At 40.6% G+C, this 136470-nt stretch overlaps 1 long non-coding RNA gene across 1 annotated transcript; it reads right to left on the reverse strand.

The window, feature by feature from the left end:
• Positions 1-46934: 46934 nt before the first annotated feature.
• Positions 46935-86486, reverse strand: LOC141580939 (uncharacterized). The gene is made up of 3 exons (XR_012513365.1): positions 86265-86486; positions 85520-85602; positions 46935-47099 (listed from the first exon to the last, which is right to left on the reverse strand). It is a non-coding gene; the product is annotated as an uncharacterized LOC141580939 (long non-coding RNA).
• Between the last annotated feature and the right edge of the window lie 49984 nt (positions 86487-136470).

A 136470-nucleotide genomic window follows, 5' to 3' on the forward strand; every position in this document is an offset into this window, starting at 1 on the left:
CAGTCATGGTGCAATTGCCCAGTTGCCCTGTGTTATGGCTCAGTTTCACTTTCATGATTCTTTTGTCTCACTTTGAACACATCTTTACTCTCTCCTGCCTGGATCAGAGTCATCTGACTTCCATACATTTCATGACTACTCATGTTTTTCATATTAAACTCTTTTTGTTGGGAAAAAAAAAAGCTTTGCCAAAGATGTAATCTAGGACCTTTAGGTGAGATCTAAAGAGTATACTAAATTGATGGCTTGAAAATTGAGGTCCAAGAAATAGAATGAATCCTCAAATCACAGACCATATTCAGTTTTTACAAAAAAGGAAAAAAAAAATCCATGAAACACAGGGTGAGTGATCAATTTGCCCTGTTAGATACCACACACTAGCAATTTGTACCCGATAAGAATAAAAATAAATTGTATCAATTATACATTATCCAGTAAATAAATAAAAACAGTCTGAAAGAAAATTAACAAATACATAAATTATCCTACCTACTAGTGGTTGGTGGGCCCTCCAACAAAATGTGGTTGTCTTTTTAGAAAATCCTTTTCAGAAGGCAATGACTAACAATTTTGACAAAACAGGCAGTCGTCCACCAGAAAACATCAAAGAATGTGGTGATAGTAGACTCATTTATTTAACAAAGACATAGTAAGCACCTATTGTATGCTGTGTGGGGTCACTCTGGGGACCAAGTCACATCCTGAGACTCTCTGCCTCTTCCCTCCTCTGTGTGCTCATTCTTCAATTCCCAAATGGTAAGCAACCTTCCTCACAGTTCCCTGCTTCTGCAAGTCTCTCTGTGGGTGCCACAGTTTCTTCCCAGTCATTTGCGATGATGTTGGAAGTTCAAGGAAACTCAACTCACAGAGAGAAGAGGGCAGAGAGGGCCTCCTAACCATAATGAGAGTGTGACGCAGCTGGGAGGTCCTTCCTCAAGACACCCAGCACAGCACAGGCCCGACCCCATCTGTAGGTCTCTGCTGCTACCCCTGACATAGGATTCCAAAGAAAGATCCAGATGGTGGTCACGTCCAGATTCGCCTGGGCCTAGAAAAGGTTCTGGGCAAGTGGAAGACAGCCTGGTTTTAGAAATATCCTCCAGAACGTATCTATTAGGGTTTTCACATCAAGAAGCAAGGGGAGAAAGGCAAAGAGAAAAATAGGTTGGGGAAGGTGGGGACTGGATGGGATTTGTTCAAGACTAGATTTAAAACATTCTGCTCTTTTTTGAAACAACTCACTTTGTAATCATTGCCTTGGCGTCCAGCCCTCTCTCATTTAACCTCATCTGCCTGACTTTAAATTCATGGAACAGATTTTCACTGCCTTGGACTCCAAGCAGTTGGCTGGTGGAGTGTTCTTGGATGTTACCAAAAAAAGGCATTTGATACCATTAATCATATTGCCATATGTAATAAATTGGCTGCCTATGGTACATCGCCTAAAATTGTCACATGGTTCCAATCAGAGTTCTGCCAACTGAAAGTGGTTACTGGAAACTTTGACTCTCCCTTTCAGGCACGCCTTCCTTGTGTTCCACGGGCCAGTCCTGTTTGCGCTGCACATTAATAACCTGCTGGCTCAACATCTGCACAAAGGCCAGTCCTTTCGAGGATGCACATGTTTGGGGGTGCTGCTCTGTAAGCAATAACCTGCTTGGTATCAACGTCACATCTTTACAGCCAGCCTTTGACAGCCAAGGCAGGGACTCAAAGGCTAACCTGATGCATCACTTAATTTACGGTTTCACATCTGCCTCCACACTGATTCTTTTTTAACCTTCTCCTTGCCTGCAAGTACATGTATATGGAATTTAGGAGAGCAGTGTCCATGTCCTCTGAGGAGAATTCCCTGCAGCCTGGATTCATCTCAGCCCAGGTGAGAGGTATCTGCTATATTGCAGAAAGGACGCCCCAAATCCATTTAAAAACCATTGAATCCATCCGGTGAGGAAGAGAGGTGGACAAACCCCACAGTTGTTGGCAGTATCAGGCCATCACTGCTCCTGGCTTTCATAGGTTTCATATACATGTTGTTAGATTTGAGTTTCTTTATTTCTCTTCGTCTTTTTTTTCTCTAGCATGATCATGCCAATCTGGATATAATTGTAATGAACTCACCCGTTTCCTCCAAATCAGTTGTTGTTGGGTTTGGCTTTGAAACTTTGAAAAACCATTATGAAAATGTTTTGGAATTTGACTCCATTTTATTCAAAGTGGAAAGTACCATCTGTGTGTTTTAAGTAAATTTTTGTGAGTACCTACATGTACCATGCCCTTTTCTAGGTATTCGTGTGGGTATGAATGTGTGTGCACATGTCTCTTCTTTGTGCACATCTGTATGTCCAGATTCCAGCTGGGGCCAGGTACTGAAATCCTGAAATACAGTTTTTGTCTCATTTCCAGCAGTTCTAAAACAGGAAGTACAGGAAATCTTAGCCATCTCTCCCCCATCGTGGAAAAAAGTTCTACTCTCATGAAATTTGCAGCCTGATATTTGCAGGCCCAGGAGGTTCAGGCAGTTTGGGTAAGGTTCATATAAACATCCCTGCCACCATCTGAAACCCATAAATAAGGCTTTGAGAGAGGGGGGGAAAAAAAGGTCCCTCCTTTCTTCACACATCTACGTCTTTTGTCTTCGGTAAGACCTTGTGCAATGGAGCAAGAGAGCATTTGGAGTGAGTTTGAGCAAAAATTAATAGATGGCTTTAAAAATAAGAGCTCTGAGTGAAAAACTGAGCTAGTGGTGTACTCAGACTCACAGAGACCCAACAAAAGTTCCAGAGTCCCCATGAGGAAGGAAGGTCTGGTATCCCCGCTGCTTTGGCCAAGTGCCGAAAAGATGATGATCCAGGGCTCTGTTGATTGTAGCCGTTCCCATATAGGTGGTATGGTGCAAATATAACAAGTCTGACCTTCAGTTCCCAGAAAAACAAACAATAAAAGTGAACTAAATGGCAAGTTCTGAAAAGAGTTAGGGGTTACTTGCATATCCCCCGAATTGGCAATGCTCTGGAGACCCATAAAAATTCAGTATTACACCCCACTGTGCAAAGGATTCTCCCTCACTGTCTATAGTGAAAAGTTCAAGTCTAAATATTCATCACTTGTATATTCAGGCACTTTGTTCCAGAACTCTGGTTCAAGGATGCAAAATGACTGTATATCTTTATTAATTGGTTTGTGTCTTGGACTGACAAATAGGTTGTCCTCACAGAGCCTCAGACACACCTCATTTAATCAGTCTTTATTGAGCATATGTTGAAATTAGCAATGGGGAACAGAGAAAAAAAATCTCTGCCCTGGAAGGTCATATAGTTTAGTTCAAACACACAAATTATGGTGGTCTGCCCCATAGACTCAGAATTTCTCAGTGGAGATTGGAAGAGGAAAGAAGGAGCCCCTATGCCTCAATAGTGTCATGAAAATCTACCCGCTTTCTGTAGGATAATCTGCAGATGAATATTTAAGAGTTGCTTGTCACTAAATTCGCCTATCAAAAAAAAATAATAATAATCTTAAGTGGTATTGTTTTGTTTTGTTTTGTTTTTACTTTTCACAAAACTGTTTTAAACAAATTTTAATTCTACTGTATTATAGGACGTATAGGCTTTTTCTGACAAGTTGGTGAGTGCCTGGTTGAAATCATTTGTATCTATGGCCAGGGAGCTATAATTGTTGCTAAAGGTTGAACACTTGTTGAGAGCAAACAAGTGTGTGCACTGTTAAGAAGGAAACAACAAAGTATAAACAAAAACTGATGAGATGAAAAAGCAATCTGGGAAAACTTCTAAGTGGGCAGAACCCTCATGGGGGACATTAGTGTCACATGTGGTCTTTTCTCCTTTGATTGTATAGCAAAGGGTTACCAGGAAACCAAAGAGAATGGCACAACCTGTTTGCTGATAAAGCAGGCAAGTTCAGAGGGTCATGTGAAGTAGACTACAGCCCAAGCTGGGTGTGCCAACCATTTATTCCTGGGGTGCAGCAAAACCACTAGCAGCTGAGGAAGATCATTTTGGCAGGCCTGTGCCAAGGGGTCATATAATTACACAAGGGGAAACCTTATTCCAAGACAAAGCTCAGGAAGAGTTTAAAGGAATACCTTAATCAGGCAGAGGTCAGCAAATGTTTTCCGTAAAGGGCAAAATAAATATTTTAGGGTTTGTGGCCACATAAGATCTGTCACATTAATCTCTCTCTCTCTCTCTCTCTCTCTGTGTGTGTGTGTGTGTGTGTGTGTGTGTGTGTGTGTGTATGTACAGTCCCTTAAAAATGCGTAAAACATTCTCAGCCTGAGAGCCTTACAAAAACTAAACACAGGTTGGATTTAGTCCAAAGGCTAGATTTGTCCTGCAGGTGGTAGTTTGCCAACCCTGTAAACTTCCATTTAACAAACATTTGTTGTGCACCTATTATGTGTTAGGCATTGTGCCAAGAGTGGAGCTATCTAGACACATGGTCTGTCCCTGTCATCAAGCAGCCTCTAATTTAATATGCTCTTGCAATTCAACAGGGAACAGATTAAGCTGTAACTGAAAATACTAAGAGTTATTGTGTAAGATACCAAATGGCACCTCCATACAATTAGCTTCTCATTTTCATTACGGCTTAATCATATTGGTATCTCTGTCACCTAACACATAGAATAGTCTCAAAAACTGTGTGGTAAAAATATACCAATATTTAGCTGAGATTTTATTTTCTTTAAACACTTCCTATGTAAACTCCTTAACTATAATACTTGGCAATATTGTTAACAATGCTTTTTTTTAAATTGAGGGATTTACTAAAGCATTTTCTTTTCTAAATTGTACTTTTCACTATGTAAATCCTTTACTTATCCCAAATCTTGCCACTAGAATACATTTACATCTACAATGTGCATATGCAGTTATAGGTAAGATTCATAGCTTTTCTAAATTGCAAATTCAGTATTTTTGTACCAGTTCTAAACTTTCTATTCACTATTTCCAAGCCTATAAGAAACCAAAACTTGACTTCCTGCTGGCAAGAATTGGGAAAAAAAAATCAAAACTATTGTATGAGATTTTTAAAACCATACTGCAAGAGTGCAAGAGTACATACTCTTTCCTTAAAACTGAGTCATCATTCACAGATGTGGATATGCATTTATGCTATGATGAGACAAATGTGATTCTAATCACCTGGGGACAGGTGCTTTTATTTATCCCTTCTCTAACACTCTTTTCTAGACAGACCCGTGCTTCTGACCTATATTATTTTCTGTCTCCTAAAGAACTTTTTTTAACACTTCCTGCAGGACAGGTCTGTTAGTGATAAATTCTCTCAGTTTTTGTTTGTTTGAGGTCTTTATTTCTCCTTCACTTTTGAAGGATAATTTTGCTGGATATAGAATTCTAGGTTGGTGGTCTGTTTCTTTCAACACATTAAATATTCCATTCTCTACTCTTCTTGCATTCATGGTTCATAATGAGAAGTTTGTTGTATTTCTTATCTTTCTTCTTCTATAAAGTGTTTTTCCCACTTCTTGGTTCTTTCAAGATTTTCTCTTTGTCTTTGGTTTTCTATGGTATGAATATGATAGATCTTGGTGTGGATTTTTTTTTTTTTTAATCCTGGATAGTGTTCTCTGACTTTCCTGGATTCCATGGTTTGATATCTGTGATTAACTTTGGAAAATTATCAGCCATTATTACTTCAAGTATTTTTTCAGCTCTGTTCTCTCATTCTTCCCCTTAGTGTTTTATACCTTTTAAACTTGTCTCACAGTTCTTGGATGGTCTCTTTTGTTTTTTTAATTCCCTTTTCTGTTTGCATTTCATTATCTTCAAGCCCACTGATTCTGTAACCAGTCTGTGCTGAGTCTACTGAAGGTCTCATTGAAGGCATTCAATTTTCTTACAGTTTTTTAAATATCTAAAATGTCCTTTTAATTTTTTCTAACAATTTCTATCTCTTTGCTTATATTACCCATCTTTTCTTACATATTGTTTACTGTTTTCCATTAGAGCCCCTAACACAGTTATTTAAATTCCCTGCCAGATAATTCTAACATCTGTGTCATATCTGAATCTAGTTCTGATGATTACTTTGTCTTTTCAAACTGTGTTTTCATTTGCTTTTTGGCATGCTTTGCAGGTTTTTGTTAAAAGCAAGACATGTTGTATTGGGTAAAATGAACCCAGATAAACAGGCCTTTAGTGTTGAGGATTTGTGTTAATCTGTCTGGGAGCTGGGCTATGTTTAATGTTCTCAGTAGCCATTAGCTCCAGAGATTCAAATTCCTGTAGTGTCATTTTCGTCTTTCCTCTTGACCTTGGGCTTCCCTAAGTACTCCTCCTCAGGGAGAGCCTGTGTCCTGCAGCTCTTTCAGCTGTCATCCACTGTTACTATGCTGGAGCCCTGTTGATATAGTGGTAAAGTGTCCAAAAGGAAGTGTTCTATAATCTCTCAATTAAATCTCAATCTTTTAGTGGGTTTGTATTTGGGGCCTGTGACCTTCATAAGTGTTTCTCCCATAGTATTGCTTTTTTCTTATCTGATCTCTATTCCTTTCTCTGGATGCAGTGTTCACAGTCTACTTCTTTGAAAACATGACCTCTGTTGACTATGTTCTTCATCTCCCACACAGCCCCTCAGGTGAGACGGGAAAGCTAGAGGGTGCTGGAATGGGATGAACGGCCTTCCTCAACTGGGATGAGGCTCTATCTAGTAAAGTCTTCTTTCCTAAGGAGTAGGCCTTTGTTATAGAGAAGTCTCCTTGTGCCTGCCTGCCTGCCTGCCTGCCTGCCTGCCTGCCTGCCTTCCTTCCTTCCTTCCTTCCTTCCTTCCTTCCTTCCTTCCTTCCCTCCCTCCCTTCTCTCTCTCTCTTTCCCTCCCTCTCTCTTTCCCTCCTTCCCTCCCTTCTTTTCTTCCTTCCTTCCTTCCTTCCTTCCTTCGAGACAGGGTCTCACTCTGTCACCCAGGATGGAGTACAGTGGTGAGATCACAGCTCACTACAGCCTCGATCTCCCAGGGCCAAGTGATCCTCTTACCTCAGCCTCCTAAGTAGCTGCAACCACAGGTACATATCATCATGCCTGGCTAATTTTAAAATTTTTTGTAGAGATGGCACCTCCCTATCTTGCCTCTTTGTGTATTTCACAATAATTACCCTTCTTGTATTTTGTCCAGAACCATGAGGGAATCTTTCCCAGATCTTAGCTGTGAGAATCTGGTAGGGTCACTGGAGATAAAGTCCATGAAAGTAAGAGCTTCCCCCAAGATTGCATCCCCCAGGAGTTTCTCCCCCTCTAGCTAGTCCACATTCAGCTTCTAGGAATTCATCAAAAATGAGTATTTGAGTGTTCTGACAGCTTACAGCTCCAGCAGCTTTACTCCAGGAAAGCAGATCTCAGCTGTGCCTCTCTAGATATATCTGTCTCTCCAGATTTCAGGGTTGAGGTTTACCCTGCAAACTCAGTTCTCTGATGAGTACAAGAAATGTCATTGGTTTTCCATTTGTACAGTGTTTTCTTGTTGTAAGGATGGAAGTGATAACATCCAAGTACTTTGCACATCAGAACTTAAGGAAGACAGAACTTGCTGGGCCTCCCCACTCAGTTGAATAATGTTATATCATACCTTTTGTTCGATCATATTTCCACACAGCTGTCCTGTCCATCCTTTGTTGAACCTAAGCATTAAAAAGGGCAATTTTTCCTATGTCTTTGGGTCCTGATTCTGAAGGCTGCCTTGTACATGTCAAATAAATTTGTATTGATTTGTTTTAATAACAAAATACTTTAATGAATATGAGCAGATAAACAAAACAGAAAATATAGCCTTGAGTCAGTCTCGAAGTTGAACTTTTCTTTGAAGACTACAGACCAGGACCGAAGTATCAATGCCGACTAATTGCAGAAAACTATCTAAGAAGCAAGTAACTACATGGCCCACATGACAGAGTAATAACAAATGTTTTATACATTTTTGTATAAAATTATACCTTCACATATAAGAGACTATGATTGTGTTATGGTGCGATTTCAATTCCAAATCCACTTAGTCATAAGATTTTATGCCCAGAAAGCACATCACTCTCCTCATCAAGCAGTTATCAAGCACCTACTATGTGCTAGAATTATTGGGTATTCATAAAGGATGTAATTGATGAGCCTGAGGGACTAGAATACTAGCTAGAGACAAATTAAAAGATTAAACAACAAAGGGCACATAAAAATACAAATTTTCATATATTGCTAGAGGGTGGAAATGGATTCAACATTATGTTCATTGGAGCCTGTGGAAAGCTTTCTCTTGACCCTCTGGAGATTTGCTGAAAAATCAACCCACAAAAGACAAATTAATTAGGGAAAAGGCATAAACATTTATTTAACGTGTCCATGGAAGCCTTCAGAATAAAGACACAAAGACACAGGGGAAATTGTCCATTTTTATGCTTGTTCAACAAAGTGTGGAAAGCTATGTAGAAATATGATTGAACCAAAAGGGTCTGATCTAATAATATGCTGAGTGGAGAGACCCATCAAGGCCTGTCTGTCTGGATTCTCCTTGGCCTCTCTGAACAAGCATTCCTTCCTTTTGGGTATGGGGCAAGATGTCCTCTGGAATGGAAGTTTTATGACCTACAGTCAAACAAGGTAGGCCAGATTATTTCTTTATAGACAGTTTTTACACAGAAAGGTGGAGGGAAAGTTAGCATTGTATTTTTAGGTTTTATGGCCAGCTTTGGAAAAAAGGGGTTCTGGTTTCCATAACCCACCTTGGGGTTTCTATGGCTAGCCTTGGGGGAGGATGGGACTGAGAGTCAGGAGGGCAGGAGAGGGTCACAGAGAAACTTTTGCTTCTGAGGTTGCTCCTCACGCCTTCATTTTGGGGCATTGTTTTCTGAGTCCCCAAAATGTAATTTTTAAGTACTTATATGGATAGTCTATTCATGTATTGCTTTGTAATTAGATATTAATTAAAATAACAACTCAGAGCAATATGTATTAGGTACCAAATGAGTGTTAGAGACAGTAATCGCCACTGATGAGAGAAGTAGTTTACAGCAGTCAGCTGGGTACTCATCGGCACCTCCTGATTGTAGCCTCGCAAACATAGTCCTATAATATTAAATGACATGATTTAATCTCAGTTTTAGCTGAGCTTCTCCACCAAATATATACCCAGAAAGTACATTACCTTCCTCATCAAGTAGTTACCAAGTACCTACTATGTGCTAGAAGTACTGGGTATTTACAAAGGATGTGATGAGTGAGCCTGAACACTACTAGAACACTAACTAGCTATGTTCCCCATCAAATGTATATGCCATGACAAAATGAGGCCTGAAACCACCCAGTAAGACTTGTAAAAGAAAGTTTAAAACCGTTTTGTGAGTCTTTGATGATTGCCCACTTTAGCCGAGAAAAACAAGTTGAAGAGACTGAAAAAAGACTTTGAGGATGAAAAGAATGCGGAATGTTTTGCTTTCTCACCAAAAGGAAGATGTGCTTCCTTCTTTTTACTTTTTCTTCCTGCTGTTTAATAGGATCCCAGCACCCCTGCAGAAACTTAATATATCCATCCAAAGAGCGAGGGGAACTATTGGGATAATATCTAACTGATGGCTGGAAAATCTAAGGACAGAGACTGGCAGGCTCGTGTGCTGTCAGCATGAGATCATTAGAGTCTGCCCAGGAGGGCTGCTGGGAAGGTGGCAGTGATACCAGAGAGAGAGTGAGATGTGGGATTCCTGGGGCTTAAGGAAAGAGCCATAAGCAACCTAGAAGAGATGTGTTCTCTATATCAAGGGAACTGGGAGAAACTCTCCAAAGCACTCAAAATGCCCTGCAAGAGAAAGGCCAGCTTGAAACACTACCAAGCCTGGAGATGGCCTATGTCGCCTCGTAGCAGCTCAAGTCCTACCTCAAAGCCTCTGCACCTGCAGCCCCCTCTGCCTGGGTGCTTCTCCTGCAGGCGTCTGTTAGCTACCATGCTCACCGTTTTCAGATCTCTAATCAAAAGACAGCCAGTCATGGAGAGGAGGCTATTTTGTCCTAAAAGTGCTGACATTGTATGTCTCCTGTCCTGTATTATTTTCACCCTTACTGTGTTTCTATAGCTAACATACTAAGTGTTATACTTTTTTTTTTTTTGAGACAGTCTTACTGTGTCACCCAGGCTGGAGTACAGTGGCATGATCTTGGTTCATGTGATTCTCCTGCCTCAGCCTCCCGAGTAGCTGGGATTACAGGTATATATGCCACCATGCCCGGCTAATTTTTGCAGTTTTAGTAGAGATAGGATTTCACCATGTTGGCCTGGTTGGTATCGAACTCCTGACCTCAGGTGATCCACTTTTCTTGGCCTCCCAAAGTGCTGGGATTACAGGCATGAGCCACTGCTCCTGGCCAGTGTTGTACTTTTATATCTTGTTTTGTTGTTCTTTTCCTCCACTGAATTGTAAACTCCACAAGTGCAATCGTTTGTATTTTGTTTAGGTACCAAATGAGTGGTAGAGACAGTATTTTCAAATAATGTGTGGACATTGTAACTATTCAACAAACATCTATTTAGTGAATGAATTAATAAATAAATGGGCAGAGGAGTGAACACATTGGCAAGGTCTGTGAGATGCAAAGGTAAATAACTTTTTGGTTATATTCCATGAGACTTCGTTATTCAATGTGCCAATGTGCCACTAGTTTCTGATACCCAACAGTGCTTACAATGCTAAACTGCATCACACATGAACATATAGAAAATGGAGATGGTCAGGAATAATTATTATAGAAGTTGGAATTTAAGCTGGGTCTTAAAGGATAGGATGTAGAGATGCCCAAAAGGCCCTATTACAAAAGTGAAGAGCCAAGAATGTTCGTGAGGTACCCACTGGATATGAATAGGTTTGTTTGCCTAAAACAGAGGATTTTGTAGCAGAAATAAGCCTTGGGAGGGATGTAGAGGGCATACGGTCACTATAAAAGTGGGCCCTGGCACTGTCCTAAAACCTGTGCATGGACCCAGCTTTCACACATACCTGTGAGTAGGCTTCAAGTTAGCAGAATAAATCAGAGATAAGTGGGTCAAGGCTAAGGGATGGATTTTTTTTTTTAATTGAGATTGAGTTTCACTCTTGTCACCCAGGCTGGAGTGCAATGGTGCAATGTCTGGTCACTGCAACCTCCACCTCCTGGGTTCAAGCGATTCTCCAGCCTCAGCCTCCCAAGTAGCTGAGATTACAGGCACCTGTCACCATGCCCTGCTAGTTTTTTTGTGTTTTTCTAGTGGAGTCGGGGTTTTGCCATGTTGGCCAGCTAGTCAAACTCTTGACCTCAGGTGATCCACTTGCCTCAGCCTCTCAAAGTGCTGACATTACAAGCATGAGCCAACGTGCCCAGCCAGGGCTGGATTTTTAAGGACCAGAGAAATTAAGATCTCCAGTCGGAGCCCTATCAGTGTGGGTTTATCTGGTGACCAAGGAAGAAATCCTGAGGTCCATGGTGAAATCAGATGGGGTGTTAGAATAGATGCACACTGTAGTCCCTGTGTCACCAAAATTTTATGACTCTAGGGTTTTATTCTCTGGCAGAATGCTCCAGGGCTTGGAAAAGGGTGTTGTCCAGCAGATGTTGAACCTCTCAGCTGCTGACTGGCCAAGCCATAGCAGGAAGAATGTGAGAGATAGCTTTGCCTCAACGGCACATTGTGTTTGCATCTGCTCCTGTGGCTTTTGCTTGCACCTGAGCTTCACTGTTGACCAACAAATCCCTTTACTCCCCACCTTAGACCAGAAGCATTAAATTCTGCTCGTATTGGGTTATGCTCACATTGGTTAGTTCACCCCGACTGAACAGTCCTGGACTCTTAAAACCAATTTGACACTGCATTTATTTTCAACCCTTCCTAAACTAGTGCACAAATGTATTTTTAGTCTTCGCCTTTAATTGACCACCATTCATAGTTAGGTTTGTCATTATTCCTGATGAGTCCAAATCAGTGTGAGACTTTCTGATTGTTAAGTAAACCCCACCATCCTGTTTTCTAACCCTTTCTGCCAACATTTAAATTACCAGCCTCCTGTATTCTCTTTTTTTGTAATTCTCTTTTAGAGGCCTTATCTCAGTGTGTAGGTGTTCATTACAATATATATTTATTTATCTGTATGTTTTACATCTGGGGCCACTGATGAGTCGGTAAGTAACAAGAGGTCATAAGACTTTCTGCTTTGTTCACCACTGTCTCTCCAGCACCTGAAGAGCGTGTGTACCCTGCAACTATTTAACAAAAACTCATTGTTGAATTTAGTTGCCATCAGGATAAATGATAGCAACTAAATTCAATCCCTTTTGACCTTCCTTATCTAAGTAGGTGATTTATTACATGGTGCCCTTCCAGCCTGGCATATTCAACCCCTTCCCATGGTCTGCAGGCCTATTCCTGACCCATTATGAAACTTACATTTTCAACCTTCATTTATACAATACTGTTTTGAAAATTTTGGCTTCAGCACAAAAGGTAAATACTTTGCAGCACAAATTATAATGAAATATGTTTCTTAATGGAAAAGGAAAAGATTAGAAAGAGGATCATTTTCAACCACCATAGTAACTTCCTACCTTCCCAAATACAGCCCAAGAGAAGGGCCCAGAACTTTCCTTGAATGGTGTTCCGAGGATCACTGGGCTTGGTTGGTGATGGATGGAAAGCAGTGAGGACGTTCCCAAATCTAAGTTCCCTCAGTAAATAGGTACAGCCTGCTGACAGCGTTTCCCACTGAAATATTCCGACCAGCACAAATGAGGACTCTCCTGCTCCTCTCTGCCTGAAGCTGGGACTTGTTTGTGGGTGTCTTTGGTGTCTGAGGAATTGAGCCTTCACTTTGGGTCACATATCCTAGCACATGGTTCATATGGAAATTCATTTCTCCTGGAGTCACATGAATTACTTCAAGGGCCTTGGAGTCATCAACTTGGAGTCACTGGTCATCTTCTCAACCCCCACTTTCCTGCTTTATCAGGCTCAATGTGCTCAACTTCACCACTACTGAACAGTCCTCAACTCTTTTTTTTTTTTTTTTTTTTTTTTTTTTTGAGACGGAGTTTCGCTCTTGTTACCCAGGCTGGAGTGCAATGGCGCAATCTCGGCTCACCGCAACCTCCGCCTCCTGGGTTCAGGCAATTCTCCTGCCTCAGCCTCCTGAGTAGCTGGGATTACAGGCACGTGCCACCATGCCCAGCTGATTTTTTGTATTTTTAGTAGAGACGGGGTTTCACCATGTTGACCAGGATGGTCTCGATCTCTCGACCTTGTGATCCACCCGCCTCGGCCTCCCAAAGTGCTGGGATTACAGGCTTGAGCCACCGCGCCCGGCCAACTCTTAAAACTAGTAACATTCTTGCCTGCCTGGGCACTAATATCACATAAGCTCCAACCCAACGCTCCCCAAACCAAGACCAGGCCTCCTAGGCTAAGTGAGACTAACTACTTCTCATGCCTTGAGAGTGTGTCTGATTTTGACTGGTAAAGAGGGTATTTTAGATACAGCAGCTGTATTCCTCTTTTCTGAGTACGCTATTTGAGACTAACGTGCATAATTGTGGCTTTTTTATGTAAAATTGTCTATATTTTTAAGTGTCATTCAATCCTTTTCATTTCTTTGTTGCATATATACTCCAACTTTTGTAAATTTCTTAAACAAACTCTAAGGAGAATTCCTTCCTCAGACTAGTGGGTGGCCAAGCTGATTTCTGATTCAGCTGGCCCTTGGTGGAGTCCAAGCATCAGAACTATTTTCAAACTGTCTAGGTGATTCTAATCCTCCAGGTGATTCTAATGAGGTTGAGATCCATTGATCTGGAGAAGGACTTCTCAAATTTTAAGGTGTATGCGAATCACCTGGGAACCTTATTAAACTGCAGATTCAGTAGTTCATGGGTGGATCTTGAGATTCTATGTCTCTAATAGTAGGTATTATTCTGTTATATAATAATAAAATTATTTAAAATAATATAATTAGTGTTATTTAAAATCACAGAATTATTATTATCTCAGAATTCCCAATCCTTGACTACACTTCAAGTAAGGTTATTGAAATGACATAAGGCTATTTAAATATGAAGTTGTTTTTCAACTTTGTAAAGCAAAACTAAGTAAAAGTGAAAACATTCTAATTTTCAGTCCTGCTAGCTACATTGTACATTCCTGCTAGTTACAGAAAAGCCCAGCAACCACATGTGACTAGTGACTACTGACTTGAACAGGGCAGGTACAGAAACATTTCCAGCACAGAGAGTTCTAGTGGGCAGTGCCATGTTAGATTCTTTATTTCCTGTATTTCAATTTGCAAGAAACTACATTCACCAAGCCTGCAGCTAATGCATTTCTACAGTACCCATAGGGCTTAATAACATATATATTTTGTCTGCATTCTTGCTTTGGACTCTTAAAGGTGGTACACATACCAGAAACCTTTGACTTCAGGACCAAACCTTTGACTTCAGAAACCTTTGACTTCAGCCAAATAGCTAATGTACAGTATTATTGTTTCGGTTGCTGCTGTTTTAGTTAAAGCAACCTTTATTGAAGGTTGTGTTGAGTTCATGCATACTCTCCGGTTATTTTTAAACTTCTTTTTAGGAAGGACTGGCCAGTTTCTCTTGCCAACAATCTATTTTACTGGCATTGCCTGAAAAACAACTGTGTCATAGTATTTGTTTACCTTCTCTCCACTCAGGTCTACCCACCTACTTCCCCCTTCCTTTAATTCATTCAACAACATCAATGTAGAGTACTCCTAGTCCAGCACTCTGTGGCTGCTATGGGAGTTAAGGAAGAAATAGCAAATGGTACTTCCCCCTCACCGAGTTTATAATTGAATAGAGGACCTGTGATGAGACAAGTAAAACTCAAAATCTCATTAAGTTGCTAGCAGAGGCTAGCGAGTGGTAACACATTAAAACATTAAAACAGATTAGTTTCTCATATTAGCCAGCTATCACTGAGCAAAGGGCAGCTTCCAATAAAATGGTACACGGGAGAGGTAGGATTTAATGGAGGGGGAGGGGAGGCTAAGGTAAGAGCAGGCAAGGGCTAAGATATGGAAGGACCACAGTGAAAGTAGGGTACAGCTCTACAGATGAAAGAACTTGGGGAAGGCAGGCAGAGTCAGACGAAGAGAGCACAGAGGGGTAGGAGGCATGAAAGAGGAAACGTGAGGCGAAATAGGAGGTCCACGGAAGTGACTGACAAAGTTCTCTGGTTTCTCATATTGACTGTGCCTTCCTCAGGGTAACTGTGCCCTCTGATGGACAGGATGCAAATACAAGGGAGGGAGTGGAGAGAGGGACGAATCCACGGAAGGAATCCGATTTGTCCTGCTGCCTCCTGGGCCCACTATAAAAGCAGATCTGCACAAAAAGGGATGGTGAGAAAGAGCTTAAGTATCCAAAACACAGTGAAAATAGCGCTGGTCTGGGAGTATGGGACGGCCAAGTTCTATTCCCAGCAAAGCCTGGTGAGCTTAAGACTCTCGGTCTTCTCTGGGCTCATTTCCCAACTGTGCCATGAGAGAATGAAATGATCTTTCACCAAGAAACTTCTGCAGTCTCTGATCCTATGCTCTAGGGCAGTTGTTTGCAAGCTGGGATGGGGAGGAGGGTGGACGGGGCCTGGCACCCTCCCTGCGCCTGCCTCACACAGAGCAGCTCCATTTTAAACCACTGATGAAGACACTGGATTTTCTAGAATTGACTGAGCCATTGCCTCCGAGCTTCTCTTTGGCTCTTCAATCCTTATATACATCTTAGAAATGTAAACGTGGCTTCAGAGAGGAAGAGGAGTGGGAATAAGGAAAGACAGAGACAGAGAGAGAGCATAGGCAGTATGCCTCATCTGGGGCAGAAGAGACTGGACATCTCCAATAAACCAAGCTACAGAGAGTCCTTTCTCGTAACTAATACTTGTTAATGAGACAAGGTCGTAAAGATCACCCACCTCACTACATACAGGAAGTTTATAAAGACAGTTAACAGACTGTTTAACAAATATGCCAAAAATTATGTATCCACATTAGTTATTATTTTGGAAAACTGTATACATACTTGAATGACATTGCCTTTATTCAACCACTTCAGGTCCTTACAATTCCTCCTCTGAAGCTCGATTCGTTTCCAGGCATACCTTTCCTAAACCTTTGTGAACTTGATAGACTACCTTTCATTTTCTGAGCAATCGGAGCTTTGTAGCATACACCTCTGGAGTGAACACCTTGTTGTGGAAAGAGGTGAGGTATGTTGATTGGAAAGGCAGGTGGGGGCCAATCCATGATGCTCCTGTTCATGTGCCCGGGGTCACCACCTTCGGGAAAGGCTAGTCCTCCTGACATATGCCCTTGGCCAGAAGGTCACCACAGAAAACTCTCCTCTCTGAAAACAGAGACTTCCAGCCGAGAAAAAGAACCCAACCATGATTTACTGAGAAGCCTATTTCTCCTTTCAAATTTTCCAACTTGACATGTTGCTGTAGTGCACTTCACATCTGATTACATTAGTCACGTTGCATTATCCCATATCAGATGTGACATGATGCAATGGGATTGTGAGCTGTGTATAAAGATGTAGTGGCGGCCAATAACTTCAACCCATTCCTGATGTGAGAGCTGAGCCACCTACCTTCCCGGTAGCCCTTTGCTAATTCACATAAACCATCTGATTGTCTTGTCAAAGAGGAAGCCCAGTAAGTACTTACCTGTGTAGTCAGCTAGAAAACAGATAATTCTTGATCCCTTCTTTAAATCGGAGCTGCTTTTACTATTCCAGGAAAGCAACGTTCCCAACAGCAATGCCTTCCACGTGTCCCGCACGTTGTAATTTGCAAGGTACTTTCAAATCCATCATCTAACTCACATTCTACATTCTTAGAAGCCAAATCTTTGCAGAGATTTTGTCGCATTTGGTTTGGCGATTCAAAAGATTCCACAGTATCTTTCTGTCCCCAGGATTTTGGGGGTGAAGAGGATGTTGGATATGTACCTTGGAAAATGCATGATAGTAAATGTCTGTCCAGGTTACTAGTTGGCATGAAGCAGGGGGTGGAGAAAGAGATGGCCAACCCTGAAAACAGAGTGCACCAATCCATTCAGAGGATAGGATAACTATCTTTTTTTTTTTTTTTTTTTTTTTTTTTTTTTTTTTTTTTTTGAGACGGAGTTTCGCTCTTGTTACCCAGGCTGGAGTGCAATGGCACGATCTCGGCTCACCACAACCTCCGCCTCCTGGTTTCAGGCAATTCTCCTGCCTCAGCCTCCTGAGTAGCTGGGATTACAGGCATGTGCCACCATGCCCAGCTGATTTTTTGTATTTTTAGTAGAGACGGGGTTTCACCATGTTGACCAGGTTGGTCTCGATCTCTCGACCTTGTGATCCACCCGCCTCGGCCTCCCAAAGTGCTGGGATTACAGGCTTGAGCCACCGCGCCCGGCCAGGATAACTATCTTAAGCTCTATCTCTGTCACAGAGAAAAATCAGCTGGCCACGGCCACTGTGTGTGGCACACACTGTGCGGCCACATGTGTTCATGATGGGTTGCTTTACATTTGATGATTAACTTGACTCAGTTTTGTTTTAATCTAAGTACTGATTAAAAGAAAGCTACTGAAGACACATATTGCAACTATGGTACACTAACTTCAACATGAAAATTATAATATTTTTCTGGTTTCCCACACAGGGAGGAACAACAAAAAAAAAATGATACCATTCCAGGACCACTATTCCTACCCTAAAATACTTCCCTCAAATGCATGGGCCAGGATTATGCCACATAATTTTTTAAACCAATTTTTGGCCAGAAGAAGAAGACTATTCCCTCTGTTATAGAAGCAAGCATGTAGGATCACCACTCAGACAGGAGAAATGGGAACTAGCCACAGAATTGTGAGGATAAGATCCAGCTGGGAAAATGCTCTTGGTGCCATTCAGCCTTGATTTATACTTCATCACGAGGTGGGAAGGATCAAGAAGGAGGCGTCCACCACGTGGTAATCCCACACCATCACCCAGGAGTAGGCTTTTTCGGCTGGGTCTGAAGGAGCACTAGGCTCAACTTCAAGGAACAGTGTACCCACTCCCCCCAGGGCAGATCATCATCAATTCTTGTTTGCACAATATGGACATATTCTGCCTTTCACACGTCAGAAAGGTATACATATTTGAAAATAGCTGCTGTGACCTTCCTGCAATGCTTCTTCTCTAGGCTAAATACCCCATTTCTAAAAATATTCCTACAGTTCCAAAGTTTAACTTCCTCTTGGCTCACTACCTACCACCCAGGGTTATACCCTGGAGTTTACTGGCTTAACTTCCCAAAATTGTTATCAGCATTTTGGTATGAATTGATTTCATCAAATAAAATTTCCCCTCGAGTGTCTGAGGGAGAACTAGGAGGAAATGGAGAAGAGATAACTAGAGAAGTCCAAAAGAAAAAATAAAAAGCCTGGAGAGAAAAATGAAGAACTGAGGACACATCCTGCCAACACTACCAATTTACCTGTGATGTGTGATATCTTGGTGCTGCGTCCCAGCTCATGGTACAGCAAGACGACCTGTGAAAAATGGAGTGAGCTGAGATCTAGAAACCTCTGAGATGATGGACCCTGCCAGAACATACTGGAAGGAAGTCCTGGCTGGCAGGCAGAATGAATTTATTTATTTGACCGAATTCATTTATTAATTGAATGCCTACTATGAACTAGGCACTCTGTGAGACATCGGACATGTGCTTTGGAAAGTGTATGATAATAAACGTCTGTCCAGGCTGCTAGTTGGCATGAAGTAGACGGAGGTAAGAGATGGCCAGCCCCAGGGAGCAGAGGATATCCCAATCCATTCAATGGATAATAATGAAGATTCTAGAAGCCAGTAATATCTAGTTCAGCAGGAGTTAAGAGATGGGGAAGACTGTAGACCTTTAGATTTTGGGTAAAGAACTGGCAACAAAGACAATTCTAAATGGACTAGGGCATTAGACAGATTAGCCACAAGGGACAGGACAGGGACACAGATACCAGGATGAGGATACAAAGTGGAGACCAGATTATTCTGCTCAAGAGATGAGCCCTTTTATGAAAACTGGAGTGAAAGGTCAAGGCCACAGCTGGATGAGTAGCAAGACTGACTTCGTGCTGATCAGGATTGGGACTGGAGCCTAGAGCAGAGCTGACCTATTTCTCAGAGTCATGTGGGTCTAGAGGTTATAATTTCCATTCACAGGCCACCCCCCTCTTTCAGCTACCCCTCTTCCTTGACATGCCAATCCTCATTTCTTCAATTTGGGAGCTGCTGTGGCCCATTAGATCAGCAGAGTGTAGCAATCTACTCCCCCTTGAGGCTACTTCTAAGGAATAACAAGTTGAGCTTGAACAAGACATTTTGCTTTTCTACATTACAGGAATTACTAACCAAGAAGAAGAGACAGAAGTACTGTAACCTAGAATTTAAGATGCATACGTAATGCCTAAACTGACTTTGAACCACTGAAATCTAAACAGAGTTCAGATACTCGTAAAATTTAGCTAGATTTACCTCTAAAACTAGTAAAGCCATACTCACCCTAAGTATACCATGTTTGATAACAAAATGCTTTCTTCTTTTATCACCAGAATGTTCTCCCCTTATAAGCATGTTAACAGTTGCAAACTTCAGGCAATTGGTAATTTTCCAGCAATACAAAATTCTAGAGTGTTACATAAATGCTTAATACTCATCAATTTTAATTAACAGCCTTGGCTGATTTGATTATTAGATTCTTGGAATTTCCCACTCAAATACCAGCTCTTCATTTTTAAGATGGAAGGGTATGGCTTCTCTCCTCTAACCAGAGCAAATTGCTCCACAGTATACAAATAAATTCTCTACTTCCCAGAACCGATGGCAAATTTGCAAAGCTCCATAAAACTCATGCATGACTTGCTGCTGCAACTGCATAATTAAAAGAAAACTAATATATTGACTAGTTCTCTTCAGAACAGCACTCATAAGTCTCTGCTGCTTGAGGGAAGCTTGTTGCTAAAAGGATTATGGCCAATATCATTTTTATGATTAAAGAGAAAGAATAGTTCTGATTTGCCTTGTCCAATCCTCTCACGGATATCCAAAATGCTCCACTGGCTGATGTTTTTTACATCCCGAACTATCATGACAACCATAAGGAAACAGTTATCTAACGTACAGATTTACCACCAGAGCTATTGCTTTATCCTTGTTACATCGGCCCTCTGTCTCCCAAACCCAATCCATAGAAGGCTTATTTTTAGCAGTGACTAAAGGACTCCATGCTCTAATTTATGCACACATATAAAATCAATAATTACTTAGTCGACCTTTTCATTCGTCTAAATTTGGCCTGGCATAATGGAAGCTGCCCACACAGTTCCCATTGAGAATGATAAATAGGAGACAGGAGTGCATCTCTATCTTCTCTCTCAGGGTCAGATGAAATCAGAGGCAGCTCGATTCTCAGCCAGCCCTTGAACTGAGCCACATGAACTTCTCTTTGAGGCAGATTCCATTCTGATGAGCATCACCCCTCCTTCAAAAAACACTGACTCTGACTATGCCCCACCCTGGAGGCCTGAGTCCTGCAGGAAACCAGTCCTGCCTCCTTGTTCGTGAGAGCGGTTCTTGCTATGAGTGGCAGTGGCAGTAAAGAGTACAGTTCCCAAAATGGGCACGAGGCAAAGAGGGCTTGGACCACAAGTTGGCTTCCCCGTGCAAGGTGTGGGAAGACAGACTTCGAGAAACATTTCTTCATGCCTAACCCCTCCCAACAGCGTCTTTCAATTTTAGAGGCTTTCCTGCCATTGTCCAACACCTCTAGAAGGCTGACTTCCCACTGAATGAGCAGTATTTAACCCCTACTCTGTTTTTTTTTATTTGATTTTTTAAAAAACATTAGAATTATTTTTAATTGAGACGGAGTCTTGCTCCGTCACCCAGGCTGGAGTACAGTGGCACAATCATAGCTCACAACATCCTTGAACTCCTGGGCTCAGGAGAATCTCCCACCTCAGCCTCCTGAATGGCTGGGACTACAGGTACATGCCATCATACTTGGGTAATTTTTAACATTTATTGTGGAGATGAGATCTCGTTATATTGCCCAGGCTGGTCTTGAACTCCAGGCCTCAGGCGATCTTCTCACCTCAACTACCCCAAGTGCTGAGATTATAGGTATGAGGCAACACATACATCTGGGCCTTTTTTTTTTCTTTTTTTTTTTAAGACTGAATTTCTGGCTTTGAGAATGGCCCTTTTATTTTTCCTGAACTCGCTCACAGCAGGAAGGTATTGGATGACTTTAGGCACAGATAGCAAGGCTGTATTTTCCTCTGTGCCTCAGGATTACTTACACTTACCAGCAAGCCTATCTTCCAGCTTTAATTCCCTATTATCAGGGCAGAAGGAAGACCTCCATGTTAGCCACACTCTGAATCTTGAATTCTCCGCCACTGTTTTCAGGGAGTGAGGTAATCCCAGCATCTTGGTCAAATGGCATAACCAGTCAAAGCAAGGGCCCCTCCCACCAGGAACTGTGTCACACTGAGACCTCGAAGGTGGACCAGAACTTGAATTTGTTCTCTATGTCTACAACTTGATGAGCCATTCTAGATTACTGATGTAATGAAGTTACACATAGGAGCTGGTAAATTGTCGCGGTGCCTAACAATAAAAATGATATTATTACTACAATTTTAACTACCTTTTCTTGAGCCCTTATTATGCATTTACAACAGGCTAGACATTTTTAAATATAAATTCACTAAATCTTTCTCACAAGCCTTGTGTGAGAACTATTATTACAGTGTATTTCTATTTGCTGATGAAACATCTGAGGATAAGTAACCTTGTCCAAGGTCACCAGCCAGTGAGTGGTAGAACTGGGATTAAAACCTAAGCGGTCAATTTGAGAATTTTACGTACAGTATTTGAATGAAGCCTCAGGACAGGCACTGTCCTCCGACCCCTCTATTCCATCCAATATGCTGAGTGGCTCTTTAGATTTTCTGCCTGGTAATATATGGCACTTCTTCAGAAGGTTTGAACAAAGCCTCAGCCAAGAGGACCTATTAAGTATGAGACGTCCTGTGACACCAGTCCCTGTGTTTATCAACCACTTTTTAGGAAAGTTCAGCATTCCTCAGCACTGCTGCCTGGCATGTAAAACACACAGACCGTATCCAGTGAATACTGACACAGGGGAGTGGTGAGGGAAAGATCACACGGCCTAGAAGCCAGGAGGGGAGGGAAAAGAAGGCAGAGAAGAGGCTTTGGAACACAAAAGCCCCAGACTCTCAGGGGTTTGGTGGCCAGCTGCTCACATCTTTGCATAAAACATGGGCACAGGGCTGTCGGGGGACGCAGTGAGGACGGCTCCTGGGGGCAGCCGGCAAATTGGAGGATGTGCCTTGGCGAGGAGGGGGACTCAGGAAAAAAAAGGAAAAGGAGGCTTTTCTCTTGCATGTGCCTAAGAAATGCATATTGCACGGAGCTGATGGGAAATCAGAACAATTCAAGTGCTAAGACGCTGTGTATGTTGCTTTAAATTCTCCTGGCAACATCTAACGTAGTCACTAACACAGAGGGGACTCTAGCCACCTGTCAACCCCAAGACACACTACCGACTGTTCAGGGAGATATTCTAGACAGGAAGGAGCCTGCCACAATAATTACAGCACACTGCGATGGCCTTAAACAGTACCATACTCAGTGCATTATCTAAGGCTTTTTGTCAGCCCCTCTGAAAGCCGTCAGTGAACCCGGCGTGCTTTGCTGGCTAAAGAAACTGATGTTTGGCTTTGGGTGATTTGTGAAATCGGAATTCTCATTATTCTGAAAGTATTATCGTTCCCAATTGAAAACCTCCAAGGAAGGAATGCCAGGTGCCAGAAATGACAGAGAAATCTAGGGACACTAAGATTGTTTAATTACACACACAGGATTTTTAACGAATTCATTCCACTTGAGGAATGCAAAAGTATTTTAAATTTTTAAATTAAGAATAAAACCTTAAATACTATTATTCAATAAAAGAAGAAAGATTAAGAACTTGAAAATCATTTACAATATAATTAAAATAGAAAATTATTTACAATATAATTAAAATAGAACCCATAGTAATGAAAAGTCTACAAATATATAGAATGAATATTCCAGATCTGAGGGCTATGACTGGGGAAGATGGGATATCAGTCCTATTCTTCAGGAAAACATGACAGGAGAAAGACATCCAGTCCTGGCCTTCTTCATGCAGAAACAGGACAAGCTCTTGCAACTAGAATGATTGGGAAGTTCAAGGGGTCGATTTATGGGGGGTACATTAAAATAATTAAAAGTATATAGTCTAGTTAAATGATGACTGACAGGTGACATAACAAATGTCTACTAAACTTTAAAGGTGTAAACACTAAGAATATAAGGAATTGTTTATCCTAATTTAGGAGGATTTTTAGAAATAAAGAAATCCAAATATTGAAAATTGTCTGGAAATTGAGGAATTCTTTGTGACGGAGAAGTCCAGCTAATGCATAATTAATCTCCCAGTGGGATATGGTAAAAGATATGTCAGTAGAAACTCTTAAATGAAGCTCTTCAGGATGCTCTAAGGTCAGAGCAATCAGGGCCTAATGTTACCTGGAAAGGTCAGATGCATTAGTGAGTCCAAATCCTCCTTGCACATCAGAATAAAGATGGACACTGTCTTGGTCCATTTTGTGTTGTTATAAAGAAAAATCTGAGGCTGGGTAATTTGTAATGAAAAAAGATGTATTTGGCTCATGATTCTGGGGGCTGGAGAGTTTGAGATTGGCATCTGTATGTGACGCTCAGGCTACTTCCACCCACAGCAGAGGGGAATGGGAGCTGCTGTGTACTGAGATCACATGGCAAGAGAGGAAGCAAGAGAGAGAGAAAGGAGGTGCCAGGCTTTTTTTTTTTAACAACCAGCTCTTGAGGAACCAAATAGAATGACAACTCACTTACCCCACATGGAGGGCATTAATCTATTCATGAAAGTTCGGGTCGCATGACCCAAATACCTCCCACTAGGCCCCACCTCCAATGCGGGGAATCAAATTTCAACCTGAGGTTTAAAGGGGACAAACATCCAAACCACAGCAGCCACTTTCTAGGACCACTCTGGAGATTCTGAATTAGTAAGTTTTGGTAGAATATTAAAAATCTACATATTCAAAAAGTTCCTCAGGATTACAGCAATAACAAAGTAACAAGTATCACACCTACCTACTATAGTCAACTATAAAACTGGACAAAATATATGAAGTAACTGTTTTCAGAAGTGTTTTACAATAGACAGAGAATGAGAAAAACAAAAAACCAAGCTCCATGTTCACCTCAGCTTTCTGTTTGGGGACACTTTATAAACGAGTACGGAAAATCAAGCCAGTCACAGGTCTTATTGAGGGGAGTGTCAATTAAGTAAGATAACGTGCAGAAAGCAGTCAACACAGTGACTAACTAATACTAAGATTTCAATTGTAGTTATTATTAGAATTCATCTGCAAAATAATGATATTCCTAGAAAGGATACCGCCATCTTGCAGATTTCAGGAAAACTATTATTAAAGAGAAAGAATTAACAGCTGAATTTTTATAACTATAGAGATATAATTCATCTTTAAATTACAATGTTGCCTTTTATTTAAGGTATCTTTTATTTCTAAGTTCAGTTAGAATTCAGAGTTGCAGAGACAATTGGAATTTGTGATGTGAACACCAGGGAGCAGGTAACTGCATATAGATGGACTCCCAGAAATCTACATTAGGGATCCCTTAAATTATTGATCAAATATTAACTTACATAATTACACAGTTAGACTCTGTGAGAGCTAGCAGACAACAGCTACTAAGGCATTGGAACAGAATGGACATCTTGAAGATGCTCAGGATTGGGAGATGCTGAAATTCTGATCAACCACAGTGTAAAGAATGCTCTGAAAACTCCACGCATCCTGTTAAGACCCAAAAAAGACCAGACCTTAGTTATAGGGTTACTCTAGACCTCTCTAACAGAGCCTGAAGCCAAGCCTCAACAGGGTCAAGCTGTTTTACCACTAAGAGCTTTCCAACAGCACAAAATTCAACTTTCCTTGTAGAAATGGATTGGGGGGGTGGGTAGAGGATGTTTGCAATGATGTAATATCCAAAATGTCTAACACATAATAAAAATTATTAGACATGCATAAAAGCAAGAAAGTGTGCCTCATAACTAAGAGAAAGCCCAGCAATATAAATAGACCCAGATGTAACACAGTTAATTACTGGAATTAGCAGACAATTATTTTAAAACAGCTATTATAAATATATTCAGTAATTAATGGAAAAGGTAGATGTATAAGTAGATAATGACTCTCAGGAAAGGAACAGAAACTGTTTATAAAGAACCAAATGGAAATTTTAGAATTAGTATAATATCTGAAATTAAAAATTCAATGATAAGCTTGACAACACATTAGAGACTGCAGAAAAGATGATCAGCATACTTAGGTGATCAGAAACTCTCCAAACTGAAATACTAAAATAAAAATACTGGGGGCTGGGTGGGGAATGAACAGAGAGAGCCTCAGTGACCTAGCAAACAATATCAAATGGCTAACACATGTGTAATTGGAGTACCAGAATAAAAGGAGAGAGAGGTTCAGGCAGATTAGAAAGAACCTGAGGCAGAGAAAAAAATGTATTACAAGACATAATGACCAAATATATTTCAAATTTGTTATCAATCCACAGATACAAGAAGCTTCAACAGACCCCAAGATGAGTAGGTAAAGAGAAAACTCTAAGCATATTATAGTGATATTACTGAATACTAAATATAATGAGAAAATCTTAAAAATATCCAAAGATAAAGATACATTACAGTTAGGACAACAATGATAAGAATGGAAGGTGATTTCTCTCCAGAAATAATGCAAGACAAAAGCCGATGAGATAGGATCTTTTAACTGCCAAAAGAAAAATAGGTTATCACCCTAGAATTCTATATCTAGCTAAAATTACCTTTCAAATATGACAGGAAATATAGTTTTAGATAAACATTAGCTGGGAGAATTTATCAACAACAGACTCACACTACAAAAAATATTAAAGGAATTTCTTCAGGCTGAAGGGAAATGATATCAGACCTCAGTCCTACATACACAAGTGAAACTTGCTAAAAACAATAAATATGTGGGCCAACAAAAATACTTTGGCCTGTTTTTAAAATTTCCTTATTAGATAGCTGATATTTAAAGCAAAATATTAACAATGTATTTCATAATTTATAGCTGTATTAGTCCATTTCACACTGCTACAAAGAACTACCTGAGACTGGGTAATTTACAAAGAAAAGAGATTTAATTGACTCATTTCCATGGGCTTAACAGGAAGCAGGACTGGGAGGCCTCAGGAAACTTAGTCATGGCAGAAGGTGAAGGGGGAGCGAAGACCTTCTCACATCATAGCAGGAGAGAGGGAGGAAAGGGGGAAGTGCCACACATTTTTAAATCATCAGCCCTCATGAGAACTCATTCACTCTCACAAGAACAGCAAGGGAGAAATCATCCACCATGATCCAGTCACCTTTCACCAGGCCCTTCTTCCAATTTGACATGAAATTTGGGTGGGGACACAACTTCAAACGATATCAATAACATGCATAACAGAAAGTATGCCTACAATAGGAGCAAGTGGAAGTATACATTTTTAAATTCTGTATATGGGAAGTGGCATAATGGGAATTCAAGGTAGACTGATAAATTAGGGATGCACCTTGTAATCCAGAGCAACAATTTAAAAAATAAAACAAAGGTCTGTGGCTTATAAACTAACAGTAGAGATCAAATGCAATACTGAAAATAATCCACAAGCAGGCAGAAAAGGAGAGGGAAAAAAGGGAGGCAAACAACAGATAAAACAAATAGAAAACAAAGAGCAAGATGATAAACTTAAATCTAACCACATTAATAATTGCATTATATCTAAATGGATTAATCATTGCAATTAAAATGCAGAGATTATCAAACTACATGAAAAGACCCAAATGCATACTGTTTAAAAGAGAAGAAGTTTTAAACATAAAGGCACATATTGGCTAAAAGTAAGAAGGTAGAAAGAATGTACTATGCAAACACTAATCAGGAGGAAGCTGGGGTAGCTATAAAGGTATCAGACAAAGTATGCCTCAAGACAAGACAGAGATAAATGAGACATTTCATAATGACAAAAGGTTCAATTCAAGTAAAAATCTGAAATGGGTATACACCTAATAATGAAGTTCCAAAATGCGTGAAGCAAAAACTATCAGAAGTGAAAAGCAATTAGACAAATCCACAGTTAAGAGTTGGAGATTCTGACATTCAGTAATTGACCCCCCAAAAAGTAGATAAGAAATCAACAAATGTAGAGATTTTGATTACACTATAAAAACCTCCTCAGGTGAATCAAATGCTGCCCATTCTTGGACTCGTGTTTGAAAACTATTACTTCATCTCTAACCTTCAGCAGAATCACAGTAAAATCATCCAACCGGACAAATCACGAGTTTATTTTTTTAATTAGGATAACAAATCCAGAACCTCTGTTTTAAGTATTATATCTCATATCTAACCTGGAAGTTCTTACTTCTTTATAATCTGAAGCTGCATGATTCTGTTGAAATTCATTCTCTTCCCTGTGGAGTTATATAGAACAGGCTTTTAGAATTGAAGAGGTTTTAAACATCACATAGTTCAAATGCTCCATTTTACAGAAGAGATTTTACTGATTCTTTGTGGTCCAGTTCAATCGCCACGTCCACATTTAAAGATGAGAAAACAGTGCCTCAGGAAGGATAAGTAGCTTGACCAAGATCACACAGCCAGTAAATTATAGCGCCTGGATTCTAACCTACGTAGTCTAATTCTAAAGCTGCTATCCTCATAAGAGACTTTGCAAATGCCTACTGACTTAGGGTAACAATGAAAAGGAATCGAGATACCATGAGTTCCTAAGATGTAACTACTTTGATACAGGTGGCTATGAATGGAGCCAGTGGACCCCAGATCTTCTGAGCCTAACACCTTCCACGTCACCACACTGTCTGGGAGAAGGCAAACTAAAATAAAAAATGAAAATTTCAATCTAACATATTTCAATCTAATCTCTAATTTTGCAGTCTAATCTCTTGCAACTGAAGTTGTGAATCAGATCAATCCATCCTGAAGAATGAGAAATGTGCTTCCTAATTGTCTATTTTAATCTGATTGTACCTAAAATCTAACCAGTGACTTGGAATGACCAAGGGAATTATTCTAGCCAAAGAATAACATTCACTGTGGCTTTTCAACAGCAATCAAATACAATTTATGACTGAACGGTCTGAACTGCATTTAGATACAACCGTTTTATTGTTCTCAAATTGCTGTCTTCACCTTGATGTCAAATCTCTATTTCCAACCTCAAATATCCCAGCAAAACTCACAGCTTTCCAGGCATTTTCAGCAATTAAATCAGGCGTCCCCAAACTATGGCCTGTGGGCCGCATGCAGCCCCCTGGAGCCATTTATCCAGCCCCCCACCGCACTTCAGGAAGGGGCACCTCTTTCATTGGTGGTCAGTGAGAGGAGCACAGTATGTGATGGCCCTCCAACGGTCTGAGGGACAGTGAACTGGCCCCCTGTGTAAAAAGTTTGGGGATGCCTGAATTAAATACTCATGCCAGTACAGTCCAACATTGTGATCTCTTCTCCAAATTGATATTTAATTTTCCCACTTACTAAGAGGCAGTGAGACTTTAGCCCAAGAGGACAGTTACATCGCCTTCTCAATTCTCTCCCTCCCCAAACATAGGGTTGGAGTGGAGATCTAGTCTGTTTGGGGGATATCTCACATTTCCTCTTCTGTCTGGATCTCTAGCCTATCCCATGTGCTGAAGTCAGGAAGAAGGATGGAAGAGATAGCAGATATTTTCTCATGTTATTGGCTGACTTCTGGGAGTGGTCTTCCTCTGGCTTGGTTTGGGGTCATCTTTTGTGTGATGCTCTCCCATGTGTAAATGGTGTCCATGGCTTTCTGGGGACAGTTCCCAACACTGAGAAGGACCCCTTCAGAGAGGGTAGGCAGTCACACCTTTCTTTGGTCCCTGCCACTGTTCAGTGCTCCCAAAGCTTCTCTCTGGAAGGGGTGGGAGGCTAACTCTTGTTAATCACCTGAATATTTTATGATTGATGTCTCCTTTTTAATCCCTATGGTTCTTCTTTTGAGTTCTTGAGACCAAAGATGACTTGCCATGCCCTCCAAGGGATGCAGGGAATTGGCATTTGGAAGGTATCCCCATCTTCTTCCAGTCTCTTCCTGCTATTTATCCCAGCAAGCTTCATGCCTTTGGAGATTAAAGGGAAACCAAAATGGGCTCTGGTCACTAGGTCATGGGGACCTCCAACCTTCAAGGAAAGTATCTGACCTTCTCAAGAGCTTTCTCTCCATGTGTGACTCCTCTCCACCAGAAAGCACCAGAGCAGACTGCAAGCACCAAGACAGGGCTGGGATGACAGTCACCACTCCTTACAGGCACATCCAGTCCTTACCATTCTCTTGGTATTTCCCTCATGTGGCTTGTAGGTAAAAAAGGTCAGCACCCCCACAGGAAAGGAAGAGGAAATCTCTTTATCATGAATATTGCACTCCAGTTGACCAACTCCCAGCACCACCCTCACTTACCTACCCAGTAATTTTCCCCTACATATGTGAGGGGTAGAAGAATTGTGAGGATAGCACAAAAGGTATGGTCACTTTTTAAGAAGCCCCAAGGAGCTATCCAGATATACTTGCCATTGGATCCTGTTATGGACTGAATGGTGTCTCCTCAAAATTCACATGTTGAAGTCCTAACCCCTGGTACCTCAGAATGTAACTGTATTTGGAAATTGGGCCTTTACAGAGGTAATTAAGGTTAAATGAGGTCATTGAGTGGGCCCTAATTTGATATGACTGGTGTCCTTCTAGGAAGAGGTGAGAAGGACATAGACACACAGAGAGGGAAGACCATGTAAAGACAGTGAGAACGTGGCTGTCTGAAAGCCAAGGAGAGCAACCTCACAAGAAACTAACCCTGCTGCCACCTTGATCTTGAACTTCTAGCCTCCAGAACTGAGAGAAAATAAATGTCTCTTGTTTAAGCTGCCCCAATCTGTGGTACTTTGTCATGGAGCTGGAGCAGATGAACAGAGATCCCTTTAGAAGATGAAGACCATTAATGCATACCTGTTCTCTGGTTTACGTTCTAGCTCCCAGACTACAAGAAAACTCCCAATCAATATCCTGTTGCATTAATCAGGTATTAAAAAATAAAAGTATATGTCGATACTGGAGAATGCAAGAATGAAGATGGAGATAGTAGCAAAAAAGTAATGAGCTGAAAAAGGAATAACAGATGGGGAAAAAGACAGGGCAGAGAAGATTACAACAGTGAGACAATGATAACATGGTTGTAAATGAACCACATACTTATCACGGAGCCAAAGGGCACCAAGTGAGACCACTGGTGGAGAACCAGGCTAGGTCAGAACACAGCTGTCCAGATAAGTTCTAGGGTGGATAAATACAGCCTGAGTTAAGAAGGCAAATGTGTAAATCTACATGAAATCCCAGAGTCACAGAAAGCAGGGCAAAATGTCACCTACTGAAACAGAAATTATACAAAATCAGCCATATGTTTTTGGTCATGACCTGGTCCTTTTCAAAACTGGACCTGTGAGTGAAGACAGAGGAGGCAGCCTGCCAAGTGGAAGGATTTGAGAGACCCCCTGCCTTCTGAGTCTGAGGTTGGTCTAATCAGAAAGATCTCCCCTGTCACCTGTCTCAAACTGAAAACTTCACCCAACGCAATGTTATATGTGAATACATGAATTTTAACTGGGCTTAAGAAATTACGTAACCTTGCAGGGATGATAGTAGAAAGGGTTAGTTGGGCATAGCCCTTAAAGTCAGAGACACTTTATTCCAGTTCTGACTCTACTTGCTGTGTGCTGTTAGGCAACTGGGGACCTCAGTGTTCTCATCAGTAAAATAGAGATAAGTCACATATGTAACTGTGGTTCAAATGCAAGGACAACGTATCTTCTTAAACAAGGGCTGATGACCATGGAAGGTCGGTACATGTTAGTTCCCTATTCCCTTTCTACTATCAAGGCGGTAAGATCAGGACTTTTAAAGGACCAGGACAATGGCTAGCTAGATTTTGAAGATGAGACAAAAGGAGAGAAAGCAACCAAGAGAAATGGAGACGTGGCAGAAGGAGGGAGACTGGGGGACTGGTGAGGCCCAGGAGAGGACCACCAAAATCAACGTTACAAGTGTTGTGTGTTTCACAATCTTCCTTAGAAAAAGGGCCTGTTTGCAGAAGAGTGTCTCTTCTCTAATCCTTAGCCGAGCACTGCTAATCATCAGATTGGCGATGGATCTGAAGAGACGAAAGCTGTTTCTGCTGATCAGTCTGGCTAGACAGGCAGCCCTTCATGCTCGGCATGCCATGGGCAGACTAGCTCCAAATCTGCACCTTGCTCTGAGAGTACGCCTTTCCCAAGTAAAGAAAAGCTGCTTTCCTGCCAGTCACAGAAAAAAAAAATATCTGCCCTTCTCAACTAGAAATTCCTCCAAGTCCATTTGTCCTGACCTTGATCAAAGTTTCACTGCTGTGGATTGGGATATTGTGTACAGTGTCTGAAAGAAAGAATTTACTCTACAGAGAAAAATTCTCAGGGTAGCCACCTCGAGGACACTGATTATAAAGTCCTCATGTGACAGAGCCAGCAATTCCCGCATCCAGATGTCAAAAGCTGGTTAATTAAGATTAAGACATAGTTGCTTGAGCAAGTCCAGTCAATCCAATTCCGCGATGGTTCTTTTCCCATTGTTCATTTCTACAGAAATATCTTCGTCTCTGCAGAGCAGCTGTAAGTAGCAGAAATAACCAGAATTTCACAACACTGTTTCTCTGGCAACAGTGAAGAACAGCTTACTTATTTCCAAAGAGAAGGGGACATTTTTAGGGAGAAATTAAAATGTCTTGTCTTCAAGCTATCATTTTTAAAGAAAAAGTATAGGCTACAACTTCCAACTGTACAAAAGGCGAAGCTGAATATTGCCATTGACCAACTGACGCAATGAAGAACGAAAGCTCACGGCTGAATCTCTCTCACAACACTTCACCAGCCCACTTGGGTAATTTGCTCCATCTTGACTCAAAAAGAAACGTTTCCCCACTGAGTCCATCACAAATGCTGCTGCTGACATTTCCATTTCCTCCTTTGCTTTACTATAGACTGAGGCCCAGAGAACAGTGCCTCCGCAATCTGCAAATTAAGATGATTTTTCGGCATCCATAAACTTCAAGCTGAAGAGGCTATTCCAAAAGCTGTGGTAAAGGAGGCAGTAACTGTTTTATCTTTTTCCATAAAACTCTAATGCATTGGAGGAAAAATAAAGAAACCCCAGGTATAAACACTGCTATTGTAAGTTCAGTACACAACCTCTGTGATCTATCTACAACAAAGTTAAAGCTGTTGCGTACGATAGCGATAAAATTCTAAACAGAACTCATGAGAGGAACGAAAACGATTCAGAAAAGGAATTTTTTAATGGGATTTATTAGCAAGACCATCCTTGGGAATTATAGTGACATACATATAAGAGTTTTGCAAAGGCAAATTACACTATGTTGGGCATTATTCTACCTTAATTTAAAGGTAAAAGGCAAAAAACCAAAGGTCATCAGCCCAAGAGTATATTAATTTATATCTAATGTAAGGTTTTTTCCACACATGAAAAAGTCCAAAGGGGAAAAAATTATAGCTCCCACAAGAAACTTTCAGCAATAATCTTATATAATTTACAACATAAAAGGACAGTTCTGTATCCAGGAATTGTGGCTCATCAGCATTGTAAAAATGGATCTGTGCAACTCATTTGATGCAAAAGTCAGATTAAAATTTTCAGCCAACTGGCTGTTTCACACAGTCTATTTCTTCTATTGAAAGTCATACTCACAACAGGTAATATTTCTGGGCACTGTAGTGGAAAGACAAATCCATGAACTTTGGGCACAAGAGGTCAAACTAAGGGACAAGCTCAGTTCTTCTGAGCCTCCAGAAGCGCTGCTTACCCGAAAAGGCCCATGACAGCTGGGTTCTATATCTAGCCTAGCTCAGGCTCAGGAAAGCCCTGAACAATTTCCTTATCTCATGACTTCCAAAGGGAGAAAGAGCCTGCTTTCCTATTTCACGACGATTGGATGAAGAAATGTGGGTGGGAACCCAATTCATCTCAAGAGTTTGGTGAATTATTTACCAATTAAGGAGATGAGCACAGGAATGGGAGGGCTACATTACTTTGATATCAATGTTCCTTTTATCATATTATTTATACACACGAAATTGTAGCATTTATTAACTGAGAGGTTAATCACTTGAATGGGATGCTTTGCCTCCTTTCCAATCTCATATACAGGCAAATTGGCAATTTTATGTTAGAAAAATAACCTGGCAATTTGTCTAGTACTTATCTGTGTGATGCAGTTTAATAACATTCCGTAATATGAAAAATGAATAAACTAGTCAGGCTGCTGGTGTTGCAAAGCCACCCGTTTTAATGGTGAGGGAAAAAGGAAGCATACGTAGGATTCTGGTAAAAAAAAAAAAAAAAAAAAAAAAAAAAAAAAAGTGGGGGGAGGAGGGTTTCAAGAACATTACCTTTTTCTGCTTTTCAAGTGGCAACATGAAAGTCTATGTTATGTGGAATCAAATCACAGACTACAAGGTTTGGAAATGTGACTGGAAACCCGGTTGCCACTCACTGTGTATTCTGGGCAAGTTACGTGCCTCCTAAGTCTTATCTTCATTTGTGAAATAAGGATTCATTCATTCAAACATCTTATGAAAACATTCTATATATTTTCATTTCACAAGATACCGGGATTATCATGATGACAAGATTGACAAGATTCCCCTCCCCTTATTTACCAATTAAGGAGATTTCATTCTAGTGAAAATAACAGTGCACATATTAAAAAATGAATTAAGTGAATTACATGAATTTGCAGGTTGTGATAAGTACCCTCGAAGAAACAAATAGGAATAACTAGAAAATAACAATGAGATCTACTCTTTTTAATTGCAATAAACACACTGACATGAGATCTACCCTCTTAACAAAATTTAAGTGTACAGTAGAGTGTCATTGACCACAGGTACAGTGTTGACGAGCAGATCTCTAGAACTTACTCATTTTGCTTAGCTGAGACTAAGAGACAGGAAGGAATAAGCAATTTGTTGACCAACAGAAGAGAATTCCACAGGGAACAGCAAGAGCAAAGCCCCTGATGCCTGAAAGATATGGTTTGTTCTAACAACTGGGAGATGGTCAGTGTGTACTGGGGCCAGAGAGATAAAAGATGAAGCTGGAGAGATGGGAGGATCTAGACCACACAGGACCTTGTAGGCCACAGTAAGAAATCTGGATATTTATTCTAAGTTTTAATGTGGAGCCTAAATTAAAATTTAAGTTTTAATTAGGGTATAAGTTTTAATGTGGAGCCTAATTAAAATTTAAGTTTTAATTAGGGTGTAAACAAGATCTTATTTACATTTCTTAAAGATCTTTCTGGTTATTTTGCAGAGTCAGTTGAAAAGACACAAGAGAGACGGAGAGAAGGTTGGGGGTCGCTGCAGTAATCTAAATGGTGGGTAGCAGTGGCTTTGACTAGAATGTTGACAATTAAGATGGAGACGAGCAGAGAGAGACAAGCTATGTTCTGGAGGTAGAATCAAGACTTTGTGGTGGAAAGATGTCTCATCAGATTTCCCATGAAATAAGAGAGAAGTTTATGATGACGCCAACCGAAATAAGAGAGACCAGGCTGGTGCTACATGGTGACACAAGACTGGAAATAGTCCAGGTTTGGGAAATATTCACAAGTTCACCCCAGGCCTGATTTTGAAGCATCTTTTGAGACATCCAAGTGGATATGTCAGAGAGACGTTAGACAAGCAAGTGTGAGCCCAGATAAGAAGTATGAGTTAGGAACGTAAATTTGGGAGTCAGATTAGCAAGTGTATATTAGTACTGTGCTCCTTAAACACCTTATAAGAGTTTCTATTATTATTATTATTATTATTATTATTATTATTATGTCTTGCAAGCTACCTATCTCACTGAGAGAAGTTAAGTTACGCTACAGTAACAAAAACTTAAAAATACCAGTAGTTAGAAACAATAGAGGTTGATTTCTTGTTCATGCTACCTGCGTACAGTAGACTGGCTGGGGGCTCTGCTCTAAATCTCTGCTATCATCACTATGTCCAAGGCTAACAGAGCTGCCAAGTTTAGAGAATTGTCAGCCATAGTAGCTGTGATGGTTAATCTTATATGTAACTCGAGTGTAACACAGGATGCCCAGATAGCTGGTTAAACATTATTCTGGGTATGTCTATGAAGGCATTTCCTGAAGAGATTAGCATTTGAATCTGTAAGACTGAGTAAAGATGATTACCCTCCTTTTGTTCACCTTCAATGTGGGTGAACTTCATGAAATCCATTGAAGACCCAAATAGAACAAAGTCTGAGTAAAGGAACATTTGCACTCTTACTGGCTCATTATTTTTGAGTTGGAACATCAGTCTTCTGCCACCTTTGGCCTCTGGCTCTGACTGAAACTTACACTATCAGCTCTCCTAATTCTCAGGGCTTCAGACTCAGACCAGAACTAAACCACCAGCTTTCCTGGGCCTCCAGCTTGCCAACAGCAGATCTTGAGAATTGTCAGCCTCTTTAACTGTGTAAGTCCATTCCTTATAATAAACCTCTTTTTGTTACATCTATTTTATATGCAAAACGTGTGTGTGCGTGCGTGTGTGTGTGTGTGTGTGTGTGGAGGGGGGGGGGGAGATGCTTCTGCTTCCCTGGAGAACCCAGACTAATACAAATTTAGGTACCAAGAGTGATTCTAGAGGAACAGAGTTCTAGGGATGAGTTTTCTAAATTGGTTCTGGGGTTTCTGGAATTGGCTCTCTAATCCAATTAGATCTAAAGACACTAATAGCTCTATTTCCAATAGTAAAGAGTGCAATGATAGGCCATAGATTGATCAGGTAAATAGAGACACAAAGTATCATCCCTGGATACTCCTAATTAACCATTTATAAGAATAAGGATTTGGGTGACTGTGTATATGATACTTTTGAACATTTTTGGAAAACTAATAATATTATTAAATTGACTTATAGCTCCTAATATTTCTGAACAAAGTAGTAAAAGACAAAGATGAGTTCAAGGACTTAAATTCCCAGCTCAAGCATCCTATAAATGATCTGAAGAGATCTATGTATGCTCTGAAGGAGACCCTTGTCTCCTGTAGCCACTAGGGCTGACATTGCTGAAAATCAAATGCAGAATCTCATCCTGTGACTGGCTAAATCACAATGCAAATTTAACTCCCATCTTCACAGGGTATTGATTAGGAAAGAATAAGGTTCTGTAAGTAGGAATGGGGACATGTGAGAAGACCCTGATGAAGGTGGGGACATTGAGCCCTTAAATTGTGATGAGTCTTTTTTGCCAGTGAAAGAGGCTTTCCCACCCCCAGTGCAAGTGACCTCCTCATCCCCAGTAGAAGCACCTTCACTGGGAGTGGGATAGTGTCTTCTCCAATCTCCTCTGAGGAGAGTAACCCCTCATTGCCCAAGGAAACTATAATGGCCTCCTCTGAGGCAGTTGACATGAAAGACAATACTGATTCTCCTCAGAACCTACCTCTACTACTTCTCCTTGATTCTTGACCTACAACTAGACTCAAGTGACAAAAGGCCCCTACAGGTGAGTTAAAAAGTGTGACCCATTAAAAGATGTGCCATACTCCAGAACCACTTGAGTTTTCTAATTTACACAGCCAGAAATCTGGGTTAACATTTGGAAATGGATATTACAGGTGTGGGATAATAGCAAAAGGAACATTAAATTATATCATTCTGAATTTATTGACATGAGTCCACCACACAGAGATTCTGCATTTAATGTTGCAGCTAAGGGAGTTAGATGGGCCTCTAACAAGACATTTTTCACCACTATTATGAGAAGCAAATTTATGATGGGAAACATAGCATCTTTATTGAGTTCTGTGATCACTTCTTGTAGGTCGGAACTGCTAATATGGACTGCAGACACTGAGTTGGGAAATCTAAATGCAATGGGATGGGGTAGCAGAGGCCAAGTGACAGCACTCTCTGCCATGTGGTTACTGTAATAGTAGAGGCAAAGCAGCAATCAGAATAGTCTGACTTGCTCAGATCTATGGTGTTAGCTAATCGCTGTGTGCCAAAATGTGAACTAGATAGATTCCTACTAAATTCTTACTTGATCTGTAGAAGCAGAAAAGTTCCAGATCAAGTGAACAAACATCTAACTCAAATCATAGTAACAAGAGCGTCATAGCTCCTTAATCAATTATCAGACTTGAGCCAGTTTATAGACCCAGAACTCTTTGAATAAATGCAAGGTTGAGTCCTCTCAAGGAAGAATCCAAGTACACTAACAAAAAAATGTGTACTCTTAATCTTTCTCCCAGCATTTCCCAAAGGATTCTGTCAGTAGGAATGGGGACATTTGCCTTTTACTAGAGTAACTGTACACTGGGAAAATAAAAGAAATAATTAGGTCTTTCAGGGACTACTGAACACTGTCTCTGAACTACTGATTCCACAAAATCTGAAATGTCACTGTGGCTCTCTAGTTAGAACAAGAGCTTATGGAGGTCAGGTGGTAAATGGAGTTTTAGCCCAGGTCCATCCCATATTGGATCCAGTGAGACCCTAAACCTATCATGTGACCTTTCCTCAGTTTCAGAATGTATAATTGGGGTAGAATGTATAACTGAGTAGTAGCATGTGGCAAAATGCCCACATTACTCAGCATGTGGCAAAATGCCCACATTAATTCAATGACCTGTAAAGTGGGGGCTATTGTGATGGGAAATGCCAAGTGGAAGCCACTAGAACTACCTCTCGACATAGAAAAATAGTAAACCAAATGCAATTCAGGTGCAGTATCCCTCATGCAAAATGCTTGGCACCAGAAGAGTTTTGTATTTGGGATCTATTTTTAATTTTGGAAAATGTGCATTATACTTAATGGTTCAACATCCCAAATTTGAAATTCTAAAATTTAAATGCTCCAGTGAGCATTTTCTTTGAGCATCAGGTCAGTTTAAGTTTTAGATTTTGGAGCATTTTGGATTTTGAATTTGAGATACTCAACCTGTACTGTATTCCTGGAAGAATTACAGAGATTAGTGCCACCATCCAGGACTTGAAAGATCAGAGGTGATATAATCATTAATTTTATGTGTCAACTTGAGTGGGACACAGGGTGTCCAGATATTTTATTAAACATTATTCTTGGTGTGTCTGTGAGAGTGTTTCCAGAAGAGATTAGCATTCGAGTTGGGAGATTAAATAAAGTTGATTGCCCTTCCCAATGTGGTTGGGCATGAGCCAATAAACTGGGGTCCTGAGTAGACCAAAAGTAAGAGGAATGGAGAATTCATTCTGCTTGAGCAGAGACCTGGATCTTCTCTTGCCCTTGGACTAGGACTTCACCACTGGCACTCCCAGTTCTCAGGCCTTTAGACTTGATCTAGAATATAAACCATTGCCTTTCTGGTTTTCAGGCATTTAACTCCAACGAGAACTACACTACCAGTTTTTCTGGGTCCCTAGGATGCATATACCAGATTATGGGATTACTCAGCCCTCATAATTGTATGAGTTGATACCTTGTAATAAACATGTATATAGATACAGATGTAGATGTAGAAATACAGACAGAGATATCATATTGGCTCTGTTTCTCTGGAGAATCTAGACAAGTAGTGATTCCCACTGCATTCAACTCACCTATTTGGCCTATGCCGAAGACAGATGTATCTTAGAGAATGACAGTAGATTACTGAAAGCTTAACCAGGTGTTAGCTTCAAGTGCAGCTGCTGCACCAGATGTGGTGTCATTGCTTGAGCAAATTAACACATCCCCTGGTACTTGGCATGGAGCTATTGATCTGGCAAATGCCTTCTTCTCCATACTGGTTTATACGGCCCACCAGTACCAGTTTGCTTCCAGCTGACAAAGCCAGCGATATACCTTGTCCTATCTCAGGAGCATATCAGCTCTCTACCCTATGTCACAATTTAGTTCACAGGGATCCTGATTGCTTTCCTTTCCACAAGATGTCACACCGGTCCATGACATTGATGACAATATGCTGATTGAACCTACTGAGCAAAAGTAGCAACTACTCTAGACATTGGTAAGACATTTGCATACTCAGTGGTAAAAAATGTGACAAAAATTCAGGGGCCTTCCACCTCAGTGAAATTCTTATGGGTTCAATGGCCTGCAGCATGTCGAGACATCCCTTCTAAAGTGAAGGATAAGCCCTTGCATCTGACCTCCCTTACAACCAAAAAAAAAAAAAAAAAAGTCAAAATGCCAAGTGGATCTCTGGATGTTTTGAGCCAACACATTCCTCATTTGAGTATCTGACTCCACCCCATTCATTGAATGACCCCAAACCTGTCAATTCTGAATGAAGCTAAGAATAAGAGAAGGCTCAGCAACAGGTTCAGGCTGCTGTGCAAGCTACTCTGACACTTGGGCTATATGATCCAGCAGATCCAATGGTGTTTGAGGTGCCAGTGACAGATGGAGATGATGCTTGGAGCCTTTGAAAGGCCTCTAAAGGCGAACTGTTGTTCAGACCCTCAGGATTTTGGAACAAAACACTGCCATCCTCTGCAGATAACTACTCTCCTTTTGAGAAATGGTTCTTGACCCACTGCTGGCCCTTAGTGGAAACTAAATGCTTAACCATGCGTCACCAGGTTGCTAGGCAACCTGAGCTACCCATCGTGAACTGAATGTCATTTGACCAACCAAGTCATGAAGTTGGACATACACAGCAGCACTCCACCATCAAACAGAAGTGGTATATAGACAATCAGGCCTGAGCAGGCCCTGAAGGCACAAGTAAGATACATGTAGATGTGGTCCAAATGCCCATGGTGCCCACTCCTGCTACATTGCCTTCTCTCCTCCAGCCTGCACGTACTCCTGCTACATTGCCTTCTCTCTTCCAGCCTGCACATACAGCCTCTTGGGGAGTGCCCTAGAATCAGTTGATAGAGAAGGAGAAGATTTGGCTTAGGCCTGGCTTACAGATGGCTCTGCATGATATGCCGAAGGTGGACAATTGTACCACTATAGCCCCTTCCTAAGATATCCCTGAAGGACAGTGGCAAAGAGAAATCCTCCTGGTGGGCAGAACTTTGAGCAGTGTACCTGGTTGTATATTTTGCTTGGAAGGAGAAATAGCAAGACATGTGGTTATATACTGATTCATAAGCTGTAGTAAGTAATATAGGAGATTTCTTAAGGCATCTCTTAGTATTCCATGCCCTGGGATTAAGGTCAACTGAAAACCACAACAACCCAGATCCTTCAGGAATAAGGGTTTGGGTAGCTCCACCAGATGAAAAGACATAACTAACTGAGGCATTTGCAGAGGGCAAAGGAATACAGAATAGCTAGCAGAAGAAGATAAGTTATAAGCAGTTATAATGAGGATTGTAATTTTCATGAGTATTTCCTTTTTATTTTGTTGTAAATATATATATATATAAATTTGTATACAGAGCAAAAAACATTGTTTTCTTTCTTATTCTCTTATCATGTAGCATAAGATATATTGAATTTATATGATAACATTTAAATATTGTTAAGTATACGCCACACTATTTCATGTATGAGATATCAAGAAGAATAAACATCTCTCAAGGACTTTACCTCTTTTTCTGGGGAAGAAACACATACTGTGTTTTCAGTTGTATGCAGGACAGTTGTATCATGTTGGGTGGAATTATAGCCTTGTTATTGTCTTTATTTGGAGATTAAGCATGGTTTAAGAAGATTTATATGGGTGCCAAATTGACAAGGGACAGACTTGTGATGGTTAATTGTACATGTCAACTTGACTGGGCGTGGGATGCCCAGATATGTGGTCAAACATCATTCAGGGTGTATCTGTGAGAGTGTTTCTAAATGAGATTAATGTTTTAAGCCAGTAGATGGGGTGAAGCAGATTGCCCTCCCCAGTGTGAGTGGTCCTCATCTAATCTGAGCTGCAGATAGAGCAAAAGTCTGAGTAAGGCAGACTTTGCCCTCTCTCTGCCTGATTGTCCTTATTTATTTATTTATTTATTTATTTATTGAGGTACAGTTTCACTCTTGTGTCCCAGGCTGGAGTGCAAGGGCATGATCTTGGCTCATTGCAACCTCCGCCTCCTGCATTCAAGCAATTCTCCTGCCTCAGCCTCCTGAATAGCTGGGATTACAGGCACCCACCATCATGTCCAGCTAATTTTGTTTTTGTATTTTTGGTAGAGACAGGGTTTCACCATGTTGGCCAGGTTTGTCTCAAACTCCTGACTTCAAGTGATCCCCTGCCTCGGCTTCCCAACGTGCTGGGATTACAGGTGTGAGCCACTGTGCCTGGCCCCTCATGGTCTTTAAGCAACCTAAAGTGCTGGGATTATAGATGTGAGCCTCCATGTCCAGCCAAAGTATGTTTTTAAGAAAGATAAATCAAGGCAATGCTTGGGGTTGGCATGGAGTGGAAGGAGGAGCAACCCTGGGAAGGACCTCACTTATGAGGCTATTGTAGGGACCCAATAACCCTTCTTTCAAGCTGGTTTCTAATGACAGCCCCCAAATCATCAGGGACATTGGTATTCTGTCCTTGGCCTTAGACTCAGACTCCGACTTACATCATTGGCTTTCCTCATTCTCAGGCCTTCAGACTCAGACTGGAACATATATCATCATCTCTCCTGGGTCTCCAGCTCACCAACAAGGGATCTTGAGACTTCTCAGCCTCTATAACTATATGAATCAATTCCTTATACTATATGTTTCTCTGAAGAACCCAGACTAATATAGTAGCAAAGGGAAAACTGAACCTGGAAGAGTCTCATGTTGACCTTAATGTTCCAGCAAAGAAGTGACACGTGTTGCTCATGTTTTCAACTCATGGGCCACAACTAGTCACAGGACATCATCAAAAATGGAGTCAGAAAATGCCAGTCATATCATGTACATACTTGGAACGAGGAGAGATGAGAACGTTTCGTAAACAGCACTAATAAGCACCATATTAAGGAAATGCGACCCTCTTGGAGGCAGAAGGTGCCATGGAGCTGATGATTCTCAGCTCTGCCAACTTCTGGGTCCCACTTCGTGTTTTCTAATGCACTGTGGTGATGCATTATAACCAAATCTTAAATAAGGAAAATCAAAATGGTAACAGGGTAAATTTTAGAAAAGAGGTTTTTTTTTGAGACAGAGTGAGACTGTCACCAGGCGCCAGGCTGGAGTGCAGTGGCGTGACCTCGGCTCACTGCAACCTCCGCCTCCTGGGTTCAAGCAATTCTCCTGCCTCAGCCTCCCAAGTAGCTGGGACTACAGATGCATGCCACCACACTCAGCTAATTTTTTTGTATTTTTAGTAGAAACGGGGTTTCACCATGTTGGCCAGGATGGTCTTGATTGAAAAGAGTATTTTTTTAAGGTAGGTTCAAGGCCCTAGACTGAACGTGATGAAGGGTGCTGTGACACACAAAGTAGATCATTAAGCATTTAGTAACCATTGGTTATCGGGGCCTTAGCTTGACATCCTCATTAAGGAGACAGCTGTACTTGGCTGTATTGATTGAGATGGTGTGTGCTAACAAAAGCTGAAACTTTTAGATGTAATGAAGGCAAGAAGTCATCCTTGGGTGGAAGCAACTATTGAGCTGATTGTAGTAGACAAACCCAAAGTTTGATTAATTCCATGGAGCATTGTATCCAAAAAGAAACTCACTATAGTTTGTATGAATCAATTCAGTCAGGATCAGAGAAATCTGGTAAATTCAAGTTGACTGGTGGATAGAATGACTCAGATAGGCAGTCAGAAGGATCATAAATAATTACTGGACAAGATTCTCTCAAGCTCCTTCCTGTTACTTACATTAAATGTTTAAGGAGTTCTACTCTCTCAGATCATGAGGATGTTCTTAACATCTCCTCTCTAAAGCCTTTGATATTACCAGAGATGTAGGTGTGGCCCATAGAAGGCTGTAGCTCTCATAAAGTCTATTCCACCTTAAGCCAAGTGCTATGGGACACTAAAACTCAAAGTCCACAGCCTTCATCCTCAACCCACTCTTTGACGTTGCAGACCACACTCTCTTTTTAATTACATGTATTTCATTAGTGTGCTTATTGATCTTTTGCAAATAATCTAAGTTTTAACTTGAGTATGCAGGTGGGGTAGGAGGCAGGTGAACTGTGGGCCTGTGAAAACTAAGGGGTCCAGGAGGGCAGGTGGATAGGGCTAATCTAAGAGGCAAATGCATGAGAGAATTAAAAACTGCTGATCCCTCAGCAAATGGATGCTGACCCCGGGGGATATTTGTGTATAGCACAAAGATAAAGGCCACATATGGAGGTAGGAATGAGGAGTAACAAGAAGTTCTGATGCACTGGACGGATGGGGTGTGGGAAAGAGAAGGGTGGAGAGATGAGATGGACCTGAGGGCAGAGCACTTTGATGACTACCCAACAGCTTTGGTACTCACTTCCTTAGGTACAGAGAAGTCATAAAAATATTTTTAGATGGAGAGTAACTTGATAAAAGTGTTTTTTGGTTCTTGGTTTTTTTTTTGTTTTTTTTTGTTTTTTTTTTGTTTTTTTTTTTTGAGGCAGAGTTTTTTTTGTTTGTTTTGGGTTTTTTTGCTCTCGTTGTCCAGGCTGGAGTGCAATGGTGCAATCTCGGCTCACTGCAATCTCTTTCTCTTGGGTTCAAGTGATTCTCCTGCCTCAGCCTCTTGAGTAGCTGGGATTACAGACATGTACCACCATGCCTAGCTAATTTTTGTATTTTTAGTAGTGACACAGTTTCACCTTGTTGACCAGGCTGGTCTCAAACTCCTGACCTCAAGTGATCCACCCACCTCGACCTCCCAAAGTGCTGGGATTAAAGGCATGAGCCACCGCACCTGGCCAAAAGTGTGCTTTTAAGAAAGATAAATCGAGGCAATGCTTGGGGTTGGCATGGACTGGAAGGAGGAGCAACCCTGGGAAGGACCCCAGTTATGAGGCTATTGTAGGGACCCATATAACCCTTCTTTCAAGCTGGTTTCTAATGACAGCCCCCAAATCATCAGGGACAGATGATGACCCCACCCACACAACATGTCCATTATTTTCTCCAGGGTAAAAAGTTCCTTTTTCTTTCTCTTAGCATCATAATTGAAACGATGATACTCAGTCATTTCCTCTATACTTCTCTCCTTTGTTACAGACACTTCTAGAACTGAAAGAGGAGGAAACCAGTCTTAGGCTTTTCTTGTTGTTATCTGATTCCACTCAATCCTTCCTAAGAAGAACAGTTATTCTTCATATCTGTTCTACATATATCTGTGTTATATACCAGACACCGCTTGTAAAGCACACAAAGAAAATTCCTGAATTGTTGCCTAAGGATGCTCAGAGGTAACTTGTGAAATAAACAAATGAGCTGTAACCACCAAAGGTAACGGGAGGAACTGAGCAATGTGGACTGCCTGGTCCCTTCCTCAGTCTAAGGCATATAACTCCATGAAGTAAGGTGGCTACACTGGAGCAAATCCCATCCATACTGAGTCCAGAAAAAGGAAAAAAAGAAAACACTAAAAGATTCTCCTATGTTCGTAGAGAAACTGAGCTTTAAGAAAAAAAAAAAAAAAGCTGCTACGTTGAAAGATTAAACAAGGAAAATCAAGTTCTAATGTGGACACAGAAATGTCTTGGTAGGGAAACGAAATGAAGAGTGAGGTGCATCACCAAAGGGCATCTTTCTGGGTTACAAGAAGCAAAAGCAAATGCAATGCCTGTTTTTTAAGCATGTGCCTTATGCCAAGTGCTCCACGTGCCTCCTCTCATTTCATCCTCCACACAGCACCGTGAAATATGAATCTGAGTATCCCCATTCTGCAGATGAAGAAGTGAGGCATTTCTAAGGACACACAGCTAATAAACAGATGTTTACAGATTCGACCCAACTGTTGAGCTCCAGAGCCTATGGATTTAAGCACCACACTTACACTGTCTCCACAATCCTAATTCTAAATTCTCAGAATCAGGTCCAATGATCCATCTCTTGCAGCACATAGCTACCTCTAAATTACATTTCCATGTACTTTCCAAACATCTACACGGATATTCTGAAACTACTTCTTTTTGAAAATGCCCAAAAAGATCTCTTTATATTCTACCACCCAATGCACACCTCTCCCTGCATTCTATCGTTCAATGAAAGTGTCATCTTTCTCCCAGTAAATGATCTTTAACCAAGGGAATATCTCTCAATACAAAAGCAGTTGCTAAATCTTGTCTGGCCTTCTTTTGAGATATTTCAAATGATTCTGAAGTCACTTTCTATTATACCTGGCCATTCCCTGTTCTCTCCTCCTGCAATCCACTACCGACCTGCCTCACACTGCCAGTGGGGCTATTTTCCTTTGACACCAATGATGGAAACCCTCAGTGATAAGTCAGTTAAGCCTACAGACTCCAGAATCAGATAACTGGGTTTCAAATCCAAGTATTTACCAACTATGTGACTTCAGCAGTAACTGAAATTTCCTTAGTTTCAGTTCCTAAAACATATTAAATTGGAATAATGATAGTACCTATTTCATAAAGTCATTGGAAAAACTAAATGGGACACTTCAACTTGAGACACAGAAGATGGCCCCTATAAAACGTTACCAAGATCTTTGAAGTTAATGGCGGTGTTTCTTCCCTGATCAAAAGCCTCTGCTGACTCCATTTCGCTTACAAAATGAAGTTGGAAAAAAATATTCATCGTGATATTCAAATCCCAAAAGAAAAGCGCCTTAATCTACCTTTCTACCCTTCTTCTCTTGTATCCAAGCTCTCCTCCCCAGCTATTCTGTACTCTAACCAGAGACCACTCACGACTCACCAGCCTCCCAACTCTGCCCATTCATTTCTCTTCCACACCTTTGCTCAAGGTGCTTCTTGTGCCTGGAACAGCCTTCACACCTATCAGCGATGAAATCTGACCCTTGTGCCTAAACATCACCTTCTCTGTGAGGCATTTGAATACCCACTTTTTCCAAACACCCCAATGGCCTCTCACAGGGCTCTATTTGACCTGTGCCTGCATCACTAGATTGCAGGTAAACTTGTTGACTGCTCTCTATCCCCCGTGACCATTTTTGCAGTATTATACTATACTGGCTATAAAGAAAATGTTCATTCTGCATCTTTCCATCCTCAACTCTCCTGTGCCAGGCACATCTTACTCTATACCCATAGTCACTCCCACTGCTATACTTTTCCCGGTGAACAGGAGCATCGGGAGTGATTCTCTAACTCTCCCCTAAAGTCAAGCATCTTCCTTCTCAAATACACCTGGCCAACACTGACCCATGCCTTAGAAGGTGGCACAGCCAGTACTAGCATAGGATGACAAATGACTTGCACCAGCCCTAATCAAGACTAAGTTATCTAATAGGGATTTTCCCTATCCACACAGTAAGTTCTTAAGAAGTGAGATTAAAATATAGCAGTGATTCTCAAATCTGTCTCCACATTGAAATCACTCAGGAAGCTGTATTAGTTTCCTAGGCTTCTATCACAATGTGCTATGAACTGGATGGCTTAAAACAACAGAAATTCAGCGTCTCACCATTCTGGAGGATAGAAGTCTGAAATCAAGATGTCAGCAAGGCCATAGCTCCCTCTGAAACCTTTAGGAGGGGGTCCTTCCTTGCCTGCTCCTAGCTTCTCGTGGTTTGCCAACAGTTTTGTACATTTCTTGGATTGCAGATGTATGACTCCAATCTTTGTCTTCATCATCACATGGCATTCTCCCATGAAGCTTTAAAGAATTCTAATGCTTCAAGGTCATGTATGATGTGGCAAAGAAGACTGAGATGGAGACTAAAAAAACAGAAGAAAGCAGGAAAGGATGGGAATTTGGAAGCCAAAGAAAATTGCCTTCACCTACCACTCTGGACTTCTTTTGCCTAAGCTCCCTTCTCCAGCTATGCTGTGCTCTAACCAGAGGCCACTCACAACTCACCAGACTTCAACTTCACACGGCCATCTTCTTATAAGGACATCAGTCATACTGATTAAGGCCACATTCTACTCCAATATGACTTCATTTAACTTTAGCAGTTACATCCTGCAATGACCGTATTTAGGAATAAGGTCACATTCTGAAGTATCAAGGTTTAGGGCCTCAACATATCTTTTTTGGGGGCCCCAACTCAACCCATAAATGAAATTTTTACAAGTACTGTCACTAATGTTCCACGCCCAGAGACTGTAATTTAATTGGCCTGGGGTACAACCTGGCCTTCTGAAATTAAAAAAAAAAATTTTAATTCTTTAAACAATTTGAATATGCAAACAAGTTTGAAAACCAAATGTCAGGGGTTCATATCAAGGGTTTTGGGGTCAGACTGCCTGGTGTTGAATCACTTACAAGATGAGTGACCTTGGGAAATTTGTATAACCTCTCTGTGCCTCAGTTTCCACCATTTAAAAAGAAAATAATGAGATTTAATAGGACCTGCCCCATAGGGAGTTTATAGGAATTAAATTATAAAGGAGAGCTTTTAGAACTATGCCTGAAATCATATTGCCCCCATTATTACTATAGTTCAGGCATACTTGCACTCTACCTTTAAAAGCCTCAATGGTAATTATTCAATGAAGACTATTTAGTCTCTATTTTAGAGACAAGAGAGAGCACATAGATATTCAATAATGTACTCAAAAGTCTGTGAGGAACCCTAGAAAGAAATCCAGGTCTCCTGTGTACATACTAGATCAGAGCCCAGAACCCCAGGGAACCAGAGGTTTTCCATCCAGGTCTCAGGGACCACCATAATGCAGGGTGACGGTGAAGGACTGGTGTGGGACAGCTCAGTTTTATCTGCTCCACATGTTGATTCCCTTTGTTCGAAAAGGGAGCAGGGCTCCCTATGGCTTAAAAAACAAATTAGAGAGCACTGTGGCTGATTGTCACCATAAACCTTCTAAACTGACAGTTCATCCTGGCTTCTGCCTCCTCCCTTTTCCCCATGGAGCTGAAAAGCCCCAGAGGGCACTCCAAAGGGGAAGTGAGCGGAAGCCTCCACGTTCTGTAAGAGGAGGGATGTGGCAAACTCTGTAGCATTTCAAAACGTCTGCCCTCTGCTCATTACTAAAATTTGTGTAAGGGGGACCGAGAATTAAGGCCTCCCAAGGCCCCAGTCAGAGTCATCTCCACTGAGAAATGCAGGATGAAATGGACGGAGCACTCTCTTACGCTTCTAATCACCGGGAAGTTCAGGAAATTGGAAACGCCCCAGAAACAACACGACATATCAAATACCAGAGCCTGGGTGATCCATCACTATCATCCTCACTGTGGTCATTACCATTCACTTCCACTCCGCGGACAGCCCGTAAATCAGCATGTAGAGCTCTTTGGGATCGCTGAGTGAGAAGCACTGAATAAATGTCAGCTGGGATCATTAGAGATACCTTTCACTTTAGACAGATAAATGTTAGTGAGTCCGTGGTCAAGGAAGCACCAATAGGGACCATACCTATTTCCAGGGGCCCCAAGACACTAATAATGGTTTGCATAGTCAGAAAATTAAGATAGAAAAGGAAAGACCCTTCTTATCCCACAATATTAAATATATTCCACAAGCATAAAAACTCATTTACTGTACTTGGCTTGTGAAGGGACATATTTCTTGTTCAGTGTAGTTCCTCCATGATGGTGATCTGAAAACAGGCAGAGAGCCAGATAATTTGTGATACGCCAAATGCATCAGGAGGACAAAACTTTGCAACCTTCACTAAGGACATTGAGACCAAGTCAAGGATACTTATAGGAAAGGCCACTGCCTATGTCAGGTGTCCCCAAACTTTTTACACAGGGGGCCAGTTCACTGTCCCTCAGACCGTTGGAGGGCCGCCGCATACTGTGCTCCTCTCACTGACCACCAATGAAAGAGGTGCCCCTTCCAGAAGTTTGGCGGGGGGCCGGATAAATGGCCTTAGGGGGCCGCATGCGGCCCGTGGGCCGTAGTTTGGGGACGCCTATGTGTTCCATTCCACCACCAGGAGCCCTCTTGTGTCTTTTTGCTTAGCCTCCTCTTCTCAAGTGTTGGTCCTATGCAGTATGTCTATTGTGTACATAAGCTCTCCCATAGGAGCTCCAGAAGTGTAGGTTGGGTCTAGGGATTATGACTGCTCCTATGGAAGATTGCCCAAGACTTCCCAGCATTGGGATGCCGTGTTTTCCAGACCTCAATTCATCAGTCTCTTTGTTCAGAAAGACAAAGCTTCATCTTCTAACGTATCCCCTTGTATATTTGCATCTGTGTGTTACTTTGGCCTAGGTTATTGATTTTCATTGAACTAAGTACCAAGCCCACATGGAGTAGGGGGATTGTCTTTTTAGAAGGTTTTTCTATTGTTCATTGTTTGCTAAGTGCATTCTCAGTACAGTATTGGATGGATCTTCAAGGTCCCTTGAGGCAGAAAGTCCAAAATAAGGAGACAGAAGTGACTCATACAGAAAACTGCTCTGCTGGGAAGAAGAGCCAAGTTGTTCATAGTCTGTACATGAGCCAGGTGGGTGGGAGTATGTTTATGCTAGAACTTCCAAAGACTAACTTCCAATGAGGCCCTCTGGGGACGAGGCTCTAGTCAACTCTGTCTTTAGGGGAATGCTTCTTCCTGCCTAATAGAAGGCAAGATCACAGGGGGATTCTGGAATTTCCCATTTAACAATTACATGGATTATATTTGTCACTGGGACACAAACACCTTTTTCAGTGCTATATTTATTTTATACTTAGAAATAATATCGAATTAATAAGGCCAGAATGGAAAAAGTTTAGAATTCAGAAAAGAATATATCAGCATATTGGGCTCAATTCTGTTCTTCAAGCTTCCTCTTCGGGGAGTGGGGCTTTAAGCCTTCAGAACCATTCTACCTTTCAAACTGCATTCCAAGAGGCCCCATACAGCTACCATGGAGAGCCGACTGGAACCTGAGCTTCAGTGATGCAGTTGTTTACCCATTGGAAGCAGGGTTGGCAAAACCTAGTGAATTATTTAAGAATGTAAGTCATTCTATGATATTGTGTTTACTCTTGACACAAACATTATGCAGGCTGGCCTCTTAATGGAAAGGGAGGATTGCGTCCTTCTTTTCTTTTTTCCTTGACTCTCATCTACATTATCTATTTATTGTTACTATTCAGAATAGATTGGAGTGTGGGAAGAGGGGAGAAAAATAGGAATAGGAAAGCTCTTCCTTTATGTAAATCAGGAGTGCCCTAAGATGGTTTCTTTCTCTTTGGGCCAAGCAGCTGTTCAAAGCTGGTTCTTTCTTTCTCATGGGCATTTTTGTGAACTTACCTGAGGCTCCCTTCCCAGGCTTCATCTAATTGAAACTTTTGTAATTTTAGAAAGTTCTCCTCTATTTGCCATTCAATCCTCACCACTATCCCTGGATTTTCCTGCAATATACTCTACACAAACTCTTTCCTGTGGGAGTTCCATTATATCTTCCAAATGTCCCTCAATCTTGAAAGACCAAAATGCTGGAAAGAAGAAAAACAGACAGAAGTGAGCACTACACTAGTTTCTACTCGCCACCCTCAGGGCATTTGCCAGTTTGCTTTGTGGAACATAGACGCTGAACAAAGATCAGCAGCCAAGAGTTTCTAACAGTCTCATTGGCAGGGGAGTTGAAAATTGGTGGATAGGGCTACCAAGGACGCTACAACTTGAGGACTCATGATCTGAAAGAAAAGCTAACTGCAGAGATGTAAAGTGGGTATTATATGTGCAATTTTTCCTTGAGGTATTTTCCAACTTCTAGCTGCACATGTGTGAGGCGAGTTGCCAAGAAAACAAGTAAAAAGCAGCTGCTAAGAAGCTAAAAATCTAAGCAGACATTTCAGTAGTCTCATGGTGCTGGAAAAAATTGAAGTTCATAGCCTGCCAAGAAAGAAAATCTCTAATAAACATACCAGGCTCACCCTTGAGCTCCTTGAAGGGATGGGCTCTAGGAATAAAGATGAACCTAAAATAGACCAGTTCTCACAAACTCTCACACTGAATATGAAATCCAAATCCAATAGATCAAGATAATCTTCCCATGTTCTACATGACCGTAAGAAGAAAATTAAATCCGCTCTACAGGGAGATGTCATCCATAGCATCTACAATTTTTTGGCAGACATTATAATGTCTGCCATTTGATCACATTTACCAAACATGCCAGAATACAAGATCAAATGACCAAAAACAACAGTTTTTTCTTTTTAAAACAGACTTTTTAGAAACAGACTCAAAGGCAAATATTTAAGTTCAAATAATTGGACATGAAATTTCAATAACTATGAACAACATAATCAAAACAGACAAAAAATGCAAAATTTCATTCAACTACTGAAACCCATTAACATCATCAGAAAATGTAGAGTTTAATAATACAACACTGAAATTAAAAATTCAATAGTTGGATTTAAAAGCACATTAGATATAGCAGAAGAAAAAATTAGTGATGTGGAATGTATATCAGTAGAAAATATCAAGTTGATATTTTTCAGAGAAATAGAATACACAACACAGATAAAGAGCTTAAGGGACATATGAAACATGATGAAAATAACTTTCATAAGTATAGTTGTAGCTATAAAGGAGAGAGATAATTGAACAAAAGAGACACTGTGAGAATTTTCTAAAACAAGCAAAAGATACTAGTAAACTGAAACACTACAAATTCTGAGCAAAATAAATACAGGTAAAGCTAACCCACAAACCCCAAAAAGAGTGCCTTGTAAACAGACAGAAAAGAGACACATGATATTCAGAGAGACACAGTAGAATTATGGCTGAGTTTTCAATAGAAACAATGAACAAAAAATGTCTTTAGAGAGCAAAAAGAAAATTATTGCCAACCTAGAATTGTATACACAAGGAAAATAGCTTTCAAAAATAAAGCCTAAGCAGATAATTTCAAGCAAGCACCTAACAAGCAGGAACAAACTTTGAAAACAACAACAGCACAAGGAAAAAGACCCTAGATGAAAACATATTATTGCAAGTAAAGACAGGCTAGAGGGAATTTTGTAGTCTTAAATGCACAAACTAGAAAGGAAAAAAAAAGCTTACTATTTCTAACACAAGCATTCACATTGTTATCAAAATTGCAAATTAAACCAAGAGAAAGAAGAAGGTAGGTAGGAGAAAAAAATAAAAATAAAAGCAAAAATTATAAAAATATAAAGGAATAATATAATAGAAAAAAATAAGACAACAAATCTCTGAAAATATTAAAATTAATACTTACCAGGACTAATAAAAAAAGAGAATGAGGAAAATATTAGTAATACTAAAAACAAGAAAGAAGCTATCACTACAGATTCTGGAGATATTTTAAAAGAGGTTAATACAAACAAATTTATGATCTGAAATTTGACTAAATTTATTGACTACATTATGACTGTCACTTTGGAGAACTATTTGGCAATATCGATTAAGGCCAAACATAAGCATGTTCTATAACCTAGCAATTTCTCTTCTAGGCAACTCAACAGAAATGTATGCATATATTCACTAAGATGTGTAAAAATACATTCTAGCAGCAGTATTTCGTTTTTTAACTTATTTTAGGTTCAGAGGTACATGTGTAGGTTTGTTATATAGGTAAACTTGTGTCACAGGCATTTGTAGTACAGATTATTTAATCACCCAGGTACTAAACTTAGTACCAAATAGTTATTTTTTCTAATCCCGCCCTCCTTCCACCCTCCACCCAAGTAGGCCCTAGTGTGTACTGTTCCCCTCTTTGTGTTCTCATCATTTAGCTCCCCCTTACAAGTAAGACATGTAGTATTTGGTTTTCTGTTCCTGTGTTAGTTTGCTAAGGATAATGGACTCCATCTCCATCTATGTTCCTGCAAAGGACATGATCTTGTTCCTTTTTATGGTTGCATAGTACTCCATGGTGCATACATACCACATTTTATTTATCTGATCTGTCACTGTTGGTCATTTAGGTTGATTCTTTGTCTTTGCTATTGTGAATAGTGCTGTGGTGAATATACACATGCATATGTCTTTATGGTAGAACGATTTATGTTCCTTTGGGTATATATCCAGTAAGGGGATTGCTGGGTTAAACAGTAGTTCTGTTAGAGAAATCACCACACTGCTTTCTACAATGATTGAACTAATTTACACTCCCAGCACCAGTGGAAAAGTGTTCCCTTTTCTCTGCAACCTTACCAGCAGATGTTATTTTTTGACTTTTTAATAATAGCTTTTATGACCGGCATGAGATGGTATCTCACTGTGGTTTTAATTTAGCAGCAAAATTTCTAATAGCCTGACAGCTACCCAAATTTCTCATTAAAAATGAATATATATACATACATATATATATTAGGGTATGTTACTAAAAATTAATACCATTGTCAGCAATGCAAAAAACAAACTATGCTACATGTAATAATCAGGATGAATTTCAGAGACATCTTGTCTCACAGACATCCAGAAGAATATATTGTATGATTCCATTTGTATAAATTTCAAAAACAGACAAATATAATCTTTGGTGTAGAAGTCATTGTTAATGTTTTCTCTGGGCAGAGGTGGGCAGCAAGCAGTAGAGAGTTAATAACTCACAGAGGGTATGAAATAGACTTTTGGGATGCTGATAATACTTAGGGTTGATCTAGATGTAATTACATGAGATTGTTCACTTTTCCAAAAGTTCAGCAAACTGTACATCTACGATCTGCATACTTATATAAAAGCAAAGTGACTAGAATAGCTAAAACAATTTTGAAAAAGACCAAAGTTCGAGTACTTACTCTAACCTGTTTTAAGACTTACTCTAAAGTGACAATCATCAAGAGAGTGTTGCATTTATTGATGAAGAGGCAGACACATAAATCAATGGACAACAATAGAAAGTCTAGAAATAGATTCACACAAATATGGCCAATTGATTTTAGACAAAGGTGCAAAGACAATTCATTCAAGAACCCATAGTAGCTTTTATCAAATGATGCTGAAACAGTTGGAATCCATATGTTAGAAACTGAACCTTGACCTGTACCTCACAGTTTAAACAAAAATGTGCATCACAGATCTAAATGTAAAATATAAAACTACAGAATTTTCAAAAGAAAATCTTAGTAACCCTTGGGTTATGCAAACGTAATACATAAGACACCAAAAGCACAACCTATTAAAAAAAAAAAAAAAGGTAGACAAACGTGGCTTTATCAAAAACAAAAATGCTTACTCTATTAAAAAACATTGTTAAGAGAATGAAAAGACAAGCTACAGATAATATTTACAAGTCATGTACCTTGCAAAGGACTTGTATTCAGAATATACAAAGAACTCTCAAAACCCCACAAAAGAAACAACATCACTTACACATATACAAATGGGCAAAATATGTAAACAGGCACTTCACTACAGAAGATATATAGATGACAAATAAAGACATGCTATTCAACATCAGTAGTTATTAGAGAAATGCAAAGTAAAACCACACTAGGACACCACTACACACCTATTAGAATATCTAGAATAAAAAACAAAAAGACAGGACCAAGTGCTGATAAGGATATAGAAAAACCAGGAGTCTCATACATTGCTGGTGGAAATGCAAAATAATACAGCCACTCTGAAAAACAATTTGTCAGTTTCTTATAAAGTACACTTAGCATACAACCCAGCAATCCCACTTCTAGGTATTTGCCCTAAAAAATTAAAACTTATACACTCTATTAATAATTGTCGAAAACTAGAAACAACCCAAATGTCCTTCAACAGGTGGCTGAATGAACTGTGTACATCTACACAATGGAACACTACCCAGCAATAAAAAGGAATGGGTTCTTGATGTGCACAACATGGATAAATCTCAAAATCATTATGCTAAGAGAAAGAAGCCAAACATAAAAGATTGCATGCTGTTTGATTCCATTTATATGACATTCTGGAAAAGAACAAATCTATAGGGCTGGAGAAGAGACCAGTGGTTGCCAGGGGTTAAGAGTCGAGGAGGGTTTTAGTGGCAGGAGGGAAGTTTTTCAGGTGGTGGAACTGTTCTGTGTCCTGATTATAGTGGTGACTACATTAATCTGTACATATCCATACATAGAGTTGTAAATTTTTTAAAAGTTAATTTTATATATGCTAAATTTTTAAATGTTTAATAATGTTTTTAGGGTAGAACATTGCTTTTTATTTGCATTGTTTAAAGCAAGCTAAACACATTAGTGGAGCTTCAATGGCTACTGCTTTTAGCCAATGGATATTCAAGGATACTAATTTACTTCCTCTCACAGTCATTAAGAAATTCAATTTGGCCAGACGTGGTGACTCACGCTTGTAATCCTAGCACTTTGGGAGGCTGAGGCAGGTGGATTGCCTGAGCTCAGGACTTTGAGATCAGCCTGAGAAACACAGGGAAATCCTGTCTCTACTAAAAATACAAAAAATTAGCCAGGCATGGCGGTGTGTGCCTATAAACCTTGCTACTTGGGAAGCTGAGACAGGAGAGAATCGCTTGAACTGGGAGGTAGAGGTTGCAGTGAGCTGAAATCGCGCCATTGCAATCCAGCCTGGGCGACAGAGCCACACTCCATTCAAAAAAAAAAAAAGGAAGAGAAAAAGAAAAGGAAATTCAAAAAATAAACCCTTGGAACAAAAAAACAAAATGTCAAACTTTAAGATTCAGCTCTCTCTGAGAATTGTGTTTTGGCATTGACCATATCATTACCAACCTAGTAATGAGGTCATACTTCTGCACAGATCATTAAAATTTACCTTTAATCCTATAGCAAACTGTAACTGCAAAGCCAACATGTTTTGGTCAACATTTATTCCACTGGCATACTTCCATTAAGGGCATATATCAAACAAAGCTAAAGAGACAGAGTCTCTCCAAAGTTCTTTGGATTAATACTCTTGGTGATACTTTAAAACATTTCATTCAGAGTATTGTTTTGGGAACTTTCTCTAGCATTCTAATGATTCACAGATGTATGTAATACCATTTCACAGATAATATGTAATACCATTTCATTTTGAGACCATTAAAACATTTTTTCACTTTTTCTTTTCCTCTGCATATGCCACTTTGTCATTTGTTTTTTTATTTTCTCTTTAATTTTTAATTCTTGTGGGTACATAATAGGTGTTAAACATTTAACAATTTAAAACTCCTGTGTGCTTCATTGTATGTGTGTATATATATCTCTATGTACATGAATCAAACTGAATTCATAGATACGAATATGAAATTCATGCTTACATATATGTGAATTGAATTTATATATATGAATTTAACTGAAGACTAATGCACATGAATATATATGAATATATGCATATTAGTTCTCAAGTTTACAAAGAAAAAAAGCAAAGCAAACAGGCAACAACAGCAAAAGCAGCCTCAGATAGGTTCTCTCCCCAAGGACTTTGGGAAATGTACAAACATCAGGCTAATGGAAAGCATAGAACTTTGCCCCAGCAAACTGGGGAAGTGCTGGTCAACCCCAGTGTACCACCTGCTCTTCTCACTGGCTGTCAGGAAGATAGTGCCGTATGCTGTGACCTCCCCGGTGCAGCCATCTCTTCTGCTACCCAGCACTCCATCCTTTAGGTTAGCCAACCTCAGGAAACAGAAAACCAGTTCCATGCTCTGTAAGTCTCAGCAATGTCTCCTCACTTTTCTTGGGGTCAGGAGGCAGATGCACCCACCCACCCCTATATGGGAGGTCATAAGACACACAGCACACCAGCAGCTCCATGGAAATCTGTCTCACAAAATCCCCTCCCTTTTCACTGTCCTAGTTCTTTTTCTATTGCAGACCTGGTCAGAGATTCCAGGTGAGAGTTCCAAGAGCCTGGAAAAAAGGTCTTGGCATTCTGATTTGAGATTTGCATTACCTATGATGGCTGGTTTAGTAATTACCCGTGGACACATGTTAACAACCTGTGACACATTTATCAATATTTAGCAGTCATTTAGCAATTCAATTTTTTTAAGTACTCACTAACTTTAAAAAAAAAAGCAGAAAAGAAAACAGATAGGCATCTTCTTTGTTGGTTTATTTTCTATTATTCTATCTTATGTATTTTGTTAAACCTGTTTATTTCTGTTCATTAGATAGACAGTGCTGTAGATCCACTAGGAAAAATGTACACACCACACTGCAATGTAAAGGGCTGGCACATAGAGAGAGCCAGCTGGTCACCTAGACAATTCGCCACAGAACAGAAGAATTCACTAAGCCCCAGGATTGTGTTGTCAGAAACATTGTTAATATCTAGAGAACGAATGGATGGCTCAGACACACTCACATTAATCAAGCTTGCAGAGCCTGAGATAGACAGATTGATAGGAAGGTCAGATAACACAGTCATATATAGTATAAAAAGCACATTAGCCAATCTCAAAGAAAGATTTATATACCTGGCATACTGTCAATTTATGAGCCTGATGTTTGCTGTAAGCCTCCCACTACCTTCTCTACTTGTAACCAAAATAAACGGGAAACTAAGTCGTCCAAATGTAAATGGATGCCAATGAAGACAGAAGGAAAGGAATTGAAGAGACCTAAAAAGTTTCTCTTAGAATAAGTGGTTTGCAGCACCATCCTCTCAAATATCTACACCCTAGACAAGAAAACATGAAAACAGTCCCCTACTCCCCACTGTTTTTTTGACACAAGGTCTCCCTCTGTTGCCCAGGCTGGACAGCAGTGGCACAATCTCAGCTCACTGCAGCCTCTGCTTCCCGAGTTCAGGCAATTTTTCTGCCTCAGTCCCCCAAGTGGCTGAAATTACAGGCAGGTGCCACCATGCCTGGCTAATTTTTGTGTTTTTAGTAGAGGCAAGTCTTTGCCATGCTGGCCAGGCTATTCTCGAACTCCTGGCCTCAAGTGATCTGCCCACCTCAGCCTTCCAGAGTGCTGGGATTACAGGCATGAGCCACTGTGCCCAACCAAAAAACCTACAGTTTTGAGACTGCCTCACCAACACTCCCTCTCATCTGTGTCAGGTCACTGCCTCTACAATTTCTTTTTGAGCTGAGTTCTGAAAGACGAGTAGAAAAGTTACAGAGCTACCTATGGGGAATGCGGCATTGCAGGTAGACAGAAGAACACAAGCAAAGAACCAGGGGCATAAAACAAGTTAAGTAGCTGTGCAGACCTTTTGCAAAAGCAATGTGAATGGCAAAAGCAAGAAGGTGGCCAGAACTGAAAGAACGAGCATGTGTCGTGAGCCTCTTCTGTTCCGGTTGCCAGATGCAAAGATGACTTAGATCTGGTCATGGCCCTCAAGGAGCCCACTGACTGGGAGGGGTTATATGCCGGTAACGAAACAAGACACAAAGAGGTGCTGTAACAGTGGTAGGTACAAAGTACTATTCTGAGTACAACCTCAACATGATTCTGCTGGCTTGGACCGATTCTAGCTCTCTTAGGCAGTAGCAAGTACAGGAGAGTCTTCTATTCATTCTCTCTAGTTGGGGTTTAGGATTTCTCAGGACCTGCAAATTGAAAGCGCTATGGCAAGCGTGTGCCTTGCCTCTTCTTTTCTAGTTTTCATTCCAGCCCAGTGAACAGCACTTATCTCTAATAAAGTGCCTTTGTCCCAGCAGGGGCCATCGCCAAGTAAATGCAATGAGAGTTTTAAGATTACTGAATCCACACCAAAAATCTTTCATATTTATCTAAAAAGCGTGGAATTATAAAGAAAATACATACCTTGGGAATGAATAATTGAATCATAAAATCCATCAAATGTCATTTTACACATTTTGCCCAAGTGTCTGTTTGAAATGATTCTAAGCAGTGTGACGTCAATATCTATTGAATGCCAATGTTATACAGGGATGCATAAATTACCCTCCAAGAGAATTAATAGCACATAAATATATCTCCATTAAATATGTTTCAAATTTAGTTGTTATACATTCATTAAATGTATAGGCTTTTAAAGGTTACATTTTTGGCCAAGTCGCTTTTGAAACCACAAGACAGTTTTTTTTTTTTTTCTTTTCTGGAGCTATAGTGGAGCCCCAGGCCAGGACTGTTATAAATGGTGATGATAGCAGGCAGCTCAGATTACCCCAGAAACAACACCCAGACAAGAGCGCAGAGACATGCCACTTGTTCTAGGCTGCTATGAATTAGAGGCCCCACGGTTAGTTCTCTGAATATTTCTCAGGCAGTACTTTCAGGCTGCTCTCTCTCTCTCTCTGTGGGTTGGTTCATCTGGAGTTGATGAAGGAAGAACTATTTCAGAGCCAGCATCTACAGTTCTGTAGCAGTTTACAGACACCTGGGGGTTCAGGCACCATTGTGGGTGGCTCTTCCTCCTCAACCTGGAGAGGGCTGGGTTTAATTCCTTCATGCTAACCCCCCATCACCATACTGTACCCACTGTTCAGCCTTTCTCCCCTTTTGTTGGGAAAACATATTTTTACATTTTTACTTGGTAAAGTAATAATCATCATTTCTTAAAAAGAAGACTCCAAGATGTTGGGGCAGGGGTTGTTTTAATTAAGCAACCATAGGAAGGAAGAGAAAAAAAGAATACTATCCTTTATTAAGAACCTAAAAATTATTTCAATCACCATGCAGTACCCCAGTGAGACAGATATTGTTATTAGGACTCATGTAGGGAGCAGAGGGTAGTACTTAAAACCACTGAAACTGGAGTGAACTAAGTGGATTCAAATCCTGGCTTCAGGACTTACTAACTCAGTGACATTGACAAGCAACTTGACATATTTATGTCTGCCCCATTTTCTAGTTCCTCATTTATAAAATGGAAAAAATCCATGTTTCTATTTCTCAATTTATCATAAATGAGATAATATTCTACATGAAAAGCACTTAGATAGTGCTTGGCATATAGTAAGCTCTCAGAAAATGTATCCATGTCTGCCCCATGTTCTGGTCCCTCACTTATAAAATGAGAAAGTATGGCAAAATCTCAGACCTCATCTCAGTTCTTGACAGTATTGGGGATGAGAGGAAAAAGGACCCTGCAGAGTATGTTTGGGAGTATGTGAAGACCCCCTGGGATCTGGTAGAACTCACTCACTAAAGTGGTGAGCAAGTGGAAAGTATTAAATGTTGATGAACGTTTAGAAGATGAGCAGAAGTGGGTAGGGTTGACCAAGCACCCAAACGGTGCATTTGCTGTTGCTCACGCTCCCTTCTGAAAGAGGAGGAAGAAATGTTGCCATGGGGTACAATATACACATCTTGAGTTGTGAGTGCACCAAAATCTCAGATTTCACTGTCATAAAATTCATCCACATAACCAAAAAATCATTTATATCTCAAAAGCTATTGAAATATATACATTTTATAAGAAATATGGCCCCAGCCAAAAGGCAACAGGGCTGTCCCTGCTGAGTCCAGGAGTCCCTAAAGCTGAAACATATGATGCCATCAACGAGGACATAGAATTTTAGGTGGATCAAAGAAAGACATTACAAGTTTGGTTGAGCTAGGAGCAAATAGCCACTCTCAAATGAAAACAAAGGCAAAGCCTTGTTCAATACTCCGAGCCACTCTCTCCCTACATGCCCTGATCCCTCCCTCTCTCTCTGCCCTGACTTTAGCTACTTCAAGGAAAAAGATGATTAGGGGTGAGGCTGCCGTTTCTCTGTCCCTAAGCAAGATCAAAGACCATATGTACCCATATGAGTATGCAGGGGAACTTTGGTGAGGAGAAGGAATAAAGGAATAAAACTGTTAAGACACTGTTAAGTACAGGTGTCCAGGTCACGATTGCACATGCTCCAATAGGAGAAGGGAGCACCCAAATTCAACTGATGGGATTGGAGCGAGGTTCACAGTAGATGGGAGAAGCTAAGGTAATGTTGAGAGTGGGGTCTTTGGGCAGGGTCTGTGGTTGCTTCTACCTCTGAAATAGCAATATATACATTAAATATTTGTACTTCCCCATCCTATAAGTGCCAGAGGGGATTCTCCCGGTCAAAAAGAGCCACATGTAAAGAACTGGTGTTAATTTTGGGGAGCCCTCAACCCTAATGAGGCTACTTTGAGCCATGAGTCCCCGTGGCTGATGATCTTGCCTACTGAAGTCTCTGGCAAAGGGGGGCAGATTCTACTCAGAGCTGTCCCTTGACATTTCGGACTTGTCACCTCCCTGACATGATTCACAGGTACACGCATTTCGGAAAGTGGCTGTGAGATTGCTATAGGGCTGTCATCCAAACTGAAACCTGATACAAAGAAGCCTTGTAGCTCTCTGATAGTTCTTTTTTCCCTTTTGGCCTGGGTGAACCAGAACTCAGTGACCAACAAGGTGAAAGAGCCCAACAAGCCCCACTTGTCAAAAACGTATGAAGCAAGTCTGGCCCCAGCAGCATCTTGGCTTTACACAAAAAAGTAGTAGCTGTCCCTTGAGAAAAATGTTATTCCCCATTCTGCCACCTGAAGTGAAGCCACTGGCTCAGTGAGGGCCTAGGTTCACAAAGTTTCCCTTAAGAGCCTGGGCCTGGCTCACTGATGGTTCAGCTAAGCTAAAATCTGATGGTGTCCAGTGGGCTGGCCCCAGCTGTTCAGCTCCCTGCCAGCTATGCAGAACCAGGATGTGGTTGCTCTGCTCAACAGGCAGAACTCAAAGCCATCCTCACAGCTCCAGCCAATATTCCCTTTGATGAACCATATTATATTTTTTCCTAACTCTTGGCCAATGGCTTAGCTATTCAGTCTGCCATTTAGACAACCACAGACTGGCAGATTAAAGACACCCCGCTCTGGGGCCAAGAAATGTGGAAACATATCATGGCTGCTAATCAAACCATCTGGGTTGCTCCTACAGATGCCTACAGTAAGGGTCTGTGCTCTGATGAGACGGGCTGTAATCAAGCTTTCGATGGGGTCTGCAACATCCAGATTGCCACCATTGCTACTGTGATCACTCATCTTCCCAGACACAGCAACATGGCCACCATCATGGACTGTGGACAAAGCAAGGGACATTATGTTTCGGGTGCAGAAGCTGCCACTGCACGCCAGATTTGTGGCTCCTGCCGAAAGGATTTGTGACTCCTGCCTTGATCCATTTCTCTCCCAGTGAGGAAGGCTACACGTAACCCTTGAAGTTGACGTATGATGTTTTTGGCTTTCTGGACCATTTGTAGTCTGACAATGGCAAACTTTTCATCACAGAAACTACCCAATTATAGGTTAATGGTCAAGGTATTCAATAGACATTCAATACTCTCTGCCATCCACAAGTGTTATTTTGAGTCAAGAAAGGCTTTGCCATATTTCTGACTTTACCTCAATCACCTTCTTCTAGTACATATACCTTCCAAAGACAATTCAGCCACTGAATATGGCTGTTCCCAGGAAGGGATTATGTTCTCTTTCACTTCCCGTGTACTAATTAGAATGTAAGGGGTGAGGGTTTACATAAGCCTCTTTTGAAAATTCTGGACCCCTCCTGACCATTCCTGGGGATAATGCTCTTTTCATTTCCTTGACAACAACCCTAGGTAAGGCTGGTTCAATCACCCTCTGGGTAGAGGCACAGGCAAAAGGGGGCCTACAGGACTCAAATTTAATTCTAGTTTGGCAATCTGGGGTGTTCTTATTGGACTGGCTGGTAAGAGAGCATAAGGCTGATGACTGCCTGGTTGAGTACACTGCTCACTGAGTCCCCTACCGTGGCCCCCATGTGCCAAGGTAGGGGTTACAGGGGATCTCTGCAAGTTTCATAAAAACGCCCTTATCCTTTTCACATTTGATCTCGCGGAATGAAAGGTGTGGGTGTGAATACAGGATAAATTTTTTTTCAGGTGATATTATAGCTCCTGGAATGGGACACACTACTTTTCTGGCCATGGAAGAAGAGTATCAACCTTGGCACTGGAGAACAGAACACCTTAGAACCCAGGAGAGATGGAGCAGTGAGGGAGACCAATACTACTTCTCTTTCAGAAACTTCCCTGGACCCTTGATCTTGAGGGAAAAATGCCCTGGTGTCACCCTCCCAACCTGACACAAGCACCTTAAATTTAGCTGAGTCCTGTGTCTGTCATTCTCCATCAGATGGTGCTAACAAAACAGCAGGGAAGAGCCCCAGTTCCTGCACCTCCCCTGCACCTTTCAACGACTATTGGATGTTTTCCTCATCACTCTTCCCCTAGCTGTCACTCAGTCATTCCACACAGCACTGGAAGCATGGACCAAGAGGGCAGGTTGGATTGACTGTCCTCAGGCCAAAAATAAGGACATGGGAACTGAACTTGGAGGCTTAAGGTCCACCAGCCAAATGGGATCCCAAGCTGCCAGCATGGACAGCTGGGACCCTCCAACTCAAGTAGGTCTCACCTGAAGGAGGAGGCAGAGGGGCATCTATTGTAAACCATGATTCCTCCTTAGGGGAACCATGAACACTCCTGCGACTAGAGTTGTTGTATGGAAACAGTGACAGCTATGGAAATAGTGGTGAGAAAAGCATCTAGAGGTGTTGAGCGTGTTTTGCAGAAGAGGTGCAGAAACTGGGCCCTTCCCCTGCTGTTCTGCTGGACTTATTAGAGCTATCTGGTGGAGAATGACTGACACAGAAGTCTGTTAAATTTAAGACAAACTGTGTGGAATCTGGCACCTCACGTGTGTTCAAGTCAGATGTTTAAGCAAATATTACCAGTAAATTATGTAACTCTCAGATGACTGTGGAGAGCTCCCCAAGATGCTACACTTCGGTATTTGGGAGAGATTCCTGCAGAGATGGTGGATATGTTATTTGTGCCCACCCCAAGGGCAGCTTGTACTACAATAGGAGTCACCCAACTAGAAATAGTACAGTGGTAAGGTGTGGTGGCTCACACCCCTAATCTCAGCCCTTTGGGAGGCTGAGGTGGGCAGATCACTTGAGCCCAGGAGTTCAAGACCAGCCTGGGAAACACGGTAAAATTCTGTCTCTCCCCCACCCCCACAAAAATACAAAAAAATTAGCCAAGCATGATGGCGCATGCCTGTATTCCCAGCTACCTGGGAGGCTGAGATGGGAGGACTACTGGAGCCTGTAGTAAGCTATGATCATGCTACTGCACTCCAGCCTGGACAACAGAATGAGACCCTGTCTGTAAAAGGAATGGGAAGGAAAAAAGGGAGGGAGGGAGGGAGGGAAGGGTGGAAAGAAGGGAAAGAAGGGAAGGGAGGGAGGGAGGGAGGAAGGGAATAAGGAAGAGAGGGGAGGAGGGAGGGAAGGGAGGGAAAAGAAAAGATGCGGCGGTATGCAATTTGTCATAGCTAAAGAGATTAATGATATCACTTTGTGTCTTGAAGGCACTGAAATCAGCCTCACTTCACTGGCCAGGACTATTACTGATGAGAGAACCGGCCTAGACTTTCTCCTCTCTTGTCAAAGCAAAGTCTAAGCAATCACTAAAACATCCTGCTGTACCTGAATGAATTCCTCAGCCAAGTGAAAAGTAAAAGCAGAATACGGAAACTAAAGCAGAAAGTCACCAGACTTTTAAAGTTAAGTCCCTTAGGTTTATGGAATTTGCTCAGCTGGTTGGACCCAAGACACTGGGGTCATGGTTGAAGTCAATACCACAAGCTGCCCTCATCCTGCTGCTGGGAGTTGACCTGTTGATAGTATACATGATTAAATGTTACAGGAGATTAATTGATTAGATTTGATCCTGGTCTCTGTCAGTCAGATTAATCAGAGTGGCCAGAGATTTGGCAGACTCATGGAAAATTCACCAGAATCCAAGATGGTATAAAAATCAGGGGGGAATATTGCTGGGGGAAAATTCTCAACACATCTCTAATGTTTCTGCACATCCTGTGAATGATGCAGTAATTGCCTTTCTGCAGGACCATCTTTTAAAGGACATTTATAAAGCAAACAGGTAGAAATAGTATTTTCATTTTTAAAAAAAAAAAAAAAGGTGATTTGCTTATAGTCTTAGAAGATTAAGACAGTATCTTTTTCTGGAGCAAAGGGTAGGTATGCTTATTGTTCATTTTAAAAGGTTTTGGTTCCCTAAACTCTGGAACGCTCTCCTGTAGCACATCCATCTGGGCCAATCCCCCATCATTTCTATGGGACTTGAGAGGAAGGGAAACTCATGCAGATGCACTGATGCTCATTCTGCTTGCTGTTCTATGAGTAATAGAATACATTTTCTCTGACCCAGGAGTCTCCTATCTTTTGTCAGCATCCATGTAACTGTGACAGGCTAACTTGTAGCTTGCAAACAGATAAAATCTCAGACCTTTTTCAGTTCCTAACAGTCATGAAGTATGATTTTGGATAAACCATTCTCAAAAAATAAATAAATAAACATTTAAAAAATTAAAGAATTCTGTAAAAATCTAAATGTTTCTAAAATATATCCACAAAGCTATTTTTAGTGCATTGGTCCTTTTCGCTTTATGAAATTTCTTCATTCATTCTTCAATTTTTACCAAACACTAATTTAAGAAGTGATATAACAAAATGCAAAACACAGCAGACTGTTATCTGCCAGAGCATGCAGTCTGGTGGGGAAGGCCAGAGACATCAGTCATCATATAGTATTGGGAGGAGCATATCTTATGAGAAGTGTCATGAAATAAAAGGGCAGGGTCCTAAGAGAAAGAATAGCAGATGGGACCCTCATTTAGATCAGGGTAAAGGACTGGAGTGGCCAGACAAGACATCGCTGAGGAAGGGACACTGAGCTGAGATAAGAAAGGCATGTGGCAGTGAAGCAAGTATCAGGGTAGGGGAGAGCCAACCACTGTGCAAAGGTTTAGGTTCCGAGGGACAGGATCTTGGCCAAACCCACTGTGGAGGAAGTAAAAAAGCAGAGGAGAGAGGTTCCAGATGAGGCTGAGGAGCAGGGCAGAGGCCAGATCAGGCATAGCCTTGTATTCAATCATTTTAAGGCTTGTGGTTTTATCCTATGACCTTGGGGGGGGATATTAAAATGTAAGTCTTACAAGGAGACAGAGTAAGATCTTCATCGCTCTCATTCATCACAATATTTCTAGCACCTGGAACAGTGGCACATAGTAGGTACTCAATAAATATATGTTCAGTTACTTGAAAAAAAGATACAACTTGCCTTTTTAAAAAATCACTTTGGCTGCTATGTGAGAATGGACTGAAGATGAAAGCAGAGCAGGAAGACAAGTTAGGAGACTATTGCATATACTAGTGGTGAGTTCAGTAGCTTGGACTAGGGGGTGGCAGGAGAGATGAAGCAGGAATTTCTTTACACACACCCTTTCATTTAATTAATCCTTAAGGATCTAGTCAGCTTGGAAAATCATGAAAGATCATCAAATACAATGCAACTAATAAAGATAGTATGTTACATGATGCTTGGAGTCTTTGGGAATAACCACTAGTTATATGTGGTTACTGGTGCCAGCAAAGACAGTGAAAGAGGAAACTCGCTTGTGAAGACAAAGAGAAAATTGGTAACTGAAAACACATGCAGTAAAACTTCCAGGCTCAGTAGAATAAACCATAGAGCCTTTCCTCTTCCAGACGACGTCAAACTGTCTCCCCAGCCTGATGGCCCCTTACTCCCCACAGGTCACAGTGAGTTGGAGCCTCACCTTGCCACTGTGGGGATCCCTTTTGTTCCTGTGACAATGGTAAGCATTCAGTGTATGCATGTGTGTATGCATGTGTGTGCGTGTGTGCACACTCAGCCCAGCTTGCAACCTGATAAAAAGAGCTCCTCCCGTCGGCTTAGGAGAGAGAATGTTAAGTGAGTATGTGAGACAGAGGGACATTTGAGGTGAGAGACTAGGACAGTGCTGCTCCAGTTCACATGGCATCCTGTGTCACATGCCACAGCGCTGGGTATGGCAATTCCTGAAGCAGAAGCTGCAAAAGAACTGGCCAAGGTTATTCTGGTGCCATAGCGGTCTCCATCTCCCAGCCCAGATGGCCAGGAATGCTACGAGGCAGAGAACTTTGCTCCCCATGGAGAGCTGAGCGCTTGGCACTGCTTAATTCATGACCACTCACGCCCACTGGACAGGTTCGCTTTCCCTTTTGAAGGGCAGGGTGTAGGCAAGGGCCCTGGAGAGGGAGTTCTTATTGAGAGACAGCGGAAGGGCTGTTCTGGGTCTGTGTCAGCCCTGCTAGACACGCCCACAGCCCAGGTGGAGGCTGAGCCAGCAGGAATACAGAGCAAAAGCCAGTGGGGCAGGGATTTAAGATATGTGTCAAATGACAGAATAATGCTGATGGAAATCAGCCACCAAGTGGTCATTCCTTTTAAATATTTTTATAAAAGGAAGAAAAAGAAACTGTCATTGGTTATATTTAAACAATAGTCCACAAAAAGAAAGTAACTAAAATATGTTACTATTCTGATGCCTCAAGAGGTAGACAGCATGTTGTATGTGACTACCTCTTTTTAAAGCTTTTCATGAGAAGTAATTACTTTAACTGATGCATCCACTCCCAACTCATTCACAGTGAGTGGAGACTGAAGCTGCTACCTGTGACTTAAATTTGCCTTTGAGTTAAAATTGTTTCCACCATATATATATATATATATATATATATATATATATATATATAGAGAGAGAGAGAGAGAGAGAGAGAGAGATGGAGTCTTGCTCTGTCATCAAGCTGGAGTACAATGACATGATCTCGGCTCACAGCAACCTCCGCCCCTGGGTTCAAGTGATTCCCCTGCCTCAGCCTCCTGAGTAGCTGGTTCTACAGGCATGCGCCACCATGCCTGGCTAAGTTTTTGTATTTTAGTAGAGACAGGATTTTGCTGTGTTGGCCAGGATGGTCTCGATCTCCTGACCTCCTGATCTACCCACCTCAGCCTCCCGAAGTGTCAGGATTTCAGGCATGAGCCACCACGTTCGGCCAATGTTTTCACCACATTTAAGAGGTTGGAGCAATATTCTGACTGTGATTTTCACTGTTTTTAAGAACCAGCTGCTATGCTTTGCTCCTTCCTAACCACAAACACCCAAGGGGCATCAGCAAGTAGGGATAAGGACACATCCCAAAAGGGCAGCCTTGCACTTTCACCAGGGTTTGCATGGGAACGTTCTGGGTGGTGCTACTTTCAGAATCTGCACCCATTTCCTGGGCAAGCCTCCCACATCCAGTTATTTAATTACCCAGAATCCCACTGAGTATGGAATTACAGCTTCTGAAATAGCCATTCTTACTGTGTGGACAACCCAATTTCACAGTTATACGTAAATTTTCAGACCTATTTCATAGCCATTTATGACATCAAAAGTGAAGGGATGCAGGGAACTTTGAGAAATAAACTGCTTTAGTCTGTTTTGTGCTGCTATAACAGAATGCTACAGACTGGGCAATATACCAACAGTAGAAGTTTATTTGGCTCACAGTTGTGGAGCCTGGGAAGTCCAAGGTCGAGGGGCTGCATCAGGTGAGGGCCTTCTTGCTCCATCATAACATGGCAAAAGGTAGCACATGGCAAGAGGGCTTGAGAGAGACAGAGAGCAAGAGAGGGCCAACTCACTTTTATAACAAAACCACTCTTAAGATAACGAACCCACTCCCACAAAAATGACATCAATCCATTTGTGAGGGTAGAACCCTCATTACCTAATCACCTCTTAAAGGTACCACTTCTCAACACTGCTACATTTCAAACACATAAACTTTGGAGAAACTGATAAATTTCAAACACATAAAACTATCAGAGATATTAATAGTTGTTTTCTTTTTCTAGGATCTGTTTTGTTGTTCAAAACTTTTTCTCCAACTCTCTTCACACCAGATGGCTGTGCCTTGAGAGGCATTCCCAACCAAGTGGTCTCGTTGGGGTTTTAAATAAAGGACAGGAAGGAGACCTACCCTTCACTCATTTAAGCCAAGTGTTATTAAGTAAATGTGATGGTTAATTTTATGTCAACTAGTCTGGGTCCTGGGATATCCATTTGGTTAAACAGGGGTGTGCCTGTTGGAGTGTCTGGATGAGATTAATGTTTGAGTCAGTGGACTGAGTAAAACGGATTGTCCTCCCTAACGGGATGGGCTCACCGAATCCATTCAAGGCTTGAATAGAACAAAAGGCTGAGTAAGAAAGAATTCTTTGGCCAAGCACGGTGGCTCACACCTGTAATCCCAGCAGTTTGGGAGGCCCAGGCAAGGCAAATCACAAGGTCAAGAGATTGAGACCAACCTGGCCAACATGGAGAAATCTCGTCTCTATTAAAGACACAACATTAGCTGGGTGTAGTGGCATGTGTCTATAGTCCCAGCTACTTGGAAGACGGAGGCAGGAGAATTGTTTGAACCTGGGAAGTGGAGGTTGGCAGAGCCTTCCAAGATTGTTCCACTGCACTCCAGCCTGGTGACAGAGCGAGACTCCATCTCAAAAAAAAAAAAAAAGAAAGAAAAAAAAAAGAAAAAAAGAATTCTTTTTCTCTATCTATTATTGAACTAGGACATCAATCTTCTGCCTTCAGATTGGACACAACTTAGAACATTGACTTTTGTGGGCATCAGGCCTTCAGACTTGGTTTGGAACTATACCAAGGACTCTTCCATATCTAGATTTCTCAGCTTCCATAATTGCATGAGCCAATTCCTCATAATACATGTTATATATGTAAGGATTTATCTCATATATACATATAAAATACATGTATATGTACATATATGTTATATATGTTTTGTTCAATGTTACATACCTGTGTGTGTGTATATCTATCTATATATATAGATAGATAGATAGATATAAAATTTGTTCTGTTTCACTGAAGTAGCGCACTGAATACAGTGTGCTACTCAAAGTTTTTGAAAAACATCTTCAATGGCTTCCTAGAAACTCAAGTGCCTGCAAACAAATGTAGATGAGTGTCACGGCAAGAGAGAGGATGGCACGTGCTCTGGTTCTAGCCAATCTCCACTCCAACTGTCTTTGGCTGTGTCTTTTGTGGATACCATCATGCCATATTTTTCCAGTTTTTAAAAGAAATCAAAAGTCTGGATATTTTTGTCAATGTTGGCAACGACTTCAAAAAATGTTTAAAACCTTGTGTGAGCCAACAATTCCAGCCTGTGGGCTAGATCAGGGCCCTGATTGCCAGGGTGCACTCTCTGCTCTAAGGAGGTGGCAGGGAATCTTTTCTGGATGGTAGGAAAGGACACGTTTAGAAGTATTCCCTATTTCTAAACTTGGAGTGCCTGTTACAACTGCTGTGTGATAACATGAATTCTTGCATTGATCATGTGTCCCAGGCTTCTATATAAAGCAACTCCACAGCATGTTTACATTATCCCATGAGACCATGGAGAGGAACAAAAGAGAATATTATAATCTCCATGCTTATATTTTTTAAATGGAGTTAAACATTCTTCAGATGGTGTGCCCCATGGAAAAAGTTGTACCATTTCAACTAAATGTCAGACCAATATTCTTCCCCCAATATGAACTTCACATTAATCATTCCTGATGCCTGTTGTTTCTCCTACACTTTCACAAACACACTGACATTTGGCTAAAAATGCTATCAATGCTGGGTGAGAGAGAGACATAAATATTAATTTCAGGCAACACTCCCATGAATCGTTTAAAACCTATTTTTCCTATGAATTGCTTGATTTTTTTTTCATTCTGATGATTATATATTTTTAAACTTATTACTGCTCTGGAAAGATGTCTTCACTGTCTTCAACCTCCAAAGATTTTCTTCTCCCATTAAGCTGTGCTTCCAGTGCTCCCAAGGAGTAGTGCAAGGTGTAAAGGAATACCCAGATGGCTCGGAAGATGTCTGTTATAGGGCCCTCCATTGTATTCAAATTAATGGCACCACATTAGCATGGGCTGCCCTTTGGTGCTCATTTGTTCCTGCACTCCAGGGGTTAAAGAAGCCGCATGCTCTCCAGATGTTCAGTAGCTCTTATAAATGAAAGATTAGCGATTTTTCGCTGCTCCTGCTATTTCCTCTAGTCCCTGTTAAAGCTGATATTTTCTTTAGGTACTTGCTTAGTGTCTGAGTCAGAAGAATCTCCTCCCTGAGGTATATCAATCAATAGCATGCACAAGAAGAACAAAATGTAGAGGAGGGAGACATGGTCTGTATTCATTTGTTGACAACGATAGTCTTCCAATGTCTGATATATGCAACCCGTGGCTGCACTCCACCTTTTGAAACGCAGATCAAACACATGTGACATTTTTCTCAGTCTAAAAAATCCAAAAAGAAAAAAAAAAAAACCTCCTTTTTGGGGTGAGAATATCTTTTGTTAGTGCTATGACAGGAATATCAACTTTATTTTCAAATCCGGCCTATCTTTCTTCCAAGCAAGAGATGTAAGTGTCTGCAATATGACTGTATCTAACTCAAACATGCCACCAACAATGTCTTCCCAGGAGAGAAATAAGAAAAGTACCCAAAATGGATTCCAATAAATGAATGCCAGTTTAGCATCTACCATGCTTGCCTTTTGTATACAGAGACACTCCCCGGTTCCTGCTGTTCTAAGAGCTGTTCAAGCATTGAATAAGTAGAGTTCCAATGAGACGAAACCTTCTGCCTCAGCTGGTGTTTAACAAGCTGTTTTCTTGCTACAACTCAGTGAGGATTTCTCTAGCCTTAGCAGAATTACATTTCACATCTCCTCCTAATACATTTCCAACACTCCTTTTACCGAGCAAGAATAATGGCACAGGCCAACTTAAATAGAAAAGAAAAGCCTGGTGAATACAATTAGTCTTGTTACTACCTTTTTGACAATAGAGAAGAAAGTGGCTGATAGGCTGAGAGGGAGCCACTGGCCTTTAAAGGCTGTGATATCCAGGATGGAATCTTCATGGAAGCTTGAGATGCTGCATAGGGATTCTCAATACAACTCCCTTTTGAGGTAGAGATAACATGGAAGGAGGCTTGAGATGGCGGTAACACTTGACAGTTAATGCAAACCCAGATCAGTTTCAAGGATGGGAGTCCCAGTCACATACACATGAAATGAAAGTTTTTGAAAGACAACTAGAGATAAAATATGTATGATATACATATAAGATTGACATCTTCAAGGATGCCAGCTCAGAATGAATTGCCATGGCCACTGTAGGGGAGGAAAAATCTTTTTCCTTCTAGTCTCCTGGTTTCAGTGGCTTGGCTCCAAGAATTAAACTGATAAAAGACATTAACAAGAGGAAAAAGAGTTTAATTATGTACATGAGCAAGCAAGCATGGGAATTTCACAAAGAAATAAAACTCGATGAGTAAGCCAGATGATTGAAGCTTATAGGTGTTTGAAGCTGACATACCATCATAAGCTAAACAAAAAAAGTGACTTAGGGCTTGTGGGCAGGGAGACAAGTTTTGGGAAGGGGAGAGGAGGAGACGTATGGTAAATAAGGGTCATCTTGTCCTGCAATAAGAATCTACCAGGTGATGAGAGAGATCCTGGGTGTAGCACTCTTCCCCCCTACAGCAACATACTCGTGAAAATTTTCTTTGTAAATATAAATCTCTTTTACAAAAGGTGTGTGGTGGTAGCGGAGGTGGGGAATCTTTATTTTTAGACAGGAGGTGGCAAATAAGTTTTCCTGGGTTTGCAGGTTCTCAATTGTCTTTAGCTCAAAATAATCCTTACACCAAAGTGGCACATTTCAAGATGGCATATTCTGGTACCGTTCACCCCCAATACCACCAGCGTTCAGAGAGAGCCTGCTGAGGGGAGAATTTTGTGGTTTTCTCAAAGGCATACATACTGCCAGCCAGTGAGAAGCAAATCTGTAGGGCAGAGGTAGACACGAAGGATATCCAGGAGAGGGGAGAGGGACTGCAGGGGTGAGAGTACAGGGGAAAGAATGCCGAGCCATGCAGGAGAAAGGGGGAAACGCCCGCAGGAGACTGGTGGCCTCGGTTTCTCTCTTACCTGAAAGGGTTCTCCAGGGAAGGCTTGTTACAGGAGGAATTTCCCAAACACCATCAGCCGTATCTGACAAGGATGAGGCTTGGCGCAGACACCTGAAGGAGAGGCATTCGGTTGATTGACTCAATAAGTGAGTTGTGGAGGTGAAGCTGATTGAGAAGATTGCAAGGGGAGCCAAGAAGCGAAACAATGGAAACCAGAAGGGAAAAGGGCAGTGGTCAAGGACAAATAGAAAAGTCAAAAATAAAGTGCACCCTAAAAAGATTTAGAAGCTTGCCTTCTGATATTTCTGATATTTCGATTGTAAAAACAATCTGCCACGTCTAAGAGCAGAGATAGGCAAACTCACCTTAAGGAAACAGACTTGCATCAAGCTAGCACGAGTGAGTCAGTATATTAATACAGCTACAGAAGGAGTGTGTAAAACAAAGGGAGCTTGTTTGCCAAGAGAAATTTTCTAAGTGTTAAGTTGCTTGAATGAGGAATCCAAGCTTTTGTAGAACAAATCAGTACACCAAGAACGAAGGGACTCAAACCCACGTTAAACTGCTCCTTTAAGGAGAATAAGCAAATGAATTATTCTTCACTTGTAAGATGTGAGCAAGTCTGGCATCCTTCAGGCCCCCAGGAACCCCAATTACCTGCTCTGCACTGGATCATAAGCCTGGAGCTCCTAGAAGTTGCCACGAAGCGGACCTGAACCTGCAGTTGTTCTGACCGCTGCTCTCCCCAAGGTTTCTTCTCGCTCGCCAGGTGGAAAAGCGCATGCTCAGGTCTTGTTCTCATCTCAGTTTTCATTAGCGGAGAAAATAAAAAATGAGGGTCAGAATTCAAGGATAGCCATTTCAAACTCTTTCACTGCTAGGGTATGCTAGGCTATCTTAAAGCAGCAGGTAAAAGCTGGTGTTTACCTCTCCGTTAGAAAACCAAGCAGTTAACATCCTTAGCATTTGACAAACCATTACCACCACTGCTGAGTGATAGTGGGAATTTAACCCGACGCTTCCCACTTGCTTCATTAGTAAACTGGTGTAAGCATTTAGTCATGAAAATCCGTATTTTATTTTTGCTATGGTCCTAAAATTCTTCTCATCCTCTGCTTTCCAGCAAAAGGTAGATAAAGTCCCTGGTTCACTTGTAAGTTTCACAACCAAACCTATTTGAATGCAGATATGCTAGTGGATTGATTTCCTTCTCTTTTCCAATACAAAATAAAGTACCAGAAGGGGAAGGAGAGAAAGGGATTGATAAAATATCCAATCGAATCCAGAGAAGTACACTGTCTAAAGAAGCAGCTTTGCTCTGCCAATGGTCCAGATCTCAAACAGATACTCCAGAACAGAATGAATTTCTCTAACTCAAACTTCCAACTCATGGCATATATGCCTTTAGCAACCTACCAGATTCCAATAAGTTTCACTCTTAGGGTGTCAGTTCTGTTCCAGGAAAACATTACCACGGTAAGGTTAACAAGCAATGCACTATCTTTGATCCTTCGCTAATTTACTGAGACCCTGCCCATAGGTGGTACCAGAAAAGTCCAGGCACTCAACTGCCCTGAATGGAGACAGTTGTGGAGGCTCTGTGGATACAGTTCAAATAACCAACAGTCAGGTTACTGATTTCATAAAGCCAATACCTGCCAATCCTAGTACTATGCACATGACAGATCCGTGGGTTATCACACTGGATCATGAAGATGAAGTAGAGTTTATTTAGAGAGAACAAGAACAGGTAGTGAACATCTCTTTCACATCAAGTAGCAGCGTGTTATTTGAGCCACTTCTCATTCTCTACTCACCTGCCTTCTCCTCCAGCTCCAGGGGTAGGTCTCATTGGCATAAGTCAATTAGCACCTGATACTCCCTAGACATTCAATTGAGCAATTAGTTGAGGTATAGAACTTAAGTTTATCCCATCAAAAAATGCCTGGGTTTTATTTCTGTGGTCTTGAGATATCTCTTCCTGCCCCAACCAAAAAAAAAAAAAAAAAAAAAAAAGCTTACTTGTATTTTTTCCCTCTCTCCGTGGATAATGAGTCACATTGCCACACCAATGGCATTGGCAGCTATTCTGTGACTATGAGGGGATCCAGTCCTAAGATGAAGCTGATAGGTTGAACAGAGAAGGAAATAGACTGGGTCCTGGTTTATGCTATTGAACCATTGGAGATACTCTGAAGACACCCTACTTATAGACTATGCAAATATGGGAGTCAAAAATTGTGTTTACTGTTAAACCCAGTGGGAATTGGGGTTTCTGTCCCTTGGAACCAAGAGCATCCCAGCTGACACTCAGGAGACAAGTCAGAACACAGCTCACCTGGGCCCAGCAGGAGAGGCGGATACTTTGATCCGCTTTAATGTCAGCTCCATCTTTGCAGAGACAAAGACACAAGAAGGGAGGGAATGGAACGTCATAAGAGCCACCTGCCCGTCAGCACCTCTTCAGCCCCGCTCTCTCTTTATTAAACTGGGAAGCAGTAGTGTGGGGATAAGCAGCGAAGGGGAGAGTGGAAGGCAGGTTACAGAGGAAAGGCGCCAACTAGAGTGTGCTGGCATCATCCCTGGGCCGCCCTGGAGCCTTCCATGTGGGCATTAACTGATTACACAAAGCACTTCCTGGAACTGCTCTTACTCTTCTGGGCCGTATACTTAAAGGTGTACATATTAGTGTATAAAACTGACTTTAATGTGTTTTCATACATCATTTCAAGCATAATTAACTTTGTCATTCACATTATCAGGAACCCCAAGCACTGGTTTCCCAAGAGAAATCTGTGTCCTGCACCCATCATAGGATTGAACTGGCCCATTCTAATATGTTCCCCTGCCCAAATGCAGAGAAGCGTGGAGGAGCAGTTAAAATCAGTGGAATTGCTGGCTCAGACTTCACATGATCAGGATAAACAAACCTCCAGCCAAGCAAGTCAAAAACTTGGTTTGCTTTATTTCTCTGCTTTCCCAAGTCACAGCAGTCAAGCCTTCAAGCCAAGATCCCTCTCAAACCCCTTCTGAGGATTTCAACTCTTGTTTTTTCTTTTCCCTGGGGATCCCACGTATACTAATTTCATACTCTATGTCTCCAGTAGGTACGATGACATTCCCCCGTGATTATTATTGACACCTAAAAGAACCTGTCCTCAAACATATTCGTTGTCTTTTCCAGCCAGGGTGTGGGAAATCCATCTGCCACAAGACAAGCGGAAACTGGAGCGAAGCTCGTAAAACAGGGCGGCTGCCGTAAGGCATAGAGGAACGACAGAATTGGAAGGCAGGAAGGATTTTGAGACAAAGTCCGTAAACGCCATCTGTGTGGGCCAAGAGTCATCCCAAAATTTGGGAGCCGCTAAGAAAGACAGAGGGAGAGGAGGACAAGAGCTGGGGAGAAGCTTAGGAAACAGGCCGTGCTCTTAAGGGGGACTAAGAACTCATGTCCTTTCCACACAGTTGGCTGATCAGCTAGAAGGAGGTTAGGTCGGCTACAAGCCATCCCTTTAATACTCTCACTTAAGTTACCTTAGAACTGAAAACGCAAAATGTGTGCCCTTTGGAAGGACTCTTTTGCCTTGTCCTTTTTTTCTGCAATTAGACAAAGTGTGTGAAACCTTTATTGACACAGGAATTAAGTTATCATGATTTTGGAGAACTTTAAAATGGCCTGGGAGAATACTCCATGCTGAAAGCCTTATTTCCACTAATCCCCTACATTTTCTTCCTTTATTGGCATTTTCCTGGCTACCTCACTCCTATTCCTTCTCTCTTTTATTTATTCTTTTCCTATCGGAAGTGTTATAGATCAGCTCTGGGCAGCCCTTACCTCTCACCCTTCTGTGGCAACATGCTCATGCTGAGCTTCAGCAAGAATGGGTCAATAAACACACACACAGCACACACAAACACACACATACAAACACACGGACACAAACACACATACAACACAAAAAACATACAACACACAAAAACACATAACACACACAAGACCACACACACAAAAAACATAAAAATATACATATAACACAAATGCATAACACAAACACACATATAACACACACACAAACACAACACATACAACACAAAAACATAACACAACACACAAAAATACATACAATACACATACATGATACACATGCACATACACACAACACTCAAAAACACATGACACACAAAACACACATACTACACACATACAAAAAACACATACAACACACAGCACACACACAAAACACATGCACAGCACAACACACATGCACTTCTGCCTTCTCTTCGGCCCTCAACCCAAACTCTCTTCAACAGACAACTACAGCGATCTTATTGCTGATTCTCGATGAAGAGGGGAGAGAGCCTTCCTCCCAACCAGCCTTCAGCCCTGGGCACCAGCCTGTCCGCAACAGCAGCAGTAGCAGAAGCTCACCTGTGTGAGTTCTAACTGGGTCCCAGACAAGGTACATTGGTGACCCTGCATTGTTGTATGTGTTTAAAATGTATTCCAACATCTCAAGAAAAAAAGCGCTTATTACGGACCCCTTTCCCTAGTGGACGAAAGTGAAACTCCAATTAATGCATTTGCCCAAGGTCACGGAGCTAGCAAGTGATGAACTGGCATTAGAGCGAATGTCTATGCAACCCGTAGCATAAATTCTTGACTTCCAAGCTGCCCTTGCCTTTATTCCCTAAGCAGCAGCAGCCCTGGGCACACTCAGGAAAGAGCCAGGTTGAGGCGTGTTTTGGGGCAACGGCATCTTTTTGATAGAAACAAGAGGATTCAGGGTGTGGTGCTGGGTGTCCCCATGGAGAATAAGCCTGACAGGGGTCATTCATCATGGCCATGCCAGGTGACAGCGAGGTTCCACCTCACCTCCATTTAACGCTATGAGAGGTTACACATCAGAGATTCGGAATGACAAAACTCCCCAGCCCCTGATAAGCCCAGCCAAGCGCATACTTTGCAGGTTATGTAAGCAAGTAGAACAACTTCAGACCAGAGTTGTTTTCTTCTCCAACCCCTCCCTCCTCTGCTTTAAATAAGGTCAAAATGAAGTTATTTCATCCAAAAACTGTTTTTTTTAAAAAAAAGTTAAATGTCAAGCAACTTAAGCATTTTAAAGTAACGGATTATATTCTGCATTAATCCACAGGGATGTCTTAAAAAGAGAAGCGCTTCTCTTCCCTGTCACTATGTCCTCACACTGTTCTCTCGGTTACTATTATGGCTCACTCCCCGCTCCAATGGTAACATTTAAATTGATCAAGCATAGAAACAGACATCGTCTCAATCCCAAGAATCTCCCCAACCTAAGTCAGAGACAGCTGCTGAAAAGGAGCTGCTGGAAGGCTGGCCGTGGCCATTCGCACTGCCTCTTTCTTTTGTGCATTGTCTAAAGGAGGAGCGAGTGCAAACGCACACCTTTCAGTGCAGACAAAACGGTCTTCTTTATCTATAAAGGAGCCACTTAGATCAACCAGACTGGCCACAGGATGTCACTGTTACTCCACACACACACACAATAGCAAGTGAGCATTTCTGCCAGGGGTTGGATCTGGCCCAGGACCTGGGCTCCCCTCAGTCCTGCCTGTCACAGAATTGTCATCCCTTCAGGTGGCACGCCACAAGCCAGCAGCGTGTGCCCTGGAAAAGCCATATAGCCTGACCCATTGTCTCAATATTCGCATTGTTCTGTATCAAAGGGGACAGGAAGAGAAAGAGAAGTGAAAAGAAGAAAAGGATCAGCGTGGTCCCTCACATCATGGGTTCTCCAAGAGTTGGACTTTGAACATTTGATGACCTTGGATAGAGCCCAGGTGCTTTTTATATGTTTTATAGAGTTATATAAGGATAGGAACATCCTTTGCTTATCCTTATTTTCTAAAATTTCTGGAAAGGATATGGAATACTTAAGCCATTCTTATCAACTCTTCATACGGCTGCTGCTTTGCATTGGAGCCTGAGATGAGGCCAACACTAGTTAAATGCTTTCCTTCTACCCCAGCAAAGCACCTGCCTCTCCCCACCACCCATTCCCCAAACGTCTCCTAGACTCAGGGACAAGCCAAAGTCCAGGAAGAATGCATGCTCTGCAGCCGGCGAGCGAATGCCACTTCACAGCTGGCATCGTGAAATTCTTATCAGAGAACACGCCAGTAGCCCCTGCTGGAGCAGGAAAGTCACCTTCTATTCGCAGCTGGCTATTCTTCCTTCCCTGCTAGAGCCCCTCAGAGGGATGGTTTTCCATCCATGGCTTCTCAGTAACCCAATTCCCCTTTGTCTCCATTTTCTGCTATTTTCCTCAGTGAATAGTCGATACAGTCATTGGCATGAAATGGCTAAAGCAAGAATCAGACCACCAGAGCCCGTGAGAAGGGGTGTTTTTGGTAGCCAGTGAGACCTTTAACAATGCAGCATAAAAGGTAATCACAGAACAAAGGTACTTTGACTCATAAAGATGGGGAAAACCTTTTGCCTTAAAAAGGTGATTACAATTTAGCCTGGAAGTAGCCTTCATTTCAATGAAAGTTACAGCAGTTGAAACCTCCCTGCCACGTGTTACCCTACTTGAGCTATACCGTGGCAGCAAAACGAATTAAAACAAGTAAAGCAGCTACTTTCTTGCAGGGTGAGCATTTAAGAAAGGAAACTGATTGTTCCAGCATTTGCAAGGATCTGTGCAGTAGCTAAGAGCTAGAGCTACGTAAATACAGTTGATGGAGACTTTATTAATCTCCACACTAACAGTCTTTCTGCATATTGACATCAGTATAAGAAAACAGTTATTTTGACTGGAAGTGGCTTGGATCAGTCTGAGCAGTGGACCAGCTCCACCTAGGAGAAAATCAGTGGGCTACAGGAAACCAGATGAGACACAAAGAAAATCCCAGACCAGCACAATTGCCTTAACTATACTTACCTTAGGATTTGAGCAATTCCCTAATTTAATGGTTTAAAATAAATGCCAGAATACAATCTGTCCAATAATTGCTTTTATTCACATTGATATAACAATTTTTTTGTGTCTACATTGCATTAAATACAAAAACAATGATGAACAAAGTAGCATATTCCCTGCCCTCAAGAGGTAAATTAGAGAGCCAGACAAACATGCAGCAAATACAGTGTGGGAGGGGCCGTGTGTGATGAAGAGTCTGGCTGGCCTGTGTCCCCAGATCCTGGGAGCTAACCTCTAAACCCTTGAGATTCCTGGGTGATTGGAACGCTTATTACCCATGGTGCACCCCTCAGGCCACACCTGCAGCTGATGCTGACAAGATGACTCAGGACCGGGCTGGCCACATTGCAAAGACTGATGGTCTGATTAGAAGGTTGGAAAAAGAAGGTTGGTGCGTGAGTCTTAAGATAACAGCCTGAACTTCAGGGAGAGGATGAGGCCGGAGGACCGAGTTCAGCTGCCTGCCGATGATTTAATCAATCAGTGTATGTAATGAAGCCTCAGTTAACGCTCCGGAAGCTGAGCTTGGGAGATATTCCCTGCCTGGCAATACTCTCAGCCATTGTCACTCATTGCTGGAAGGGTAACTCATCCCTGAGGATATTGGAAACGTCAAGTCTGGAAACCTCCCAGACTTCTTCCTGGTTAAATACAGCATTTTTAGGGAGTTCTGTGAGTCTCTCTAGTGAATTATCAAGCCGAGGGAGTCTTGAGGGGTGGGGACCCCAATATTTGCACCCAGTTGGTCTAAAGTGGGGGTACCCCCAAAGACCCCCAAACCTATGGCCAATGTCAGAAGCCTTGGGCAGACTTCTATCTGTACTGAGGACTGTGCTCCATCTGAAACTTTGGTCTGATTCTGCACGGGCTGGAATAAAGGAAATTTGGAGTGCTAGGGGCACATGAAGGGGCACACTTGATCCAGACTGTGGGGGATGGAGAAGAAATGCCAGGAAAGGCTTCCTGGAAAGATGATCTCTGGCACCTGAAGGAAGGATAGTTAAGCACTAGAGCTCAAAGTAACCCTTTAGAAAAGCAGTCTCAATCCCAAAGAGGACGTTTCATTCCCAACAAAGCACTGTCTTTGTTGACACCCAAGTCACGGAAATACTTCTGTTTTTGCGCAAGAAGTTTCCCTGTCCACAATGTGCCCAGCCAACAATTAAAGAAGGAATTCAGCCTCCTAGAGGGCACAGAATACACAAATGACTAGCCACACCCCAAAATGACACTGTGACAGATTCAGGGTGAGCTGCAGGTTACTCACAGGAATCAAGGTGAAGATGGGCTCACCCAGGCACACCCTGCACTAATCCTCTCATGGAAGGAAGCATTTATTAATTTCCCTTTGCAGAAAAAAGTTACTAGACACTGAAAGTTTCTAAAATTTATTCAAAGTAAACAGTAAGTTCTTAATACAGGGGTTAGGCCATCCAAGTATTCTTTGGCAACGATTGTCCTCAATTACCGTTCCTGAGGGCTCTTATCCATGAGATGCTTCTTGAGTAAATGCATGCGGTTTCTCCCTTCCATCCCTGCCAATCCAGATACACTCTCCTCCGCAAGCTGGTAAACATTCGGAGGAGAAAGTGACTGAAGAGATAGGAATTGTTTACCCTGGATGAAGTGCTTCGGCACTGCACACGCTGCTCTGTATGAAGTGATCTATTTATACGTGAATTTATCACCTCAGTCTTATTCTACACAAGAACAGAGACCGTATTTGTACCCTCAGCCCCCAGCACTGTGGCAAGGCAGTTACTCAATAAATGTCTGTTCAATGAAATGAAGTTAAATAATAACTCTAAGCAGAAAATAAACCTCTAGTAATAGCGTTTCTGATACCCGAACATAGTCCTGTTTTGAGTTAACTCCTGTTGGAGCAGGACACTCTAATGAGTCTCTTTCCTCCTCCTCAACCCCATCACAAGCCTACCTGCCTATAGCCGAAATGATTGACTGCCTGCTCGATGCCCAGATGCCCACATGGGGGGAGACACTTACATCAGCCCTTTTCTCCTCCTCATCTGCAATTCGTCCTCATCTTCCTTCAAGCATTCAACGTGGGGGTGAGCCACGTGGACTCCAGGGGAAGAGCGTCCATGCAGAGGACCCAGTCAGTGCACAGATGCGGGGCAAGAGCATGCCTAGCATAAAGACAAGCGAAGAGATCCATGCATCAGAAACAGAATGAGGAGATGAGAGTGGAGAGGAAATAGAGGCAGCTAAGAGTGCAATGGAGCAGATTCGACTCCGAGTGACATAGACAACCATCAGAAAGGTTTTCGCCGGGTGCCGCAATCGGACATGTTTTAGCAGGAACATGTAAACTGCTAGGCTGAGAGGGACAAAAGGGAGCAAGGGAGACTGCAGCTGTCCAAGCAAGAGATGTGGACAGCTGAGACCAAGGTAGTCGCAGGGAAAGTAAAGAAAACGGTCAAAAACTGGGTATAATTGGAAGCGGAGATGACCAGGTGACAGAGCAGACATGGAATGTGAGAGAGAGCAGTCAAAGACGACTCCAGCATCTGGCCCAAGCTGCCAGAAGGAAGCCACTTTTTGAGATGAAAGATGAAGAAGGCTAGGAAAGAGCAGACCTGGGAGGAAACTATCTGGGGCTTAGTCTGGGGGGCTTACTAACTTTATTCCTGTTGGGCACCCAAATGCTTCCTCCTCCTGATGAGGAGGCAATAATGACACACATGCATATTTATAGATATATATATATATTGTGTATATATATATATATATATATATATATATATATATATACTCTGGGTGCGCGTGTGTACATGTGTGTGTTTGCAACTTGGAGGCCAGGTCCAAGATGGAGATACCAGTACTGGAATTAACAGCATATAGATGGTATTAACCAGAGAGGATAAATGATTTCACCAAAGAAAAAAGGAGGAACAAAGGAGACAATATTTGTCAATTTTCCAGAAGGGCATCAAAACCAACATGTCTCACATTAATCACATTCCACTCCAATTCTCCCCTTGCTGTAAGTCCAGGACAGAGCCCATTGTTTTCAGTGGCAAGAGAGGTGGACTTGAACTTGGGAGGAGAATACGGGGGTGGCCGCTCACAATGCAGATTGTCTCTCACATCGGTAGTGTTCAGTATATCAGGGTCTTAGGAGGCAAGTAATTGTTTCAAGGGAGATAATAACCTAAAATGGTGCTAAAATATCTTAAGACCAGAGTGAGCTTGAGGCGAAGAGTGAGGCTGCAGTTGGGAGGGGACAAACGGCATCCCTTTCTCACTTCCTGTTCTCTGTCTTTGCAAAACAGAGGCCGTGGACTTCCTGCCTCTTCTCCTTTCCTCTAGGTGACTTTAAGCTCCACAGTTTCTCCACAACCCACATTACGTTATTCTTCTCAATAAAGACAAAGTAGTAAATGCATACATACCTCAATGTGATTCAAAGTGGGTAACTTTCCAAATCAAAAAGCAAGTAACTTGTTAATCCAAGTGTCCCAGTTTTGGCCTCAAAGGAAAAAAATCTAACATGCTAGCAGCTCCATGCTCAGGGTGAATAACAACAAATGAAAAGGTCTGAGGCTTGCTCTTAACTGTGACAGAGGCTGGGGCAAAGGAAGGGTTGGGTGGGGGCGGGGAGGAGTCGTAGACAAATGCTGTCTCTGGAAAAAGCATTAACTTCTCCAAAAAGGGAAGAGTTAAGCAGTAGCTCATTTCAAGAGGATGAAGGACTTAACAAGTGAGCATCCCCTCTTCTCGGTGCCTCTAAATGGCCGTCTCTTGATCCTGGAATCACAGAAGCCACAATGGGGAAACCAAAGCCCAGAGCATGTTCTCCGTCAAAGCTGGAAAGCTGGAAAGCTCCAGGCCCAGTGTAGAGCCCAGACCTCCCAATCGCCAATCGAGAGCATTCTCTACACCACAGCAAATTGGTTCTGAACTAAAAAAGTAAAATAAAAAAGCCCTCATTTGGGACTGAATCATCTGAAGTTAGAATTTAAACTTCTAAACCTTCTGCTTTATATAGAAAAAAAAAAAATGCTTTCCTAAGTGTTAAGAGTTCAAGGTATCCCAGTAAAGAACACACCAAAGGTCTGTGCCAAGAGAGGTGGGAGATGAAAAAAACCCCTTCATTACTGACAGGGTTGATGGTGGAGGTCATGGTTTCTATCTGTGGGGTAGGCTTCCCTACTCCTGAGCCTCCGGATGGGACAGCCTCCCCAACCCATGCCTTCACAGCACAGGGACGAAGTGGCCTGTGAAATGTACAGATGGGGAGAAGGAACAGATGTACCAGAGGCAGGCTCTCTGCAGGTGACCTTGCTCCTGTAGGGGGCAGGGCACTGGGGACTGTGCTGCACAAACTCTGTTCTCCTTAGGAACTTACCACGTGATGAAATCACTCTTCTCCTAAGAGGAGCCAGAGGGGCATCGGGTGGTCAGGGGTGTCACTGCGTGAAGCTCCCTTGGTGGCAGGGACTTCAGAAGACTGGAAGCGGCATGAGGAGAGCAGAGAAGAACTCCCCTCCCCTGACAGTGTTCACCTCCAGGAGCCACAGTCTCCTAGCCTGCCAGACAGACACAGAGTATCTCAAGTGGCAAATGATGTGCAAAGCGATGACAGTTGCCGCAAATGATAGTTATTATGACAGAGTAGAAGGAAAGGTGTGGGAAGAGGGAGATAGGAGAATAGGGGAGAGGAAAGGGGTAGAGAGAGGTGCAAACCAGCTGGGGATGTAGGAGGCAGAGGAGACCCTGCCGGAGAGCCTGCAGGTGTGGGAACGGCACATGTGTGCAAGAGCAGGCAGTGTGGCTGGGACCCACATGGGAGCGTGAAGACACGATGCTGCAGGGAACAATGTGTGTCTGCAATGTGCTGGAGCCAGAGTCACTGTAACTTGGTGCTGTGCTGAATGAAGTGGAAGAAATGCTATTAAACTCGTGACTCCATGAGGTAATAATATTCCCAGTGAGCCCACGCCTACAGAAATACACCCAGCAAGCAGGCTTTCCAGGAGCCCCCTCTAAATTATAACAAGCTGCCTATATCCTGCTGCCAGGATGCAGAGAAAAAATGAAAGCCAGTAACCAACTACATTATAAACTTAGTGACCTGCTTCACCTCCCCTGGTTTAGTGACGAGCTCGGCTGCCTTTTGGGCACGGAGAAAGAAACATAAGGCTGGGATTAAGTTTCCTGGCTTTTGAAGTCATCAAGAGTCAAAAATGCTTTCAGCTGGCATTTCTCTCTGGTTTCCAGCTTTGATGGATTTATTTTCTTTGCCCTATTTCATGGCAGTTACTGGGGCCAATTTCCACAAATGATGGCCAGGGAGCTGTTTTAGATCGACACGAGATGGCGCTGTCTCTCCAGCTGTTTCAGTACTCTTAGGAAGTGCGAAGACTGGTTTCATTAAAGTCCTTTGAGCTTTCTAACTCGCAATGAGAGTGAGGAATTCAATGGTCAGAAAGGCACTCACTTTCTTCAATCTGTGGGTCTCTGAGCCCCGGGAGAGCGGTAGAACCCTTTATACACTTCACAGTCTCACGGTTTTATTTCTCTCTGTAGCAAGTGAAGCAATTAGAAAGTAGTGCTGTATTCAGATATTCATAGTCAGCAACTGGAATTCTTGCTCGTTTTGGACTCTGTCATTTTAATTTATAAAATAAGTCTTTTTTCTTCGAACGACCAATGACTTTCCAATTTATTTTTTAAAATTCTCTGTGTACCCCATTTGAGGACATTTCTATTTCTGCTAAAAGACCAGGAGCTCTTATATGAATTGGAGCCTATAATCCTGACCGGGAAATTTTAAGTCTTGCAGCTCTGGAATAGACGGAGTGTTCTTTTCCTTTGGGATTTATGGAGATAGCAGCAATGGTTGGGGATGGTCTGCCATGAAGAGAAGGCAGTGCCTCCGTGCAGTTAAGCCCCCTTGCTAAAATCACATTGCAGTCAAAGATACAATTAGGCCCCAGGCCTCATGATTTCTGATGCAATGGCTTTTTCGTGACACCCCGCCATCTCTGTGAGTCCAAATATCTACATGTGCCCGGATTGATAATACATGTTACATGATGTTTGAAAATTTTTACTGGGATATCTGTAATTCTAAATAAACATGCCAAGAAACCCAGTGACTTCTAAGCAGCATATATAGAGTCAAGAAAAAAAGCAATATTCTAACTTCTGGCAAAACATCAAGTATCAAGAATATCACTTACCACAGCTCACTTGATAAGGATGCTGCTGAGGGACCAACAGCCTGCCTCATCCCGGATATCTGCCACGGCTCCTCCCAGGGGCCAGGGAGCTGGGTGGCAGAGTCCCAGGCTTTTCTCTCAGATCTTTTCTCTGAAGTGCTCCCAATCTCCCCGCCCCCGCCCCCCTCTCTGTCCGCTCTCTCATGAGAGCCTGGTCTCCCAGAGCAGAGTTAATCAGAGCATAGACTTACTTCCAGCTTCTAGCCATAATATGGATAAGCTACGAGTGGAGGAATGAATCTGATCTGAAATTTTAAATCTATGTTTTCCTTGATATTTACAGATCTTACTGTTATTTGGGCTTGTGACCCTGGAATTTGTGTTAGTCGATTTTATACTGATGCATATTTTGCATGCTCTCTACTCCCGATTACTAAGAGATTAACACGTTTCTCAGGCAAAGGGTCCACTCAGATTTCTAATATTACCGTCCCTAGTTTCATCCAGAAACTGGAAGGCTGAAGTCTTCTTCATGATAATAAGCTGCTTGATTCCACAAGTTTGGTTTTTTTTCTGCTTTATGAGAACTAGGCTGTTCAGACCCAATTACAGCTAAAATATCTCATATTTCAGATTGGTTTTTTAAAACTCTGTTTTTCATTAATAAAGTGTAAAAAATTTTAATAATACACTAGATACTAATTTTAAATCAATTAAAGTAGAAATTTGAGAACTGCTGAGAGCGGGAAAATTGAGGAAGTTATCTCATTTTTTAGAGCAATGAAATAACATGGATGCAGTTCATTCATTTATTCATTTATCCACAGTATGTGTATGGAAGAGTTATTTTATTAGGTATAGAACACTTACTATATTATGCTTATTATACATGAGGAACTTCAGGTCTTAGAGAGAGATGATGGTGAACCAGAAACACTCGATCCATAAATATTCTGTGAATCAATGAATAATGAATGAATACATTACATTTATATTATTTCAATTTAATTATTTTAGATATAGCAATGTTATTTTTCCCCATACCCCATTTTAGCTTTCTGATTTTTTAATTTTTTAAAAAATTGTTTTGACATAATTGTACATTGGTGTTTCAATACATATAATGTATATTGATCAGATCAGGGTAATTAACACATCCATTATCTCAAATATTTATCATTTCTTTGTGCAGGGAACATTCAATATCCTTCTTCTAGCTATTCAAAACTATTTAATATATTATTGTTAACTATAGTCATCCTACAGTGGCATATAACACTAGAATTTATTCCTCCTAGCTATCCAAATTCGATTTTAAATGATTTCATTTATATATACTCTGGATGCAAAAAATTATTCTCTAACATAGCTCAAAGACTTTTTATCCAAATCTCTCCAAATTTAGTTTTAAATGATTTCACTGATACATACTCTGTATGCAAAAAAAAATTCTCTAATCTGGCTCAAATACTTTTTATTTGATCCACGTTCGTTTATGATAAATAGAAGCAGCTTAATCCTCCACTGATGACCAATTTATCCCCCTGGTAGCAACCTGGCCTTGGAGAAATTCACAGTTCCCAAAAATCGTGAAATCAAATGTCTACAGGGTCAGGCGGTCATTAAAAAGTGAATTAGGCAGGGCTAGGCTAGGACTGGGGTGAGCTGGAGAGCAGAGCTCTAGGACCTTCTAATGGGCTGACAGCCAATGATTGCCTCAGGGGAGCGAAGCTGTTTTGTGAGATCTTCAAATTAGAAAATCTATATTGCTACACAAAATCTCTGATTTTTAAATGATAACAAGAGATTTTGTTAGAACACTGTTCAGGCCAAATAAAACATGTTTGTGGGCTGGATCCAGGCTGTCAATCTGAGACCTCTGATGCATAGTTTCAGATTAAATGAAGCTTTTAGCGAGATAATAAACCCAATCCACCAACATAGTTCAGAAATACCTGGCTTTATGAAGACGGCTTCCTTCACAGCTAGAATTTGTTTAATCCCTAAATGGAAACATTTGTTAATTAAACACAGCACCATCTTATTGACACATTCTGTGACTATCACCAAAACTTCCAACAAGCTCATGCAGAAGTTTGAACTAAAAGAGGGTAAAAACCTTTACAGGGAAAGGTTACCTACATTGAAGTCACTCTGCTTTTTTTATTCAAATGAAAAGTAGTGGTATTGAACCTCTGCAAAGGCTTCTTAAGATGTAGAAGAGTATGGAATTTTTATTATCTTAGCAGAATCTAATATAATGGCTAAAATATATCAATACATTTAATATCAAAAACAAAGATTCACAAGAATTTCTAGTTTATTACTCATCAATTTCTCTCATAAAAGCAAAAAAAAAGTTGGCTGATGCTTTAGATCATGCATTCACTCAACAAACATTTATTTTTGTTCCTAGAATAACCTGGCATCTTAAGATACTTAGTTGATTATGCTCTGAGGGCTTTTCAGCACAGACTCTGCCTTTCAACAAATCATGCTCAACACGTATTTATTAAATACTACTCTCTAGCAAATTTATTATAGAAACGGATTTTATCTTCTAGTATTGGCCATATGAAGAGGTCAGGTATGTATCAAAATACCTCAAGTACCACACAAATATATATACTTAATATGTACCTACAAAATTTAAAAATTAAAATAATGGCCAGGCAATGATGGCTCATGCCTGTAATCCCCTCATTTTCAGAGGTCAAAGAGGGAGAATCACTGGATGCCAGGAGCTGAAGACAAGTCTGGGCAACACAGCGAGACCCTGTCTCTACAAAATATATTTTTTAAAAATAGCCAGGGGTGGTTGTGCCAGTATTCTCAGCTACTCAAGATGCTGAAGTGGGGGGGATGGCTTGAGCCCAGGAGTTTGAGGTTGTAGTGAACTATGATCATGCCACTGCATTCCAGCCCAGGTTACAGAGCAAGACCTTGTCTCAAAAATAAAAACAATGCAGAGGTGACTCTCCTTTAGAGAAAACAAGCATGAAACAGACAAAATTGTCTTTTAAAAAATTTGTTTTGGCATGCGAAACCTACAAAAGCCAAAACATAAATTAAAGCAGCATTTATTCTAATACACAAGAATGGATAGAGCTTTTGGGCAAGAATGATGGAAGTCTGTGGCCTCTTGCCTGGTCTATTCCTATGCTCTCCCTTCCTCAGCTCAATTGGCATGAATATGGCCATACCATCTTAGGCGGGTGGCAATTAGAAAGAGACTTTGCTGCCAAAGAAGGTAGACTTGCCTTGGCGTATAGGGAAAGGGACAAACTTCTATTACATTCACAGCTAAATATGGCAACTTTGGTTTGGAATAGACTGTAAAAAGCTGCAGCTTTTCTAGACTTAGGTCATGTTTCTCAGTTTAAGGTGAGTGTCTGACGAGCCAGAAATTTAATGGGGCAATCTTGGAATTTAGAACATCATAAAAGGGCTGAGATAAGCTCTCCACATGTCTCTGGCTGACTGCTAAACTAGCAGTGTGTAAGAGCGATCCAAAGGACCCTAAGGAAATGTGAAAACCATGGGAGATCGAATATGTTCCTCACATAACTCAATTGGCACAGGATCGAAGTCTAATAGGTTCAAAGCGTTTGAACAAAACTTGGGCCATCATTAGTTGACCATTAAACTATACAGACAGAGGAGTGACCTCTAGAAAGCCAGGTTAAAAAATAGAAATAGAAAAAACAGATGGGCCAAGGTATCAGCAGTTGCACATTGTGAGAGAAGGGATTTCCACAATGTAAATTACTAGACATGTAAAAACAACAACAACAACAACAGGAAAGTGTGACCCGTACTTGGGAGATTTGGGAGGAAACAACTTGTAGAAACTGACTCTGAGTGATCCTAGATGTTAGGCTTAGCAGACGAGACTTTAGACAGCTGTCATAGCTATGTTCAAATAATTAAACTAAAACAATAAACAAAAAAGAGAGAAAACAATGCTCAAAGGATAAAAGAAAAATATGCTAACAACTGGTCAACAAGTAAGAAATACACAAAGAGAAATAGACATTATATAAAAGAACCGAAGGGAAAGTCTAGAGTTTAAGAGTATAACTGAAAGAAAAAATTCACTAGCTAAGAACAATTGCAAACTTGAAAGGGCAGAAGAAAGAAGAGGAATCTTGAAGATAGGTGAATGGAAACTGTTAAATCTGAAGAACAGAGAGAAATAAAGAAATAAAAATGAACAGATCCTCAAAGGCTTGCCAGATAACATCAAGCATTTCAACATATGTGTAATGGGAGTTCCAGCAGAAGACAAGGGAAAGGTCGAGAAAAATCACTGAAGAAATTATGGCTGAAATTGCCCATAACTTGATGAAAGTTATTAACTTACAGATCCAAGAAGCTTGACAAGCATCAAAATAAGCAAAAGAGAACCACATAGAGATACATAATTGTTAAACTGCCAAAAGATAAAAACAAAGAGAAAATCTCTAAAGCAGCAAAAAAAAATGACTCATCCTGCACAAAAGAATAATATGATAAGCAGCTGACTTTCATCAGAAACAATGTAACCCAGTGGGCAGTGGAATACCATGTTCAAAGCACTGAAAAAAAGAGCCTGAAAACCTATATTCAGTAAAATCATTGATCTAAAAGAAATTGAAGTAAAGAAACTTCCAGGTAGATAAAATGAGAAAAATCCTTTGTAGTAGAACTTTGCTACAATAAATACTAAAATTTAAGTTCTTCGAGGTGAAAGGAAATACCAGAGTTACTGGAATCTCTGCAAAGAAATAAAAAGAATTTGAAACGGCAAGCAAATGGATAAATATTAAAGATTAAAGAGCTTTAACATTTTTTCCCTTTTCTTATACTAATTTCTTTATAGACATAAGGTCATTTAAGGCATTATTTACAACACCATATTTTTTGCTTTATACCTGACATTGGTATAACATATATAATAATAGCACTAGAAGGAACAAGAAAATTGAGTTGTGTTAGCTACTATACTCTTCTCAAGTTAAACTAGTATTAACTTGAGCTTGTCATAAAGTTGAATATTGTAATCTCTAAAGCAACCACATTTTTAAGTTGTCAATAACTACAACTAAAAAATAAATGGAGGAATTAAAATGGCACACTAAAAAAATATTTATTTAACACAAAATACTCAGCAAAAGAGGAATAAAGAGACAAGAAAAAGAAAATGAGCCCTATAGGGGGAAAAATAGCAAAATGGGAGGAATAATTTAATGACATCAATAATTTCATTAAACATTAATCAACTCACTGCTTCTATCAAAAAGCAGAAATTATCAGACAGTAACAAGCAAGATTCAATTTATATGCTATCTACAAGAGAAATGCCTTAAATTTACATATGTTAAATTCATATATTTACATGTAAAATTTACATATTCACTATACTGCATGAATATAGTAACTATAGGAGAATCAGAGTGTCTATACTAATATTGGACAAAATAGACTTTAAGAAAAGACATATTACTAGAGACAAAGACAGCTATTTCGTGATAAAAGTATTGATATGACCAGAAGATATAATAATCATAAATGTGCATATACCTTATCACCAGGGCCAAAAAAATTGACATAACATAGATTGAAAAGAGAAATAGATAATTCAATATTCATATGGAGAGACTTTAATACTCCTTTCTCAGTAATTGATAGATCATAACAAAATCTGCAAGGATACCCAAGTCTTGAACAACTTGATCAAATTGACATATACAGACCCCCAACCCAAAAATATACCTTCTTTTCTATAGCAAACAGAAATCTTAGAAATCCCAACTATTTCAAAATTAAAAAAGCATGCTTCTGACTATCTCATGATTCACATAACAAATCATAAAAAAATTCAAAAATATCATGAACTGAATGTAAATGAGACCAATATATCAAAGTCTATGAGTTGCAGCTAAAATGTTGCTTAGAGAGAAATTTGAGCTTTATACACTTCTGTCAGAAAGGGCAAAATACCTTACATCAATAATGTAAGTCTTCGTCTTGAGAAGTTAGAAAAAGATAGCAAATTAAGCACAAAGTACTAGGAAGGAAATAATAAAAATCAGAGCAGAATGTCATGAACTAGAAAATGGAAAAAAGCAATAGAAGAATATCAATAAAGTCAAAACTTCGGTTCTTTGATATAATCAACAAAATTGAAACAGTAGGCTAGCTAGATGTCAGTCAAGAAACAAAGAGAGATGACACATTTTTCCAAATTTGGAAATGAAAGAGGGAACATGACTACAGACACTATAGAAATTAACAGGCTTATAAAAGAATATCATAAATGACTTTATGCCAATGAATTTATTAACTTAGATGAAGTTGAAAAATTCCTAGAAAGACACAAATTATCAAAATTGACTCAAGAGTGAATAGAAATTTTGAATATACTTATACCAAGCAAAGAAATTGAATTAGTAATTTAAAGTCTCCCCACAAAGTTCAGGCACAGATGGCATGACTGATGAATTCTATCAAACATCTAAGAAAGAAATAATACTAAGTCTACAAAAACTGTTTCAGAAAATAGAAAAGGAGAGCATGCTTTCCATTGTATTCTATGAAACCACTATTAACCTGATACTAAAGCTAGACAAAGGAATTAAAATAAAAGAAAGCTATAGCCCAATATCCTTCATGGACAGATTTTTAAATCCTTGAGAAACATTAACAAATCAAAATCTAGAAGCATATGAAAAAGATTATACACAATAGTCAAATGAGGTTTTTCCCAAAAATGCAAAGTTGTTTTAACATCTTAAAATCAATTAACATAAAATACCAGAGTAAAATAAAGAAAAAGTAAATCATCTTAATACGTATATAAAAAATCATTTGATGATTTGATATGTTATACTTTCACAAAATTAGGAATGAAGGGAACTTCCCTAGCTGGAGAAAAGACATCTACAGAAAACTTTTACAACTAACATCATACTTGATGGTTAAAGACTGAAGGTTACCCTCCTAAGATCAGGAACAAGGAAGAAATGCATGCTCTCACCATTTCTATTTAACACTGTGGGAGAAAACAAGACAAATAAACAAAAGGCATGCAGGTTGTAAAGAAAGATGTAAAACTATCTTTATACACAGACATAATCTTTGATATAGAAAAGCTTAAGAAATCTACCAAAAAATCAACTAGAATAAGTAAACAAATTTAGTAATGCCACAGTTATAAAACAAATATACAAAATTCAATGAGTGGCATTTTTAAATATTAGTACCAATCAATTCAAAAACTCAATTAAGAAAACAATTTCATTCACAAAAGCATCAACAATAATAAATGCCTAGAAATAAATTTACTGAAAGAATGGCGAGACTTAAAGGAGACCTAAAATAGTGAAAAAATAAACCACATTCATGTGTTGAAAGAGTCAATATTATTAAGATAGGGATTCTCTTCAAACTGAACTTCACGTTCAAAACAATTCCTATTAAAATCCCAGGAAGTCTGAGTGCAGTGGCTCATGCCTGCAATCCCATCACTTTGGGAGGCCCATGTAGGAGGATCACTTGAGCTCAGGATTTCAAGGCCAGCCTGGGCAACATAGTGAGACCTTATCTGTACAAAAAATAAAAAACTGAGGTGGAAGGATAGTTTGAGCCTGGTAGACTGATGCTGCAATGAGCTGTGATTGTGCCACCACACTCCTGCCTGGCTGACAGAGTGAGACCCTGCCTCAAAAGAAGCATTTTTTTTAAATTGATGACAAGTAGATATAAAATTAATATGGAAATACAAAGGATCTTAAATAGCTGAAAAAATTTTGAAAACAAATGAATAACAAACTTCTTAGGATTTGTACTCACTGATTTCAAAACCTACTGTAAAGCTATACGGTAAGCAAGACAATGTGGTACTGGTTGTAAGAATAGTCATATAGATAAAAAATGGAACAGAGAATTCAGAAATAAACCAAAACATATATGGTCAATTGATTTCAACATAGTGACAAGACATTTAGTCAGAGAAAGAATAGGCTTTTCCAGAAAGTATGCTAGAACAATTGGACATTTATACACAAAGTTGAATAAGAACATTGATCCTTAACTCTCATCATAAAAAAGGTTAATGCAAATGGATGCTTGAACTAACTTTGAGAGTGAGTTAAACTATAAAACTCCTAGGAGAAAATTTTTGTCAGTTAGGTTAGACAATTTTTATTTTTAGAAATGATATCAAAAGCATCATTAGAAAAGGAAAAAAGTAATAAGTTATACTACATCAAATATAAAAAATTTTGCTCTTCAAAAGACACCATTAGAAAATTAACAGAGGCCACAGACTGGGAGAGAATACTTGCAAAACATACATTTTATAAACAAGCAATTCATTCTATTTCATAAATAGAATACATTTATGTATTCTATTCAGAATACATAAAGCACTCTTACAACTCAATAATAAGATAAAAATTTAAAATCCCAAAAGATTTAAATGGATACTTCCCCAGAGATGATATACACATGGCAGAAAAGTACATTTTAAAATGCTCAAAATCATTAGTCATTAGGGAAATGCAAACTTAAAACACACTGAAAGACACCACTACAAAATTATTGAAATGGCTAAAATAAAACAGACTGACACTACCAAGTGTTGACAGAAAAGTAGAGAAACTGGAAACTGCACACTTTGTTGGTGAGAATAAAATGTCACAGTCTTTTTAGAAAACAGTTTAGCAGTTTATCAAAACGTTTCCATATGACCCAGCAATTTCACCCTGAGCAATTTCACTCTGAGTTATCTACTAAAGAGAAATGCAAATATGTCCACAAGAAGACTGTTCATACTAGCATCATTCATCATAGCCAGAAACTGAAAACCATCCAAACTGCTATCAGTTAGTGAAAGGATTAACCAAATCTGGTATTTATACGATGGAATAAATAAAAAGGGAAAAACTACTGTTAACATGCAACAACACGCCTAGACCTCAGAACGCCTGTGCTGCTTGAAAGAAGCCAGGCTATGTATTAATATCATTTATATAAAATGTCTACAAAAGGGAAACTACATAATAGAAAAAGTATCGATGGTTGCATGAAACTGGATAGAAACAGATATTGACTGCAAACATCCACACAGGAACTTTCAAGATGATAAAATGTTTTAAAACTCAATCATGGTAATGGCTGCATAACTGTGTGAATTTACTTACACTTGTATAACTTCTATCCACTTACAGTGAGTGAATTTCATGGTATGTAAATCATTCTTCAACAAAAGTTCTTTTTTTTTTTTTTGAGACGGAGTTTCGCCCTTGTTACCCAGGCTGGAGTGCAATGGCGCGATCTCGGCTCACCGCAACCTCCGCCTCCTGGGTTCAGGCAATTCTCCTGCCTCAGCCTCCTGAGTAGCTGGGATTACAGGCACGCGCCACCACGCCCAGCTAGTTTTTTTTTTGTATTTTTAGTAGAGACGGGGTTTCACCATGTTGACCAGGGTGGTCTCGATCTCTTGACCTCGTGATCCACCCGCCTCGGCCTCCCAAAGTGCTGGGATTACAGGCTTGAGCCACCGCGCCCGGTTGCAACAAAAGTTCTTAAACACAGTTTTGATCCCTGCCTTTTGGAATTTGTAATCTATGCCATGCTCTTTCTGGATTATCCCATTTCTTAATCATAACAATATTGAAACTATTCAGGTAACCAAGTTTCACGCAGAATCTCTGATATCCTTCATCTCCTATAAAAGAGGAAAATTTTCACTCTATCTTCTCCATCCATGCTAGTTTCCAAACTTCCTCAATAAATGCATGTTGGCTGAGGACTTTGGGAGGCTGAGGAGGGTGGATCACTTGAGGTCAGGAGTTCAAGACCAGTCTGGTCAACATGGTGAAACCTGGTCTCTACCAAAAATACAAAAATTAGCTGGGCATGGTGGCACGTGGCTATAATCCCAGCTACTCAGGAGACTGAGGCAGAAGAATCACTTGTACCAGGAAGGTGAAGATTGCAGTGAGCCAAGATCACACCACTGCACTCCAGCCTGGGCAACAGAGTGAGACTCCATCTCAAAAAAGAAAGAAAAAAAAAAGCATGCTGGCTGAACGAAAAAAAAATGAGTGAAATAATAATGATAATTTTAAAATAAATCAATAGAAATCTTTTTCACTTCTTAACTACAGATAGATTCTCTAGAGAAGTTGTTCTCAACTATAGGCCATTTTGGCACCCAGCACTCCAAATACTCAGCAATATATGGAGACATTTTTGGTGGACATATTTTGATATGGGAGAGTCCTGCTGGCAACTAGTGGGCAGGGGCCAGATCTGTCACTAAACCCCACAGTGCACAGGATAGCTGCCCAATAAAGAATTACCTGGCCCAAAATGTTAATAGTGTGAAGATTGAGAAACTCTGCCCTAGACTGATCTAATGGCCCTTTCAGAGTTTGCTCCTTAATCTACATGTCATATTTCAGCCGTTTACATTCTGTTCTCTCCTGTAGATTGTGACTCTCCAAAGACTTTACCTGTGTGTCTTTTCTTTGGGGTGTTTGGCATGATGCTTAAAACATTATAGGTGCTCTAATAAGTGGTTAATGAAAAAATAGGTAAAGGAATTTTTAAACGTGTGATCAAATCTAAAGACACTATCTTTAGAAGAGATGTGCTGTTTCCATCATTATTTGTTGAACACATATTAGGGCTTTATGTTATGATATGAAAACAAAAAATAATTCCTCAAATAAATGTTATTCTATACCTTTTTAAAGACGGAAAGAAATTACAAAACATTTTAAGAAGTATATGTCACATCTCTAGAGTTGTGAAATGAGCTAATTTCTGAGTTTACCTTTCGCAGCCAGAAATACGAATTTGTTTTTAAAGAGAAAAATTTGATTTTGCATATCTCCCTTCCCAACTGTGTGTTCACAAGTTAATACAACACAATACATGAAATTCACCCACTGTAAGTGGATATAAGTTATACAAGTGTAAGTATATTCTATCTCCAGCACTTAATATTATCAAATTTATTCCCATGAAAAGGGTAAAAATAATGAGCCACGTTGGTCACCTCTGTCTACTTTGTATATGATAAATAAATTAAGCAAATCCTATTATTTTTATGTAAATTTTTCATAATTAGAAGCTACTCCTGCTCACAAGTTTGTCTCTTATTTTTACATAGACTTAACACTTACAGTTAGGCATTAGTTGGTTGTAGATTATTCATTTGTATTTAGAACATGGCTTAATTCTGACAATAAAGCTATGAAACCTAATTTTGTATATTACTTGTCAAATGTACATCATTAGTTTTTCATTTTCTAAGGATGATCAAACTAGTGATGATGAGGTGATAAAGGTGAAACTAAATCTTTTAAACTAGAACATGCCAAAGTTCAGCTACTTTAATCATTGCTTCATAGGCAGTCATCTCTATCCTACTATGTATAGGTTGAAGCCAAACTATTTGAAACCATGTCAGTCTGTTCTAGTGTGAAAAAAATCACAGAGGGCAACAATTTCATAGATTAACCCTTTAATCCATTACAAACTCTTCTCAAATCCAAGACATCTACGTATTTAACTACACTTCACATCGCAGTTCCACCTCCTTTTCTTTTCAGTGAGCCTTGTAAACAACGAAGAATGGTTTATATCCAGTTATTAGAAGTTAATGAACTGCTAACATGAGAGTTTTGTAGTTTAGTTTTTAGTTGCCAATCCAGTGATGATGATGACTATGATAATAAAGGAGAATGTTTACTTGTAGAAGTGTATCTGTTTCCACGTGCGCACACCGAGGATTGCCCTCTGTATTTGGAAACTATAATGCTCCTTCTTCTACAAATATATTTTTAGATAAAGCTAAAATCCAGGTAAGGGCAGGTCATCCTTCCTGCAGCGTATTCATGGGGAGATGCCTCTGTGCTTTGTGGCTGCAAACTAAAGAACAACAGTCTCATTCAACAGTCTTAGCTAAGGACAATCTTTGAGTGAGGTGGCTGGAAATGGCGATGCATCAGTTCTTGCTTGTAGCCTTCTACTCCTCTAAAACTCTTCCGTCTCCCTTGGTTTTGAAGTTATGTCATCCAAGATCTCGAAAAAAAAGGAACCAAATTTTGAAGACAGTTAAATGCCTGTAATGCCAGGAACCACACCATAATTCCCAAATGGTCTCATACAAATAGAAACCCACTGCATGTCCATTGGATTCTAAACTCTGTGAAGTTGATAAGTCTGTCTTCATCCCTGCATTCGTGCAGCATCTCACCGAGTATGTGACACATAGCAAGCAGTCGACAAATATTTGAAAAGGATGAAGGCTGCTTACAGGGCCTATTGCTGTTTACAGGCTTGGTATGGGTCTGGATTCCTGTCCCTCCCTGAGCAACCCGGGACTTTTTGCTATAAATGAGCTGCTTCTCCCTGCCTGCTGCATGCCAGGTTTTTATCCATCTGCTCCCATTGTTTCTCCACGTTTCACAGCTATGTTGTATTGCATGTGGATATTCTTTAGTGGGTCATTATGGCATCTGTCTGCCCACCTTGCGAATGCCCTGTTTCAGTTCACCAGACAGCAGCTGCCTGCACATCCTGCTCCCCTCCATCATCTGCCCAAGTCCAGCCCAGTCAAGCCTGGTTGCAGAAATTATCATTTCATTGCTCAGTGGTTGGCTGCACTCCAGAACCTGGTTACTGAGATCCTTGCTTACTATTTAATATTCCTATAGGTAATTTTTTAAAAGCCAGATGTGTTACCCACAAGAAATTTCAGTTTCAAAGATGTGAACAAGGATGTATACAACCATCACTACATACGTCTTTATTAGTAGTAATTTTTTTAGTAGAAAGAGACCCTAGGAACCATATTTACAGTAATAGAGGAAAGCTCTCATTATACAAAGACTGGACTTCCAGAAACCCTAACCCTCATTCAGAATTAATTTGAAAAGGAGAGACTGCACTGTCACAAAGCCCATTACTTTATTCTGTCCCCATACATAGAAGCTTCCCAGTAATCTATAGCCATTGACATGAAGCTCTGTTACATGCGGATACACACAGTTTCGTGCTAAAATCCAAGTTTGTACATTAAATTGATTGGAATTCAGGTTTCTGTTTCTATTGACAACTTATCATAAAATTTAAGGCAGTAGAATTCTGGTTGTATCCATACTGATATGGTACATCCAAAAAATGAAACTGTCCCTCTCCTTTCTTATGAAGTAAAGTTCATGGCCTTTGTGACAGCCATGTTCCTTTCTTTTCTCACTTACTTTTGTACAAATCATATGATCAAAGTATTAGATTTCTAAGCCAATTGCAAAAGTATGTTTCATATAAATGTGCCCAAATATTAAAATTATAAAATCTCATCAGCAGGAAGAACACTGTTACTTAGTGACTTAGTGAAATTCATTCTAAGTACCATACCAAGGAGGTAAGAATCACACTCCTTCTCCCCATCTTCCCTCCCTCAGTCTCCCCCCAGGTCATGGCAGAAGGTTCACTGAGAGAAAGAAGAGAGAAGAAAGAAGGCCAGCCAACCTTAGTGATAGAGAGAAGGTGAAGGGGTCCTGTCAGAGAAAGAATCAGAACCTCACTGTTTCCTGAAAGCTAGTCTGGGCCAGACACTGTGTCAAGTCATTTTGCATATGGTATCTCACCAGTCACCACCATACCCCACGAAGCAGATGTTATTGTTTCCATTTTGAAAATGGTAAGAACTGAGACCAAAGAGGGCAGCATTCCAAAGATCAAGTCCTAAATGGTAGGAGTGGGACTGGAGAGAAGCTCTGTTGAATCTCTGTTTGATGGTGACACAGTTGGCTCCTTGGAGTATTACAGGATTGCCAGGTTGTTAACGTCTGCTGTGCAGCAACAGACTAATTCACTGAGACAGCAGGGTTTGCAACAGAGGAACAGTTTAACCAGGTGTCCCCAAACTTTTTACACAGGGGGCCAGTTCACTGTCCCTCAGACCATTGGAGGGCCGCCACATACTGTGCTCCTCTCACTGACCACCAGTGAAAGAGGTGCCCCTTCCTGAAGTGCGGCGGGGGGCCGGATAAATGGCCTCAGGGGGCCGCATGCGGCCCGCGGGCTGTAGTTTGGGGATGCCTGAGTTTAACCTTGGCAAGGTTGCCAAAGGAGGTAACAGGAGCAGTTCTCAAGCCTCAAATCCATTTTGTTGAGGAGTTCTGGGCAAGGGTCTCTAAGGGAATCATGAAGGGCAAGGGGATAGAAAATTGGGGTCATTGATTGGTCATGGTAAGGGGATGAAGTCATCAGGATCTGGAAACTGCATTCTCCCACAAGACAACTTCCTACTGGGCCCTTCGGACCAGCTGGCATGGGTAGTTTTGCTGGAATGCAGAACCTAAAGGAGAAACTCAAATGGAAAGCTTATCCCACACTGTCTCAGATTGTAACTATAGAACAAGGAATCTTGTGACAAGGGCCACATTATCCTGGGGGTCTTCCTGAAGTAGTAAACAGTAACCAGCTACAAGAAAGCGAGACAAAGGGCAAGCTGGCTTAATAATTACCGCTGATTGTGCTGCAAGCCTAGCTGAATTTTATTTTTTCCCTCAATCTATTTTATAAAGTTTTCTTGGGGATGGTTTCAGGAGCACTGCCTTCCACGAGCCTGGAGAATGCTGTGTGCAGATCACCTGCATCAGAATTAGAGGCCAATAGAAAAGACGTGGAGATTTCACTGAAGGCAAAGCAGGAAATGCACATCCACCAACTCTTTCTCTTATAAAGTGTAGCTAATTAAACCCAAGCTATTGTGAATAAGTCGGGAATGAGTAGGATGAGTTTGAACTAGAGCTCTATGCCTTTTTTGACCTAGTTAAATAAGGCAACAGGATACATTAGCTTCTAAAATCAAACACAGGAATAAAATGTGCTTTCTTATGCCATTTTAAAACAATTTCATAGAATACACTTTTTAATTCTACATTTGGTTTCTTTACAAATATTATGACAACTGGAATTACATTTGGGAACTGAGACACTTCACCTTTCTCCACAACTTTCCTAAATTTTCATGCATTTTCTACTTCTGTGGCCACCATCCCTAATACTGATTTCTACCGAGCCCAGTCCTTTTTCATTCCTGTACTCACTGTGGTTTGAATGTAGTCATTTTAGTCCAAGAGAAAAAAAAAAGCACTATATAAATAAATCTTTATTACTGTCATAGCATTGTTAAAGAATTTCCTAGTTTGAGCTGCTCTTCGTTTGAAATCACCACCTTACCAGGGCAGAGAGGATCCTGCTAGGCATTTTAAATTAGAGAAGACAGTTTTACTGTCAAGGCAGGTCAATCAAATTATAATTGGCTCTAATTTGCACTCCCACCAGCTGTTAAATTCTTCACCTGCAGCACTCAAAATGGTGTGAAATTCTTTTTGGCTTTGTGAAAGCTTCAAAGAGAATCACTCTCATTCTGATCCCTAAAACCAAAAGTCCTTGTTACTTTTCATCACAAGCGAGGAAAATGCACTTTTGACTCTGCCTGTGGAAAACAAGGCTTGGTCTGAAGTGGTCTGAGCCTGTCAGGGATGGGCAAATCCATCTTTTATGAAAGATTGTCCTGGACAAGCCAATGTTTCTACCACAAACCAGTGAAGGGAGACTTCCCTTTGTTACCGCCATAATGCCATTGAGTTGTATTTTCTATCTCATTTTTAATTGAATTTGTGGCTCTCAGGAGAATCATAGACTTAACACTTAGAAGAAAATGGCAGACGAGGATAGAATATTGAGGTAGGACATACACATATGCTAGTTATGTTGTGAGGATCCATTATGCTTTGAGATATTGTCTGGTGCTGTGTCAGATATTTTGGGAGTCTGGATAACTAAAGCACCTATAGGTGTCTCCTTTCTAGTAGTTCCCACAAACACATACAGATAACAAAAGCAACAACCAGTTAACACACGGTGAAGATGCATCTCGCTACTCTACCAGGGCCCCAGTTTTCTAACCCCTTTATACAATTCTGAGCAAAATAGTAGAGCCATTGATAGCAACAGCAGTAGGGGATGGCCAGATATGGAAGCAATTTCTGAAACAAATAATCAACGTAACCTTGATTTTAGATGAATTTTTACAGTGTCAGTTGGGCTGCAGCTAAGGAAAGTCTTTAATTTAAATGACTGCATGTAAGTTGTCCTACTCTTGCCAATGGTACAAACTATTCTCAACAATCTCAAAATGAGAGTCTGGGGATAATCGGTGGAGAGAAAATGTAATGAAGAACTAAAGGCTGTTTGACGAAATTGTTTTGGATTTAGCGTGGGTTTAAGAAAATACAGGAAGAGGTTTTTAAAAATAAAATGAGGCCAGGAGTGATGTCTCAAATCTGTAATCCCAGCACTTTGGGAGGTTAAGGTGGGTAGATTGCTTGAGCTCAGGAGTTCAAGACCAGCCTGGGTAACATGGTGAAACCCTGTTTCTACAACATATACAAACATTAGCCAGGCAGGGTGGCGTGCACTTGTAGTCACTGCTACCCAGGAGGCTGAGTTGAGAGGAGGCTGAGTTGAGAGGATCACTTGAGCCCAGAGGCAGAGTTTGCAATGAGCCGAGATGGCACCATTGCAATCCAGCCTGGGTGATAGAGTGAGATTCTGTCTCAAAAATAAAATCTAATAAAATATTACACAATAAGTAAGAGAGATAATAGCTTTTAGGTAAACTTTCTCAGAAAACAAGACTGGAACACAAATTTATGTGAGGATAATCATAAGAATATTATTTAACAGAGGAAAAAACTGGAAATCCAGCTGTCTAATAATAAAGGATTAAATTATCTAAGGATTAATCTAGTTAAATAATCTAAGGATTAATCATCTATTTTGTTCCTTAAAATTGAATAGCATTTAAGCATTTAAGTTGTGTTTATGAAGAACTGTATTATATTACATGGGAAAATCTTTATAACAGTGTTAAATGAAAATAGGATAGACTCTGCACAGTAGAATCTCACTTATGTACTGACATATATAGCATATACACACAGTAAGACTTCAAAAAATATTCAGTGAAAGTGGTTATTTCCAAGTGGTGAGTTTACAGGCAATATTTATTTTTTTGTTTTCCCCTACTTTCCAAATTTTACATACTGAATTTTTTGAGATTTTTAGAAACAAAGACCAATAAATACTTGCAATCAATATAAATTTGGGAGGTAACGCTCAGATACCAAAAAAATCATGTTTTTATCTCTGTAAATCTTGAAATCTCTGCAGCCCAGTGTCTGAGAACAGTCAGGGTGCCCAACAATAGTCATTGTTGGGGCTTTCTTGTCCTTCAGTGGAGTCAGGAATTGAAAACGGATATAGAAAATCTGGGAAGGACTTCAGTGCATAGCTTCCCATCTTTCCCATCATCCTTTTAGTGCCCAGATATGCTTCTGCAGAGGTGCTGTGCTCTGGTACTAAGACCCTAAGGCTGTCCTCCTGTGATCCCCTCCATGACCACAGGAGGAACCACACAAATCCTCTGACTCCACTCAAGGCTCCATCATCACTTGGTGGAATCTCCACAACTTGTGGAATCCCTTTCCTACCCTACCTCAATCCCTGTCCCCACCTTCAAAAATATCTCCTCATCTCCAGCAATCTGCCCCACTCTAATAAGCACTCCTTCATCCACCTAAATGCTTCCCACTGTTTCTCCCTAATCATCTTTTGGGAGATGGTCTTTTTGGTCTGGTCTTCCAAACAAGTTATGGTGAACATGGACCCCAAAAGCAACACCCGATGAATGGTTATTATGTATATATGCACATATATGTAGACGTTTCCAAGCATTACCTTTGTCTTCCTAACAAACCTATGAGATAGCAACATAATTATTCCTATTTTCCAGATGGGAAAATTTGAGGCTCAGAGAGATCAACTCCCTCTCCAAGTCATTTCACTTTCATGTACAACTTCTTTTGGTTCTGGCACAAAAGCCCTTAACAACTCCCTGAGGCTAGGGGCTCAAAACTCAGAAGAAAAATCGACTTCCTTCTTGGGAGGAAGGCAGGAGAAACACTAGTAATTCCATCAATAAGATCTCAACACTCTACTGCTACCCATTCTTAAGACCAAGAACACAAAGAAGATAAAGGAAAAGAATGGAAAGCTGTAATATGCTGATTGATAATAACTGCTTCACCCAGAGAAAGTGAATGAGAAGACTCAGTGTCTACCGGGCAGGAAGAAATCCACAGAGACTGTGGGTAGAAGAACCTTTGGAATTTCATTTTGGACCATTTATCACCATGGTCCAGTACTGTGGTGGACACATAATAGGTGGGCAGTATTTACAGAGTGAACAAGTAAGTGTGCTCTAAAAAATTGGTGTGAGACTGTCACAGAAACTCCATCCCCTACTGATCCCAATCCCAGTCCATATCCTCCTCTCTGGCTGGTTCCCAGCAGAAAGAGAACCTGCAGAGTCATGGTATGTATGCCCCAAATGGCAGCCCTATGCCCACCAACCCCCTTTACCACAAGCAAAAAGAGGCAGGCTCTTATGTTTTTTATAGACACCAAATGGTGTCTATATCTATTTTTTAGGGCAGCCATCACAAAATACCACAGACTGAGTAGCTTAAACAAATTTGTTCCCCACAGTGTTGGCAAGGTAGGTTTCTTATGAGGCCTCTCTATTCCTTGCCTTGCAGATGGCCACCTTCTCCCTGTCTTTACATGATCTTTTCTCTCTGGGTGTTTGTCTCTTAATCTCCTCTTATAAGGACATCATCCTATTGGATTAGGGCCCAGCCTAATGAACTTATTTTACTTTAATTGCCTCTTTAAAGATCATATTTCCAAATACAGGCACTCTCTGAGGTATGGGGATAGGGGGCTAGAATTTCAACATATTTATTTGAGGGGGGCGAGAATACAATGTAGCCCATAAAATTATTTAATGTTAGTTTAATTTCTCTGAGACAAAGTCTGGTTTCCCTTTTAACATGCTATAAGGATCAACATGACACTCGGAATATGCTACTTCTCCCTGCCTTCGCAAGTAGGTACCTAGACATTAGTGAAAGTCAACCCTGTTCACTAAACACTTGCTCTTTGCTTGGAACTGCTCTGTGCTATGGGAGCTGCATGGAAAATTGAACACTTGATTCCTGGACCAGAACTTTGCAACCAGAGGCAGGAGATCAGATGAACGCAGCACATACCTAGGAACCCATAGTCACAACAATTCACCCAAGTTTGCTCAGAAAGCCAACACAAAGCCTTGGGAATGTAATGACCATGGATCGTATGGCCTTATTTCAGCTGTGTAACTGTGAACAAACAGCTGGGTCTTTCTGTGCCTCCGTTTTCTCATCTGTAAAATGGCATTAATAATAGGTACTACAGAGGGTTGCAGTGAGGATTAAATGAAATAGTACATATAAGGCAGTTAGCACAGTGCCTGGTCCACTGTAGTTGCTCAGGAAATGTTAGCGTTTGTATTGGTGTTACTGTGGTAGCCCAGGCCTCTGCTCAATTTCAAGGACTCAAGAGTCTCTAACTATTGAGGTCGGGAGGTCAGTTCCAGAAAGAGAGAGAGAGGAAAAAACAGTCTCTGAGCAAGTTTTTAAGGCAATATAGTTTTCCAGGAAGAAGCTGACAGTGAATGATGGTGCCAATGACAGAGGAAAGTAGATAGATGTAACTAAGGGAGGCAGGGTGTAGGGAGCAGTAAATCTGTCTCAGAGAACTAGATTTGAGGCCACACGTGATCTGGCAAGTGCCAGCCTGGGAAGCTCTATTTTCTCAGGCCAACACCCTGGTTTGTTGTTTCCTACATTCTCACTCCCTCTTCCACAGCCAAACATATGGGAAATGATATGCACGTGGAAATCAGGACCAGGAATAAAATCTTGCTCTAGCTCCTTCTGTGCTTTTAGTCAAATTACTGGACTCTTCTGAATCACCGTTTCCTCCCTGCAGAATGCGGAAAAACTGTCAGAAATTCAGACAGTGTATTAAGTGTCTGCCGCATAACAAACTCTGATGTTTGGCTCTCTTTCCCTGTCTGCTTTAAATACAATTAGCAAGATTGTGATGAAGTGCTTCCATTCCCATCACATATAACCTGAGCACCGTGTACTGCCCCCATGTATTTCTTTGCAGGAAGCCCAATTATCAGATTAAGTGGAATCAGTTAAACCTCTAAGACTCCAAAAGGAGGTTTTCAAGAAGCCCCCTTTTGAATCATTATTTAAAACACTTTGCCAAATATCCGGAAAATCATGAAGGGTTTATCAGTATCTATCTGTCATTGTGGTAAGTAGTCAGATGAAGTTTGCCTCTGAAGTTCTGGATGACAGATGATCAATACTCCAGTGAAAAAGACCAAGGCAACAAAATTTTAAAGAGAAATATATCAAAAGACTGTGTGTGTGTATTACATAGTCTTTGAGGAAGAAATGAAAGTGATAGAAAAAATTAACTACATAGATTTGTAATGCTTTATAACTTGCAAAATATTTTCACATAAAATATTTTATTAATTCTTATAACAACACAATCAAATACTTAAATTACTGCATATTGAGAACTATTCGTAGATCAAGTATTGTTAAACCAAAATGCATGTGCCTAGGGATCTTTAAAAGAGTATTTCTCAGGCTGGGCTCAGGGTTCATGAACACTCTTTGTAGTCTCATTTCTGCTTTTTAAAAAATTTCATCAATTTTTTAATCAAAAAATTGATAACTGATGATTTAAAAAAATTATCCCATGTAAAATCTGGATCATGTGTATAAGTAATTTATAATCAAGTACAACTGTGAGATTTCAGAATCTCATTGGCATTGAGGAATTCTTGGTGAATTAATTCTTGTTGATGGGCTAATGAAAAAAAAATTGAGGTGTCCTTGGCAATTGTGCTAGTCCATTTTCATGCTGCTGATAAAGACATCTCTTCCAGAGGCTGGGAAGAGAAAGAGGTTTAATGGACTTATGTTCCACATGGCTTGGGAGGCCTCACAATCATGGCAGAAAGCAAGGAAGAGCAAGTCACGTCTTACATGGGTGGCAGCAGGCAGAGAGAGTTTGTGCAGGGGAACTCCTCTTTTTAAAACCGTCAGATCTCGTGAGACTTATTCACTATTACAAGAACAGCATGGGAAAGACCTACCCACATGCTTTAATTACCTCCCTCCCAACAGATGCCTCCCACACATGGGAATTCAAGATGAGATTTGAGTGGAGACACAGCCGAACTATAACAGCGTATGATGTGTTCACTGCCACTCAAAGACCAACAGACATTCAAAGGAAGTTTGTTCAGGAGTTCCGCTAGGGAAAATGATAATGAAAATGAGCCATCACATGGCACCCGTTAGTTAATACTTGCCAGATACAGATACCTATGCTATGGCAGTCAGCACCATAGTTATTTTTACAAAGCATGCTTCCTTCCATTTAAAAAAAATTATCCACTACATTAAGATAAAGATTATATTTTGAATTTCATTTTTTGGAATATTTTTGGGGGGTATATAATTTGAAATTTTCTATTTGTTCTAAGTTTCTGCAAGGATTATAAGCATGAAAATGTATACCAGTTTTGACTTTGAATATTTAAAATTACTTTATCATATACTTATTTTATATTTATTGTATAATTATTTTATATTTTAAGTTATTGTCTTGTAATCTCACATAAAAATTGAGTAAGAAATGGGTATCAACAAGTTTGAAGACATTGCTTTTTGAAACAGAAATGTTTCTGAAACTTGTTTGTAAATTTTAAGAATTAAATCTCTTATGGTGACCTAGAAGAGATGATTAAAAGAATTTTGTAAATTCTTTTTTAAATGGGTAATCTTTTCACACATGAACCATTACCAGGTGGTTTTGTCTACTTTCTATGTTTTGATTGTCATATAACCATATTTTCCTGAAGTGGTACATTGACACAGTGAAATTAGTGAAAGAAGAATTAAGAGAGAGACAGCCAAATCCATAGGAAAATGCCTATGACATACTGTCAAAGCTGAATATACGATCAGCCTATAAGTTCAAAAACCACAACTGAAACCCAAAACCAAGGCATGCAGAAATGGAAAAACAGAAGGATGTTGCCAGGGTAACTGGCTCTGTATCTGGCACTCTTCATGACTTCCCCATGACTCTGAATAATGTTCTCATTATTGCCTACCTCCTTTTTTTTTTTTTGCTAGTTACAAAAGGGGGGCCAAGAATATTAGTTTGTAAAGTGTTTTGTGAATCACAGATGCCCAGTATTCTCAAGCGTAAAGATCTTCAAGATGTGTAATTTATGAGTCTTTGAAAGTATTTGTGCAGCATGTCTTGCCATTTTCTTTCTTTTCATTTCACCTCCAATCACTTTACTGCTCTTATTTGAAACAGATGGAATAGAATAAATAGTACTCCAGTAAGCAGGTGGGTTTGGTTTCCTACCAAAAGGAATACTACTTAAGGGCACCAAAGAATGTCTTCTCATTTTGCCCCAGGATAAAATGCAGGAGGGAAGGGAGTGTCAGCTGTCAGCTTCTAACTAGTGTCCAAAGGAAAAACAGTGAAACTTCATAGGAAAATAGAAGTGAATTTAGGTGACTTTCATAGCCCAAGAACTTTAAAGGCTTTATTTCAGTTAAATAAAAATGGTGCACACAGTTGCAACTGCTCTACGGACTGGATCCTCTTTGCTTTTTGTTTAGAAACAAATAAAAATAGCTAAATTATTAATGTGAAGTAAATTGGTTACTATGCATTTAGTGTCACTTTTTAATTCACGCATACATCTGTATTAACGTCTTAATGGTGCTTTACTACAGATTACACCATCGTCATAATGGCAGCGAAGGAACCATTTAAAGGATAATGTTTGTGGCAAAAACATATTTGAAGAAGGGGATGGTGTTGTTGGAGGGAGGAAAGAATGGTCCAAATAAAGCTGGAAAATGCACCTGTGAGGTAGGTCAGGGAGTGCAGTCTACAATACTTCCCTCACTCCTGACACTAACAGCAGAGTTCAGGTGTTCCCAAGACTACCCTGTTTCGACAATTCGACAGAAGAACTCGCTGACAGCTGGAATAATCATGGTTATGGTTTATCACAGTGAAAGGATACAGATTCAAATCAGCCAAAAGAAGAGATATGTGGGGCAGAGTCCGGGAAGTTTGCCCACATGGAGCTTCTAGTTGTCTTTTCCCCATAGCATTGTGGACAGTGTTAATATTCCTGGAAATAACATGTGACATTGTATGTGGAATACCACCAGCCAGGGAAGCTACTTTGAGCTCTGGTGTCCAGAGTTTTTATTGCAGAGACATGGCCAACTGCACATGTGGCTGACCTTTAGTTTCCAGATCCTCTGGAGGTCGAGCTGATACCTTCAGTCTCTAGCCCCTATGGAGCCTTTCCTGTGGTAGAGCAGATACCATGTGAGCCAAAGTCCCCATCATAAATTACATTACAGACTGTCTGTTGTGGTCCAATGCCTCCTATCATAAATTCTGAGGAGTTTCTAACTAAATCTCCCAATACAGTTGATCATCGATATCAGTGTTATCATAAGACCTATTTACATAAGGTAGTTGAATCTAACCAGCAGTGCTGATATTATACCATATTGCAGTATGATCATGGTACAATTTAATTTTATTACAGAACAAATCACTAAGAATTACAGACATATTTGCTATGCCTTCACTAGATAATCAACCTTGTCCATATACCATATGTTACTATGAATAGGCACCATGACAACTGGTCATGACTGGTTATTCTAGGGTCCAAGTCAGTTACAGACAAAGCCATTCACCATGACTCAGTTTGCAGGCCGGTGCTAAGATCAGTTTTTATTGCGTGCTCTCACATAGCAGGGCTCACCTCTCTCCTTCAGGGAGGACATGGCAGTATTCAGAAAAGTTACTCCCTCTGAAAACTGTACTTTAGGATATGTCTTATTTTGATCTGTCCTAGAGCAAGGGCAGTCACAGTGCATCAGCATAAATTGCAAGTGTTCCTAGAGGACTCCTATAGGTGAAGAGCCATAAGATTCCCATACATGCATCTCCTGGGCCTCAACAGCTAGAATGAAGGTCTGTTGCCCCATGGCTACTTCAGTCTCTGTTTGTATTAAAATAATCAAGAGACCCTGTTGTGTCCTGGTACAAGGCTTTTCCCAACACTGGGTCCTAGCGTTATCCAGCATTATTTGTGAGCTGGCCTGTCCTACTTCATTAAAGCCTCATCACCTGTGCAGGCTGACTCTCACTTCTTGCATTCCTCCTGGAAGGGAATTCCCTCTAATCTGCTCTTCCTAGTTAATATGCCTTTTTCTCCAAATGCCACTCCTCACTAAAAGCAAACTCAGCTCGTCCCATGAAGCCTCGACTAGAAATGTCCCCACTAAAGCTATGAGACCTTTCCGTCTCATAGCCCAGTGCTGTGTTCTACCATTCATATTGTTGCCATTATGTACTAACAACCTGAGTGCAATTAAAATACATGTTTTGGCTGGGCGCCATGGCTCACATCTGTAATCCTAGTACTTTGGGAGGCCGAGGTGGGTGGCTCACCTGAGGTCAGGAGTTCAAGACCAGCCTGGCCAACATAGTGAAATCTCATCTCTACTAAAAATACAAAAATTAGCCAGGCATGGTGGCACACACCTGTAATCCCAACTACTTGGGAGGCTGAGGAAAGAGAATTGCTTGAACCCAGGAGGTGGATATTGTGCCACTGCACTCCAGCCCTGTGCAATGGGAGCAAGACTCCATCTCAAAAAAAAAAAAAAAAAATACATGTCTTATACCCAAAAATACTGAGTCCACCATACAAGACACAAGTAGACATAATTTAGATTCAGTATACCAGGGCTGCCATAGTCTTCTTTACTTCAGGGTGGGGCTATTCCCAGAGGAAGTCAGACTCAACACATGGTACCTACTGCTCTAATCTTATCAGGAACCCACTGCTCTTTCTTGTTCTGTTTAATAGCTTGCCATCCACAAAGACAAGGGTAATGTATATTTGTGCACAGCACACTATGGTATATTGTGCATGCCACTGCTACACCTTATTCATCATAATCAGGAACCTTCCTAAGCATGGGATCATCTAGGTTTATATTTACCCTATAATCCATCAGTTAGAAGTTGTATACCACATGATCCAAAGGCTCACTTGGGAGCAGTTCCCAGAAATTCCTTCCCAAATGATATCCTTTGTAGTGGATACAACCTGAAAAATAAGAGGCAAAGATACTGACTTATTACTAGAGCTCTACTCCTCATTAACCATCAGTCCAGTTCATCATATTGTATGACCAGAATGTCTCCCAGGGCAGTGCTACTCAGGTTTGCAGGCTTCTATTCTACCTTGTCAGGTTCCAGAAGCAAGGTGAATGTGACAAACATACAGCTTCACTTGTCTGGGTATCTAGTATAATTGTGCTAAGAGATAATATTATTCTCTTCCTCTGTGCCTCTCCCAAGGCACCAATGTAAAACTGGATTTCCCGTATTGCAATAACCCATTTATTCATTCCTTTATCCCCAACTACTGGTTCTTCTTCTCTCAATTTGTTTATTTTTACTCAAAATTTCCTCTACTGGAAGGAATGTTCATGTAAAAGAAATGCAACCACTTTACCTAATATTCATGCAAACATTTCAATTTTAATGCAACCTTCACCTGAATCCCATCAAACACTGCATCCCCATATCCTCTCATTTAACTGTAGATTCCACTAAGACTTCACCAACAGGTTTTAGAATCATAGTACATTGGGATGCCCTGTCAAGAAGCCCTAGAAAATTCTTTTCTCCCTTGACCCCACAGGTTATTTTACCCATACATGTGCATGTGGCCTTGGGTTCCCAGTTGGGGATTGAGCCAGAAGATCCTGGCTGCATTGTCAATTTTCATCTCTATTAATGTGCCAGACTATCACTCCAGTTGATTCAAGATCAAGTTTTTCATTGTCATTTTTCCCTTCTAGCTTTTCACATTCCTCCAAAATGGAGTAAACAGAGCAGATTTGTTTGGGTTCTTTTAATGTTGGGGGACCAGCAGGGGTGCCCATTGGTCCAGTCAACCTGCAGTAGGGCTACATTAAGACCTGTTTCAACCCATTACTATCTGCTTTATTCATCCTGTTTCTTAACAACCATCTAAAGATTACCACCCTGCAAGGTTGACTCTCTTGATTCTCCCTTTTGTCTTCCCCATTTTCTTTTGAATCACTCTAATTCTTTTGGCATCTGTAAAACCCACAAGGAAGCTGAGACAATAAATGTGATGAAGCTTCTCAGACTATGACTTCATATTGCAGCTATAATGATACATGGGGTTCCAATGCAAAGATTGCCACCTTAATCACAGCATTTACCATGCCTTGGGTAAGGAGCATATTCTGTGGATGAATATCCAGATTATCATAAAGCCAATCCAACATGGCTTGCATACAAGGCTTATTAGCTAGTTCATCTGGAGTCTTCCATTTGGCAATTTTAGGGGGAGTTGGACAGACCCTCCTTCTCAGGGTAAACTAACTTTACAGTGACTTTTATTTAGTCCATGAGGCTAGCTGTCATCTCAGGAATAATCTTCTGTGTGTCTAGATCACATATAGCCATCTATGACTATTCAATAGTGAGCTAGGTCTTATATCAACCCAAACATGCTCCTTCACTCTGCAGCAATCAAAACAAAAGATACCTCCCCTAAGTTAATCACTCACAGACCATTTTTATAAAGGTCCTTTGGGAATTTGATGATACCAATGCACAAAATGAAATAACTCTTTCACATTATACCCCTTGGTTTCACTAGTTCCTTGGTTTTGCCTTTCTCCAACCTGGCACCTCCTTAATGACCAGAGGTCATGGAGGTGCTACCTATTACTGTCCCAGCATAAATTTTCCCTTGGGTGGCAGCCCTGAGACAATGTGGCTGTATCTCAGACTGGCCAAGACCTGAGCTTCATGCAGAGTCAGGATCTGCCCCAATACTACTTTACTTTCATTTTAGCTATTATAGACAACAAAGCCAATGAATTGTTTATTTAGCTTATTTCTTATTATTTTACATTTCCTTGTATATCCAGTGAGCTAACTCCTTGAAAGCTGGAGCCATCTCTAAATTCCACTGGTAACTTTTGCCTCTAATAACTGATTGTCACACACCTGCAGTTCCATTCCATAGGTGACCAAGTAGTCATTCAGGAGTCAAAGGTTCATCAGCCTCATCCCTCTCATTCTTCTTCTCAAATCATATTTCAGTGAGTCAGGGGCATGCTAGAGAAACCCACTTCTGACACCAATGGTGAACTTAAGGGGTATGGTCTCCAAGCCCACCCTCATTTCTGATATCAACTATAAGTTCTGGTAGTCTCCAAGATTACCCTCAATTTCAATTAAAAAAAATTCTTTGGGTAAGTTCAAATTATTAATAACATAATACTAAAAGATTTTCTTAGGCTTTCCAGGGCCTTACCCAGTTTATGTCACATCTATACCAACCAAGGCCAATACCATCATGCGCACAGAAATAACATAGTTAAGATTCTTGCCTTCTCAGAATTATTCTTGAGTTTATTTGGCAGGAGGCTGATGTCATCCCTGTCAGCATGGAACTAAGGTAAGTTCATCCATGGAGAGAAATTTCCTGATGAGGACTTCATTTCAGCCCTGGCACATTTCTACAGCAAATTGTAGACCCAACAAAAACAGCTCCCAGTTTTTCATCTGTGCTGCTAAGACTGGCTGGTTGGGTGGCAAGCAGCTGCCCTTTATCAGAGTGAAAGGCAGCACAAATATTGCCAAAATTTTGTGCATAGGAATAGCAACATTAGCAAGAAGTTCACCACTGCTGACTGCAGTAACTCTCCTAACTTTGATTTGTGTTTATCCTAGTCAACAAACCATTGCTTCTGTACTGGGAAGAGCAGCCTCATTCCCAGCTAATATTCTCATTTGCTGCAATTATTTGAATTCTGCATTTCCTTTATCCCCCTCCAATTCTATCTGGCCAAAGTTAAATTTGTAATTATAAGATAAAAATAAAGAACAAAAACTTGAAAAGTTTTCTCAGGCTCTGGATTTTCTGTTCTTTTTATAGAGATATTATTCAATCCAGCCCTTGTTAGTGAGTCTTGTTGAAAAAAAGCCACGTTTTTATTTAAACTAGTTAATAAAATATGTCAAGGGGATCCGTAAAAGGGTGTCATGATCTCCAAAACATATTTGATATAAACAAAAATTAACATTTCCTGACTTAGAAGTTTCTCAAGTCAGTTGGGGAAGTATGCAAACTATATGTTTTCTCCCCCTCCCTCTCAATTTCTCTGTGTGTGTGTGTTACATTTGTTAATTTTGATCAAAACCCTTATTTTATTTGACTCTACAGAGGATATTTCTTGGTTTCCTCCCCAGCATCCCTCCCCTTTTCATAGCCCTGATTTCTATAAGCTCTAGAAATTTCACTCTACCTTTGTTCCACTTGTAGTTAAACAAATCAATTTACTTCATCTGTACAATCAAAATGAATCTTAGCAATTCTGTTGGCAATACTGGGGACAAATTTTCTGCTGTTCACACCCAAGGAAGTATGAATCAAAGCCTCAGGGACTGCAGGCAGCCATCTTGGTCCCATGAGGAAAGCCAGCCTAAAGGTGAAGCCAACTTTACAGAACACAGGAAAAAGCAAAAAGAAACCAGCACTTTCATGACATTATTGAACAACTGTTACAAGCCTTATTTGAAGTCAATACTTTTCCTGAATCTTTAAATTAAATGAGCTAACATTTTCTTTATTGTTGAAGCCCTTACCACTGAAAGTGTGATCTGTAGGCCAGCATTATCAGAAATGCACACAAGGGATCAGACTCTAGATGCTCCTGAGCCAGAATCTGCAGTTTAAGGAAATCCCCTGGTCATCTGAACACATGTACATTTGAGAAGAACTCACCAAGCCTTGTTGAATCAGTTTTGTTTGTAACTGCATCCTGAGTCAGACCCCACCCCCCAATATCCCTGTCCAGATCAGTGTTCAGACTCCTCTTTAGAGATACAGAAACAGATTCAGGGACATGTCAACAAAGCATGATGTCAATCAAAGCACACATCCAGGGAGGCAGAAGCAGTAGTTCTATCCTGACCCCCAGCTCCATTCCAATTCCCTGCTGTGATGAGAGGGCCCTATCAACAGTCTCTGTGGGCTTTTCGGCCAGGGTCTAGGCCTACTTGTTCAGCAACCCTGCATTAGTGTTTGTTTTAAAAGACCATGGGTTTTAAAGGCATTCTTCCTTCCCTGTGTTTATAATCATGGAGAACTCCTTAATATAGGTAATTTATTTAATGAGTAGCTCCAAATATTGGTTCCCAACTACCAGCAGTTTAATACAAAAATTACAGGCTAGCTTAATTGTACTTAACCAAGTACACCCTCTGAACAATTTTCCCTCATTATTTCTCACTGAAGCATGCCCCTTTGGCACAGTTCTCTCTTTATTAATAAAATCAAGGGGCAAGTGTTGAAAAATCCTTAGGCTCTTTGATATTTTTAAATCCTTACCTATTTCTAAAATCCAGAGAAAAGGGAATGCTGATACACTGCTGGTGGGAGTGTAAATTAGTTCAGCCATTGTGGAAAGCAGTGTGGCCATTCCTCAAAGAACTGAAAACAAAATTGCCATTAGACCCAGTAATCCCATTATCAGGTATGTATCCAAAAGAATATAAATTATTTTACCATAAAGACACATGAATGTGTATGTCCACTGCAACACTATTGGCAATAACAAAGACGTGGAATCAATCTAAATGTCCATCAATGGTAGATGGGATAAAGAAAATGTGGTACATATATGCCATGGAATTCTATGCAGCCATGAAAAAGAATGAGATCATGGCTTCGTTTTTTGTTTTTTTTTTTTTTGTTTTTTGAAACAACATGCATGGAGCTGGGGACCTTAGCAAACTAACACAGGAACAGAAAATCAAATACTGCATGTTCTTACTTATAAGTGGGAGCTAAATGATGAGAATACATGGACGCATAGAGGGGAACAACAGATACTGAGGCCTACTTGAGGATGGAGAGTAGGAAAAGGTAAAAAAAATATACATATCAGGTACTATGCTTAATACATAATCTGTACAACACACCTCCATGACACAAGTTTGCCTGTGTAACAAACTTACATATGTATCCCTCAACCAAAAATAAAAGTTAAAAGAAAAATAAAATCCAGCCAGTGGGATAAGAAAATATTACTGCATAGAATGGATTTCAGAGAAAAGTTTTTCCACAGAAACTTCTCAACTGGTAGACTAAAATGACAGGAAACACTTAAAGATATATCTGGTAAATTACTGTCACTCTTGTTAAATTAAACTAAATTTGACCTGAAGATGCTTCTGTACATGAATCCTTACATAGATTGCAATCTGACTTGTACATAAGTTTACCAAAAGCCTAATTTAAGAGTATACATTTGCAACAAATAACTGAGTCTCTGCCAATCACAACAGCCAAACTTCACATCAATTGCAGGTAGCCAACTGTTCAAACTATGTTCAAATAAGGCAAACGCCAAGCTGTAACCAATCAAGCTGTCTCTTTCCCTCCCTTTCATTTTCTGTGCCTCATTTCTGTTTTCTGTCCATAAATGCTGTCCGAGCACATGGCAGACTGGAGTTCTTTGAACCTGTTCCTGCAGAGGGCTGCCTGCTTCTAAAGTCATGAATAAAAGTCAATTAAGATATTTTAATTAGTTTTCATTTTGTGTTTTAACATTCTTCATACCATTTATGTACATAATAATCCCTTAAAATGCTTGTTACATGAATTACTTTCATTTTCAAGTTACTTTACAATACATCTTATCTTTTTTTCTTCATTTAATCACATTGATTCATATATTTGAAATAATTCTTGTAGGTCAGTGTTATTATCTCCATTTTAGAAATGTTCAAGCTAAGGCTCAGAAAGATTAACAAATGCCTGCCTGGAATCACAGATTTATTCAAGAGGGAAGTGAAATTTAAATCTTGGTCCTATGCCTATAATTCTAGATCCTTCTGCTACCTTGTTCTGAAGGTGGTAGAAAGACCTTGGGTCTTATATTCAATTGCTATTTACAACTGGCACCACTAACACCAGTCTGAGAGCACACATACCCACAGCCATTTCATGAAAACTACTTCAGATGCAAGTCTTACTACAGTAATTTGCATTACACTGGATAAATCACAGCAGACCATGTAATATTCCACTATTTCCAATACCCTCAAATTCCAAACCTGCTGAACACTGCACCTGCTGCTTCTTGCATCTGTGTCCAGCCAGGGATACCCAACTAGTGGCCTAGATGCAGGCCATTGTATGTACAGTGGGAGAAGACAGATCTGTAGATACAATTTACCTCCTGTTCAGTTACACTCCAGTGCACTTCCTGGAGAAGAGGTCCCCATTGTCTTTGACAACTATTCTGCCACTGTTACGGTGGATGGAAAACCAGTGAATTTGGGCTCATGGGATACAGCTGGACAGGAGAGTATGATGGATTACATGTCCTGTCCTATCTCCAAACAGATGAATTCTTAATTTGCTTTTCCTCTGTGAGTCCTGCATCATTTGAAAATACCTGTGCAAAGTGGTGTCCTGATATTCACCACCATGTTCCAACATGCTCATCATCCTAGTGGGAACTAAGTGTGATCCTAGGAGTGACAAAGCCATGATTAGGAAACTGAAGGAGAAGCAGCTGACACCCATCACCTATCCACAGGGTTTAGCTACAGCTAAAGAGATCAGTGCCCTAAAATAGCGTACCTAGAATACTCAGCTCTCACAAAGTGAGGCCTCCGATGGTGTTTGGAGAGTTATGTAAAGAGTTCTCTGCCATTGCCTGTTAGGAAGAAACAGAAGCAGCAGTGCCTGCTGCTGGAAATGTCCACGCCCCCCAGTCCTGACCCTGCCCAACTTGGAAGCTTTCTATGCTTTGCTCAAAAATGGTAGTTTTTACAGTCAATGCCAGGTTTTATTACAGATTAGTTTCTCCATAATTATAGCCATGGTGAACCAATCAGTCATTTCAAGATTCTGTTTCTCTCAAGTTCAAGATTTTATACTTCAACATTCTTAAAACTTACCCTTAAAATGACAAGTCTTCATAAGGCTTTGTTTTCCAAAATCCCCTATTCTTTCTCAGCAGAAGAGATGCCAAAATACACTCTGAACTAAGTTGCATCAGTGTGCTATGAACTCTAAGAAGTAAACTGTTTTAAAGGCCTTTGTCTTTAAGAAAATGGTAGCTTCTGACATTAAATACAGACACTTTCTAATTAGGTTTCAAATACACAAAGCAGTACATTCTCCTTATGAAATGCCGTCATTGGATGCATTCAACAATTACCTCATGATTATCACATAGCATTGCACTGTATATTATAATGGAGAGTGTATAACAACTTAGCTCTTTGGGTCAATCTTTTATATTTCATGGTAACATTTTTAAAAATTAGTTTATTTGTTTTTGCCAAGATCTTAAACAGAAATTGTATTCACATTTTGCTCTAATGAAGTATTCTGCTCTTAATCATGGTATACTGGGCTGGAGTGTGTGAAACAGACCCAATTTCTTCCCTGATAAAGCCTCCATGTTAATGTAATAATCAAAAGGATGTGAAGATAAGGAAAATCCTGCAGCAGGATTTGAGAGTGGGGAAATAAGCCATCCACAGATATTTCTGCAAGACATAATATAGAAGGGAGAAGATGAAAGAATGTGCTGAAAAGTTACTTGTATCACCTCTTACTCAGAAAGCAGTATGACATAAAATTAAGCACAATACACTTAGACCCCACTAAACTCCTAACTTGGTGGAATAAGTCCTGGGCAGACCTGAAGAACCACACTTAAATCCTTTTCGTTGCTATTGATCAACTGTATTCAAAAGGAGGGATAATTAGAATGAAAGTATTATAAAGTTTTTATGTTTTCATAAGAGGACATTTAAAATTTTTTGATATATTTAGACTTGTTAAACTATGTAGGCACAATTCAATGACAAGAGTTATGACGAGTATATACAAATCATTGGGGTGATAGTTTTTTAAGTCAATTATTAAAAGTTAAGAAAAGTAGAAAAAGCATGAAAAATGCAAGAAAAAATAGAAAGCATAAAAATGCTAGGAAAATGTCTAAGTAAAAAGATCAAAGTAGATTTATATAAGCAAAACTTGCAGTTAAAATTGGTGTTAATGGGTGGGCACACCTGTAATCCCAGCACTTTGGGAGACTGAGGCAGGTGGATCACTTGAGGTCAGGAGTTCAAGATCAGTCTGGCCAACACAGGGAGACTTTTCTCTAAATATATATATATATATATATATATATATATATATATATATATATACATATATATGTGTGTGTGTGTGTGTGTGTGTGTGTGTGTGTGTACAAAAATTAGCCAGGTGTGGTGGCAGGTGCCTGTAATCCCAGCTACTTAGGAGGCTTAGATAGGAGAATCACTTGAACCCAGGAGGTGGAGGTTGCAGTGAGCCGAGATCATGCCACTGCATTCCAGCCAGGGTAGCAGAGTAAGACTCTGTCTCCAAAAATGAACACAAAACTGATGTTACCAGTTTGTAAAAGTTTAAACATATGCTATTTAGAAAAAAAAACACACATAAAATGGAAACAAAAACTGCCACAATAGAAGGATAGAAAACCATATGACAGACAAACCTCACAAGAAAGTGTATATAGCTATATTGACATCAGAAAAACAGATTGCAAGATAAGAAGGATTATTCAAAAATGTAGAAGAAACTGTGGTGTCCACTACAATTCATTTCTACTTATTCCTGGGTACATTGCTAAACTACATTTCCCAGCTTCCCTTGTGGTGAGGTATAGCCATGTGACTGAGTTCCAGCCAATGGAATGAGAGCAGAAGTGACTGAGCCACTTCCAGGCCCAGGATTTTAGGAAGCCAGTGAGCCTGAGCACTCTCACCACCTGCCGGCTTCCATCAGGGAATGCAAACACAACCAAGTCCCTAGAGATGACAGAAGTAACACATGGAGGAGACTCGGTCCCTGAAGCCTGGTAGAAACACCCACATTGGGCTTTAAGATGAGCAAGAAGTATTGTGCAAAGCCATTGAAACGTATCCCTTCATAAACAAGAAAAAAAACAAAGCTAGAGTTTACAAAGAGTTAAAGTCAAGAGACTAAAAATTCCAAGAAAAGAACACTGAAGGAATTAAAAATAAAGAACAAAATGGAAATGTATGTATTAGAAAAATAGCAAAAATAATACAATTGAAGAAGAAATTCAAAAATTTAAGGGAGGCCAAAACACATAAAATTGAAATTTTTATAATGAATTAATTAAACAGAAGATCTTAGATTAAGTCAAGAGTGAGAAGGATGTGGCAAATATAGAAGAAATCAATTACAACAGAATACTATGAAGTCTTGAAATGACTTATTTTCAAGAATTACAAATTGTCAAAATTCCCTTGGGAAGAAATCGAAAACCTAAATAGACAAATAACCATGAAAGAAACAAGAGGGAAAAAAGGGCCATCAACAAATTATATCCAAGAAGGCGATCAGACCCATAAAGTGTTTCCACCAGCTTTGCATATAAAGTCAAGAAATAGATCATCCCTGTTTACACGAAATATTCCATGAACTGGAGGTCACTATGTTACGTGTATAAGCCAAGCACAGAAAAACAAATAGCAAATGTTCTCATATGTAGGGAACTAAAAAAGTTGGATCATAAGATAAAGAGTAGATTTGTAGTTACTAGAGGCCAGGAAGGTTAAGGAGAAAGAGGGATGAAGAGTGGTTGATTAGTGACACTGAATAAATAAGACCTGATGTTCAATGGATCAATAGGAAGACTGTAGTTAACGTTAATCAACGATACATTTCAAAATAGCTACAAGAAGATAATTTGAATTTTTCTAACAAAGAAAAAGTCATTACTTAAGGTGGATATCTCAATTACTCTGATCTGATTAAATGAACGTAAATAAGTACATGTACCCAGAAAATATGTGCATCTAATATGTATCAACAAAAATATCCCATGGCGTAAAAACAAGAAAACTTCAAAATCATTTTACAAAGTCAGCATAATCCTTATATGGAAACTCAAGATAAATATCACAATAAGAGGCAGGAGAATTGCTTGAACCTGGGAGACGGAGGTTGCAGTGAGCTGAGATCCCGCCACTGCACTCCAGCCTGGGCAACAACGCAAGACTCCATCTCAAAAAAAAAAAAAAAAAAAAAAAAAAAAAAATCACAAAAGGGAAAATTACAGCTGTACCTGTTCAATAAGCAACCATGTAGATCCTTCCCTTGGTGCCCACTGTTTTTGTCCTTCACTGCACTGCTCACTCTGCACTAGCAAGGTGAACAGCACTCATTCTTTGCACAGTGCTTGGCACACAGTAGGCCCTCTATAACCATGTGAATGAGTGGCTTATCTCTGGGGTGATGGGTTCAGCAGGTCACTGACTGAGCCCAGATTGGTAACCTCATTTTCTGGTCCTCAGCACCTTTCACAACAAAACAGCCAAAGAGAGCAGCCTGCTTGTCAATATTCATACTGCAAAATTTTTAATCAATGCAGCTTACTAAGACCGCAGAGAATTCTTTGGAGATAAACTCAGGCTACAGGGGACACTTGCTAAGAAATAATGCTTAATGTGTTATTGAGAGGATATGTAATCATTGCTGGCACACAACACAGGTTGAGAGAAACTGCAGTTTTCTTCCACCATAAAAACCTTCCTGAGTGTTTTGGGAACTGACCCTACTCTGTTCTCTGCGGCCAGGAAAAAAATATCTCTCCAAAGTCACATTTCCTTGCTCCCTGCAGATGTTACACTTCCTGAAAGTTGGACAGTCAAACAAAAGGATCTGTTTTTTTGGTTTTTATTGGTACATAATAGATGTATACATTTTTGGGGTACATGTGATAATATATTTATGCAATTTGTTAAGATAAAATCAGTATAATTGAATTATCTACCACCTTAAGTATTTGTCTTTTCTTTATGCTAGAAACATTGGAGTTATTCTCTTCTACCTATTTAAAAATACACAATAGGTTGTTGTAAACTATGGCCACCCTACTAACCTATCAAACACTAGATCTTAATTTTCTCTGTTCTTAACTGGTAAAGTGATAAGCTACTCCTTGGGTCATCAAGCCATCTTCCTCCAGGGTCATGCTTTGAGTTACTCATCCATTTGTGCCTTTCCTACAGTACCAACTTTATACGAACAAAAGGTCCCAGTACATGTGATGAGAGGAGAAAGAAGGTCCACAGTCCATGACATAGGAACACAGATGTGATCTCCTCTCACCTCAACCTGCCACCGTCACCAATTTTAACATGTCAACCTTCTAACTCAGTTGCTAAAAAGTGAGTATCCAAAAACCTGCATAATCAGACCACAGGCTGCCTTTCCAGTCTCATCTGCCCTCATTCTCACTATGCCCCTGCCTCATACCTTGTAGTTTTCCAAGCTCAGAGACTTTCATTCTCACTACACGCTCTTGTACCATGACTCTGAGAAACTTCCCTTCTTGCCAAGCTCCTACTCACTTTCCCAGGCCAAGACCTGACATCATTCTTGCTAAGAAATCTTCCACTAAGCCACAAATAATCACTCTTGTGTCCCAGGAAATCATCTTAGCCTAGGGTTGGATAATAATTACCTGAACATGACTTTTCTCCTCCGAATAAATTATAAGCTTTTTGAGGGCAGGGACCATGTCATATTTGTTCTTGCATCCACAGTGCCTAACACGGCTATGCAGTGCCTCTTTATATATTTGTCAGATGACCCTGTTGTGTGTCCACTAGTGTTTAGTAGTGGCCTGACATAAAACAGTTGTAATTTGATGTAAAACTTAGATTAATCAGAAGAACTGACAAGAGCATCTTATAACAATGGGAAAATGGCACTCATGAGGAGAAAAATTGAGGGCAATGCTTTCTGAGACTGGCAAGAAGAGCTGATTCCCAGATCAAATGAAAAGCCTGAGAAGTGAGGAGTCCTGGATCTCCTTGAGAACACTTCTTTCTGCCCTGATTCTCTGATTCATTAGTCCATTTGGTTTCCAATGTAAACTTTCCTGCAGGCGAGACGGTGGGTGGTGCGAGACAATTCTTTTCATTACCTAGTGCTGTGTAACAAACTACCCCAAAATGTAGAAGCTTAGAAAATAACTATTTTACTTACTCACAATTCTGTGGGACAGGAATTCAGACAAGAATAGGCTGAATAGTCCTGCTCCATGTGGCATTGGCTGGTGACCCAACTGGGCTAGAAGTTCCAAGAAGGCTTCATGTACCTGTCTGACACCTCAGTGTCCCCTCCTGGCCACTCTCTCCACATAGCTAGCTTGGGCTTCCTCACAGAATGCTCATCTCAGGCTAATCACGCATCTTGCATGGATGCTGGCTTCCAAGAGGATGTGTCCCAAGCAGTGAAAATGGAAGCTGTGTTTCTCTTGAGGTCCCAGCCTCAGAAGACTGGCAGAGACTTCTACCACATTCTACAGGTCAAAACAGGACCAGGGCCATTCTGAACTCAGAAGGAAGAGAATTGGGCTTTATCTTTCGATGGGATGAAAGTTAAGGAATTTGTAGTCATTTTTAACCCACCAGACTCATTTTTCCTGAGACAAGATAAACTTTGAATAAACTAAGTATCAAAGGTCTAAGCCTACCAAGATGAGAGTACACATCTTCACAATCAGACCATTCTTCAGTATAAATAATTTCTCATCACTATAATATATAACAGGGATACTTAACCTGGCACTTAATATATGTTCCTGAAACATGTCTATACTTCAACCTTTTGGGAAATGAATCACATTTTAAATGCATCAAAGGAGTTGACTAAAAGAAATCTATTCTTCTGCAGAAATTTCTTTTCTTGTTTCCAAGGTGGTTCCAATTCTTCTTATCTCTATTTATTTCACTAAACATTATTCAATAAATGTGATAATGAATATAATTCTAAATACCTCATTAAATAAGACCAAAATTTATAGATTGTAAGCATTTCACATAAGTCCACAAAGAAGTAAAAAAAAAATTCTGCCAAAATTACCACAGATATACTAATATTTTTGCTGAGACCCTCCCAGAGTTTAGAATTTTTACAGTTACTTCTGAAAAATTCTGATAAATCATAGATGTGACTTGTGGCCAAAACATCCTTTTAATCAAATCCTCAGGCATTTGCTTGGCAGTAATCTTATGTGGTGGTTTTGAGAGAGGTTACTTTGGGAATGATTGATAAAAAACTGTCATTTAATCTTTGCTCTCTGGCTAGATAACAGCTAGATGTCCAGTGTGAAACTGTTAAGACCTATGAGCTATATAATACAGAGTTAACTAATCTAGATAGGATGAGAAAAGAGTAAGGTTTCCAGGTCAAGTTCAATTTTCCCAAAAGGATCAACCTAATTTTTCTCAGTAGCTGTGAGATCTGTCTCAAATTTTTGTGAATTTAATTAGTGAATGAATGTTTGAATGAATATATCACTTGCCCCTTTCCTCAATACGCTCTCAAGAAACCCACAGACATACTGGAGAACCCAATCAAATACATAGGACAGTGGCAACAGGCAGTAGAAAGAGGAAACAAATATATTCAAAAAATATATTTGAAGGACCAAAAGAAGATGTGACGATCCAGTTAGATGTGACATGGGAGGGAGAAGAAACATGTGGCTTTTGAGTCTGGGTCTGGGTGAATGATGCTGACATCAAGTGAATTAAGAATAACAGTGAAGGTTCCAGTATTGAGTGGAAGGATGCATCACTCAGCAGGAGTGTAGAGTACTTCTGGGGATCCATGGGAGACATCCTTGCAGGCAGTTGGTGTATTTGTCTGATGCTTGGGGAGAGGTTAGAGTTAGAAAATTTCAATTTGGGACATGGTACCCTGAAAATGTACATGGTTGTCCAGAGTGTGTGTGAGAGAGAAACACATGGCAGGGTCAGCCCTATGGGGCACCAGCACTTACCTGACAGGGATACAGAGAAAGAATAATCAAAAGTATACAAGAAATGTGCAGACATAGTGCAGGATTCAAAGAACCAGAGTCTCTAAAAGGAGGGAATGACCAACCCAGTATTCCTATTAAACCCCCATGTGAAACCCACATTGAATGACACTCATTCAAGGAATGAGTCTTCTCAGCACTGGAATCTACTCACGCACTCATGGTCCAAGCAATTAGAAAGACCTCAATGCACATGGCTCAATCTGCCAATTAATTAGCTTTATGACTTAGAGCTAGTTCCTTCACTGTTCTGCACCTCAGCTTTCTCATCTACAAAATGGGGATAATGTTAATTAAGCCCTTTCCTCTGACATGATAGGTTTTTGGATTTTGATGAGAAAAGGCATGAGAAAGTCAGTCCATTGGGAACTAAAAAGCATGTATGGATATAAAGTTATTTTTCAACTTTTGTAGGCAGAGTAATTATTGCTCATAAATGCTTGTAATTAATAGCATATAAGAATAATATAAATAACTCTGCATTGATGAAGTTCTTTAAACCATGAAGACTGAATAACAACAAAGTGTTCTTTTCTCCGAGAACTCACAAGTCCCCTTTTAGCAGTAACAGTACTGAGCTAGGATTCAGGGTCCTCCCGCCAGCCCTTTTTCACCACCTTGTGCCTATCTCCTTTTTCCACATGCCACAGTTGATTGTTACCGTTTGACGCTAGGTTGACTCCCCTTCCAAACTGTGAGCTCTTTAAAGGCAGACCATGCCCTATCTATCGCTCTTCTATTTTTATCTGTAGCCCCCAGAACAACGTTAGGAACACAAAAGGGGCTTCATATGTATTCCCTAAAAGAGGAAATTAATAGTAGCCTGAGATTGTCATTTCTTACCCCCATTATAAGAAAACAAAGTGAGATTACCTTTGTGCTAAGTCCTTAACAACATTAATATTTTCTTCAGTCACATTAAGCAATGCCAAGAAATGTTTGACATGTTATTTGGAATCAATAATTAGGAACATACATAAAGATGAAAGTTTCAAGTATTTGCAATCATTTGAATGGGTTCAAAACTCTTAAAGGATGGCATTAGAATACTGTGACTTCAAGTGTTTATCACCAGTGGAACAGTTGCTTCCATGCACACCAGAAAATGGCAAAAGCTTGGACAGCAGGTGAAGCTCCAGCCTAGAAAAGCTCTTTGTCCTTTTGTTTCTCTATTTTTCGGGTTGTCTCTGAGCTCACCTGCATGTGTCAGCCCCACCTCACCCCACTATCAAGTAAAAGATACTAGTTGGTGTTAAAACATGCACTCGGTATGAAGAAACAACCCCCCACCCCAACCAAACAGGCTTTGTGTGAGCAACATGGCTGTTTATTCACCTGGGTGCAAGCAGGCTGAGTCAGAAAAGAGAGTCAGTGGAGGATGGTTGGATAGGAGTTGGTTTTATAGTTTTGGGCAGTTTTTGCAAGCTGGGAGGGGGTTGTAGGGTCTGGAGCCATGAGGTTAACCAAGGTCAGTTACAAAGTCCAAATGCCTTATCAATTGGGGCAGGAATAAGGAACAATAGAGAATGTCTCAAAGTTAATTAGGCACCGCAGAAGTTTATCATTCTTCCACTTTTTGTGGTCTTCCAGTTTCTTCAGGTTTTCTAATTCCAGAAGGCCCTCCAGAGGTGTATGTGTGGGTCAAAGGGATTGCCATAGTGTCATGGCACCATCAGTCAGTATAAAAGACCTTACAGTTGGTTCTTAATCCCAGATAAAATATGCTAAGAACCTTAAGAACAGGGATGGCTACTGTAGAGGTGACTCTGGTCCCTCAGGATGGTGCATTTTTTAATCTGGAGAAGTTGCAGCCTACGACTGACCGCTGAGCTGCTGGAAGTGTCACTAAAGGTCACAGGATGACAAGCGTTATTCATCATTTCACTACAGTTATTATCTATAGGGATATATATATATACATATATATATATATATACATATATATATATATATATAAAATTGTACTTTAGGTTCTGGGGTACATGTGGAGATCATACAGGATTGTTGCATAGATACATACATGGCAATGTGGTTTCTGCCTCCATCCCCCCCGTCACCTATATCTGGCATTTCTCCCCATGTTATTCCTCCTCAACCTCCCCACCCCCCACCATTCCTCCCCTAGTCCCCGCCAACAGACACCAGTGTGTGATGCTTCCCTCCCTGTGTCCATGGGTTCTCATTGTTCAACACCTGCCTATGAGGGAGAACATACAGTGTTTGATTTTCCATTCTTGTGTCAGTTTGCTGAGAATGATGGTTTCCAGATTCATCCACGTCCCTACAAGGGACACAAACTCTGTTTTTTATGGCTACATAGTATTCCATGGTATATGTACCAAATTTTCCTTGTCTAGTCTATCATCAATGGGCATTTGGGTTGGTTCCACGTCTTTGCTATTGTAAACAGTGCTGCAATTAACATGTGTCTTTATAATAGAACGATTTATAATCCTTTGGATATATACCCAGTAATGGGACTGCTGGATCAAATGGAATTTCCATTTCTAGGTCCTTGAGGAATGGCCACATTGTCTTCCACAATGGTTGAACTAATTTGCATTTTACAACTGTTACAAAATATAATTGTGCTGATTGATTTTTTCTACCTTATACTCACTGCTCATCTATACTTAAAAATGCATTTGAGGTGTTCTTCTCCCAGTAGTATCTACCACCTTTGGAAATTTGAAAATAAGTGGCCCAAATTCAAAAATCAAATGTCACTAAAGAATAAGGTTAGGGAATAGCAGGCATGACTTCCAAATAGGCAACCTGTGAGTCATGAGTCTGGGTTAGTGGCCAAATTCTGATGCTCCTTGCTTTTTTTTTTTTTTTTTTTTAATCCCTTGCTCTTAAGTTAGGCACAAAATATGCCTCCAGATGGCCAACCAGGAAGTGTCCCTGTTCTAGGAATCTCAGGAACAGCTGGAGTACTAGAAAGTTCACATTTCAGCCCACCCATTTTGATAGAGGTTGTGATGGGCTCAAATGCCAGTATTCACAACGGTGGGACCACTCTCCATCAATCTCCTCTGGCTCCATGCTGGGTCTTGCTGGTGCCTCAGAGGCAATTTCAGCCTTCAGTCCAGAGTTATGCTCTACATTTCACAACCGTCACTGGACTGGTCAGCTATCAGCACATGGTGTTTGTCATCCCTGCTTCAGCAATACTATTTAAGTGCTAACCCTACCATTTCCAACTCTCCATTCTTGAGGGTTCTTTAAGAACCAACAATGACAACCCGAAAGACAACTTCAGTTATTCATTTAAAGCACCCTGTTTTCCTGAAATGATTCAGTCTCACAGAAAAAAAAATCAAAAACTAAAAAAAAGTATAAACTTCATCAGAGCCAGGGAAATAATCATACAGAAAAACATAATTCCACAGAGCTACCTTAGACCAAAAAAAAAATTGCAGAAAGGGTGGAGGACGACCTGGTTTCTGCATTGTTGCTGTAAGAAAATTGGCATCCTTGCCTGGAAAGGCCTCCAATTTAACATCTACAAACACTTGTTATTTGAGAGACTCTTGGCAAGATTTGTAGTTCACCCCAAAACACCAAAAGGGAAGAAGACATTAACTCTTCAATAATGTTGCTACTAAATTCTTAAATGGGGCTTCAGAAAGCTATCTTCTTAAGAATATAATCAATGAAATTTCCTAACTCAGAGCACATCACAGAAGTAAAAGCTTAATCTCTTCGTATGACAATTAGATCCTTGGATTTGCTGAGTTCCTGTAATTTATTCTATTATACTCTAGGTTTCAGGTTGCATTTTGTCAGAACACAGCTTTTTCTTATACTGATGTCTTTTTTCAGGCGTATTTTCATGTCACTTTTAGATGTCATTTATGGAGCATGTTATTTAACCCCGCCTTGATTTATTTTCCAGGAGTTACTGGATATTGACAGTGAACCGGGTGCTATGCCAAGTTCCTCACATGCTATCATGCCAATCCTGATGACCCCTGCCTGGACATCATGAGATTTCAACCATGTTCAAGTTCAAGGTCACACAACAAATATCAGACCTGTATTCAAACCTGCCTCTATCTGCCTATAAAAGCATTACTTCTCTGGATATTCCTCCCTAAAGTTAAATGTCATCTTCTCAATGTGACATGTCTCCCCTGCCCCTCTACCTTCTAATCAAGATGGAAGTGAGAACCTATCCCAACACAATTCTTTGAGCTATACCTCAAGTTACCTGCTTCAAGAGCTCCCTGCAAACTTATTTCCACCAGTATTTCCTCCCATGCACTGAGCACACTCACAGAACAATATATGACTGGTGTAGCCCAAGTTTTGGGTGGGCAGAAATCAGTGAGGAAGGTGAGCTTACCTTGCAACCTTTTCTCAGAAATAGAAGGTGAAGCCTAGTGTTGGCAAAGGAGAAACAGCAGAAGAGTTCATTGCCTCTGCCCCCAGGAAGCAGGTGGTCCCTGCTGGGTACTGGAAAAGCCCATGTGAGGCAGCTCTCTCTGGGTTATGGAGCCAGGGGCTCCGGGAAGCTTCCCCTACATCTGCCTTTTGCTCCTTTCCCCTGCTCCACACACAATTTGAGTACTTGCTGCAGAGTAGAGTGAATGCGAAATGTGTGCTCTGACAGATCATATTTCCCAAACAAAAAAAAAAATACACATTGTTCTCACAATAGTAAATCATGTTTGAAATTGAAATAGACTTGGAAAATCTGAGAATAAGGTCTCCCTATAATTATTGTTGCTTTCTGTGAACTGCTTGTTACTTGCAACCAATACACCTGTACATAAATATGCATCTAATTAATCTTCCCTAAATTTTACTTTATTACAAAAGTAAATCTTATTTGTGTATATATATATATATATATATATAGAGAGAGAGAGAGAGACTACATTATTTGTTCTTCCTTACCAAGGCTGTCAATGTTGAAATAAATTAAAGAGGATTTATTTGTAAACATTGTATCAATTAATAATAAGCATTGCCTAATACATATATTTATAAAGTACACTCTTACAAAGCATAGCCTAAGTCTTTGAGGAAAAAAAAAAAAAAAACCTACTTATTTGTGATTGGTAGTCAAAAAACACATTATCAACTCCATGGCACATAGCATATTCTCATACCTTGGCTCAAGATAACATCTGGATGAATATTCTTAAATATGATGTGATTACTCAGTCATCAATTGGAAACAATTTACGTCCTTCTTGTCAATTACCATTATTGGTTTGCTTAGGCAGAGATCTCTGTTTCACTCTCTGCTTTGGAAAGTAAGAAATGCAAGTCCAAATTTCCCAGGAATGTGAATCATACAAACAGAACATTTTACCACACTGCCCAAGGTGGGTTCAGTAAAAGTTTAGCCCAATTTTTGTTGTTCTATTTTCTTCCATTACAAAGATCCAAGGATCAGAGCACAGGCATGTCAGAATTAACTGGGATCTTAAAGACCTTCTCATTGTATTTAATCGCTTTATCGGCACCTGTCTTCTGATGGTGTTGATTTTCCAATGACAACATTCTCATGTACTATTCCAAACAGTGGTTATATCAGTTAAGATACTTTCAATCGCAAGTAACAGAAACCCCAGCTAAACGTGGCTTAAACAATGAGAGAATTGTGTTACCTGATGTAGCAAGAAGTCTGAAGGTGGCCAGTTCCCAAGAGCAGCGTGCTTGCATCTTTCCATTCTGCTGTGCTCAGCAGGTTGATAAAGCTTTCGTCTGTATTTGTAAGCTGGCTATAGCCATTCCAGATGGTACATGCAGAAGCCACATCCAGTAAAGAGGAAGTATTCCTCCCAGGCTTCCCTTTATGGATTTCAAGAGAAACATTTCCTAGAGGCTTCCCATACACATCCCACAATTGTCTTACCACAATCAACACTTGCCTCTAGGGCCAAGGAGGGCTCTCCGAAGCTCCTACAAACCGAGTTTCTAAACAAATTCAGTCCTCTACTAAGAAGGAAGAAGGGACTGGGTGATTTAAATAGCCAGTAGTTTCTGCCACAGAAATCTCCCAAAATAATCCATCTTGCCCTGTTCACCTTAGTATTAGTATGAGTTTTTTATCTGTTCAATCCCATTAACATTTTCACCTCCAGAAATTGCTCATGCTTCCAGATTTCTAGGAAGTCTACCAAAATTTTCAACATACTTCCTTTTCCATCCTGAGCCAATTTTCTCCTAGGGATTCTAAAGAGTAACTAAATACAGAATTGTGTGTTATGTGTGTAGGCCTACCCAGGAATCACATATCCACCACCATTCAATTCTGGAAGAAAATCTACCCAATTTCACCTTGAGCAAGGAAACACATCAATGCACCCACACACTACGTGTCCTGTCTTGGAATGACGGAGCAGTGACCCAGCCCCATCTTTCCCAACCACAACTTTTTTTCAGAATGTATGTACTCACGAAGAAGTGCAGATTAACCATATTGCTCTTCACGTCATTTGGATGCTCACAGATCCCCACCAAAGAGAACTAGAAGAGAAGAATGCCTCGATTCTGATTCTTAACTATCCAGACTATTTAGCAGCGGAATCAGGTGTGCCTCATTCTAATATTCTCCCTCCTTCTCTATGTCTGATTTGCTTCAGTCCTGGGGCACTTGGGCCAACACTTATTCTCCTACTTAAGATGTGAGTCCGCTCTAAGATTTTCAGCTTTTTTTAATGGTTGTTCTTCTTCTGTCTTGGCCCACAAATACAGGATTTGGCTGGTGAGACCATTATCGATAGCCAGGTGGTCTTCAAAGGAAAAAACCAGATCACAGGGAGTGTTGTCATAATCTATAATTTATAAACCCTGTCACTGTGTTAATTGCCATTAGAAATTCATTATTGTCACCACTACCAGCATTCACTGATGAGACACAGGTCAGAGCTCTCTCCAGCTGCTGGAAGAGTGAAACGTGCCAAGACTGTGGTGGGGGCTGGCAGTGGGGGGAGTAAGGGTCAAGAGACACTCCCAGGTGCAAGGGCTTGAACCTCATTAGCCCTTTCCCTGTGACTGTTTACACGTGTGTGTGCCAAGACTGCATACGCCTTGGGAAATTTCCACCTCAACTGGAACTGAGAGGTCCACAAAAGAATGATGGAGAGCAGCATTATAGCAAGATTACATGGCCAGCCTCATCCTGAGGGCTCCAAATCACCTGCCTGCACCCAGTGTTGAGCATGTGGAACTCATACACAGGAGCCCCACCGAATGTACAGGAATGTTCGACGATTCTGCTTGCAGGCATTTGTCTGCCTGTTCAAAGCTTTTCAATTTTCATATCCACACAGCCATAGCTACACTAGAGGGCACTTGAACCCCACTGTTACTGCAGACCAAGTCATTGTCTCAGGTACTGGTGGTGCTTTTGAAAGCGGGGCGAGGAATGGGGAGGTGGAGGAGGGTGATGGGAGGGGTATATTTATTTTAACGTCTTCCATAAACCCATCCATATTTGAGGAAGCTTGCGAGTCAGACTTTGGGGACCAAAACCTTAATTATACAATATAATTGTTGTTAATGGAACGTGTACATCTCAACCCAGCAAGATTGGTGGTGTTTAATGCCAGCATGACATATTTCCCAAATCGTCGTCTTTATTTGTATAAATAGGAAAGAAGCAAAAATTGCATCAGCTCTCTGCATAATGAAGAGGGAGGGAAGTCAGCCTGTGCTGTGGTGGCCAGATGCTCTTTTATCTCTTTTCAAATCAACATGCAGAGCTGGTGGCCCTCCAATAGAAAGTATCTTTCCTAAGGGATGGCAGAACTGTACGTTTGGAATGATAACATTCCATAAATAAATAAAAAAGATTATTAAGAACACTGTGTAAATCTCCTAGTCAAACACCCCTTCAAGCAACCATCATCAGTAATTCAGTTTGGTCCCTTAATCCCACTGTATACAAATACACAGCATAAATACAGTATTTAACAAGCACCAGAGAGAAAGCCCCGCTCTTGCAATCAAGACTCATTTAGGAAGAAAGAACATGCCTTGCCCCGAGTCTTGAGGGCCACCCCCAGGATTCAGTTCTTCATTTGACTCTCCCACCTGGATGAGATGTCCAGCTCACGGGACTGAATCCCAGGCATAACCCCTTATTTAAATAAAACCCAGAAATATTAACTTGGTTCCCACAAGCTTTTTTGTTCCACTTCAGGGAATTCACAGGGTATCCATTAGAAACCATATCACATTTACAAGGCTCCATGGGCTTCCTTAAGCCTGGATGCTCCAACGGGTTAAACAGGCTAAGAGGTAGGAATGAGAGCAGATCTAGAGTCGGGGGGGTGAGGCTCTCGCAGCCTCTCAGCCCAGGCATGGGGACTTGCTTTCCCCCAGGCTGTCTGGTTCTCTCTGTTCGGTCTCTGTCTCCTCCTCTGTGTGCTTTCCCTGTGTCTCTCCCTATTTCTCTCTAAATCTCCATCTCTCCCTCTCTCTCCCTCCCCCTTCCCTCCTTTCCTCTCTGTTTCTGTCTTTGTAACTCTCCCTCAATTTTACTCATTTTAGTGGTTTACTGTTTGGACCTAGGACTTTGGTCAGCATGAGCATTGCACTCACAGAGGGTGACGCAGTTCCTGATGGTGAGTACAGGCTAAACACGATGCCCTGGCTTTTCTTGCTGGCTTCTGGCAAATTGTGACAACCTTCAATCTCCAGGCACAGGCCAGTGCCCAGCTGTTTCCTCAGCCAAGTTACTAGCCCAGTACGAGCACTTTGAGTGTCTAGTTACGTGAATGCCATACTTTTTCCTCTCTTCTTCAGCCTGAATGAGAGAAATAAGATGGCCCAGGTGACTCCAGGGCACTCTGCCCATTAAGCATATTCTGTATGAGTGAGAGGCCATTTCTCCAGCTGCCCCTTGCAGCATTCCACAACCCAGGCTGCTGCTGTCCATGCCGACTGGTGTTTGAGAAGGCAGGATGGACCCCTGATTCACTTCCCATCAGGGACACCTGCCGCCAGGAAACGCCCCAATCTACTCTTCCCTTCCCCTTTAAGACCTTCTATTTCAGAGTCCTCCCCCTGCCAGATTCAGAGGCGACAGACTGAGGACAAGCCCTAAGGGGACAGAGAGTCTGAGGCTCCAAGTTCTGACTCTGCAAGCCCAACCTCAGCTCAACTCAGCACCTTAAACCTTCAGCTCACAGGTGATGAGGCCAATGTGATCCCATATGTGTCATGTTTCTCAACGATGGTCTAATACCTGATTTTTCAACTGTTAGCAAAAGTTGGCTTTTAGAAGCATCTTACTGTTACTATTTTCATGATCTTCTTTGTTATATCCAAATTTCAAATCAAATATGGTGGAAAATGAACCATATTAATTTGCGAGAGCTGCCACAACGAAATATCACAGACGGTGTGGGGCTTAAACAACAGAAATTTACCTTCTCACAATTGTGGAGACTAAAGTTCAAGATCAAGGTGTAGGCAAATTGGTTTCTCCTGAGGCCCTTCTCCTTGGTTTGCAGATCTCTGCTTTCTTGCTGTATCCATACAGGGACCTTCTTCTATATATGCAGGTTCCGGTGTCTCCATGTCCAAGTGTCCTCTTCTTATAAGGACACTGGTCAGATTGGGTTGGGGAGAAGGTACAGGATGCAATTCAGCTGCAACAGAAACTTTCATATTTCTGATAGCATCTCAATTCTTGCCAAGCTCGGCCTAAAAGGAAATGAAAGGCCTGTTTCTAATCCACAGCTGATGCACTGTATAACAATGATATTTAATGAACATTGCAGTAATAAAAGAAAAAATAAATTGCAGTTACAAATCAATTTCTAATAAATCTCTTAAGGATTTTGAAAATTCAGCTGCTCATAAGCAAGATTGTCTTCCCTAGTGTGTGTGTGTGTGTGTGTGTGTGTGTGTGTGTGAGAGAGAGAGAGAGAGAGAGAAGGGGTTTTATCTATGATGTTTTTGTTTTGTTTCTTTAGAGGAGGGGGTTATTATGATTGTTTTGGTCTAACAGTATTTTCTGTTTGGCACTTTCTTGATGGCAAAGTCTTTTGCTGTTGTTTATATTTATCATGTTATTTTAATAAGCATTGCTCCTGTCCAGTTCTCTACAGGACACTTGTGAAAACTTGAAAAATACTAACTGCTAACAGTCCGCTTGCAAGTCAAACAGGCAGATAAGGAGGAAGAGCCTTTCTTGTTTGACAGGCTTTCCATGAAACATAACCCCAAGATTCTTTCTTCACTTATTTTTTTATTTAGTAAATGTGATGGGGTAGTTTGGAGTGAATCTGAGCATTGTGGTTAAATAAGAAATAATATTGCTTCAGACCTCGATTAATTACACAAAAGCCATCCCAGAGGTCTGTCTCCCATGCTCCTGTGCCTGATGCTTCAGCAGCTGCTCAAGAGGGGAAAATTCCCTGAGGCGCCTCCAGCCCTGGCGCCACCAAGCCAGTATAAAGGAGGATTCTCAGAGGCCAGGAGACCCCACAGCCAGGTGAGGCTTCTCTGTTTGAAGCAGCCTCCAAGACTTACAGGAATTCTTATTTACCTGATGTTCTCTATGCCTGGGCCTCCATGTGTGACTTCAGAAAGCCATGTAAAAAAAAAAGAAAAAAAAAAAAAAAACAGGAGACTTTAGGTCAGATATGGTAAATAGAGTATATATGTTTATCTCTTTTCCCGCCTGAATCCTAACTGAAATGACAATAAAAGAATTAAAAAGATGTAAACTCACAAGTCAGCAAGAACCAGAGAGGTAACAGCCGTGAGTAAGAAATGTCAGATTTTTGGAGGGGGCAAAGGGATGGGGAAATGGCAGTTATCTCAGCAGAGCAGAAGAGGCTGTAATGAAAGATTCATACAAGGTCACCCACAGAACCCTTGACAGACTGGACATCTGCACACTGCAGATTCCACAGAAGCTGGAGGGAGGCCTGAGCTTGGAGCAGAGGGACTGACTAAAAGTCTGTATCTGTACACAATATGTATCTGTTTCTTCCCTCACTCTACCCCAGTTCACCAAATGCTAGCTCTTTCCCTCTGGTCTCTCCCAGCCCATCCCCGGCTCTATCCTTTCCAGGCAGTTAAACGTGTCTTCTTTAGAGAACTTCAACCAGAGTCTTCACATTGTGGTAACAACAGGGGGTGAGGCTGAAGCA

This window comes from Saimiri boliviensis, chromosome 13 (assembly GCF_048565385.1).
Source record: "Saimiri boliviensis isolate mSaiBol1 chromosome 13, mSaiBol1.pri, whole genome shotgun sequence".
In the NCBI taxonomy this organism is placed as follows: Eukaryota; Metazoa; Chordata; class Mammalia; order Primates; family Cebidae; genus Saimiri; species Saimiri boliviensis.